General features: G+C 39.5%; 5 protein-coding genes across 21 annotated transcripts in view; 4 read left to right on the top strand and 1 right to left on the bottom strand.

Moving 5' to 3' along the window:
* tyk2 (tyrosine kinase 2) overlaps positions 1 to 24,048 on the top strand; it is a 27,087-nt gene extending 3,039 nt beyond the window's left edge. For 2 of the 6 annotated variants that reach the window (XM_082189036.1, XM_082189037.1), the window contains 23 exons: positions 6,602 to 6,795; positions 6,898 to 7,021; positions 8,568 to 8,706; positions 8,977 to 9,140; positions 9,952 to 10,330; positions 10,404 to 10,559; positions 10,646 to 10,803; positions 10,894 to 11,008; positions 12,066 to 12,249; positions 12,506 to 12,624; positions 13,958 to 14,125; positions 14,200 to 14,287; positions 14,446 to 14,573; positions 15,745 to 15,880; positions 16,306 to 16,457; positions 16,533 to 16,683; positions 18,088 to 18,182; positions 18,263 to 18,455; positions 18,688 to 18,806; positions 18,908 to 19,080; positions 19,835 to 19,952; positions 22,683 to 22,793; positions 22,900 to 24,048. In XM_082189036.1, coding sequence (XP_082045162.1) covers positions 6,621 to 6,795; positions 6,898 to 7,021; positions 8,568 to 8,706; positions 8,977 to 9,140; positions 9,952 to 10,330; positions 10,404 to 10,559; positions 10,646 to 10,803; positions 10,894 to 11,008; positions 12,066 to 12,249; positions 12,506 to 12,624; positions 13,958 to 14,125; positions 14,200 to 14,287; positions 14,446 to 14,573; positions 15,745 to 15,880; positions 16,306 to 16,457; positions 16,533 to 16,683; positions 18,088 to 18,182; positions 18,263 to 18,455; positions 18,688 to 18,806; positions 18,908 to 19,080; positions 19,835 to 19,952; positions 22,683 to 22,793; positions 22,900 to 23,043 — 3,489 coding nt within the window. In that variant the 5' untranslated portion in view covers positions 6,602 to 6,620 and the 3' untranslated portion in view covers positions 23,044 to 24,048. Of the gene's footprint in view, positions 1 to 6,590; positions 6,796 to 6,897; positions 7,022 to 8,567; positions 8,707 to 8,976; positions 9,141 to 9,951; positions 10,331 to 10,403; positions 10,560 to 10,645; positions 10,804 to 10,893; positions 11,009 to 12,065; positions 12,250 to 12,505; positions 12,625 to 13,957; positions 14,126 to 14,199; positions 14,288 to 14,445; positions 14,574 to 15,744; positions 15,881 to 16,305; positions 16,458 to 16,532; positions 16,684 to 18,087; positions 18,183 to 18,262; positions 18,456 to 18,687; positions 18,807 to 18,907; positions 19,081 to 19,834; positions 19,953 to 22,682; positions 22,794 to 22,899 lie in introns of those variants that run through there. The other 4 variants (XM_082189035.1, XM_082189038.1, XM_082189034.1 and 1 more) reach the window with 3 other exon arrangements.
* Positions 24,049 to 26,070: 2,022 nt separating this feature from the next.
* On the top strand, positions 26,071 to 45,577 carry raver1 (ribonucleoprotein, PTB-binding 1). Of its 2 annotated transcripts, XM_082145315.1 has the most exons (15): positions 26,071 to 26,448; positions 27,997 to 28,063; positions 30,438 to 30,907; positions 38,058 to 38,249; positions 39,442 to 39,562; positions 39,653 to 39,747; positions 39,833 to 39,904; positions 40,174 to 40,252; positions 41,426 to 41,628; positions 41,804 to 41,888; positions 41,979 to 42,121; positions 42,215 to 42,286; positions 42,381 to 42,500; positions 43,437 to 43,502; positions 43,612 to 45,577. In XM_082145315.1, exons 1-15 carry the CDS (start codon positions 26,122 to 26,124, stop codon positions 43,756 to 43,758), a joined length of 2,259 nt encoding a protein of 752 aa, XP_082001441.1. In that variant the 5' UTR covers positions 26,071 to 26,121; the 3' UTR covers positions 43,759 to 45,577. The 2 variants fall into 2 exon arrangements, with proteins under 2 accessions (XP_082001441.1, XP_082001440.1); XM_082145314.1 differs by lacking the exon at positions 39,833 to 39,904 and having other exon boundaries at positions 26,072 to 26,448.
* Positions 45,578 to 60,233: 14,656 nt separating this feature from the next.
* Positions 60,234 to 108,596, top strand: pde4a (phosphodiesterase 4A, cAMP-specific). Of its 3 annotated transcripts, none has more exons than XM_082189304.1 (15): positions 60,234 to 60,852; positions 91,311 to 91,496; positions 91,844 to 91,880; positions 92,020 to 92,090; positions 92,824 to 92,873; positions 94,491 to 94,603; positions 99,592 to 99,685; positions 99,874 to 100,037; positions 100,140 to 100,238; positions 100,816 to 100,980; positions 101,113 to 101,212; positions 106,062 to 106,216; positions 106,319 to 106,441; positions 106,585 to 106,767; positions 106,862 to 108,596. In XM_082189304.1, the coding sequence occupies exons 1-15, from the start codon at positions 60,557 to 60,559 to the stop codon at positions 107,351 to 107,353; spliced, it is 2,328 nt and encodes a 775-aa protein (XP_082045430.1). In that variant the 5' UTR covers positions 60,234 to 60,556; the 3' UTR covers positions 107,354 to 108,596. The 3 variants fall into 3 exon arrangements, with proteins under 3 accessions (XP_082045430.1, XP_082045431.1, XP_082045432.1); XM_082189305.1 differs by lacking the exon at positions 60,234 to 60,852 and adding an exon at positions 77,442 to 77,491; XM_082189306.1 differs by lacking the exons at positions 60,234 to 60,852; positions 91,311 to 91,496; positions 91,844 to 91,880; ... (1 more) ...; positions 92,824 to 92,873; positions 94,491 to 94,603 and adding an exon at positions 95,500 to 96,993.
* A 3,412-nt stretch (positions 108,597 to 112,008) lies between these two features.
* On the top strand, positions 112,009 to 121,157 carry prkcsh (PRKCSH beta subunit of glucosidase II). Of its 2 annotated transcripts, XM_082166044.1 has the most exons (18): positions 112,009 to 112,110; positions 112,487 to 112,632; positions 112,749 to 112,865; positions 113,434 to 113,529; positions 113,623 to 113,680; positions 114,273 to 114,390; positions 114,568 to 114,697; positions 114,915 to 114,999; positions 115,085 to 115,163; positions 115,946 to 116,029; positions 116,548 to 116,700; positions 116,948 to 117,038; positions 117,165 to 117,234; positions 117,511 to 117,600; positions 118,596 to 118,670; positions 119,998 to 120,097; positions 120,178 to 120,351; positions 120,930 to 121,157. In XM_082166044.1, the coding sequence occupies exons 2-17, from the start codon at positions 112,539 to 112,541 to the stop codon at positions 120,322 to 120,324; spliced, it is 1,587 nt and encodes a 528-aa protein (XP_082022170.1). In that variant the 5' UTR covers positions 112,009 to 112,110; positions 112,487 to 112,538; the 3' UTR covers positions 120,325 to 120,351; positions 120,930 to 121,157. The 2 variants fall into 2 exon arrangements, with proteins under 2 accessions (XP_082022170.1, XP_082022171.1); XM_082166045.1 differs by lacking the exon at positions 115,946 to 116,029.
* Positions 121,158 to 124,762: 3,605 nt separating this feature from the next.
* On the bottom strand, positions 124,763 to 138,451 carry elavl3 (ELAV like neuron-specific RNA binding protein 3). 8 transcript variants are annotated; one of them, XM_082166069.1, is made up of 7 exons: positions 137,966 to 138,450; positions 132,063 to 132,279; positions 131,876 to 131,979; positions 128,877 to 129,030; positions 128,128 to 128,353; positions 127,661 to 127,699; positions 124,763 to 127,031 (listed from the first exon to the last, which is right to left on the bottom strand). In XM_082166069.1, the coding sequence occupies exons 1-7, from the start codon at positions 137,972 to 137,974 to the stop codon at positions 126,683 to 126,685; spliced, it is 1,098 nt and encodes a 365-aa protein (XP_082022195.1). In that variant the 5' UTR covers positions 137,975 to 138,450; the 3' UTR covers positions 124,763 to 126,682. The 8 variants fall into 8 exon arrangements, with proteins under 8 accessions (XP_082022195.1, XP_082022194.1, XP_082022197.1 ...); XM_082166068.1 differs by having other exon boundaries at positions 128,128 to 128,356; positions 137,966 to 138,449; XM_082166071.1 differs by having other exon boundaries at positions 124,763 to 127,010; positions 137,966 to 138,444.
* Positions 138,452 to 144,179: the final 5,728 nt, after the last annotated feature.

Genomic DNA, 144,179 nt, shown 5'->3' with positions numbered 1-144,179 from the left:
AATATTAAAAACTTGATTTTAACCACAAAGGGACTTTAAATAAGGGGGGCATAAAAAATGTGCTGAGCGGTGTGTCCCCTGGACCAGGATTAAAAACCACTGTGTTGCTGAATGAACTCACATTTTTGAATGAATTGGTTGAGTTAGTAATTAATTGACTTATTAATAAAGATAGTAGGTGTGTTCGGCTTGAAGTGGCGCTGCACAGACGGATCAGTCTATGACGTATGTCATGTAATGTACATGTTGTATATGTTAATGTACACATATAACGTAATGTTGATGTCATAGACTGATCTGTCTGCACAGCGCCGCATCAAGCCGAACACACTTAGTCACTTGCATCATTTCTGAATTAATCAGCCGTTTGTATTAAGTTGTTTGTGTTTGTACATGGAACAGATGTGTATGTGTGTTTATGTTTGTACAGGGAGCAGGTGTGTGTGTGTGTTTGTGTATGTGTGTACATGTTTTTCTATCCAAATGGGGTCTTGAATGTACTCATGGGGACTCGTGTCACTGTGGGGACCTGAATTGAGGTCCCCATGAGGAAACAAGCTTATAAATGATACAGAATATTTAGAAAATCTAAAAATGCTGGAAGTTTTGTGTGATGGGTATGTTTAGGGGTAGGGTTAGTGTAAGGGGATAGCATATACAGTTTGTACGGTGTAAAAACAATCACAGTAAATTTGAAATCCGGAAATCAACACCAATAATTTAATTTCAACACTTTAAAAGTGTATATATGGGAACCACCCACAAAGTGTTAGTTCAACGCTTTCAAAAGTGTTGCCTCTCACAACACCGACAGTGTTACAATATGAACACTAAGAGAGTAAAATATTAACACCAATGCAGAGAACAACAACACTGTTACAGAGCTGGGTGCTGTTAAAATTCGACACTGTTCTGGTGTTGACCTTACACTTTAAAAAAATGGAAATCACAATCTTCTCAGCCTTATAGGAGTCAAATATTATACCATCCTGGTGTTGATAAAACACCAGTTTTTCTTATTACTGTTCTGCATCTGCCACTTTAAAGAACTTTAAAATAAACTCTTTGAAATAAACACACTCTATATTACTCTTTCAAACCTTTATTTCAAAACAATCCAGAAAGTTAAATTGTAACCTCAGTCTGGGATCATAGTAGAATTCTGTTCATTGTAAAGTTAAAAATAAAGGCAAAATGCAAACAGTTGTTTTAACAAACTAGTTTTTTTATTAACTAACAAGCCCCTTTACATCATAGGTTCACTTTTAAAATAAATGATGAAGGCACAATATAGGCATTTCTGTCACCAGAATTATATGAAAGCTGCTTATCAAATGGTCTGTAATACCTCAAGTCTTGTACATGTCAGTGAATGCAAGTCCTGTGTCAGTGAAGTTGACTTTGCAACAGTACAGCAGTGCTTGAGTCAACAACATTCAGCAGATGAAGAACAGTTGCAGGATATGAGTGGATCGGTTGTGTCCAGTTGCTAAGAGTAAAGTTCAGTGCATAGTTGTTTCACAGAGAAGGAAAGGCTGTGCAGATCCAACTTTCTCGAAAAATCCTGGAGTGCTGGTTCCCTAGACAACACAAAACCAGACCAATTACAAATCAATACAATTTGTGTTTTATAAATACAGCAAGTTTATGGTGGAAAAAGTTCAACCATCTTAGACCTTCGTGACTCAAACAAGAAACTATTTTGGTAAGATTAAGACTTGAATTTACTGATTTCCAAGTAAATTAAAGACTTTATTCATCCAAAAATGTGTATTCCGTGTGTTCCAAACCAGTAAGAGTTTTGCTCATCTTCGGAACACTTAATGAAGTTATTTTTAATGAAATATAAGAGATTTCTGTCCCTTGATCGACAGCCTATTCAACTACCACTTTCAAAGCCACGGAAAGGTATAAAGGAAATCACAAGTAATCCATGTGACTCCAGTGGTTTGACCTCAATTTTACGACAATTTTAACTCAACTTTATTTACAAAATATTAATCTTCAATGCACAATCACACAACAACATCTGCTCTCGCATTAACAACATGCACGAGTTGTAATGATCTCATGAACGCATGTTGGAAATTAATATTTTATAAATTAAGTGGTAAATGTTTTTTTGCTGCAAACACAGCATTCGCGTAGTTTAACAACATGTATGTTAAACCACTGGAGTCGCATGGAGTACTTTAATGATGTACCTTTACACCTTTCTGGGGCTTGAAAGTGGTAGTTGCGTGGACTGTCAATGGAGGGACAGGAACCTCTCAGATTTCATTAAAAATATCTTCATTTGTGTTGTGAAGATGAAAGAACGTCTTACATGTTTGGAACGACATGAGGGTGAGTAATCAATGGCAGATTTTCCATTTGTGGGTGAACTAACCCTTTAAGAATAAATTAAGACACGCACCTTAAGAAATCTCACTAAATCGTCAGCTGCCGGAAGAATCTTTGCTCCGTTGTTGTGGCTTTGTGATGTTGGGGGCAGGTGATGGGCAGATTTTTTTTTTAAAGGCAAAGTTAAACAGCAATAAAACATATAGGCTACCTGTCAAATCATGAAAAGGTTTTAAAACTCATTTTAAGTATATATATTAAAAAAAAGATTTACTTTTGTAAAATAATTTGACTGGACAAATTCAAAATGAGTGTTATGAAACACAGAAAATCTACCAAATAGCGACAAAGGTCTGATTATTTGTTATGTTTGTGCCCATGATTCTCTCATACATGTATGTTATCTGTTAAATCTTACCATCACCAGGTTCTTGTCTGTACAGTCTTTAAACACCCAGCCTGCTACCCTTAGCCACTTGGTGCATCATAGAAATGCTCCTAGCAAACACAAATAGCAAAATCAATACATTTAAACATGAAAGCATATCCAAACATCAACCAAAAGTAAATCTGATAAATACATTTTGCATAAATATTTCATCTGAAAGAATTACTTACCAATTTTAAGAAAATTGGTCCTCCAAATAAGGAAATAAAGTGACAATTCCACGTGCATTGTCGGTCCGCAGTTTGTGGAGTTGTTCTGTTTTTCCGTTATACGCTAGGTGTGCTGGCAAACGAGAGTAAAAGATAGTATATGATTCTGTATTATGATTCTCTCTTACTGTTATATGAAATAATGACATTACAAAGTGAAACTATTGCAGGTGTTTTTCATTGCACGTTTTTTTTTTTTTTTTTTATCTTTCCGTTTTTATTTGTATTTTTTTATTTTGCCAGATTTTTAAAGGTTTAAAGGGGGGCGCGACAAAAAAAGTTTGAGAACCACTCGGTTAGTGGATACATTTGTAGTTGTTGTGGAGTTATATTGATTCATCTCATCGACTTGCATGTACTGTCATGTTTAACTGTTGTTGACACAGTCCCCTGAGGTCTTCATAAAACAGCTGTGACATTTTTTGGTCAGGTTGTGTTCTGTGCTCGTCTGTGCAGCAAACAACAGAACAGTTTGCATGCTTTGCTGGAACTTTTGCCATTGTGTTAAAACTGGTTACACAATGGCAAGACGTTTTAACATTTAATCCTTAAAACCTACTAGTATCTATTTTCATGCTACTAGTATTTGTTCCATTATGTACTACTGCTTATTCTTTAGGTACTAGTACTAGTAGTTATTCATTACATACTTGTTCTTCTTTTTTTAGACACTGGTACTCATTCATTAGATACCAGTACTTATTAAATAGACACTATTTGCCTATTAAATTGGTACTATTACTTATTTATTAGATACTAGTACTTACTCATTAATTATTAGTCCTTATTTTTAGATTCTAGTACTTATTCATTAGATACTAGTACCTATTAAATAGATATTAGTTCTTATTCATTAGATACTAGTACTTATTTCTATAGTGACTAGTAACTATTCTTTTGTTACTAGTTACTATGGCAAGCCGTTTTAGCTTAAATTGTACCCAGCGTTACTCGTAGTAATTGCATTTTTACTAGTAAGAATTGAATTAGAGAGCTTTGTAATAGTAATATTATAATAAGATCCCCTTTCTACGTCAGAAGGGGAGCGACATCTGATCGGAGAAAGGCAGAGAAAGGATCACCAAAACAAAGTTACTGGGTTGTCACTTTTCACCTTATCTGGGTTGGTAGATGAACCGGGGACCAGATTATAGCACTTAAACACGGAAAAAGTCTGATTTTCATGATATGTCCCCTTTAAGAAGCACAGTATTAGTGTTTGTAGGCCAGGGGTTCTTAACTCTGGCCTTCATCATCCACTTTCCTGTGGAGTTTAGCTCCAACCTTTCTAGTAATCCTGAAGATTGTCACTTCGTCCGAAATCGCATACTGTTTGAGTAGGTACCCCATTTGAATTTGAACTTACTTTGCAACCGTTAAAAAGGTTTGTTCTATATAGTAAGATTGTGGGTAGTATGAATGAAATTCAGTTGTACTGAATCCGCCATATTGTTACTGTCACATTCTTACCAGCGTCAGTTGCATCACTTCACTGCCATTCATAAATCCTCTCTCGTGGCCTCATGGGATAGTAAAGTGTCCATCGTATGCACACTTCAGAATCTCACTGGAAGAAGTAGGTCATCCGGATACTTTTTGCCTACTGTTTTTCAAACACTATGTATTCGGACATTCTACTCTGTTGGTGTACTGTTTTTCACATACTGTATAGTAGGGAAGTATTTGATTTCGGATGGTGTTTGATTCGGGTTAGAGCCAAACCTCTCTCCCTTTCGCAATGTCATCTCTTCTTTATAATCTCTCCCCTCCAGCAAACTGTCACTCACTTGAGATTGCAGGAATTAGCAAGCGACAATGATCCAACAATCAAATCCCAAAATCAAGACCCGTCCTACTTTTTTTCTCATTCGAGAATTTGTGTCAGTTTGTTTGAGCACTCTCTGACCGTCAAAGGTTTAAATTTACAGTGAGGTTTTACAAGCGTTGAACATTGTAGCCAATCACAATCATATCAGATTTGCTCGTCAGTAAGTTAGTCAGAATCCAGGGTTTGTTTTGTTGAACATGAGTCATACACTCGCAAATCCTTTCATTATAACCAAAAGAGTAAACACGATGTAAATAAGAGATTAATTGTACAATGAAGACAATGGTTTTTATTAGCATAACAGTTTTCGCGAGAGTGCAGAATTCAGTGAGCTTATGCTTGACAGCCTTAGTGACAGCCTCTCTTGCTTTCTGTTTATTAGCCATTCATTCACTATCTGAATACCAGTTTAGTTTTCATGCTGATAAGTACACTGCAAAATGGGTACTTAATTCAACAGTTTTTACTCTGGTACAGAGAACTGCAAAATTGTACTGGTATTGGTACAGACTACTGAAATTTTGATACTGACAACCCTAGTATAATATTGTGCCTAATATGTGCTGTCACACCCACTAGAGGCTCATCAAAATGCCATGCATGTGCTGAACAACTCCGGAGCAAGTCATGTTCAGAGAATAAGTTGCTATGGCTACTTACATACTCTGAAATTTTTCCAAATTTTTCAAAAATCTTAGTAAACCTACCTGGGTTGCTTACAGAGTTTGCTTAACCTTGTCTCAAAACATATCTCTATTTATAGGCTATTGTAATTTTCTGCTCAACCGGCACTTGCAACAACACCTTGTTTCTGCAGCGACTGTCAACATGCTTCCTATAACAACGTCTGACATGTTTACATTTTACGTAGCATGAGAAAATTACATGCAAAATCAGATTAGAGCTGTCAGACTGAAACAGATTTCCAGAAATGCGATTTGAATAGGATTTCAAACCACATATGCTTTTTTGCCGTTAACACTTGAAAAATATAATCTGATTCCAATGGGATATGCACATGAATCCGATTTGGACTGACAGTCTGAACGAGGCTTATTATGTACATGTTGTTAAATTAAAATACATTTTTGAGGGTTAATGCTTATGTTGATGGTTACAAAATATGCTATTTTTAGAGTAATTAAAGGGGTCATCGGATGCCCATTTTCCAGAAGTTGGTATGATTCTTCTTTAGAGTCTTCATGTAAAGTTTGTAACATACTTTGGTTAAAATTCTTCTTTATCCCCTTTTACCTCCTCAAAAACAGCTCTGTTCACAGCGACCCGTTTCGGTGCATGTCTCTTTAAATGATAATGAGCAACTGCTCACCCCACTCCTCTCTTCCATGGGGCGTGTCGACACAAGACACGTAAAGTGATGCCTTGGTGGACAGTATACAAATGGCTGACAGTCCGTCAGTGGTCGCGGGGCGAAGCATGAGCAATATGACATTATTAAAATAAGAAAATCCTGACGGCTTGATTATTGAGAGTGTTTAGGCTTTTTGAGGATAAAAAAAAAGGAGTGAATGGATTTCTTTCATTGTATGGTGGTTGTGTCCACACACTGCAAAGACACATTTATATGCAAACACCATATAAAAGTGAATTTTGCATCCGATGACCCCTTTAAATATAAACGTGATGAAACTGGTATAAACATTTCGAAACCATATGGATACGAAGAATTTCTAAAAACTAGGCACACGTGTTTTAAACTAAAATATTTTTCCTTTTTTTTATCATCTACACTCTTGCATGTCTTTGAAGCAGGTGTTGGACTCAGTGTATAATGTCTAGACGAGGACGTCTAAGAAGATCCAGAGCAGGGACGTCCACAGGACAGTGTGAGGGTCCTGGGGTCCATGTGTTTCTCTTCTGGACCAAAGAGGGAGAGCGCTTCCTGTCTTACAAGGAGGGTGAGGTGACGGCTGAAGATCTCACCATCGATGCAGCAAAGGCTGTGGGTAGGTGTGGCTGTGGCTGTGGGTGTGGGTGCCAGTAAGTGCTTGAGTTTCCTTTTCTTGTTTTTGGTCTTGGCGATATAAAGTATTTTCTTTTTCCCTCAGGGATCACTCCTGTCTGTCATGCCTTGTTTTCTCTCTATGACCCTGCATCCTCGTGTTGGTACAGTCCAAATCACAATTTTAATGCGGAAAACCAGTCTGGCCTGTTGGTGCATTTCCGAATGAGGTGAATATGAGACTGTGTGTGCATGTGTGGAGATTAATGCTGTTCAATAAGTAAGCGCACAAATATGCATGATGTAATGGTAAATCAGTGGTTCCCAAGCGTTTTAGAGTGGCGTACTCCCTGGGGAATTTAACATCTTCTGTGTACCCCCTCTCTTCCACTTAAGCCACGGTTCCACCGCAGCTTTCCCCAAAAACTAGGGACTTTGGGGCTGTTACTCGGTTTCAACTGCAGGGACGAGGGTCTAAATGAAGTTACGGGTAAACATTTCCTCCTCAGAAAGTCCCTGCTCGCAAGGTAGGCGTAGTTCAGGAACTTTCGGGAGTGGGACTTGCTGAACATGCCGATGGAAACGCAAACAGCGTTGTCTGGGGGAAACAAAGTTCCTGAGATAAAATGTTCCGGGTAATCTCTGTGGAAATTCGGCTTTAGACTGCAGTCACACCTTTTCCATTCTGCTCCCTTAAACTGATTTTCAGGTGCAATTTTTACCTTTATAAGGGCACAGTTTTTCTAACCATATTAAATGTACGTATGTGTAATGCTTTATGTCAAATTCTTAAAATTAAATTAATATAATTATAATTGAATTGAATTAAGATTAAATTTGAGTACTCTTTTTAAAAAAGTCCTCGATTGCAATTTGCCTGTGTCAAGTAACCGGCAAAATACCGGAAGTGGCACATTCCACAGACAAGAGTCAATGAACCGAATTATTAGACCATTTTCAAAGGATGCATGATGTATTAAAACCATTTAAAAATCATAATATATCATAGTGCTATTTTGAAATCACAAAGGCTGCGAGTTAAATAAATATATGCGCTGCGGATTTAATATATATGCACTTTATTAAATTGCATGCATGTATTTCATGCATTCATCCATTCAGTCTTTAAGGAATCAAGTAGCTGTATTCATGAATGAGTCATTGAATCATTGACACTCCTGATTTGTTCAAAGCCTCAGGTTTTTTCACTGAAGAAACGTCACTGTCTGTTGCGTGGAGACACACAACAGTTCTGCTGTTGCTTTCTTTGGAACTATTTCTTTGCAAAACAGAGGAAACCATTCTGACAATACTGTTGAAAATGTACGTCACTTAATATCACTTTTTTTTGTTTAGCTTTTTTTAAATCAATATCTCATTTGCAGTCGTTGATATTTGTTTTTCATGATAGTAAGTGCTAAAACCCCACTTTTCAAAGGGACATTGTCGAGAACGACAGTAATGTAGCACGATTTGCTAAGGCAGCAGACTCTGCACGCAACATATCATTTGCCAGCAATTGAGTTGACAGCAAAATATGAGGTGATTTGATGGGATGTCTTGTATTTAACCTTTTACAGCACTATCATTTTAGTGTTTTTACACTAGAGGCTGAATTAGAAATTCATGCTTGGTTTTAATTATATTTTATAGTGGGGTTAAATGAACGGTAAAACTCAGCATTGTGTTTGCGTACCCCCTCTGTCACCTTTGTCACTCGTTCCCCAGTTTAAGAACCACTGGTGTAAATCTTCGATTAATGTTGTTGCTTTGTAGATTTTACTTCCGTAACTGGCATGGATTAGCTGAAAAGGAACCGGTAGTGACTCGTCATGCGTTACGAATTGGATCTGGAGCAGAGCAGGTGACGTCTCCTTTGCTGGAGATGACCTCCTTGGAATACCTCTTTGCTCAGGTGATTTTTTTACAGTCACTCAAAACAATTGAAAGAGATTTATTGAGATTTGAACTGAAGAGATGAAAAAACATGTAATAAAATAAAATGTAATTTTTCCTTAAAAATAACACAAAATTGAAATGATATATTTTTTTTGTATTTGAAATTGTGTTTTGTTGACGTCTAACCAATGTCCAAATATTCTTCATATATTGTCCATATTTACCAAAAAGCAGGATGCCATTCTTTCAAAGTCTTTTAAGTTGTATGTTTTGATTCCCTTACCAGGCGAAATATGATTTTGTGAATGACTTAACATGTTTGGATGCAGTGAAGGGAGAGGAAGAGATCAGTCGCTTTAAGAATGAGTGTCTGGGTATGGCTGTGCTCCACCTCTCTTACACGGCTCTGCAGACTGGCTCTTCTCTACAGGATGTGGCCAAGCAGACCAGGTGTGGGCTTCAGTTTTCTTCACTGTTCAGAGGGAGATCTGAAAGCTGTTTTAAAGAGGAAGTTAAATAAAAGGCACAAGACATTGAAGAATGTTACAATATATAAAACAGCAGATAGTCTTTAAAGGGGTCATATCGTACATAATTCGACTTTTTTCACTCTGTCCACGAATAATGTTAGTAAAGGTTTTTTTTCCACCCTCTCATGTTTCCTACTGTGCCTTGGGGACTTGTAAGTGAATGCCCTCATTGCATATGCATTGAAATACAGTGCTTTTCTGCAGTCACTCACAAGCTACAGGTTTGCTATCAAATACAGTTTTTAAACTGCCCCATCCTTCAGATTTGCTACAAACCACGAAGGTAGTAGAAAAAATGACCAGGCACCTTTTCATTTTTAAATGAAATTCATAGCTGTATGTGCTACACACAGCAACAGGGCCAGATTCTGAACAATGAATAGCCATTGCTGATGGGTAAAAGTGGACGGTCATGTGTCTAAATGTCTTCATCTAATGTCAGAAAGTTGCAGAAATACAATAAGTAGTCTTTTATTCACTGGGGAGGAAATTACAATGTTTTAGTACATCTGTGAAAAAAACTCTTATCTTAAAAGATCGAGGAAAATGTCCTTGATTCCTCATAATATGAATTTCTTTATTCAATTAAATAAAACTCCCCAATATATGATTGAATGACATTAATTGAAGCACTTTCAATGTGCATTTCTAAATCATTTAATAATGCTAATAGCCATTACAACATAGAAAACTATTCAAGCATGTTGACATGTTTATGCTCCATCCTTCAGCTTTCTCCGATGCATCCCTCAATCTTTTTCCCGACACATTGCCCGGAACAACTTCCTGACAAGGTTCCGTATTCGGCGTGTGTTTGAGAAGTTTGTGAGCAGTTTCCAGCAGCACACAGTGGGCATGGGGAAGCTTGGATCGCAAGAGGTCATGTACAAGTATCTGTCTACGCTGGAGCGTCTGGCTCCTCATTTTGGCGTCGAGACCTTCCCTGTGTTTCTTCTTGAGCTGAGACCTGATGGAGATGGCAGTGGGTCGTGCCTCATTGCCTCCCGAACACAAACACCCTCTAGGGAAACCGTAAATGCTGAACCTACTTATGAGATCAAGGTGTCTGGATCAACTGGCATATGGTGGAGGAAGTTATCAGCACAAAGGGTAAGTTGACACAGTTGATATTTGACCTTCTTCTTTACTATAGCTGTACTTTTAAATTAGTCACATTTTCCAGGTTAATGACTACATTCATAATCAGAGCGGAGAGACACAGTCATGTGATGAACAGGAAATGGACAACTGGAACACCTTCTGTGACTTCCCTGAGATCTCTCTGATAGCCATTCGGGGCGTAAATGTCAGCATCAGTCGACAAGACAACATGTCAATGGTAAACAGTCTGATAAAGCTATATTTAGTTTCTATCTTTTGTGTTTTGTATAATATGTGTCCCACCTACATATGTTTGTGTTCCAGGAAATGCATTTGGGCTCCAGTCTTCAGGCTCGCTCTCTGGTTTCACTGCTTGATGGGTATTTCCGCCTTACAACCGATGCACATCATTATCTTTGTCACGAAGTGGCTCCGCCCAGAGTGGTTCTCAGTGAGACCAATGACCTGCACGGTCCCATACTGTACGTCGCTCGCATTTCCACATGCAGTCAGTGCGGCCATGTAGTCTTCTTCCATTTTATTGACGTGTTCACTCTTTTCCCTAATGCTAGGGATGAGTTTGTGCTCCAAAAACTAAAGAAAGAACCAGAGGAGGGAGCGTTTATCGTGCGCTGGAGTGTTTTGGATTACCATCGAATAATCCTGGCATCTCTGAGTCGGACAAAGGTAATTCTTTAGATAGGGGGATTAATTGTCAACTCCTCAGAGTTGGATAAATTGTGAAATTACTTTGTAATAGGTTAAGTAAATAGTGGTAATTAATAAGGCAATAATTAAGCTTCGTCATGTAAAGGGAACTTGTCTTGGCTTGACTTAACTAAGTGGCAACTGCGAGTTTCTTATTCATTTTAACACATGGTCGCTTGTCAAGCTTGTTCACGAGAATCCTGACACTTTGTTGTGTATAATTGCTAGTGGCGCACACCATTAAATATAGAAAGTTTTTAGCAGCTGCAGCGTACATTTTATGTGGTGAAAGAACAATATAGTACTACCTGTTTTATACCATTTCTTGTGTGTTTGGAAAAGTGGTGGCAATAAACACAAGTGGTGACAACGGTTGCCGTCTATTGCGCAAAATGCCCTTAACTCATCCCACACCTTGTGTATTATTACTTTTGAAGCTTCCAGTTATTTCCTGGCAGATGATAAAACCTGCACACAAAAAAAAAACATAGAGACCATAATATACTGTACATAAAATATACAGTGTAGAATTTAAAATGTAAAAAGAAAAGGAATAAATTATACTAATTCACCCTCTCTATTTTATAAATGCACGTTATAGATCTTATTGTAAACAAGTCACCCATGCATAGGTTTCATTTTTACTTAATTTTTTTGACCTTGTAAAGCTCAATCAAAATGTCATAACTGGACCTTCCGGTGAAAATGAACTATCCAAGTCACTATGCAGAGTGAAACAGATTATTGAAAAGAAAAAGTAGGGCAGACTTCTCTCTGGTGACGTATGCAGGACTTCTCCAATCTTTTAGTTCGATAAACTCCACCCCTGCAAGCTCACGTTCATCTGCCTCCACTTTTGAGAGCAACTGCAACATCTCAAAATCCAATGCATAGAACCAAGTCTCTGCCCTGCTTTTTTCTTTAAATAATCTGTTTCACTTGGATGCACGTCACAATACAGAAGAGAACATCTGTCGCTACTTCTGTTTCATCGCAATTTTTCTTAATAATTTCTGCTTGACTTTAATTCTGGCAGGAAGGAGAAAATCCAATATACAAACAGTTCCGAATTACACACAAGGGCTCCTTGTTCAAACTGGAAGGCTGGGATCAAGAGTTCTTCAGCATAAAGGAGCTCACCGTTAGTTTAAAGACCTCCGTGCTGAAGTCTGGAGAAGACAGTTTCACTTTGAAGAAGTGCTGCCTTCCCAGACCAGGAGGTGAGTTGTGTGTGTGTGTGTGTGTGTGTGTGTGTGTGTGTGTGTGTGTGTGTGTGTGTGTGTGTGTGTGTGTGTGTGTGTGTGTGTGTGTGTGTGTGTGTGTGTGTGTGTGTGTGTTTTCAGCTTGGCAGACTTTACAGTCAAACCTCTGAGTCATCCTGGATTGAATTTCTGATTAGGAAAAATTCCACAGAGGTACATGATTCTTATCACTTGGTGAGTCATCCTGTTAACGTTTTTTATTGTTGTATTGCAGAGCTATCAAACCTTCTCGTAATGAGAAAGGGTGCAAACAGTAGCATTAAAACTCTCTCTGATTCCCTCAACCTGAGCCAACTGAGGTTTCATCAAATTAAGGACAAGGAGATTACAAAGGTATGTGATTATACACAATCAGTCGCCTACTTATCCTCACGAGCTGAGCTCTACAACACCAAACCATTGATAAGGACATTTTCATGCATTCCACTTGGGCAGATTGTACTGATGTACTGATTGCACTGGTAAAATTAAAGCAGACACTACCTGATAAATCACAATGGAAATTACGTTAATGCATCATACAAAGCTGCGCGATCCAAGGCACTTCAGTGGGCCTTTAATGTAACTTAAATACAACATATTTTTTTGCATACAGTAATTAACAAAAGTACAATTTAATTGGAAATATTTGAGTTGCTTGAGTACCATATTTGAGTTACTGTGTGGAAATCTGGGGAAACAACTACAAACCCAACCTACAGTCGTTATGCACATTACAAAAGAGAGCAATCAGAATCATTAATATCGTTGGATATCAGGAACAGACAAATTTATTATTCTTAAAGTCACATATATTGAAGTTCACTGATATGGTTAAAGAATTCAAAGAGAAGAATTCAACTTTAAAAAGCTTAAAATAAGAACAACTCTAAAAAGTATGTGCATCACTATTTGTGGGGTGAGGTTGTGGAATGGTTTGGAGCAGGTGTTAAAACATTGTACAAACATTAAACAGTTTAAAAAGTTATATAAAAACACTTTATTAAAAGGATATGATGAGGAACAGAGGTGATTGTGGGTGTGGGTTATAATACTGATTGCATTGGGATATGTGAATATAGGGTGAAGGGTTGTTTGGTGCAAAATGTAAAAGTTGGTTTGGTGTTAAAACTTATGCTATGTTTGTTATCTTGCTATGAATATAAAATGATATATATACTGGAACTATTTAGAGTTATATAAGGGGTGGGAAAAATAATAAGCTTCTGTTTCATCCCGCTCCTTTTCAAACATAATTATTGTAATTATTGTTATAATACTTTATAGATATTGGGGGGTTTTTTGCAACATACTTATTGTATTTTATATTATTTGTATCTTTTTTGTTTTTCGAAATAAAATAAATAAATAAGAATAAATGAACTTTGCACAAAAAATATATTGTATAATACATAATAAAAATAAAAAATTAAGTTAACTTTAAAAATGATTCTTCACTGACATTGTTTTCAAGTACAGTCATTTTAATTAGTGGCAGAATATTTTGTTGTGTTAGAAATAACATCATGATTGAGGGATAGTCGTAATTTGTTCTCAAATTTATGCAAATAGTTTTCAAAAATAAAATATGACAAATGTGAACATCATGTAAGAAAAAAGTCAAGCCCTGGCTCATAAAATACCCGTAATTGACGAAACACCTGTTGATCTTTTTTAATGGATACAGGAGCAGCATCTGGGACGAGGCACCAGGACTAACATTTACTCTGGCTGGCTGAAGATACACGGCTCACTAGAGGATGACGTCAACGAATTCAATAACAATCACCGCAACGTAAAAGGCATCCGGGTCGTCCTTAAAATTCTGGACCAGAGCCACAAGGACATAGCGCTAGTAAGAGTTGTCTGGTTAGGAATTGTACGATAAAAACAATGGCAAAAGCATGATGTTGTCTAATTTTTTTCTAGGCATTCTTTGAGACAGCTAGTCTCATGAGTCAGGTATCACACTGTCATCTGGTCTTTGTGCATGGCGTTTCAGTAAAGGGATCTGAGAGTGAGTGTTGTGCCCTTTTTTAACTTCCTCTTTAAAGGGCATATGTGTCGTCATAGCTGTTTTTGTTGAGCTCCTTTTTTATGCACAATCTGTACTTTTTACCATCCGTCAGACACATTATGTATCTGTTGACTGGACTCTTTTTTTTATTTGAACAGACATCATGGTGGAGGAGTTTGTGGAGTTCGGCCCATTAGATGTGTTCCTGCAAAGAGAGAAGGGTCATGTCACTCCTCAGTGGAAGTTTACTGTTGCTAAACAGCTTGCCAGTGCTCTTTGCTATCTTGTGAGTGTTGAATTCAATATGGGACTTTTAAAATAGGACAGCTTGCATCCATAATTGACAAAAACATCACTCTGATTATTCTAAATTATTAGTCTGTGTTAGAATGAATAACACGAATACTATTCTATTTCACCCCAAAGCAAAAGAAAAAAAACTTGGCCTATTCGTCGTGGGGACATTTATATAACAAAAAATGAACACCGTAAAACTTTTAATACAATTTTGAATTTAGAATCATATCAAGTCATATTACACCTCTAAATCAAAAGAAAAAAAATTAAAAAAAATAACATTTTTAACATTATTGAAAAATATGTCCAATTCTCATTGCTGTGATATTTTCATGTTTTTATTTAGTCTGACATTTTAAGAAATTACAGATATTACACATCAAAAAAAAAAAAAAAAATTGCATTAAGGACATTTTTTTTCCATTGAATTGTTATTGACCAGACCAGTTAACATTACTGTAATGTAAATTAAGTTTATTATAATTATTAAAATACACAGATTAATGAGATTATTTAAAGTGCACTCACACACAGAGATCGGGGATCGCGCTGCACACACACACAAACATTCAAGATACTTATCAACGCTGCCTCGCGACTTTTATTAATAAAATAGCTTCGCAAATAAATGACTATATTATATTTCTCAGCAATGAGAGGGAAAAAGCGCTGTTTTTGTAGTAATTAAACTCACAGCTTCATTATTAGTAGAGAGAGATGCTGAACAGATGCTGGTAATTCACACACTCATCTCTATCTCTATCTCTCTCTCAATAATTCATTCAAATAAATGCTATAATTCATTCATTCAAATAAATGTAATCTTACGGTCTACTTTATCTCTGTGTCTTATTTAAAGCTAACGAGCCATACCTGACGAAAATAATTGTCACTTTTACCCTTCCGGCAAAATATTGTGTTGCGAAAACATCAATGACAGTTTTAAGTTGTCAATGTTGGCAAATGAACATGGTATAAGCGGGATAATCCACGGCTAGCTGTGCATTAAACTAGATGAATTCACTCCGCTTCGCATCGGGTGGTTCCTTGCCTCCACGTTGCACATTAAAATCGTTAATGCACAGCTAGCCTTGGATTATCCCTATTGTATTTAATTTTTTTATTTTTGTGAGATTGACCCATCACATTGTTCTTCACAGGAGACAAAGCGCTTGGTCCATGGAAATGTCTGTGGCAAGAATATTCTGGTGGTCAGGAAGGGTTTGGAGGAGGGCTCGTCCCCTTTTGTGAAGCTCAGTGACCCAGGCATTTCTCTCTCGGCTCTGTCTCGTGGAGGTAACCAGGAACTGGGTTGTTATTCACACATAATGTACATCGAGATGAGTACATCCTGTCCTTCTTTATCTGTGTCATTTTTCTAGTTACTTCACTCCGCTTGTCACTACTGTTTACTTCATCAGATTCTCTCATGGTTGATAGAACAGGAAGCTACAAACCAACCACTTCCTAATGGTGATGCTCACTTCCTTTAGTCTAGCACGTTTTTTAATGTCAAGGATGATCACATTAACAGCAATGAAGCAGCTGTCCAGAATAAACAGTGACAGAAACCCTAAGTATTAAATGAATTAGCAACACACTAAAACTACTCAGCTCATAAGAAGATCATAATGGCGGGGTTTGCAGAGGAAAGAACCGCTCACGTTTTCTCCATAAAATGTAAAAGTCTGTGTTTGATATGTTTGTGTTTTTATGTGCAGAGCGTGTGGAGAGAATCCCGTGGATCGCCCCGGAGTGTATCGCCGACGGGGCCCGTATAGGAAGCGCTGCCGACCAGTGGAGCTTTGGAGCAACTCTGTTGGAGATCTGCAACAACGGAGATCTTTCTATCAGTGGCAGCACACTGCCTGAGGTACGGCTTCCTCTAGCTGTGCACCTGACAACCCACACTCTCAACGTTTGCTCACAAGCTCTCCTCTGTCTACAGAAAGAGCGATTCTATGAGACGCAGAGTCGCCTGCCGGTGCCGTCATCTCAAGAGCTGGGCAGCTTTATCAGCATGTGTCTGACCTACGACTCTGCCGCACGGCCGTCGTTCCGGACCATTCTGAGAGAGCTAACTGAGATTCAGATTAAAAGTGAGCTTTTAACGCAGTGAATTCATGCATGCTGTGGGGTTTTCTGTTTATTGTATTGTCATTAAAGCCAGTTTTCCACTGTCGAGCCAAACCGTTCTCGCTGCTTAACCATTCCATTCCGTGCCAAACCGGTCCAGACCTGTACGGATATGGATTCGAGCTCTTGTATTTTTGATGTAATACAAATGCGTCGGTTGTTGCCTTGGTAGTGCAAGAGTTTACAGATGGTATGCGATGTAAATAGTGAGCACGTTATGGATGATAATCGGATATTCTATTATTAACTTGTGTTTACGTCACTCAAATAGCGCTCTTGGCCATTTACAGAGAAACTGGTAGCCATGCAATGGGCAAGTCACTAATCCTGAGTGGCGACGTCACTACACGCGTTCTACTAGCCGACCGTGCCAAGATCAGTTTGTAATCATGCTGTGCCAAACCAAGCTCAAGTGGAAATTTAACTGGAACCGTTCGCCCCGACGGAAGCGGCTAAAGATGGTGTTGGATAGTTCACCCAAAAATGAAAAATCTGTCATCATTTACTCTTCCTCATTTCATTCCGAAACACAAAAGAAGATATTTTGAAAAATAGTTTGGTGGCTTTTGTTCTGTTTTGGGGTGCAATGTTCTTCTTGTGTTTCACTGAATAAAGAAAGTCATACAGGTTTGACATGAGGGTGAGCAAACATGACAGCCATTTTTTGGGGTAATACTAGGGACACAAGATGAAACGTATCTGTCAAACTGGCCTAAGACTATGGAAGTCAAGTATAGTATTTTAAAAAAAAAAGTTAGGTGTATACAATATTTTGTTGTTGTATAAGTTGTAAGAATAAGATATGTTGTATAAGAATAAGTTGTTGTTGGAGCCTAGATGTTATTATAGTAATGTTGATTAAAAGAAGAAAAAGTGTAAAGTTTAATAAGTAAGAAATATATTAAAATAATCATTCCAAACAAAATAGTTATTCTGAACAAAAGATCAGTTAAAATTAGCATTTCTGGTGTGTCCAAAAATATTTGAATCCAAGAATTTTAATTTCAGTGCATCACTGTATTAGTATCAGCTGATATCACTTTTTTTTTTGTTAAAACTTTTTTCTATCCCATGGTACAAAAGTACTAAACAGTACATTAAAATGTTAATGTCTTGAAGCATGAACTTTTTTTTTGTTGTTGTTGTTGTTGTAAAGAATATTGATTTATGTTGTCAGCCATAATATTATCAAGCATAACAAATATCATTATCAGTATTGACCAAAATTTAGATGTTGATGCATCCTTAGGTAATACCATGGTACTGAATTAATACTGTTTTATAGTATTTGCATTGTAAACCCCCCCCCCCCCAAAAAACCTTTTTGTTTGTGACAGAAATTGTTATGCTATTCTCTTCCTCAAAAGATCCAGACATTTCATCCGAATGTGAGTCACTTCCAGACAGAGACCCCAGCGTATTTTACACACGTTACCTAAAGAAGATCAGGGATCTGGGAGAGGTCAGTTTCTGTGTTCAGACTGTGTTCAGATCTTACTGTCATATGGCAGTTTCATATAATACTGTGTGACCTGCTTACAGGGACATTTTGGAAAGGTGATGCTGTACGTCTATGACCCTAGCAATGATGGAACAGGAGAACATGTGGCAGTGAAGGCCTTGAAACAAGAGAGTGGAAGTAACCTTCACGATTCCTGGATGAAGGAGATCGAAATACTCAAATCACTTTACCACAACAATATTGTCAGATACAAGGGGTGTTGTACTGAACTGGGTGAGCAAAACTACTAATATATATGCTTTAAATTCTAGGAAAATGGACTCAAATTTAAATATTGAGTCTTATCCAGTTTTTTTGGTCTAATAAAACCCTCTCTTGAACAACAACTCCACCTTCACTGACTATAGCAAGCAGCAAATCAGTGATTCAATAGGAAATATTTAATCTGCTCGTGCAAAATGTGATGCCACACTCATGGTGTAGCATATGTGGTATTTTGTTTTAGGTGGACAGGTGGTACAATTAATCATGGAGTATCTTCCACTGGGAAGCCTCAGAGAGTACCTGCCTAAACATCGTTTGGGAATCACACAAAGTCTCCTGTTTGCACGACAGATCTGTTTGGTGAGAAATTCAGACACATTAAAGTCATTCTGAAGCTAACTGATAGTCCTCACTCTTCTAATTTGTCCCATGTTTTCCAATCTGTACTGCTGCACCTGTAGGGGATGGACTATCTGCACTCCAGGCGGTACGTCCACCGGGATTTGGCCGCACGGAATGTTTTGGTGGAGAATGAAGGTGTGGTTAAGATCGGTGACTTTGGCTTGACAAAGTACATTCCCGAAGGGGAGATCTACTATCGTGTTCGTGAGGACGGAGACAGTCCTGTGTTCTGGTAAGCTGTAATAGCTAGAGGCTTGGGGAGATGGATAATGTTCTCTAATGGTGATAACATCTTGGAGAATGCTTTTATCGATAAAACATGGTCTGTTAATGGATTTATGGACGTTATTAGACATAATGTGGTGTCACTCAGTGAAAGCACAAGTATGTTTGATATCGACTGACACAGAGAACGTTAGAATAATCGAAAAAAAATGTTTACACCCTTAGGTTTATCTCCAGACTTTGAAATGTCAAAGTCTTCCTGAAGTCAATAATTGTATCCCTTAAAACTCATCTTTGATCACCAAAATGACATATTTAAACCTTGAATTCCTCGAAAACAAAATGATTAATGCCTTAAAATAGCTTGAATGTAACTCTACACCCTTGCTTCATTTAGTGCTCACTGTTCTATGAATATGCAAATTAGCCCCGCCTCCACTCACTCACACCAGCTCAGAGACGATCACCCATTGACGTGATTGGTTACAAGGTAGTTTGTGATGTCAGAAACACTAGCGATTTCAAACAGCGTTTTTCAGACTGTCTTTGGTTCGCTGCAGTTTTAAGGAGAAAATACTCAAAGCAATGGTGTTGACTTATGAATTTACACATGTTTTGTCTTAAAGCATATTAAAAACACCACATAGACAGATAAACAACATTAAAAACTTCATTTTTTACCACAGGGGGACTTTAAATTCATCTCTGGGCTTAAAACAAAGAGCAGTTATTCCAAAACATGTTATTTCTTGGGTTTTCAGGTATGCCATAGAGTGCCTGAAGGAGAGCAAGTTTTCCTTTGCCTCTGATGTTTGGTCTTTTGCTGTGACCCTCTATGAGATTTTGACCAACTGCAATCATCGCCAAAGCCCTCCTTCGGTAAGTCATTTTTTGTATTGGCTTGTTGTGTTTATGCTAAAAGTGCAATCAGTAATGTTCAGATTTTACACATAAAGATATGAATGAGTTGCCAAATACACTACTGTTCAAATGTTTGGGGTCGGTAGAATTCTTTTAATGTTTTTGTAAAAAGTTTCTTCTGCCCACCAAGCCTGCATTTATTTGATCAAAAATACGATAAAAACAGTCATGAAATGTAATTTATTCCTGTGATCATCAAAGCTGAATTTTCATCATCATTACTCCAGTCTTCAGTGTCGCATAATCCTTCAGATTTGCTGCTCAAAAAACATTTATTGTTGTTGTTATTATCAACAGTATTACAATTTCAATTTTATTGACGTGTATAGTATGAGACAGAGAAAAACTAGGGATGCACCAATATGAAAATCTTTGCCGATACCGATAATTATTTATATTTGAAAGCCGATAAACCTTAATCCACATTTTTTTTTTTATAATTTTTGAGAGCCTGATTACAAAATCAAGTCTCACCATTAAAAGCCATGTCCCAAGCACACAATTATAATGTTCTCATTTTAATTTTATGTAGCCTATATACACTGGACTTGCACTGCACATGTTGCCCTTACCTATATTTCCCTTTTTTTAAAGTTATTCCAATCATATTTCAAGCAATTCAGAACCATCATGTTGAACAGCGCGCATCTGAAGTGTCTCAGCTGAAGGAAATAATCCATTTTTTGTTGGCTTTAATATAGCGGCCAAATTTTCTTATCGGGCCGATAACGATAACATTAAAAATTAATATCGGCCACCATATCGGTATCGGTGTAACATAACAATATTATCGTTATCGTGCATCCCTAAGAAAAACAAAGACGAAATGGAATAAAACCTAACAAATGCTAAACAGATCTGGTGTGACAGAGTGGCAAGTGTCGGTACACGATCCGTTCCACCTACACGATCCGTTCTACGCATGCGTATAATGGGATTTTAGCAATATTGCGATTATGCTTTTTACCTCATGTAAACACAATACTTAATGTGATAAGCTCATAATCGCATCAACTATAATCGTATTAAAACAGGTGGCGTACGCCGTTTTTAACCATGTAAACACTTGAATCGCACTAACTGAAGTGCGCGTGTGTTTTTGTCACGCACCTTAAGCGCGTATTCATTTTAAACTTGACATTAGGAAGTTTTCCCTGAACTCTGTCAACACGACTCACTGTCAGTATACCTTCATCCAGAAACAGCTCAAATAACGTGACAGCAGTGTATAAAACTGTTACAGGCACCGACATAATATTTCTGTCTTCATCACGGCACAGAATAACAAAATACGTCCATAATAACCCGTTTGTTATTGAACGTACGTAATTACGCGCATGCGTCAAACGGATCGTGTAGGTGGAACGGATCGTGTACCGACAGCAAGTATTAAACAAACCTCATGCATCCAAGCCAATAGAGGTCAGTATAGAGCACAAGACATTTGGAACAAACAGCCAGCAAAACTAAATGTAATTGAATGCACCGTTTAGGAAAGTGCTTCCTTTATTTCATTAAACACCCAAAAACATTTATTCACCCTCATTGTCATTACAAACCTGTCTGACTTACTTCTGTGGAAGTATTATATAAAGCTATATGATGGCTTTACTTAAAGGGATAGTTCACTTTGAAATTAATTTTTGGTATGTTTTAGCTTACCTCAAGGGTATCCAAGATGTAGGTGTCTTTTTTTCCGCAGTAGTTTCAATTTTGATATTTTTAGGTCAAACCGTTCTTGTCTGTCAGTCATATAATGCAGGTCTATGGTCATTATCTCAAAACACAAGCACAGAGTCCAAATTAAAACAATTCCCCATCATCCAAATTAAACAATTCCCCATCGTAAGTACACATTGATGGCCTAAGACACGAAACGAGCGGTTTGTGTGAGAAAACGAACAGTATTTATATCGTTTTTACCTCTTGTACGCAGCCATGTCCGAGTGATCTGATCTGACGTGTACGCAGACTGGTGCATAGATATACACACTAGACGTCACCTTTAAAGACATTCGTTCCAATGAACTGCCGTAGACAAGGCGACATCTAGTGTGTATATATCTATGCACCAGTCTGCGTACACGTCAGATCAGATCACTCGGACATGGCTGCGTACAAGAGGTAAAAACGATATAAATACTGTTCGTTTTCTCACACAAACCGCTCGTTTCGTGTCTTAGGCCATCAATGTGTACTTACGATGGGGAATTGTTTAATTTGGATGATGGGGAATTGTTTTAATTTGGACTCTGTGCTTGTGTTTTGAGATAATGACCATAGACCTGCATTATATGACTGACAGACAAGAACGGTTTGACCTAAAAATATCAAAATTGAAACTACTGCGGAAAAAAAGACACCTACATCTTGGATACCCTTGAGGTAAGCTAAAACATACCAAAAATTTATTTCAAAGTGAACTATCCCTTTAAAGAACAGACCAAAATTGAAGTTGTTATTCACTGAAAATCTTGCCCTCAGCCATAACGCTCAAATCTCATTCTGTGAACATGACCACCAATTGGATTTGCAACATATGTTGTATGGAGAAGAACAGTGTGTGCATTCATCGTAATTTCTCATTTTGTGTTTCACAGAAGAAAGAAAGCCAAACAGGTTTGGAACTATCTCTTTACGTTTGCAATATCTCTTAAGCTGATAGATGTATGACTTTGTTTTCCATAGAAATTCTTTGATATGATGGGATTGGTCCATGGTCAGATGACTGTGGTTAAACTTATTAGCCTCCTGGAGAAAAACGAGAGATTGCCGTGCCCTCGAGACTGTCCCCGTGAGGTAGTGTGAAACTAAGCGGCACATATATTCATAAATACAAAAATTCTTACAAGTTTATTCGAACAACCTATGAATCACAGCTTCATTTCCTGAATCCTTATTGCAGGTTTACTTACTAATGGAGCAATGCTGGGACTTCAACCCTGGGCAGCGTCCGGCATTCGGATCCCTGGCTGAGTCTCTTGAGGAGATCCGGGGAACATACAGACTGCAACCGTCTGTGCAGCTCGCTCAGCTCAACCAAAGCTGACCTGACCTTCTCTCTCTCTCTCTCTCTCTCTCTCTCTCTCTCTCTGTGCTGTTCTCACAGCCTGTAACCACAGCACTTCACTGTGAGCCTGACCACACTTGGTTGTTCATGTCATTGGCCCATATTTTAAGAAAAGAGGATTTTTTATAGAAATGTTCTGTTTAAGGAAACCCACATACTACACCTCTTTTTCCACCGAAACTGTGCCGGTGTTCGTGCTGGAGTCAACGCTCGGATCTGCAAACCTCCCTCAGAAATTCTTAGAGAGGTGAACAGTGACATAAAACTGTATACAGATATTTATTTCAGATGGACGGGGAAAATAAAGTGCTTAGCGCAACTGCATGAGAAAAAATAGCAACAGTGCTTGTCAACTATTTTCTATACATATGGAGCAGAGCAATGGGCATGTTTCTTTTGGGTAGGGATGTGCTTGTTTGGGTGTCAGATTTAAATATCAACAGTGTTTCTCAGAAATCGCTTACTGCACCTTTGTCTTGCTGTTAAACTGTAATAACCAAAGAATGCATAGTTGTGAACATTATTCATTCCTTAATCAATATAACTTTATTGTGTAAATACTCTGAGGTATGTTTGCTTGCTTTCTGCTTTTATTGGTAGTAAAGCAAAGTCTGTGACAGGCTGTTATTTGGAAAGCCTTAAGAATATGACTTTAGATGTTTACAGTATGATATAAATGCCGTTTTGAATGTTTTTCTTTTTAATTTATATTTTTCTTTTTTTTTTTTTATGTGCAATTCTACTTATGTTTTATGGCCTTTTGTACACCATCTTGTGTGAAATGCTATTGTCTTAATTGTCCCACTGAATGTATGTATAAAAACTCTTGAAAATGTATACCAAAATAAAAATTTGGGGATGCATCTTGCTTTTTATAACTGGATCCTTTTGGATTTTCATTCGATCAGAAAGAGTCAGTCAAATTTATCCTTTTTTGTAAATGCCTGATATAGATCTTGTGAAGGATTAAAACTATGAATATGTTGTTTTGTTTTTTCTTCTTTTGACCCTGTAATCAAAATCGCCTCTCTCTGGCGATGTATGCTCGACTTCTCCTGGTCCGCTTAAACCTCGACCCTCCACAACTGTGTGCAAGCTTATGTTCATTTTAAATGCAACGCTCACATCTAAAAAATCCAGTCAACTAATGCTGCATAAAACTGACTCCGCAACCTTTTATTTTTATTTTTATAATCTGATATCACAATCTGGAAGAAAAGATCTGTTGCTATTTTCATTTCAGTGTGACTTTGATGGCGCGCAGATGCAAGACCTGGTGCTTTAGGCCTGCTCTTGATACCATGACCAGTTATACAGAACTATAGCACATTTTAACAACAACTGTGAACCCCTATTGTTGGGACCCATGGCGCTCTTCTCTCTAGTAATATGGCACATAGTTTTAGAGTTGAACCTTGACTAACGGGCCCAGGTCAGGAAGCAAAAAGACTGGCTAAACCGACCATCTGCTAGCTGTCTCACGTCACAGAAGTCAGATAAATCTTGATGTTTAATAAAAAAATAAAAAAAACAGATATAATACAGATGAACAAATGATAAAGCTTGGTTTGCTGAATATTAGGTCAATTTCTACAAAAGCACTTTTTGAAAAGGATATGATCACAGATCATAACTGTGTGTTTGACAGAAACCTGGCTAAAACCAGATGATTTTTTTGATAAAGAACTTTTATCAAAATAAAATACTTCATTACTTTAAATGATTCCACTCCCCAAGATTACTGCAAACACGAGCCTCATCTGAAAGGCAAAGGGAGAGTTGTTGCTGTAATTTATAGTAATATATCCAGTATTACTCAGAAGTCTAGTTTCAAATAGTATAAATCTTTTGAAGTGATGGTGCTTTATTTAACATGGTCTAAGACTCTAAGTGATACATTACGCTTGACAGTACTGGCCACCGTATACAGGCCACCAGGGAACCATAAACACTTTATCAAAGAATTTGCTGATTTTCTATCTGAAAAAAATATTTATATTAGTACTGGCTAGCTGCTGACAAAGTCTTAATTGTTGGAGATTTTAATATCCATGTATGCATCTCTATACATCTCTTTTACAGCACTTTGTTGCTCCTTTGTGCTTAAAGAAGGTTAAAGTAACGGTAATTTTCTCCCCATTCTGTCACCTGATGGAGTTTGGTTTCCTTGCCACTGTCAACTCTTGCTTGCTTAGTTGGGAACACTTAATATTCAACAACATTATTGATTTGACTGCACTCAGTGACACTATTGGATGAGAACTGAACTGAGATGGACGATGACATCACTGTTTTTCTGCAGAACTGTTTTATATTTGAATTTTGACTAATTGAACTAATTTAATGATGATCTTTACAATTTAACTAAATCAACACTGAACTGATTTCAGCTGAACCATTTTCCTGTTATCACTGTAAAACTGCTTAGAAACAATCTTGTATAAAGCGCTATATATATATATAAAGGTGACTTGACCATGAGGCCCATTGAGTGCTTCTAGTCTGATCTGGCAACCAACATCCCCTTTTTATGTTTTCATCCTCGTTGTACTGAAAAATGTACGACTGAAAAATAATTACCTATCAACATCAGGGTATTAACAAAAACAACAACAGTGCTCTACTACAGTCCAGAGGATGTCAATAATAGAGTGTCTATTATTTGGTTTGGTTTGAATTGCATTGTATGTTTAGGACAATATCTCACAGACTGTATATTTGTACACATTACAATGTACAGGCTGTACATTTAACATGATATCAGGTATTAGGTAATACAAAGAGTAAAATAATGATGAAAAAGCAAAAACGGTTACGGAGAACATATTAAAACAAAGAAAAAGTGATTATTTTTGTGTATATTAATGGTGGTATCTGGCAACCCACCTGCTGTGTGTTCAAATTTGAGACGTGACTCGTTGGCCCCGCCCCTCACGCCGAAAAAGAAAAACGCATTTCCCCTCGACCAATCAGCAGGCGAGTTCCTCGCATGTGTGTATTGTTTAAACTGGCCAAAGCAAACGAGCAGTGCGAGCACACAAACTTCCACACGGAGACATGGCGGCCGCAGTGTCCGTTAGCTCAGCTGCCAGAGACGAGAAATCCTTCACTGGTGCCAATTTTGCCCCGAATCCACTCTATACAGGTTACGACCAAGCAGGCGAACCTGAAAACTGGGAGTATGAAACGGGCAAACAAGTTGAATCGGACGCCGTCGTTGAGGGCTCACCGGCGGCGGGTAGCGACTGTTCGCGACGGCTCGATGATGAACTGACGGCCCTCAGTCCAGAAGAGATTGCCAGCCGTTTGGAAAGAACGAGAAGAGAGTTTTATAATCGGCGAAAAATAATAATAAAGAACCTCCCAGCCGACATCAGCAATCAGGTTTGTACGTCAAACAATAGTTTTATGTAACTTGGTGGACTTTAGGACTGGCATCCCAAGCTTGACCCATTTACCGTTTCGGTTATCGCTGACTCAGTAGTTAATGGACTTAGATTTTTTACAGTGTTTTGGTGTCTGCTGTGTCAGTGTGAGTGCGGATGGTCAGTGTTTCAGAGAGATGCTTTGACCACACCGAACCTCGTGTCATCGCAGCCATTAAAGAGCCACGGTAACGGGATGGAGTTCAATGGGAGTTGTTTAACATTAACTATTGAAATGTCGCTTGTGTTTTTTGATTAAGGCAAGCTGAATGCCCGGATGGTTAGACACAGGCACAGCTTGTGTAGATTAATTGTAACTGTTATATGTTCGCTGCTTCATTTCAATATTTCTATCACATCTCTCAAAATCTGAAAATATTGTCCATTTCCATGAAGTTTCTTGTCACGAATGTTACTTTACAAACTGTTGTTTACCAGTGTCTGTCAAGCAGTTTTGATGCTTGAAACAAATGATTGTTTTTTGTCTTTTATTTATTTAATAAGCAGAAATGGTGACCTAGTAACTTACCTTTCATTTTCACTAGTGCTTATTTTTTAGATACAACTACCCAATTCAGGAGCAGTTTTGGGTAAGTTACTCTAAAAAAAAAAACTGTACTAGTTACACTCTAAAAATGATTGGATTATTTATTACTATTTACTTTCTAAATCCCATATCAACCAGTTGAACAATACAAGGATAGACATGAAACTGCTTTTTTATTTCTTTAAAATGAACAATATAAAATTGCATCAATTATTCTTGAACTGACCAAAGTGTGTTAAGGGAGGTGATTACCCTAAATTTTGATGTTAAATCCACTTTTGTTTTATATAGAATTGTTTTGTAGTCTAAACAGTATTTAGCTTTACATCAGAAGTCACTAAACTACAGGAAAATAAAGCTTAGTTCCTAGATTGGTAATTAATTATAGGAGTACTGGATGACGCAAGGTTCTATGTGGTTAAAGCATCTCTCTGAAACTCTGATCATCCGCCTTCACATTGACACAGCAGATTCAATTGCCAACACCAAAGTTCATACGGGTCAGTTGGTTCTTGTTCTTTGTGCGTGTGGTTCTCTTAGGAAAATGCTTGATTCATGGGGAAAACAGGTGTGTGTGTTTGTGTGTGTGCGCCTCTGGTATTGTCCAGATAGGAATGGGAGCAGCGAGGACGACAAAGGACAGAAGGCGCTGAAACAAAACGTTTTGCTTTCACTGAAACTAAAAGAAAGTGCTGGTTCATAGTATGGTAACATGTAGGAAGCCTGAAAGTAAAAGTATAAAGCATTGTGGAAAGTTGTTTATAAATCCCTCAATCATAACTACTGAAAGCCAATTATTTATGACCCTTCAAAATGAGTTGTGGGAATAGAGATGAGAGCTGAGCTATTCGATTAGTTCTGAATCTATTCAAAATGAAGGATCCTGTGATTGTTCGATGAATGAAAGTCTTCCATTGTTGTGACATTGTGTTTTTTTTTTTTTCTGTTGTCTTTCTTTAGGAGGTGCATGAGCTGTTAAGCAATTATGATTTGAAGTACTGCTTTGTGGACAAGTACAAAGGGACGGGTGTGTATGACTCATATTATCATGTGAATGGACATTTGTCTTTTTTTAATGTAGATATTGGCAGCATTTTACATCATAGCACTGCTATTTTGTGAACCCTAAATATGAAACAACTTAACACATACCCTTTGCAGATTGTTTTAGTCTTAGGCATCCTATTTATTTTTAACTTTGTTTCTTAAAAATGTGGGGGTTTTTGTCAATACTTCATCAAATCAGCATATTAGAATAATTTCTGAAGGATCATGTGACACTGAATGCTATGTAATGATGCTGAATTTATTTTTGACTTTTTTTAAAATATTAATAATTTATTCCTGTGCTATATATATATATATATATATATATATATATATATATATATATATATATATATATATATATATATATATATATATATATATATATATATATGGCTTGCTGCGATAGTCTGTGTTACTGATGTTACACTGTATTTCATCACTTGGCCACCGCTGCACCAAAAAGAAAAGTTTAAAGCGTTAAAAATATTTAACGCAATTACGCTGTATCCGTTTTTTTTTTCACCCGTTGACTAGCGTTGTATGATCACGCTCTTATTAATGTGACTGCTTTTAAACCATTCAAGCGAAGACTAAAGAGACCGTGCTGTAAGTCCTGCCTATTACACACACGACCCACAGAAAATACGCACGTCAGTATCGAGTTCTCTTTCGGGCTTGAACAAACCATAACACACACATTATGCCAAAATGTCAGTTTTGTCGAGTGTCCTCTTAAGAGCAGTCTTAAATGATTTAAATAAAGTCTTAAATGAACGTAGAGATTTGTGAGAAAATGGGACGCGTGTCAGATCTGTCACCAGTGGCTGGCCTTAAAGTGTCAATGTTAATCAAAGAACAAAGGTAAGAGTAAATTACTCACTCAGACCCTGCGCCAGGAGGATTATTATACGTTGTATGATCATAATCATGTATCATGAATACCTAATAATCATGAATGCCCTCCGCTATCTTTTAACATTTATATTTAAACTTTCGGATTCAACCCATGTTCTCAAGCAGTGAAAAATAGAGGACACTGACAACGCGCTGACAGACAGGACCGAGCAGGTAATATTTAATATGAAAAAGTCTCAACTTTCAAATTTGGTCAGTCAAAGAAAATTAAACCATAAATAGGCCTACCGTTTTGTGGCTCTTTAATGTGTGTGACAGATTGCCTCAAATCCACCGTTCGTTAATCTATAACTCTCCTGACTGCTTTGGCATGTTAAAGGGATAGTTCACCCAAAAATGAAAATTCTGTCATTTACTCACCCTCAAGTTGTTTCAAACCTGTATGAATTGGTTTGGAACAGTTGATGGACCCGTTGATGGACCCCATTGACTTCCATAGTAGGAAAAAAAAATACTATGGAAGTCAATGGGGTCCATCAACTGTTTGGTTACAGACTTTTTTTCAAAATATCATCTTTTGTGTTCAGCAGAAAAAAGAAATTCATACAGGTTTGAAACAACTTGAGTCACAGAATTTGACAGAATTTTCATTTTTGGGTGAACTATCCCTTTAATATCCCTGTCTGACAACAGCCGGTATGATCTGATCTCACCATCATCGAGTCCATCTGTGATTACATGAAGAAACAGAAAAACCCGAGACAGACTAAATCCAGAAGAACTGCAGGAACGTCTCCCAAGATGCTTGAAGAAACCTTCCTGCAAAGCTACCTGAAAAACTATGCGCAAGTGTACCTGGACAAAAGCCTTTTTAAACGCAAAGGGTCGTTACACCATATTGATTTGAATTAGTTTATAGAAGTTAAATCATAAATTTCAATTTGTGATTTAATTTTTGAAGGCATTCTCACTTTACAGCATTTTAACACAAGGGCCAGTGCTTTTCACAGTACTGTAGCTTTGCAGGAAGGTTTCTTCAAGCATCCTGGAGATGTTCCCGCAGTTCTTCTGGATTTAGTTTGTCAGGTTTTTTTTTTTTCTGTTTTTCTTTTCTGGCTGTTGTCAGACTCCTTGTGCATACACATCTCACTGGATTATTACAATTAATGGCCAAAAGAATGTTTGGAAATGTGAACTGATATTTCCTACTGACACACTACAGCAAAAGATATAAATAACTGACTTAAAAAAATTTTTTGGGGGGGGATATTAACATGCACAGAACTCTCTCTCTCTCTCTCTATCTCTATCTCTCTCTCTATATATATATGGAGAGATAAACATATACACACATACATATATATGTATGTATGTGTATATGTTTTTCTTTCTCACTACTATCTAATCTCAATTTTTTTTAATGTTGTCTAAATAATTTTTTTTATTTTTTTTATTATGATTGCCATTCCTCATTTTCCCTCTTTTTCCTATTCAAGCCTTTGTGACGCTACTGAACGGTGAGCAGGCCCAGTTTGCGATAAAGGAATTTCACCAGTATGTTCTCCGTGACCGTGAGATCTCTGTGCAGCTGCAGCCGACGGATGCTCTGCTATGCATCGCCAACCTTCCCAGGGCTTTCACCCAGCAACAGTTTGAGGAGCTCGTTCGCCCCTTTGGAAACATAGAGCGCTGCTTCCTGGTGCACAGTTCTGCTACGGGCCACTCAAAGGCATATGGCTTTGTGGAGTACATGAAGAAGGACTCAGCTGCCAGGGCGAAGTCAGAGCTGCTGGGGAAGCAGCTTGGGTCACGTATGCTGTACGTGCATTGGACAGAGGTTGGATCGCTCACGTATCCCATGCTGCACTCTCGCTGCCTCTGTGTGGACCGACTACCTCAAAACATCCTCACCGCTCAGGATCTCTGCAGTGTGTTGACTGACACGCACGCTCCTATATTCTGCCAGGTTGGTACGAGCACTTTTGACCCTTACTTCAAGTGTCGAAGTAAGAGTTTGTTCTCACAGTGTTTTTGGTTTCCATTGCGCTCTTTTCCACTGTTTTCTTTGCTAACGTGCGCTAGATGCGCTTTTCTCCACAGAAATTGATTTCAGGGGATATTATGATAGTTTTGATATTATTATTATTATTATTATTATTATTATTATTAGAGATGCACCAATACTTAGGAAGCTAAGGTGGGACATATTGAATGGCTCCTCCCCCTTTTCAAATATCGGCAATAGCGTTTAGTTTACCTCACAAACTGCAAGTCGTACTTGACAGCACCATGGACGTGAATCCGAGCGCTGATACGTTGGATTCAATAGTAGAGGTGTGAATAAATTCTAGATATTTCATACTTAACCAAAGTACAGTTGGAAAATGGCGGGACGCTTTAGATTCTAGAGAGCATTTGATTGGACAGAAGATGTGATGTGAAGCTGAAGTCCGCGGTGATGTCATAAAAATCTGATCCATTTTAGCGGAAGTGAGAAATTTTTGCATGCTTGTATCTCCTAAGTGTGAATTTTGTCATTGTTTTGGAACACACCAGCTTATTCATAACCTTAAGGCTAACATTCACACTAAAAGCTAAAAATCTAAAAATTTTGGTTTCAGGGGGCCTTTAATGTACCAAATGAGAGGGTTCCTTGTATAGTTTACTGTAATATTTGAGGTTAAAATTAACAACAGAAGAAACTATTTTATTAAACTTTATTTTCAGATATGATAATTACTCCAACTTAAATGTTTCTATACATTTTTATAAACATTGGATAACTTTCCTGATGTTAATGCAAAGATAAGTGACATAGTTCACAAGCTGTTTTTTTAGGCCTTTCTGCCACAGAAACACAGATCGATTAAATGAGACGTGATGCGTTTCGGAAAGTTGTACTGTATATTTAAACTCCATTTGATGTTCATGCATGTTTTTTTCATGCAATAACTCATATTAAAGTGGTAGAACGGACTCGCGCTACTGGGATATTGCGTCACAACTAAGATTTGTTTGTATTTCTTGATAAAACGAAGACTTTCTTATCAGAAGTAACAAAGTTCTTTGCGATTATTGGATGGGATGTGCGTTACAAATGTTTGGTTTAGGGGAAAAACCACAGGCCCTGTGAAGAATGAAGCCATTGAAGTTCATGTGACAACTAACTTTTTTTTTTATCAGCGTTAAAGCAGGAGTAGCAACTCCTGCTTGAACGCTGATAAAAAAAAAAGTTATTGTTGTCACATGAACTTCAATGGCTTCATTTTCTTCACACACAGTATGAGATGCATTCTGACACTTTTTTTTTTTTGTGGCCCCTTTTGATTTACAGGATATAATTGGCCCTGACCATCTGCTGTTTTTAAACTATCGCCTGAGGATCGATAGTGAAAATAATTGCTTTTAATATCTGCCAATACCAATTATTGCCCGTACATTGGTGCACTCTTAATTATTATTATTATTATTATCATTATTATTATTAAAGATAGTATAATGTGCAATAAGAAAGGTATAATAAGTAAGTAGGGTCAATTTTGTTTGCCATTTAATGTACTCGCTAAAGCGGCAGATGGCAAGATATTGTTATCAACATGCCATTTAATTATTTCTCCAGTGCTGGAGTTTTAATTTTAAGTCATGGTCGTCATGTTTCCATATGCTCCATAGCTGTTATTTATTTACCTGGTGGAACATTGTCTGCTTTGTGCAGTATTATGGTAATAAATCTAGGGTGCCTGTGATATACAGCTAATGAAAAACTAGCAGAAAGATTAAGCTAATGTGGCTGATCGGACTGAAGGTAGGAACTGTCTTCAGCCTTTTGTGAATAGAAATGGAGCAGAGCACTGTAAAAAAAAAAGAAGCAAATAAGTCTTAAAGTTGCTGTGCCTTTAGTTGAAAATCTTTAACATTAGCAGCACAAAAAAGCACAAATATAATAGAATAAAGATACAAATAAAAATGTTTTTGGGTAAGTTTAACACTATTCACTTTCTGTAGTATTTCTGAATACTAAAGTAATCAAATGTAAAATAACACTGAATAGTATTTTAGTCCTGACTAAATTAAATACGTAGGCTATTAATCCTGATTCCTTACAATTAAAGAATTTTTTTTTTGACAACAAAATTAATAACAGACACACATGACTGTTACTTTAAGAACTAGTGCAATGATCATTACTGTTTTTAGTTCTACTGTTTTTCCTGTTAAAGCTGTTAAAATCGCTTGAAAGTTTAAAGGTATACTTCACCTCTGGAAAGATGAATGTGTATTTAAAATAGGTCATTTATGTAGAAAAATTATGTGAAATTATTTTTGCATTTGGAGCCTTTTAGACTGAGAAAAGCCAGAATTTATTTTTGGCTTATGTGGATGAAAGACAACAACTCCCAGAATGCACTTGCTTCGCTGCCCTAGGAGGCCACTCCCAAGCCACGCCTCCTGGTAAGAGAGCGCAGTTGAAAACAACAAGGCTAGGCTATTAGTGAGACTCTGACGAGTTTGCCCGGGATTTCTAGATCGCCCACAATGTCCGCGATTCGGCTTTTGCGTTCTATAGTCGCCATTCATCATGTTTACTGTGGCGAGCAGGACGAGGCTGACGGCCGCGGGAGAACGGCGTGAGGCCGGTGGCGTGATTACTGAGACGCACAGGTCTCGTATCTCTCACGGAGGAGCGGGAATTTTCTTAGCAATGTTAAAACGCACATCAACCGATCACTTGTTTAGCGTTCATGTAAACACTACATTCAGATTCACCAATCGGAATGAATTCAGTTAGATTGAAACAAAAGGTGTGCATGTAAACAATGAATGGCGACTGCAGAAAGCAAAAGCCGAATCCCGGACATTTTGGACGATCTCGACGGCCGGACATGTACGGGAAAAAGAGGATGGTTACCCCTACTACTCAGCTTTCTCCTACTACTCGGCTTTCTCCACAGAACAAGAGCCTGCTAGCTTAGCTTCCAAAGAAAGACAGCTGATACTGTGTACATTCTGTGAGTGAGATCCCACCCTCTATGGGCGGGTTGAAAACATGTGGGACAGCCCCCCGATTTTTGCGTCATCGGAGGATTTTTTTCCAGACAAAAAATACATAAATCTCTCATCTCAGGGGGATATGAGGGTAGAAAGCACGGTAATTCGAAAATACTACAGGTTTTCTACTAATACTAGGGCTGTCCCCGACTATGGATTTTCATAGTCGAATCAGAATCGTCATGTCTTGCCTATAGTCGACTAATAGTCGAATCATGTGTATGGGGGTGGGGCTGGGGGCGGGGCTTTAACGTTTCAAAGCCGTGATGTACAGAAAATCACACAAAGATATAGAAGAAAATGTATAAAAACATTTTTGATCAATAAAACTAAGAAATAACATAAATAAATCAATTTCACATGCAAATCAAATTAAATCGGCTAAATTACCTGAATGAGCAGGCCAGCCTACAGCACAACATCGATGCACCGAAAAAATAAACAATTAATTTACTAAATTAAATTAGAACAGAATATACCTTTCTAATAAATAAAAATACAAAACGAAATAAATCAGAATCAAGTCACAGGATGAGGAGCAAATGTGTGCAAAATGCCTAAAGTGCAGGGGAACATATTCAAAACACAAGCCACAAATAGTTAAGATTAGATAACCCTGACAGATTAATAAATAAAATTAAAATAAAGAAATTATTAAAATAACGATAGTAGCCAGAATTTTCAACTTTGTCTTTTTAACTGCAGAAACAACAATAAATGCTAAACTGGAGAGGCAGTCTTTTTAGCTAAAAATGTTCACAGCATCCAAAAATAAAATTAGAACCGGCTGAAAAGTTTTGAAATCACTTGTACCTGATCGAGAGAACAAATCCTGAACGTCTTTCACTCTGTCTGTCCGTTGGAGTCTTTTCAAATTGTGCGCGCGGATAAAATAGATTCTAACGTGAAACCCAGTCTATGCGTGAAACATGTTAACGTTGGCCGGCAGAAGTGCGATCATGGTTTTCCTGATGCTAAATCCAGCCTTGGAGAATATCCTTTCTAATCGTGTACATCCACACTTTAGATTTTCTTATCCCAGACATTGTTAAAGATTTAAATCCTTGCCGCGAAGACGCTCCTCTGTCGGTCACGGATTGAAAGTGAAACTTAAATCTGTCACGGGGTGTTTGGATTTATTCACGCACGTTAAAAAAATATTTATTAAAAGATTCTTTCTTTGCACATTTTTATATAGGCCTACAGCATTATCATAATAGGCTGAATATTAACGTATTTACATAAAAGCTAGTTCTATGTGAAATCAGACATTGAGCGCCCTCATATAGCCAAAGTGGCATGATCCTCGTTTCATAACACCCCTGCGAAGATTCGACCGTGAGATCGGTAGTCGAATCAGGCTCCTCCTATCGAAGCATCGAATCTTCGACTATTCGGGGTCACCCCTAACTAATACAAAGCTTAATGCTAAATCCTGAAGTATCCCTTTAACGTTTACCATTTTCACATCTTTTTAGTCTTACCAGTTTAGTTACGATGCAATGCTGGCCCGATTGTGCAAGTGACAACACTCCGAAAACGCGAGTTTGTAGTATCGCCGCCTGCTGCGCGCTTGACGCTTGGCTTGTACAGAGAGAGAAGATGCAGCACCGCTGAACACTTGCGCTGTTTGTGAAATTGCGTCTCGGAGAAAGTTTTAAAATTAATGATTTGATTTAAGCTGTGTGGATTAATTTACTAATCTACATGCTAAAGTGAATCAATGTTTGCGGGAATTTCCCGCATTGTAAGTGGGAGACGTGGGAATGATTAAAATGATTCACAATACCCGCAATCTCGCTCTGAAATTTGAGCCCTGAATATGGAAAAATGTATTTGTGGCCTTTGAGAATCGATTTTGAATCGACCACATTTAAAAAAAAAAAAATTTAATTGAAAAATCCTGTGACATCCTTATAGCTGTGGTGTGGACTCTGTTCTCATAGAATTAGAATGATTATTAAACGTATGTTTATAATTATTGAACATCTTTGTGTAAACAAAGCTTAGTCAAATGAGCTGACTTTATGATGCTTAAATTGAGTTTTTGTCCTTTATGGTTCTTGACCCTAGCCTGGGAAAACCCAGACAACTTCCGGCAAATTTAGATTTGCTCTGCAAGTAGTCTGGCAAAGAGCCCATTCAAGCCCATTTCTAATCCGTCGAAATCGCGGCACCAATCAGAAACGTTGAGGCGGGCTTTACACAATGACGATCGCTCTGATTGGTTTTAGGTCTATCCAATTGTGCCCAGAGGCATTTGAGCGACGTCCGTAGGTGAAGCCCCTTTGGAAATGAGTTATTAATGGAGCTTTGCCAGACCATAACTCAGTTACTGCTGAGACTGGTCTGGTTTTAACCAGGCTATCTTGACCCCTGTCCCTTTTCACCTTTTGTCTTTATGGAAAGGAACAGCCTGAGCTTTCTGCTAAACACTCTGTGATTCACACATTTTTCAGCTTTTGGTTTTCATGCATAGGCCATTGTCAGATTTTCTGAATTATATAGCGGATTTTCACTTTTATTCTTCCACTGTGTTCAGCTCTGTCACCTTTGACCTGTTTTCCATGAGGCCATGCTGAGTGCTCCATGGCAGAGTGCATTGGTTTCTGTGGTGACAGTCACATGACCGGCCCAGGTGCTGTCAGTCAGCAGGTCGTTCTGGAACGAGAGCGAGCTGCTGCCTTTTTCATATTTTAAATGTGTGTACCACGTACGCCACAGGCTGCAAAGCATTGTTGGCATCGTTTGTCATGTTCCCCATTGCTTTGGAATTAGCAGAGGCTTTTGGAAGTTAATTCTCATTAAATCCAGTTGTGCTCCCAGTTAAATTTCCCAGGTTTTAGGCAAGTATTGGATTGGCCTCCCTCATGTGGATGAGGCTCCACTCATGTGTAAAATGGCCAAATAATGTCTAATGAATTTTTCCAGTAATGTATAATCAAGGCCTTAGCGTCTCATTGTCTTTGCTTGAACACAGTTCCGCTCATACAAGAGGCAACCATTCCTGACGGAGTCATTAAGATTATTGCCGCTCCCAAGTCTCTCTGCTCTAAGTATGCATGTGTTTTCCATAGATTAGCATAGTACTGGGCTTTGAAATGCATTGTAATCACTCTGCCCAAACCAAAGTACTGTGCTTGTCCTGGTGTTCTGTCTCCCCTTCCTCTCTCCTTTGTTTTATCCTGTTGACTTGTGGAGGTGCAACTGTTCTTACTGGTTAGACTTCCATCTACTGTTGGACATGTTAAAAGTCATCATGCATTAGAATTTTAGAGTAGAATTTTAATGTCCCGATGTTGTAATCTTTGGACTAGTGTTGTCAAAAGTACAGACTTCGGTACCAAGTCGGTACTGAGAAAAAAAAAAAAGTGACGACACCAGCATTTCCCTCTAGTATTTTGAGCACTGTTGAACAGATTCTTAAATGCCTCTGGTTGGCCATTGTGTTCACGGGCTCAACATATGTCTGTGATTGGCTACAATGATCAACGCTTCAAAAACATGTTTTCACTGAGCGCTTGCACAGATACACATGGGAGGGGTTGAAAGCAAGCGTCTATCAGTGGATATATTAGGGATCCGCTGATAGACGCCTGCTTTCAAATGCTCCCTTGTTTTTGGAATTGAAAATGTTTTATTTATTTCTTGCGAAGTTGCAACCAACTATCTGTGATTAATGCCAACATCAACTTATCAGTAACAACTCCAACAACAACAGCCATATCAGCAGCTTAACAGTTTTCTTTGACGTTTAAAGGAATGGTTCACTCAAAATGTGAAATTATCTACTCACCCTTATGTCGAACCAAACCTTTATGACTGACTTCTGGAGAACAGAAAAAATATATTTTGAAGAATGTTGGTAACCAAAAGGTTTTGGTAACAAATCAACTTTCAATGTATGGACAATAAAAAAACAACGCATCTAAATATTTGTAATGTTCTGCAGAAGCGTGTAAATTAAGGGATAGTTCACCCCAAAATGTAACATTTTCAAGTCAGTTATACTGGGGCGGCCTCATATCTAAAAAAATATAATAAAATAGATTTATTTTCCCCCATAGCTTGCTCAAGGTCAGGATTGTAGTTTTCGACGGTTTGCAGTGCTGGAGTTCTCCACACCTGAGATGGCTGAGGACGTGCAGCGGCTGACTGATGGACGATCTCTGGGTGGGACTCGTATACGCGTGTCTTTCTGTGCCCCTGGACCACCTGGAAGGAGCATGTTAGCTGCCCTCATTGCCGCCCAGACCATGGTACCAACCACACACACACCACTTTTTGGTGAAAATAAAATCATTCACAAAAGAAACTGTTCTGTATTGTGCAATAGAATGATAGTTTCACTTTACGGTTTTGTTAAAAGCAATTGCAGTGCGTGATTTTTGTTTTGTAAGTGTTAAAAGCTTTTTCCCTGCCAATATTTATTTGTTGACAGTTATGGCTGTAACATTCAATCCCCCCCCGTGTTACCAAACACAAACTAAGCGATAAAGGGTTAGTTCACCCAAAAATGAAAATTCTGTCAGTAATTACTCACCCTCATGTTGTTCCAACCGCGTAAGACCTTCGTTCATCTTCGGAACACAAATTAAGATATTTTTGATGAAATCTGAGAGCTGATCACTCCTCCATAGGCTGCTAGGTGGCCCAAACTTGCTGGCCCAGAAAAGTTATTAAAGAGATCGTTAATAATAGTCCAAGTGACTACAGTGGCTCAATCTTAAGTATATCAAGCGACGAGAATACTTTGTGCGCAAAAACAAACAAAAATAACGACTTTATTCCACTATTCATTTCCTTCTCTCTGGGCCTCTAGTTGGTTCACGTAGTGTTTTTGCGCTGCGCGTCACACACATGACCAGCGTCGGCCAATAGTGAGCCTACGTGGTGACGTGTAACACAGACGCGCTGCGCAAAAACACTACGAGGCCCAGAGAGAAGGAAATGAATAGTGGAATAAAGTCGTTATTTTTGTTTGTTTTTGCGCACAAAAAGTATTCTCGTCGCTTGATATACTTAAGATTGAGCCACTGTAGTCACTTGGACTATATTAACGATCTCTTTAATAACTTTTCTGGGCCAGCAAGTTTGGGCCACCTAGCAGCCTACGGAGAAGTTATCAGCTCTCAGATTTCATCAAAAATATCTTAATTTTTGTTCCGAAGATGAACGAAGGTCTTACGCGGTTGGAACAACATGAGGGTGAGTAATTACTGACAGAATTTTCATTTTTGGGTGAACTAACCCTTTAATTTAGTGAAGGTGGAATGTTTTGCATTCAGTTCCCTCTTTTAAAAAAAAAAAAAAAAAAACAATTTAATTTAGTTGTGGTTCATATAAAACCTTCATTTTGTAATGCCATGTTGAATCCTTGTATCAGAATGGATTAAGTGCCAGGGATTTTGGTTTTACATGTAGGCTAAATGTCGTCCTGTACGTTTGCAGGCCTTGAACCGAGGGAAAGGTCTCCTTCCTGAACCTAATGCCATACAGATTCTTACTGGCCTCAATAACCCTGCCACGCTGAAGATGATGATGGCGTCTCTCAACCCGGGACATAAACAAGGTGCTTATTCTCATTGATTTCCTTGTGCATGCTTGTTTGTATCCTCATCCTGAAGATGGATTTGATTGTCATTCTTCTCTCAATATGCAGGCCTTCTGGGAGCTGCGCCCGCCGTCCCTCTGCTGGCCAACCCCGCCCTCTCTGCTGCCTTCATGCAGATGCTGCTCCAGAACCAAGTCCAACAGGTACTGTCAATCCTTCCCTCATCACCTGCCACTGTCCCAGCAGCATGTGTTATAGCCCTCTCACTCTCTTCTTCTCCCCTCTCAGCAAGCTCTTTTAGGGAATCCTCTTCTTTGGGCACATATTCTGCACAATAAAGAGTGCAGTCTCCTTCCTTGTGTGAGTGGTTGCTCTGTGTGGGTGTGAGGTGGTTGTGTGCTTTTTTAAAAATAAATAATCAAACTATTCTTCTACCACAGATTAATAGTTTGAGTCCAAGCGAATAGTTGGTAAAACCCCATTAGCTACATCAGCTAGAATTTATCAAACATGTTTGCCTTTGTGTGCTGTTTACATCCTCTGAAATTTTTATACAGTAAAATTCTTCAGAAACAGACACTTGTCAGTTACAACAAAATCAAACTAATACAGTTCTTGTCTTTCCACAGGCTGGATTGCTGAGTGAAAATCCCCTGGCTGCTCTTCCTCTCCAGCAAGGCATTAACATGCTGGGAGAAATGTCTCAAGGTATCACACTTTTGTAATGGTCTGTTTGTGCACTTATTTACTGTGGTAGGATTCCCACAGTCTTAGAAAACCATGGAAATATCAAAGGTGCTGCACTTTTTCAATCATCCAAGTTTGTCTCTCCATTTTTGAGGGAGCTTAACTTGGTAGCAGTTGTTTTACTTGGCTTCAGTGCAAAGAAAGAAAAAAAAGAACTGACCAATAGCAAACCACTACTCTAGAGCGGTGACATGCATCTTTCAGGGGTACTTAAACCTATAAAATAAGGTTTTTTTTTTGTGTGTGTTTTACTTTTTCTTCTCCATATTTGTTTTTGCCCAATTCCTGAAGTAAAAAATCAGCATATGTGGAACTGTTTTGACCTCATAAAGATGCACTTTTTTTGTGATTGACACACTGAAACCACATATGGAGGTAGTCAAAAATTAGTTGTAGTGGAAACACTAATCCTTCCTGATGCATTCTGGACTGCTGTGATGTGACCGCTCAGCTGATATATGATCGTCCTCAACTCAAGTGGTCACAGAACTCATTTGAAACGCATGGTAATGGGTCTTTGCTGGCCACTAGTGATGCTATCACAGAAAACACTTAGCCTTGTCTTAGTTCACTGAAAAAATAAGATTCTGTCATTAATTACTCGCCCTCATTACGTTTCAAACCTGTATCTTCAGAGCACAAATGAAGATCTTTTTAATGAAATCTTAGATCTTACTGTCCATCCATTGACACCCTATGCAACTACTACTTTCAAGCCCCAGAAAGATATTAAAGACAAAGTAATCCATGTGACTCCAGTGGTTTAACCTCAATTTTATGAAGCGGCTTAAGTATTTGACATCCAAAGATCATAAGTCTTGCGGGTTTGGAACAAAATGGGTAGAAACCGGGCTGATTTGTTTAGATGACACCTTTTATATTGCTCTTTGTGAGTGCTCTGTTTCTTCTTATTGGCGATGTCTGAGTGCCAATTAATCTTATGTCAATAATTCCCAAACCTGGTAGGCTATTTGTATTTGACATACAGATGATAGTCTACCACAGCGGTCTGATTTTTCAAATTCATTGTCTAATAATCCTAATCAACTGGGAAAACTAATGGAAAATCATTAGCCAAGAAGTCTGGATACCATGTAGGGTTTAATGTGCTTCTTTAAATTTATTTTCATTCAGGTGCTATTGCTCCAACACTGGGCTTGCAGAATGAGCCTCTTGGCCCCATCAAACAACCATCCCTGAGTCGACCTCTTGGGAGAGAGACCGAGAGCCCAGCCACCCCAATTGGCTTTCCCCTAGCATCCTCTCCTGCACTGCAGGGATTGAGCATGTCCCTCCTAGCTGGGATGTTAGGAGCAGATGGGCCGACTCTACCAGGGGTGAGATGGTTTACTAATGGCTAATGACTAATCCCATGATCTCCCAGAGGAGAGCTTTGAAATTGCTTCTATTTGCTGTTGCTTCAGCATGTCGTTCAGTCCTGTTAGTGTTCAGTGTGATGCTAAAGAGTATCTACAACAGGTTTGTATATTCAGATCTTTTCTTTTCTTGGAGGTGTCTATATTGGGTGAGCCTCCCAAAGAAGTTGGTGTGTCCCAGAACCCCTTCCTCAGTGCTCATAGCATATTCCCATCTTCAGGTCAGTTTTACCTGTGGTGTTTCGTGCACCTTCACTTTTTTGTTGTCCTTTTTATCTTGTTGCATTTCTTGAAGAATTACGTTTATTTAGGTGCCAGCAACAGAGCTCACCCCTACAGGAAGAAAACTGCGATTGGAAGCGCGTCTAACCAACGCACAAACCACAGCATCCACTCAAACTATAGCCTGCGCTTCCAAGAGTCTTGCACACCAGAGTTTCCTCTTCTGCACCAGGTTGGCTCATGTGTTAAGAGGAACTTCACTGAATGTGTGACTGCCTCACTATCCCTTTCTAATTGGATGTCACTGTTTGTACCCCATCCATAGGACCCTTTGTCGCACTTGTATGAACAGCAGGAGGTTCTGGAAAATGCAGCTATTCCCGGCTACGGTTTGCAGGTACAGCCCCTCCTCCTTGCATTGACACTAGCAAAAGGATTCTGTTCCAAGATTGGACTCGTGTGAAATCGTAATTGTCTCTGTGTCTCTCAAGCTCTCCAGGCACGCAGGCTTCGGTGATGCAGGGTCTCCTTTCAGCTATCCACCCAGCCCCCCACAGTCTTATTTCAGCTTTGGTGGCCATACCGGCATTCCCTCCACCCAGCTCAATAAGGTATTCAAAACCGGCCACTTTGTCAAACCAGGATATTGTTTTTTCCTGCCACGACAAATATGGCACCTCATGGAACCTGTAGTCAGGTTTTTTTATTTTTTTATTCTAACCAATACAAGTTAATTATACCTAGTTAACTTTGTTATGGCTTATAATTGGTAAATGGCACATTAAAAATTCTATACTATTTTTGTCTGAGAAAAAACATGCTGAAGAGGTTTTTTTAATTTTTTTATTCAAAGCATTAGAGCATTGTGTACTGGTTGAACGGCCCGTAACTAATAAGGGATGTACACTTACCCCAACCAGTTCATCTCATAATCCTTCAGAAATCATTCAAATATGCTGATTTGGTGCTCAAGAAACATTTGTCAACAACTATTTTCAACACGTCTGCTTAATTCAGTGAAAACCACTACTTTCCCAGGATTCTTTTGAAAAGTTTAAAAGAACAGTATTCATTTGAAATGGAAATCTTTTGCAACTTTCTTTACGGTCACTTTTAATTAGTTTAATGTGTCCTTGCTGAATAAGTGTTAATTTACTTTTAAAAAAAGAGCCCCAAACATTTAAACGGTAGTCTATGCCATTGTGATCTGCATTTGGAATGAAATGTGCAATACATTTAAATAACTTTGTTAGTCAATTCAGCCGTGATATTATTAAAAATCCTTTCGTTTCGGCGGTCAGAGTAGCCGTGCAGCTCATCAAAAAGAGCGACACTTGTTTGATCAGAGTTGGCGGCAAGCCCAAGAATCACTTATCTGGATCCATTTTCAAAAGCTCTTCAATCCATTTTCAGAACTTGTATGAAGCATGACATCCTTCTCATCACATAATTCCATAATACCATCTTTATTACAATTTGTATTTGCGTGGATGGCCGGAACATATGTAAGCCGGCCCAGAAAGTTGAATAAGTGTTTGTTTCTTCAGGCTGTTGGAATGCCTCCAGTGACTCATTCCAGCCTTTTTCCTGCTGCACCTGGTGCTGGTATGAAGGTAGGCCATCTTCAGCATCTAGCATCTATATTTGCTCTGTCAATTATCGAATAAGTGTGCCAGGAACCTTTCAACAGATATTCTTCTTGATTTTTCTGTCCGTGTGTAGACTCCCATCGGCGGGCAGAAGCGTCTGTTCTCCCGTCTCATCCCGTCTCCGGAGCCCAGTCCAGAGGGTGGCTATGTAGGTCAGCACTCTCAGGGTCTCGGGGGACACTATGCTGACTCCTACCTGAAACGCAAACGCATCTTTTGACCAGCACTTGATGGCTTCCTCTAAACCATCAGCTTTTAAAGGGATTGCTACTTTAATACCACCTTTAAGTGTGTGTGTGAGAGAGCGTGAAAGAGCTGTGGACCGTCATTGAGTTCACTTGGGGAAAGAAAACAAACAGGAACCATTGGAGGACCCTGAAGCTCCGATGATCGGTCATGGATGATTGCTGAAGTTTGTGTGTATATAATTTCAATGTGTATGTAAATAGTTTTTTTTTTTTTTGCCTTTTTTAATTTTGTTTTAATTTTATTTTTGTAAACCCAAAGATGCAACAAGCACCACAACGAAAGGAAAGGGTTCCTGTCTTGCTCATCTGAATAGTCCTATTTTGTAGGCTTTTTTTATTTTGATTTATTTTGAATAATTTTATGCAGGACGATAGCCTTTTTCTGCTATGCCTCTTGTTAGTTGTGTATATAGTTGTTCAGTTGTCTAAAAAGGCTTCTCCACTACAGACACTTCCTCTCACACACAAGTGCCAAGCCTTACATGCTTTGAATATCATGTATCTGTGCAACGGATATGGTAGCTGTCTGTTCTCTTCAGTGAGTCACCTGTTTGTGTCTTTATGGGGAGCTCTGGGTTAGTGTTAGTCTCGAAATAGTTTCCCCCCACCACACACCGTATTTGTGTTGCACTACTTTCCATCCTTTCATCCCATTTTACAGAGTCAAGGTTTTCTGAGCTGATTGTTCAGCGTTGCACTTGGAGGAGATGGATCATGTATATTCATCCTCCAGAATCTGTCCTTTTCCTCACCCGTAATGCTCGTTCACGCTCATTCTTGTTTTTCTGCCTGCTTTCACACCTCTCTTTGACCTCGTTCAACCCGCACAGTTTTGCTGTTGCAAAGCGTTAGCGTCTCGGCCGTCACGTTATGAAGCCCCAGCTGGTTGGAGATGGAACATGGGCTGCCGTTCTCCCCTGTACAGGCTCGGAGTACTGCTGAAAGCACAGTATGCCTGCTGTTGCTTCTGTACACACACTTACTTACACACACACACACACACTTACACACACACACCTCGTGTCCTCCGTTAGGTGCTTCTCCACTGCAGACCAGCAGAGGGAGCCAGTTAGCTTTTCAGTTGGCACTGCTCCAATTTTTATTTTTATTTTTTTATTTTTATTTTTTTTAAAGGACACAGTGTGAAGCAGGCCGGACCTGTGCCCTAACGTAACATTTACTTTTACCGTTGTAACTGTGACCATATTTTCCCCTCTGTGGTTTTAACTGCTGTGCCCCAGAAGGGAAGAAGCTTCTGCAGACTGGAATGTGATTGACGTATGATTGAGTACTTGGTCTGTGTGTGTGTGTGACTTATTAATCTGGTTGACATTTTGATTTGTGATAACGCATTACCTCTGACTTGTACTGCGGCTTACGATGGAACATGGAGTTACTCATGTGCCTAAAAACGGCAGTGTTTACTGTAATCTCTCCATACTGTGAGCCTCAACTACATTTGACTTTGTTTATTTGCGGTGTACATGCTTGAGTTTGATTATTTCTTCTCTGGAGTCTTGAGCTCGTGTTCTTATATTTCTTCTAGTCTGTAATGGTATCAAAATTGCTGCTCTGTATTTTGTATCCATCTGAGTGAAGTTGCACAGTGCAGTATCTTGTAATGATTTTTCATGTGCGATACACGGTAAGAGCTGCTGCTGTGTGAAATGAACTAAACCTTTCTGATGTTAAATGACCTCTTCATCCCCAATTACTCTTTCCTTTTGTACAGCTCTTCTGCTCTGTTTTTGTGACATTTGAACAAGTAAATGTTATTTAAGTTCACCTTCATGAAGTTTGTGTGGTCAATCAATTATGCACATCAACTACACTAAACCGACTACATCAGGGTTGTCCAAACTCGGTCCTGCAGAATTTAGCTCCAAGATGCCCTAAAACACCTGCCTGGAAGTTTAGTATGCCTTAATTAGCTGAATCATGTGTTAAATTGGGGTTGGAGCTCAACTGTATAATTAAAAACTCAACTTTAGTATTAATCAGATTTTTGTAGATGTTTAGCAATAAATGTTAAACAAGTTCTGGAAAATTCCTGTCAAAAGTTTGGAACTGACACAACTGGATGCATTGGATGTCAATTGTCACAACTTATCCTTTAAGTTCAATGATTTTCAAACACAATAAGGCTAAAGACCAATAAAGGAAATCCGGCCTATCTTTCTGTTTTCTTAACAACTCTTACAAGTTTGTACGGATAAAAAAACAAGACATATCCAACCTCTTGGACTACGGATCAAACTACATTTACAAAATTTCACAGTGGATCTAAGCATAATGGAACAAACACACTTCTGTAAAGTGCCCACTTGGAAATAAAAAAAGTATATAAATCTGAAACACACCCAAATGACTTTCAACAACTTTATATCAGAAATGTTTCCATCACATATCCCTATATATACTGATGGATCAAAATATATCATCTGCTTTTTTGATCAACCATCAAAAAAGGAAAGTTTTTTTGGGTTAAAAAAAGAACCCATCCCTAAACAGCAAAATTTTTACAGCAGCAGCAAATGCTACCAATTTGGCACTGGACTACATAAAGATTATGCAACAGAGAAATTTTCTTATAATTACAGACTTTGAATCTATAATTCTAAGAGAATTTCTCTGTAAAAGTTGAGCTGTCATATGTCTCTAAGCAATGTCATCCCGTAAAAATGATCACCCAGCACTTGTAATGATTATTTATAAACTACTTGAACTATAGGGGCATCCATTTAATATCTGGGTTTGCTGGGTACTTGAACTCTGTGGAATCAAAGGAAATGAAGCAGACTCTGCCGCAAAAGAGGCATTATCAGCAGACCTCTCAAAATTTGCACAGTACCTCCTATGGATCTAAAACCAATAATTCATTTCTATATTTAACAATGGGATTTTTATGCTATGAACAAACTTCATGAAATCAGCCCCAATGTTGGAATAAGTTTCTATCAATTCCAGGATGACACAAGTTTTTAATACTATAGGAGAAGATCCACCTAAATGTTCTTTCTGTCATTGAAGCATGTTTTATTAGATTGTGCTGGTTTTAACCCTGTGAGAAACCTTTTTTATTCAGTTAACTCTTTTGAATTAGTTTTGAACAAAGTTAACCAAAATAGAGTTTTTAGTAAAATATAAATTGTAAACATTGTTTTACCATAAATTTCCTCGACATGAAAATAGCCACAGAAGCTGGTATGGCGTTAAAAACGAATCAAACAAGCATCAATGATTTTCAACCAGCTTTGTTTTGTTACAGTGCTGGTAGTGGCACAATTTAAATATTTATAAAGTGATATATTTGTGTTTTTCCCAATCAATAAGGTAGCTTATAAATCTCTTGTTATGCTGTATTATCACCAAATATTGGATTAAATATTTTTGTAAATTTTCAATTAGGACAGGCTTTCTTTTTCACAGAGATTAACTTTATCCTCAGATAAATGAGGCCTCCAAAAAGAAATACAAAACCTGTCCTAATTGAAAGACAAGTTGACAAAAAGATTGAATCTAATATTTGGTGATAATATAGCAAGAACTACAAGCAATTTTTTAAAATTTAAATTGGGAAGCATTTTTGACCACCAAAGGCGTTACAGGGTTTTCATCACAGCGTAAGGGTTAAAACTACAGATTGAACCTCTGCATTTTTTGTATTCCTGCCCATTGACAAGTGGATCAACAGTTTTCGGCAAAGGGGAACGCAACAGCATTTTTCTTTTAGTCATGTAGCACAGATTTATTTTTGCATTGCCAAGTTTTATGGTATTAAAAGTCATTCTTGCTAGCAAATTCCACATTGACCTCACATTGATTCTTGAGTGAAAATCAGGGCTTAAAGAATATCATGGCTTTCCCACAGATAATTGTGACATTGTGAAATGAAATGAAGGCTGCATAAACATCAGCTTTATGATGTGCATCTGTGCTAAAGTAAGCAAAAGCTTTGTCAGAAAGAGACAATAGAGAATTGTCGCTACTTTGAGGATGGATGATTATCAACTATTATACAGTCTGCATCAAGAGCTAACCACTGCTAAAGATACCTGTCAAACTTCATCTATCTTCTAAAGCTTTTATTTATCTCTCCTGGAGGCCTTTGGTGCTGCTGATAGTCCGCTGTGAGTAATGTCGTATTGTTCTATGCCAAAACAATGTCTCTTCGTGGGTCCGCTTTGAGTTGAATAAGCCCTAAAGACCACAATCTGTATCACTTCATCTGCAAACACTTTCTCTGATGACATCTTGGCTCAAGCTGAAGTGATGCATTGTAATTTGTGGCCTTTTTTCTGCTTTTTTATTGACGAGGATAGTCAAGAAAAGAGCAAAGGAACGGGACTGGAAGATCATGCAAGACTCTTAAAGTCCTTTTCTTCTAAAATTTCTTCCATATATATTCTTCCTCAGTTGTCCTCAAAAAGCACATATCATAATTATGGACTATTTTCAAAGTCCAAGAGCTTTGCTGAAGGAACAGATCAAACTTGAATTTGCCTTCTGTCATCCATTTCTGTTGCATTCGTTTTACATTTACAATATGAATCTTGTTCATTTCAAACCTGTTGATACCACAACATACACAAGAATCCATGAAGCCTGTGCGCAGTTTCTCCTCCTCCTTGTGTCAAGTAGCTGGAGTCAAGATCCAGTCAAAGAGCCAGACAGAGAAAATGCTGAATTTGTAGCAACATCTTTTCAAATGCTGAGCTGTACAAATACAACAGAATCCCATTTTTACAATATGCTTATGCAGCCAAAATGCCTAGCTACATAAATACACTGAACTGAATGGCTGGAGATGCTGACATAGCATTGGAAACTGGCTAAGTAGCCATGACTATCCATCACAGCTGTATCCATAGCTTGCTAATGTTCTCAATTATGAAATGCTTTCTTGTTTTACTGTAGTTCATGGACGTAATTCAGTTCTTCAGAGTCTTGTTGATCTCTGCGGTCCATAAGCCGAGATTCAGTCCGAGGCTTGAAGTTTTGAGACTCAGGAAGGCTACATTTATGTAGTCTCCAGATTAAGACTGGTATTAATCTTGTATTAAGCTATGCTGTTTCTGTCTGAACTATCCTTCAATCGTGTCAGAACATGAGCTCTAACCGCTAGACCGTGGATCTGTTCTTCTTATGCTACCGTAATGGAAATTCCCAAATTCCCCCCTTCCTGATTTCACCATTCAGTCTTTTGAAAGTCTGAGAATAACTCTCAGTCATTTGGGCAAATAGTCTGGATGCATTTTGGCTTAGTGATTGGAGTCATAGCTCCCAGCAGACCTTACATGTGTCCATTATAAAAACAACTTTATCCTGTCTTCAAGAAACTGAAATACACTACACCTGCCCCATTTCCAAATGTCTGGCGATTTATGTTATTCCTTTTTTCATTCCTTCTAGCCACCACCTCCTTTGCATTCAAGAGGACTCAACTGCTGAATCCAACTTGTGCGTTTTTCTGTGTGTGTGTCGTCATCTGACCCAACAGGCGGATCCTCAGCACTGGGCTTCTCAGGGATGAGTGCTTAGAGTCCGACTCTTCGACATCTAGAAGGGTCCGATCACATCTATTCTTCCGTCACATCTCACACTCATTTGGACATTTATTTGTTCACTGCACCTCTCTGACATTTCAAACTAGATGCTTACTGTACCCTCAAGCTTAATCATGACTGGACTGAACTCTTCTTTCTCCCAGCCAAGACCTCTCTCACCAAATCTCTGCGTTGAAGGTCAAACCACTGTGGCCTCCAGCTTTGTCAAAGCACTCGGTGTCAAGTAGTCTCAGGCTCAGATGGACTCACAGACATGTTGTTTGCAGAGTTGGTAGAGTTCAAGCATGTTAATTTTCCCAAAGTTAGTATGCATTTTCAATAATTTATTATAGTCACACTGCCAAAATTTATGTCCCTAAGATATAATTTTATGTATAACACATTTTGTGCCGTTTTCAGTAAAACATTAGAGGGAATTGGCAATGCCAAAAGCGCTATTATCGCAAAGATTTGAAGAATTTGTTTTAAACCTCATTTTAAACTTTTATCTTTTTCTTACTGTTAATGTATAGGGTAACACACACACTTTTAATTGTTCTCTTGACCATAGGTCTCAACACATTTATTGAATAGTAATGCTCTTAATCATGCGCTCATAATCATAAACAGATGTACAACTCTTACATTTTCGAAATCAATCTGAATCAGTTACAGTATATTACTATTATGGCATTGCTTCAAATAAAAAATGTAGGACTACTGTATATATCATTTATAGGATAAGTTTGCCATTCAGGTGGATCTCTTTGGCAAGAGTTCTGTTATTGTATTTGTCTCACATTAATTAACTAAATTGTCAAAATGCATAATTTACTTGGAATATTTGATTTAGTATTTTAGATTGACAGTTTTTCTGTTTCTAAAACACAATGATTAATTCAGTTGGCACTGTTTTCTAAACCATTCATTCAGTTCTCAAAACAAAGACACATTTCTCTAAACGTTTAACACATTTTACCTGTTTTCACACTCATTCCAATTTTGTCAATGATTTCTGCAAAACTACATAAAAATGTCCTCATTTTACACAGGTTTAACCATGTTCTCATTCATAAAATACAAATGCATAATATAATTAAGTCGCAAACTCAAATAGCACACATTTATCCACGAGTAAATATTAAGTAGCAAAACTGAGGAGACACCAATCAGAATCTCAGGATAATATAAATAGGAGTACATGCGATTATGTGCTTTAGAAAATGCATCCTAACACTGGAGCGAGCTGAAAGGATCATCTATAGGGTTATGCAAATTCAGGTGTCATCCATCTGTTTTGTGGACCTCAATATGACAATAATACTGTGCCCTTCCTCGACCAACAGTCCCGTGCTCTATAGCATTTGCCCTTGAGCACATCCTTGCAACTTGTTTTTTTAACCTTCTCTTGTTACACCTCTGCTCAGATCTCTACACTGCCACTGTAATATCTGCTTGAATTCAATTCAAGTCACACCAGTCAAGGGCTTGCGACTGTGCGTGTTCTTGTGGTGCCTCGTTTAAATTCTAGTGTCCCTGATAGACAATTGACAAAAGGCAGAACCTACTGGATTACAGAAAGTGTTTTCTGTGCTAATTTACCGTGTCTAAGCATTCAGAAATGAAAACGAAATACATTTTTTGTCCTGAAATATTTCTGTCCTCTATCAAATCTAGAAGAAAAATACATCCAGAAAGAAAACGGAAATGTATATTTGATTATACGTCATTATTTTTGCACGCGCAGGGCAAGTGTCTCTGAATTATAGTGTTGTTTTTCACTAATGCATGAGGGGAACGAATGTAGAGTTAATAATTTAATGCTACGCATGTTGATATGGCGTGTTATGTTGTGTGCTTTGCAGAATTCCTCCACTGACGTGAGTGAAAGCCCCATGGAGTTATACAGTCGGATTTGGCTGCTGAAAAAGGCCGTCTCTGTTGGACCTGGCTGCCTGAAAAAGTCACTCTGCACCCACTCTGTCAGCGCCAAAGGTTAAGATTTGAAGATTAGGATTACTCATCAATAAACACAAACAATCTGTGATTTATATCTCCTTAGAGTACAGAAATGTCAAAACAGGCCTCACACTGCTGTACCGGGAGACGGTAAATTGACTTTTTGGAGAGGGAGATACTCATAGGGTGGCTTGGCATTATCATTTAGAAATAAGAAAATGAAAATGTCAACATTTTCCACTCCCTTTTGTCGGGGGTTAATGTCAAGGTTCCCATCTCAAATTCTGTTTAGGTTTGGAATGTTCGGCACAATGACTTTTGCGTTGAGGAGGTGATGGGAAGATATTTCCTTCTTCATCGCACACTGCTTTGAGCCACGTTTACCTGTCTCTCCATTTTCAAAAGACCTGTTTGTACGTTCAGCATTCTTTGTTTCTGTGCCCTTCAACCCCTAAGATCACTGCAGAAGGACAAGAGCCTGTCCCAGTAATTAGGTTAAAAGGCTGCTGTGATTGACTGACCAGTACTAAGCCTATCTGTCCCTGCCCACTTGGCACTAAGCTGAAGATTGGGAGATGCCAAACCTTACTAAATAAACAGAATACACTCAAGAAACCAAAGGGCATCCAAATTATACACTGCAAACCTTAATAAGAAAGCAGAACTCAAAACTTGAGGTAATCAGCTTATAAATTTACCAGCTTACCAGTGTTGGGTGTAACGCATTACTAAGTATTTAATTACTGTAACTTAATTACATTTCCCTTGAAAAACTAAAGTAAGGGATTACGCTTTATTTTTCTGTAATTTATTATGAAAGCGGTCATATAGGGATTGTCAAAGTTTTTTTTTTTTTTTTTTGTCATCTACTGAATTTTCCGTCAACGATACCAGGGACACCGAAACACCGGGGAACATGAAATTTGGTGGGCATGTAGCCCCACTAGACTTTTACGGAAAAATTTCGTTTGGTCCCCGGGGTACAGTAATCTAATTACACTGTTGAATATGTAATTAGTTAGCCTGGAAATCCTGACCTAAATCTGAAAGATTAATGGTCTGGCATCAACTAATGAAAATCGGCCAGCTCGAGGGGCGGCACCAAGCATGCATTTGAACTCACTACACACAATTGCTCACTACACTACACACTACGCCCAATCACAACAAGTTATCGCTTAGCTACCAATGGAGCTAACTGGTAGATTAGACTCTTACCGTATCCGGTCGGCAAAACAGCAAAAACGCCCTTCTTGCAAAGGAACGATTCGAGCGCCGTCTTCTTTTCCTCTAACTCGTTCATTGTAGCAGCCAAAGCCATTTCAAACAACTGGTGTTCATCCATAGCCATCTTGCAATGTTTACTAATGACTTTGACGTCACATTGCAGTCGTCATCTGTTTAGCTCGCCTCTGGCCCGCCTATATCAGATAACCCGATGTGATTGGTGCAGCTCGGATACAAGGGCATATTTAATGAGCATCATTACTCGACGCCAGAGTAAACTTGCTGAGCAAATTCAATTTGTACTCTCGTGAGAAATCTGGATTTCCAGGGTAGTAATTAGTAGCTAGTAATTACCTACTTTTTAGAGTAACTTACCCAACACTGAACTACACTAATGTGTTAGTTACAATTAAATTGAAATATTGGCTAAGTGACCTCATAAAATTTTATTTCAAATATTAACTATAACATTTTGCATTGAACTGCTGCCAGCTAGCAATAGTAAACTTCCATGTTAATGTAACTAGCAAAGAAACTGTCACTTTATACTTGTATGGACACAGATATACAACATACAGTAAACACATGCAGGCGCTTCTCTATCACAATGGTAACCTCATCCATCCATCCATCTTCCGTTTATCTGGGGCCGGGTCGCCCGCAGAGACTAAGCAGAGACGCCCAGACTTCCCTCTCCCTAGACACTTCCTCCAGCTCTTCCGGGGGGATACTGAGGCATTCTCAGGCCAGCTGGGAGACATAATCCCTCCAACGAGTCTTAGGTCTTCCCCGGGGTCTCCTCCCGGTGGGACGCACCCAGAACACCTCCCAGGAAGGTGTCCAGGAGGCATCCAGAACAGATGCCCGAGCCACCTCAGCTGACCCCTCTCGATGTGGAGGAGCAGCGGCTCTACTCTGAGCTCCTCCCGAGTGACCGAGCTCCTCACCCTATCTCTAAGGGAGTGCCCAGCCACCCTGCGGAGAAAGCTCATTTCAGCCGCCTGTGTCTGGGATCTCATCCTTTTGGTCATGACCCACGCTCATGACCATAGGTGAGAGTAGGAACGTAGATTGACCGGTAAATCGAGAGCTTCGCCTTACGGCTCAGCTCCTTCATGACCACGACAGACCGGTACATCGACTGCATTAGTGCAGAAGCTGCACCGATCTGTCTGTCAATCTCCCGTTCCAGCCTTCCCTAACTCGTGAACAAGACATCAAGATACTTGAACTCCTCCACTTGAGGCAGGAACTCTCCACCAACCTGACAGAACCATGGCCTCGGACTTGGAGGTGCTGATTCTCATCCCAGCCGCTTCACACTCGGCTGCAAACCGTCCCAGTGCACGCTGAAGGTCCTGGTCTGATGGGGCCAACATGACAACATCATCCGCAAAAAGCAGGTAACCCCTATAAATCCCAACATAACAGAACATTTAACGCTAACACATCTCTACCTTGTGCAGAAACAGAAAGTAACTCTTAATTTTAACATTCATACACTCAGACACAAAGCATCTGCTGTGAAATAGAAATCTGCTCCAACTCATTCAGTTTAAGTCCGCCTTAATATAAGTTATTGAGTTCACATTTTTTTCTCATTTGAACTCATGAGGAACTAATTTCATTTCGTTAATTTCACTGCTGGGTTTTGCAGTCTATCTATAATGGTGAATCTAAAGCAAACGATGACATGCTGTTATGGAACATGTGCAGATCAAAAAGAAAAATGGACCGCTGAGTGTTCTAATAAGCTCGGTCTAACTGGATGTCTTTGAATGCCGCCGCAGATGTTAATAGAGAACGGCACTACAACTGATCCCTGTTATTATGTTCTGACGTACATGCACTCGTGCTCTGATTTCCATTTTCTATAAAGGTCTGTAATTCTTTCTGGACGGACAAGCTCTGCTTGTTACCTTCGAGCGCTCTAAAGGGAAGCATAGCGGCGGAGTGGACGATATGTCAGACGCATTTAGAATTCTGCCTTTCATTTTTCCACCCACACAGTCCCCCTGCACTGTTGGTGTTGACTCTGCTGTAGAAACCTGTGATTTCCCAAAATGCTGAACAGAAGAAAGGCGAGGATAATAAAACATGCAGGAGGTGATTTAGCATTAACTCTCACTGCGCCAGAATATTCTGGAACATCTCGGTTCTCGGGGGGGTAAGCAGTGTCTGGTTCATGTATGAATCATCGTCTAGTGGGGCTTGACATGTCATCGTCTTCCTCCAACAGCTGGAATGGAAATCACATCTTGCGGGTAACGGAAATGCTGCCGATATTGCTGGCATCTGAGATAATGGGCGCTTGGAAATGAGAGTGGATGGTAATGGTGCATGGTGAACTACAAGCGTGAGGTCACCCTGGCCGGCCGTGTGCTCTAAATGACACTCAACCCTGTCTCCGGGCCCATCTTGACACTCCCCATCCTCTGCTTTCACAAGTTCTGCAACTCACTTAAAGTGCAATTATGCGGTTGGAGAGTACTTAGTTGATTCTTCCAGAAAACCACATTGTTCTCACGTGTTCGCCTTTTCCAGAAACTCATCATTAATGTCTTTGAATTATCAGCGGCTGAGTGCTTAGACTTCACAATCATTTCTTTATGTCAGTGTTATTTTTACACAGTTGGTAAAAAGTGATCAGTTGACTTAACTTAAATTTTTTTAGGAAACCTGTTACCTTAAAATTATTAAGTAAATAAACATCATGCTTAATCGAAAAAAAAATATATGGAATTGCCAAGTTCACATAGGCCTATTTTTTTATTTTTTTTACTAAGCATTAAGTTTATTTACAATTTTAAGCCAATGGGTTTACTAAAAAAAAATGTGTGAACTGAACACTTTTTACAGTGTGCAGTCATAGTTTTTGTCTTTCAGAAAAAAAATATCTGTAACATATGTATTACATAATGTATTAACTAACATGAACTAACAATGAGCAGTACATTTGTTACTTTTTTAACATTTTGTTAGTTAATTTGTGTTAATGTTAGTTAATAAAAATATAGCTATTCATTGTTTGTTGTTAGTTCACAGTGCATTAACTAATGTTAACAAATACAACCTTTGATTTTAATAATGTATTAGTAAATGTTGAAATTAACATTAAGATGAATAAATGCTGTAGAAGTATTGTACATTCTTAGTTCATGTTAACTAAGGTAGTTAACTAATGTTAACTAATGAACCTTATTGTAAAGTGTTACAAATATCTTTTTACATTTTGTCAATATTCTGTTAGAAACTGAATTATTTTAACATTTAACACCATTCAAAAGTTTTGGGTCAGTAATATTTTTGTATTTCAAAGAAAACTATTATTCAACAAGGATGCATTAAATTGATCAAAAATAGATTTTAAGGGATTTATGATTTTACAAAAGATTTCTATTTCAAATAAATGCTGTTCTTCAGAATTTTCAATTCTTAAAAAAATGATTTTTTTTTTACCATGGTTTCCACACAAATATTAACCACGCAGAAACAAAATTGGTTTCACTTTATGTTGATGGTCCCTTTAACACATTCTGTTGACTATAAGTAATGTTGCACCTACATGTCAACTATCTCTCATTAGAGTGTTAGATTATTAGTAGACTGGTAGGGTTAGTGTTAGAATAAGTTGACATGTAGTTGCAAAGTTACTTATAGTCAGTAGAATGTCTGTTGGAGGACCATCACAATAAAGACTTAGCAGATATTAAGCAGACAGTCTAATACTCTAATGAGAGTTAGTTGACAAGTAGTTGCAAAATTACTTATAGTCTACAGAATGTTCAAAAGGGACCATCAAAATAAAGTTTTATCAGAAAATGTTCAACATTGATAATAATAAGAGATGTTTCTTGAGTAATAAATCAGTATGATTTCTGAAGGATCATGTGACACTGAAGACTGGAGTAATGATGCTGAAAATTCAGCTTTGACGTCAGAAATAAATGACATTTTAAAATACAGAAAACAGTTATTATAAATTGTAAAAATATTCCACAATGTTACTGTTTTTACTGTATTTTTTTACTAAATAAATGCAGCATAAAAGACTTTTAAAAAACATTTAAAAAAATCTTACCAACCCCAAACTTCTGAATGGTAGTGCATCTTCTCGAAAATTGTTAGAAACTTGTGGTAATTTGTTTCTTGTGATAGTTTCGACAACTTTAATTATCATCAAGATACACATCATTTATTGTTGTCAAAATGTGGACATTTTGTTAATGACTGTGTTCATCACTAATTTTGTTGATGAGATTAACACTGTTCTCTGCCCCTCACACCATGCACACGCAGTCGATCTATTAGTGTTTAAGGAAGTGGACAGTACCAGGTAATAGACTAGTAAACAAGATGAACAAATTGCTCCTTCCAATTGGGCAGAGCTGCAGAAGAGCTGAAAATAGGCATGCCTCATTCTAGACTAATATTCGGATTCTTCAGTAGCCAAGCGACAAAACATACCACATATCTTAGTGTAGGAGGCGGATACACATAATTTAAGCCCAAGTGCTTTTCATATTTTCTGTTCTGTGATACAGGTGCTGGATGCATGACCGCACTTACAGAACTGCACTTACACTGCCTTCATTGGTCCATTCCTCAGAGGATCAAATTAATATTTAATGGCCTTCTCCCAAAAGCAACGAGGTTCCTATATACCCTCCATGCTAAGACTATGTTTGGGACATCGGCCAGACGAAAAGCTTCTCTTGGCATTACATTGAGAAATCGCCTTTCATGTTTCAGCGCTCGTCTATACATGTGTTCTTCTGAGTGGGCTGAGAAGTAGCATGCGCTCATAAAGTGAAAAGTGAAAATAGGAGCAGACAAACTGCTCGCTGAAAAGCTCCGTACTGGATGCACTTTGCACACTGGCCTTATTATTTTAACTATGATACATTTCTGCCCCTGTATCAGAGTGTAAGCCGTGATATTTCAGTCTAACTTATGGGGTGAAAGGGATAAGATGAGAAAGTGAGCTGTGAATTTATCTATTCTGATCAAGAATATGCAGCATAAATTGAAAGTGCTTGACATTTCCATTAAGGTGCACATTGGGAATGTAAATGCCTGGAGCCTTTTGTTTAAGCTGTCCGGAGTCATTCAGTTTTCAGCAGTATTTATCATCAATGGTGAAGTCAGTGTGATGAAAACCAATATTCTGTCCATTTAAAAGTCCAACAGACACTCTCACACACTCACTTGCATATTTCGCCGTCTGGATACGCTAACATATACATAAAACTAATGCTGTGCTTCGTTTACCCAGCGGTGCGGAGAAACGTGACCTTTAAAGAAGCCCAACTGAAAGAAACCTCCATTATCACAGCAGTGAGTTAATGTAAACGGGATCAATGCAGACAAAAGCAAAAAGCTTTCGTCACAGCGATACATGAGTGAGTGCAATCTAATTATGAGTGAAGTATCAATATCGCAGCTGTCAAGTATACAGCGGAAATGGGAGACAGATGAGACAGGCGCATGAGATATCTAGAAGAGCGACATATATTTAAGGGCATTTGATTATTGTGTGAATACAGTCAAAGGTTGCTCAGTAAGATAACTTGAGATTAACTCAACCCAACCCTGTTCCTGTACGTTTTATGCCTACTACAGACTGTGCGATTTCAGCAATCCTATAAGATCATTATAAATCACACTGTATCTAATAAACTTGGGTATGACATGTATGTAGACTGTACGATGCTGAAACCTATTGAATCGGACGCTTCGACGCAAGTTAGGATAGAAGAATAAAACGTCATCCGCATGCGCTAGAGGTAAACAAGAGCATTTTGCCAATTATGGTTTTTATGTGTGCTGGAAAAAAGAGGAGGAAACGAATGAGGAAAATATGGATGTGGTCATTGCGAGGGAAAAGAGGCTAACTTGGCATGGCAATTTTGCAAATGGAGCTTGAGATAAGTAGTTTTAAGATTGAGCGTCATGTCGCGTTGATCAATACGCCATTTCATGCTGAATTTTTATTGGCTAGTCAGTAGATGTAGGTCGTAGCAGCAAAAACATAGTGAGATGATCATGCTAAATTTCTGACACTGTCAGAAAATGATCGCTGGCTATCTTTGGTCGCAAGACCGCGACAACGGCCGTCTTTGAACCTCTCTCACTGTACAACGTACGACCATCGTTTAGGAGCCACAATAGTATTTTTTTGTGTGGGACAGACAGCACCAAATCATACAAAGTGTACCAGGCATTAGATGTTTCCCTAAACCCGATTCAACTAATTCATTTATACTCACTTATGACTCATCTGAATGTGTTTTGTAGGGTGGCCTCCAGGATTCGGGATAGGAATCACTGGATTAACTAAATATTAACTAGAGATTCTGTCTTTAGGCCAGAAAATGTGACTTTGATTTGAAACCCAAAGGGTGGGCATGAAAGCGAAGGTTAAATATCTAATCACGAAAAATTGCCCTGCAACAAGAGGATTAAAGAGAATGCAACATGTTGCAACAATCCTGGTATTATAATTTACAATTTAAAAAAACAACAACTCCTTCCTCCTAAATATTGCTATGCCATTAGCCTGATAACAAACTGAAAATATGAATTCAGTAATTTAATTGCGCTAATGAGGAAGCTGACCATTTGTGGGTTCATGAGAATGTGAATGCTGCTAGATACATTTCTACAGGTATGTAGTCCTCTTAGGGGTTTTAGCAGACATCCTTTGAGAACAATGTGCTCTGCAGGATTTGACCAATGTTGATGAAAACATCAAATTAAATATTGCCACAAGTAACTGATACAAAAATGCTCACATAAATGGTTGTCACTTTGCATAAGACTTCAGTCCTATTATACCAATCCTACTCCGTCCAATGCGGTTCTAATCATTAGCCAACCACAGCATTATACATTTATTTCATGTAAAATGGATGAGTATAATTATGGTGATTTGTCCTTTCCAAATGCAGTGCACATTGCTGGTAAATCGATATGTTTACTTAATGGAATTACACGCAAAATCAATTCATAGGGGAAAACTAGTGACGACTGGAGCGGTTTGGGTCCATCTCGCCTAATTGAACGAGAAAACTGCATCGAAGCGCGGGCTCTTAAACGGAGAGAGAGAGAGAGAGAGAGAGAGAGAGAGAGAGAGAGAGAGAGAGTGTAGCGGTAGTGTTTCTCAAATGCCATTTAACATCTGTCGACAACTGAATGACACGAGCGAGATAAGACGGCAAAACTAACTAAAGTAAAGCACGAATATCGGTGAACTTTGATTTACAATCATGATTTTGCAGAATTGAACGAATGCTTCAAGAAAGAAAAAAGCGTGGACGAGAAAAAGCCGCGTGCATGGATCTCACATAGGCTACATCCATCATCCCACGCGCGCTGTTCTCCAGGCAAAATCCAACATGATTCGCGTAATGAAACTGTTCGCGGTGAGGTTTTAATGGAGGTAGAAGGTGAATCTCCTGACAGCGAGCTTGAGTTTTAGTCGCCGTTAGTTACAGATGTACAACATTGCTACTCATCGCAGAGTTCGCATGGCTCCAGTTGGAGACACCAGAGCTTGGAGAGACATGTGCGGTCTTTAGCAGCAATAATCGCGGGCAGGAAACCAGTCTGGAGGGTTGATAAAAGCAATAAATCCACACTGAACATAAGTGACCCGTCGCGCTATGAGAAACTTCAGGGAAAGCGCTTCACCGGCGACCGCGCGGATAATACGACGCCTCGTAATGTTTTAAAGTGGAGCTTTTCTGATAAACAGGAACTTTTTGGGGATTTAACATCGACACAGTCGGGGAGATGACAAGAAAACAGGACGACATTGCGCCATCACCTGTTATCTGAACACTGTGATTAGTTCTCACAAAAGCACTGAATCTTTATTGCCTTTGGACCTGCTTTCAATACATTCCGGCGATGGACATGGAGACTAGTCAGTTACGGACAGTAGGCGGGTTGATTTCTTAATGTGCAAGAATACATAGCCATATCGTTTTTATTCCTCTTAACACATTGCGTTCGGTACATCTATTAATTTTGCACTATGATGGAACCGCCACCTTGCTCTAAAAAGAGCCTGTCTCTTTCGCTGCCGGTTCCCCGGGAGGGACAGGCGACCCTCAAGCCTCCCCAGCATCTGTGGAGACAGCCACGAACCCCCATCAAAATCAAACATCGCGGTTACTCTGACACCGACCGACATCACCACCGACAGATAGAGCGCTCGAATGCCATGGACACGAGTGACCGGCCGGGGCTCAAGAAGTCCCGCATGTCCTGGCCATCGTCGTTCCACGGAACCACCAGCGCGTCCATAAGCAACTGCGCTGGGAGTAAGCGGTAAGAAAGCCGAGTGACTAATTACGTGTGAACAAACGAGCTATTTCTGTGTGATGGACGCCCAAAACTGATAATAATGATGCTGGAAGGGTTAATAGTGCTTTGTGTGGAGACTGGAGAGGCGGGACGCGTGGGCATCCTTGATGATGCGTTGTGCGTAACGGCTCCAGCAGCTCTCAGAGAGCGTGAGTTTGAAATGCCTCGAACGTGACCCCCAGAAGTAACATCAAACCAGTTATGAGCAGCTGATGGCATACTTACTAATAATGCTAATGAGCTGGATAAAAAACTATGGAAGGCGAGCATATAATGGGGTTTTGGAGAGCCCTAGCCCCCCATGATGTGGATGCCACAAAGTCTAGAGGGACTGATCTGAAAGTATTACAATCATTTAGGATCATGGCATATGCTCTTTTGCTCTTGGCACATGCAGACACCATATGCGCACGCCCCAAAAAATTAGCATGATCTAATCAAGCTCTTCAGTATCATGTTAGTGACATAATTGGGTTTTAAGACAATGCATAACATGTTCATTTGTGTATAGGTTTGTGATACAGTCTCTTCTGGCTTTTATGATAATAGATTTTTATTACATAATACAATACAATTAAAATTATTACTGGCATCCATTGTTTCTATGAAGAAACTTTAACATCCATCAGTCCGTTTCCTTTCCAAGGTTCTTTATAGAGGATAAAGGATTAAAATGTTCGCCACATTAATGAAAAAATAGTTCTTTTGAGAACTGTTCAAGGTTCTATGAGGAAACAAAAGTGGTTCTTCTATGTCATCATAGAAATGGAAACAGTTATAGTGGAAAAAGGTGTTTTAGCCCAGCAAACATTTGCACGTTAAATTAATTGAAAAGACGTCCCTCCGACACATCCCGTTATGGTTGAAAAATAGTTCTAAAATGAAAGTTGAATTGGCCATCTATTTGTCGTTATTCAATTTATGCCGTCCTACGTGACTATTTTTGGCCAGGGACATGATGTTATCGCAGTCGGACCAATGTTTGCTGGGAGATTAATAAAATGTTCTTCACACTAAGAAAAAAAATTGGTTCTTTTCAGAACTGTTAACTGAATCCCTGCGAAACCCCCCTTTTGGAGCCTTTTTTATTAAGAGTAAATATAGTTAAACTTTTATTTATATAGCACAATAAAAGCAACAGTAGTTGGCCATTGTGCTATACAACAGGATAAATATCCCAAAAAACAAAACAAGAAAGACCGCAAAACAAACGATAAAGGGAGTTTACCTCAAAAACACCAATCAGAAAAATCCAGCATTAAAAATCAAGGACAGTTGTAAGCCTTGAGAAGAGGTAGGTTTTTAACTTAGATTTAAAAACAGACTCTGTGTATACTAGTTTTAGGGATAGAGGAAGACTATTCCACAATTTTGGACCTTCTTAAGTCTACATCTCAGAGTTGAATATAGTGTTTGCCAAAAAGCCAACGCATGCACTGAAAGAACAGAAGCACTGTAGAATTTTGACTTGCACTGCCACAGCACTGACTGTGTAGCGCTGTTGTAAATAATCAACTTGAATCAGTTTTATACAGAGAAACACATTTGTCAGCCTGACATTCATGTCGATTTTGTGGGTTTGCATGATTCGGTGTAGCGTACAATACACTGCTTTTACCCTCAAGGATGAGTGTGGGTGTTGCTTGCTGTGCTTGTACGTGGATGCACATACAGAGACTGATGTTAGTGCTTGAAGAGGTGAAATGTGGCGTCCCTTTGAGTGGTGCCTTACCAAATTGGGTGATTATTACAGTAATAATCTGCTTCTGTGAGGGCTGTGAGCCCCAGGGGAGGCCGAGAACCGAAGGCCTGGTTTCCTTCCTGTCAACTTTTTTGCCTAGGCCACAGACGGTCTGCACGGTAGGCTCCTGGGAGACAGGCCAGCTCGGCCTGACTGTATAGTTATACTCGATTGCAACCTGTCTTTTGAAAATCATATTTCTTATGTTACAAAAACAGCCTTTTTCCACCTTAGAAACATTGCTAAGCTACGTAATATGCTATCAGTTTCTGATGCAGAAAAGTTAGTTCATGCATTCATGACCTCGAGACTGGATTACTGTAATGCTTTATTAGCTGGTTGTCCTGCATCCTCAATAAACAAGCTACAGTTAGTCCAAAATGCCGCCGCTAGAGTTCTTACGAGATCAAGAAAATATGATCATATAACACCGATTTTATCATCACTGCATTGGTTACCTATAAAGTTCCGTATTAATTACAAGGTATTGCTACTGACTTATAAAGCCCTAAACGGCTTAGCTCCAGTCTATTTAACGGATCTTCTATCGCCCTATAATCCATCGCGCTCTTTGAGATCACTAAATTCAAGGCTTTTGGTCATACCTAGGATATCCAGAACCACCAAAGGAGGGAGAGCATTTTCACATTTGGCTCCAAAACTCTGGAATAGTCTTCCTGATACTGTTCGTTGCTCAGACTCGCTCTCCCAGTTTAAAACTAGATTAAAGTCGCATCTCTTCAGCCAGGCATTCATATAATCCTACAGTTCAAACTACAATCCGGCCTCTATCCAATGCCAGAGGAGAACTGGCCCCCGACTGAGCCTGGGTTCTCCCAAGGTTTTTTTTTTTCTCCATTAAGGCACCTGATGGAGTTTTAGGACACCATTAGGTCACTTGATGGAGTTTTTCGGTTCCTTGCCACTGTTGCCTTTGGCTTGCTCAGTTGGGGATATTTTGGGGATATTTAATTTAATTTTATCAATCAATAAATTCCTCTTGAAACAAACTTTGTTGTATTATTTTAATTAAATACTGTGAAGCTGCTTTGATGCAATCTGTATTGTGAAAAGCGCTATACAAATAAACTTGACTTGACTTGACTTGACTTATAGTAAAGCCTGATTTCAATTCCCTTCCCCAGGACACGCTCACAGCCAGTCCATGAATTAGTGCAGCAGCACTGGCTCGGACTGTCCTGTTTCTACTGTGGGCGGGCGGTACAGTGCAAGAAATAGAGAGCGAGAGACAGAGAAAGCTGCCTGTGTGTACGTGTGGCTCTGGTGATGTCACAAGATGCAGAGTGAGATGTCCATGCCTATCTGGTCACTTTCTCCTCCTACTCATCACAGTTTGTAGCATGATCTGCCATGCAAAGGCATAGGTCTTAATAGGTCTTCCAGTATGTGTTGTGGAAATGAGTGTTTAAATGGATTATGCTTAAAGGGATGGTTCGGAGTAATTTCAACCTAGGGTCCTTTGTACCATGACCTCGAGCCAAACACCCCCCCAGAAACCTTTTTTCCCTATAAAAGTTAGAGCTTATTTAGAGATATCAGCCGAATGGCTTAGTGCAGGCGCTAATGGATCCTATGATGTATCTCGTAAATTACCCCACTAATAATGCCCGGAATGGTACCAAACTTCTACAGTAGTACAATTAGGTTCTGTACTCATAAAACGAGGCATTGGAAAGTTTGTTAGTACATCAGGAGTTTATTTGGCTCATGCTACCGCTAACCCTGACGTCGAGGTCACTTCTGTTATTTGGGAAAAGCATGTAAAAGTCATGGCAGAAAGCGATGCATAAGGATGTAGGTGTAACGTTGAATTATTATTTTTTCCAAAGTGTTTACAACTTAGTGTTAACTAATAATTGTTGCAAACTGGTACTACCAACAAAATATTAGTGCATTCCTGGAAATGGACGTCGTTACACTACATCCTTATGCATCGCTTTCTGCCAGGACTTTTACGGGCTTTTCCCAAATAACGGAAGTGACCTTGACATCCGGGTTAGCAGTAGCATGATCTGTCAGGCAAGTTATTTAAATAAACTTCTGATGTACTTACAAACTTTCCAATTCCTCGTTTTATGAGTACAGAACCTATTTGTACTACTGTAGAAGTTTGGTACCATTCCGTGCATTATTAGTGGGGCAATTTACGAGATACAACCTTGGATCCATTAGCGCCTGCACTAAGGCCCTGTCCACACGGAGACGCGTTTCGCTGTATACGTATAAATTTTTTATCGTATTGGTGTTTCGTCCACACGGATCCGGCGTTTTCGGAGACTGAAACCGCTATTTTTTGAAACCGGGTCCCAAGGTGGATAAATCTGAAAACGCCGCCCTTGCGTTTTCGTGTGTACGGCCAATCCGTATATTTTGCGAAACGATGATGTCATCACACCAAGTGTCAACTAGTCAGACACCGTTAAGTCACAGCAACTACATTTATGTTTTTTCATATTGTTCAACAAAGTTCTTGATTAAAAAAGAAAAAAAGAAGCTACTGTGCCTAATATTATTGTTGTATACAGCGCGCAAGGTTTATGCGCGAGCTCCAAGTCTTCTTCTCCGTTTTTAGTGTATGCCTGAGGCAGAATTACAGCGCCACATACTGGTCTGGCATGTATACTACATCGTTTTGAGTCGGTTTCAGTGGTTTCGTGTGTACGCAGATATTTCTGGGAACGGGAAAAAAAAATATCGGATAGGGAAAGCTCTGGCTTCGTGTGGATGTGGCCTAAGCCATTCGGCTGATATCTCTAAATAAGCTCTAACTTTAATAATGTTCGACCAAGGGAAAAAAATCTTCTGGGGGGGTGTCTGGCTCGAGGTCATGGTACAAAGGACCCTAGGCTGAAATTACTCAGAACCATTGCTTTAATAATTTGACAAAGAACAGTGTTATTTTATTGAGTAAAGGTCATAGTCAGTGTAAACAAAACAGCAATTTTATTTGTATGTAAATACATTTACTGACATTTTGTTGGCTTATTCTTGCCCGCGTTTCTGTTTACGTATTGATGTCAAAACCGATGAAAAACCTGTGGTTTCCAAAAGGCCATGTAAACGTGTTTTCTTATGTTGTATGGTTTTTATAATAAGTCCATTTTACCTTTTCACTTATGGATGGATACGATAACGTATATGTGCTTGTGCGCGGGTGTGTTGGGGCATGTGTTGCTGCAGGCTTTAGAGAAAAACATGGATGATAATTAGCAATTTGCATGTATGGTCACATCACAGAGGTGGTGGTGGTGGGAGTCATCACAGGGACAATTTTTTATTTTCATTCTTTTTATTGAGATGTCCCTGGCAGTCCTTTAATGGGAGCTCTAAGTATGGTGTCTTGCCTCCAATGCACATTTATTGAGCTTAAGTAATATACTGCCCAGAGGACCCCCTCCATGTCATCTGTTCCTCTGAGCCTGCGGCTAAACTCAGATCAACCTCATACACAGCTGCATGCCCAATGATACACTGATGCCTCATGTTTTGCCGTGTGATGCTCTTGAGAAAGATGAAGTTCACTTACAGATTTGCTGCAAAAGACTGCTATTTAAATGTGATGTCTGCGTGTCTCTGTGTGAATGAGCGGTGCAGTTCCGTCTGCTACGCAAAGACAAGGACGCATGATGTTTTTAGCATCTGCCATCTGAACACATGCATTTCACCTCCAGCGCTGCTCTGAGAGTCACTTCACCAGCATTTCACTATTGCATAAAAAAAAAAAAACTATTGTAATATCATATACACAGGGCTGGACATTAACACCCGCCAACCCGGCCATTTGGCGGGGTGGATTTCAGTGGTGGCGTGTAGCGCATATAATATAAATTTTTCAATTGTAGTCTTTTAAAAAGGCATCTGAAATAATAAACTAAGTGCAATTTAGTGTTGTCAAAAATATAGATTTTTCAATACATATCGATTCTGAAATATCTGAAACTCTTCCGCAGGATACACAATACCAGCTGTGCATTCTCGCTCTCTAATCTCTCCGACAGCGAGTTGACACACAAACCCGCATCCCTTTTACTCACCTGTTTCATTTGCTCCGGATGAATATTGTTGGTGTTATGGGGCTTGAATTTTGGCTAGGGATTGTGTGTATTGATACAAATTTTACTCATTCCCGCAGATGTGCGTGCACCCAAAGTGCGTGCACATAAAGACGAATATATTGGCTATATAAAACAGTGTAATGGGTCCGTGTGTCAGGTCTTAAAGTGACAGCAGCCTAATATACCGGCTGCCAAATAATGAGATAATATTAAAAATATCTACAGAATATGGACATTTTTCCATGGTATCAATGTCAAAATTGTGGCCAGGGGGAAATGCTGAGTGGCTAGTTTCTTTGGAAAACCACTAGCCACAGTGGCTGTTGAGCAAAAAAGTTAATGTCAAGCCCTGCATATACACATAGAAACTCAAAGGTCTTCATGACAACATATGATGTTTTGTTAACTATGTTCGGGAGGAACACAATTGTAACAAATTAACTATCCAATCAGTACAAGAGGAGGCCTATATACACAGCTGACTCACCTATGCTCCTCGACAGTTTTCTGCATCCCTCCACCACCCCGTCTACTCACACTCACCTGGTTACTATCCTAACCAGAGATAAGGGGGGAGTACTCTGGGTTCAGGCCAAATTCCGAGCCCGGATCCTTTGGACATAAAATTTTTTATGCATTTGGCAGAAGCTTTTATCCAAAGCGACTTCCATTTCAAGGTACACATTTTTACATAAATGTGTTGGACAACACGCCAAATACGCCAAAATCTGATTATTTGTACTTGTGAAGTCAAAATAAAAGTTTGGTTTAACTTGAAGAATTTGTGACAGAAATATATTACTACTGTACAGTTGTCACGGCTAAGCTGACAGGGAGAGTAGAGGAACTAATTGCAAGCAGTACTTTTATTAAAGGGGTCCTTGATTATGATTTCACTTTTTTAACTTTAGTTAGTGTGTAATGTTGCTGTTTGAGCATAAACAACATCTGCAAAGTTATGACGTTCAAAGGTCAATGCAAAGGGAGATATTTTCATTTACAGAAATCGATTTTTAAGGACTACAACAAACGGCTGGTAGGGACTACAACAAGCTTCTTCCTGGGTTGGTGACATCACGAACCCTAAAGTTCAGTAGCCCCGCCCACTGACTCGAGCACTACAAGTAGTAGTAGGTAAATAACAGATGTGACGCTAACAGTGTGGATTGAGCAACTAATCGATAAACATGCAGAGAGCCTGAAATTAAAAAAACTATGCTGTGCTGTGCCTTCTGTATTGGATTCGACAGGAACGGCGCAACACACTTACGTGAGTAATAAAGTTCTTACTGTGTCACTATTGCTTTGTTTCAGATCGTTTGATATGTAATGTATGGAGTATGTGTACATGTCTAACCAAAATAACCAGTGACCAGTGATTTCTGAAATGTAAGGATTCATGTTGTAGGCCTAAAGTCAAATGTTTTTGTCTCAAAATATTTTGAGCCAGTAAATCAAACCAAAGACTAAACGGTCAACTTCACATTGTTTCTCTTAGTAGGATCATGAAAATAATCTGTTGTTTAAACTGTGATTAAATTATATGTAGAAAGCGATCAAAGAACGCTCCCTTTACAATCACTGGAACTGTTTGGACTTTCGCCAAAACTCCCGTAATAATCAACAAATCCCTTATTTACATCATGTTTGCACTGTTAGTTATGATGAAAGCATTCTTTAGTGTGCAGAAATCTAATTACAATGACGTGATCGCTGCATTCATGAGCTCAACATGTCTGTGATCGGCTACATGTGCATCACTGCAACCTTTCATGCCACCATCTAAATATAATGCTATAGATGTAAATATAATGCTATAATCAACACTTTTCACGATTAGTAAACCTTGAGAGCTGTAATAGTAAAAACATGTTAAAAGTTTTCGAGAGAATTCCACACAATGTAATACTTATCTATTTCAAATGCAAAGCTATCAGCCAATCACAGCAGTGGGCATTTACACTGAAATCTCACAGCAGACACGCCCCTTAAAACAGAGCATTCAAATTAGAGGGATAAAAGTCCTATGTATTTCATAGGACTCTAATTATGCCACAAGTGCTGTCAACTGAGCTCAAATTATATTAAACCTGGAATTTTCCTGTAAATAAACTCTTTTGGAGCATATGGTCCAAACCATTTCCTGGTAGTCTTATCTTATATGAGTTTCCAGGAGACGTTAAGTAAAATGGAAAGTAGCCCCATAGGGGCATATCTGCTCTCCGTTCAATCATCAGAGGCGATGTGACTGAGCACACCAACTAGAGAAGAAAGCAGGATCTTCAACCTCTCAGACCCTTTGGGCCAAAAGAAGCCAATTGTTCTCTGGTGCTGGTATTTTTTAGACCTATATACACTTTTTTTATACACCAGTTTTTAGAGGAAGCATGGTGGGTGATTTATTAGAAACTCCATAACTACAAATAGAGTTTCAAACACATTTGGTGTTGATGATTGATCATTCAGCTTTACTCACGTTTCCTTTTTTGTCGGTGGCAGTATTTTTGATTTACTATCCAGTGTAATCACATCCTTCAATTTACTCCCTCCCAACCGTAGCTTGTTGGACTTTCTTTTTCTTTCTTTTTTTTTTGCCTTTTAACCGTAACTCCCACTGAAATATTCAACTGTCACTCGTATTCCCAAATTCACCACCCCTGCTTTCAGTCATTAAAACTTGATAGGACGCCGTGGAGTACCGTTTCTCAGATGACTAAGGCAGCTTTTATTTATTTCACATAAAATGAATTTGTGAAACTTACTGCAGCCTTACTTTGGGAGGAAAGTGGCATTATTGAACATGCCCCCTACCCCAGTGCACTCTGGGAAGTTACCACTGAGGAAAGAATGACCGACACTGAACAGAATAACAGCTTATCCTGCAGTTCTGTTGCCATGGTTACATTTTGTGCTTGTGGAAAATAGATACATTTTGCCCAAAAAGGCAAAAGAAAGTTTCATTCCCAGATGCACAGTATGTCATTTTAATATTCTAAGGCAAATATGCTGCTAAATGTGTACTTACAGAGGCCCATCGCTCCTCCTGGAGCATAGCTATCAACAACAATTCTCCAGCGGGCATGGTCTTGGGCTGTCTTTTCTATTTGAGTCCAGGTGATACCACTCTTTTTCAGTTCTGTCTCAGTGTCTTGCCTCCAGCTGTTCTAAGGCCGTCCCCTCTTCCGTCTTCCTTGAGGGTTTCAAGTGAGGGACTGGCGTGTCACATTACTCGTTGGTTTACGTAATGTGTGTCCAATCCAGCCCCACTTTCTCCTCCCTATCTGCTGGGTGATGGTTTCTTGATTGGCTCTTTGCCAGAGCTCCTCATTGTTGGTACGGTCAGGCCACCAGATCTTGAATATGTGCCTTAGGCATGCATTGGTCAAAGTCTGGATCTTCTGCAGTGTGCGCTTGGTCATTCTCCATCTCTCCGACCCATATAGGAGAACAGACTTCACGTTGGAGTTGAAAATCCTCATTTTGGTTGCTTCTCCTATATCTCTTTGGAGGTCCAGATGTTTTTAAGTATGATGAACACCGCCCTTGCTTTGCCAACCCTAGTGACCACATCACTCTCTGTGCCACCCTGTTTGTCCACTACACTCCCAAGGTAGACAAAGGAGTCCACTTAATCAAGAGGCTGTCCATCTAGCATGACATGACTGTTGTTTACTGTGTTGATCTTCATCACCTGCTAAATGTGTAGTGGATACTATATACTATATACTTTCAGTAAGCTGCTATCTCTCAGAACCCACCGGTGATATGTCACAGATTTCCCGTAAGTCACATTGTTCCTAGTTGTTGTTTATTAGTGTTTATTATTTTTAGTCACTGGTTTTTGATTATTCCCTCTTATCTACCGTTGCCTCTAGTCTGCATTGTTGCACCTAGCATTAAAACATGAAGTGAATATTTTCAAAGTTCAAAAAAAAAAAAAAAAACTGTGAATTAAGTCCATTTCCATCAAGTTGTTTGAGCGGATGACGGTGATATTGGTAACCTAGTAACCAACAATAAATAAAACACCATCAGCAGAAACAGCCGATTAGACATGTGGGTTTGATGTTCGCTACATCAGAATTTATTCGGCAGATGCGTTTACATCTCCCACTATTCGCATGAAATCTTTTTCATCAAAAACCACCTCAAGCGAGCGTAGTTTTTTTTTTAATTAAGGGATAATTTATTTCCGAAATTTGCCGTTTCCATAACTCGTTTATGATGCGATACTTCAAAATGCGCATAAAAACAAGGTGATGGAAACTAAGGCTACTGTCTATTTGACAGTCTGTTGTTTGAAAGCTGCCAAGCTTGTTAAGTGCTTAATTAGATACACCTGCAATTAATTACCTCAACAATTGCATTGGTGTTTCAGATGTTACACATTGTGTAAATTTGTACCAGTCCACAGGTACATACTAAGTGCCGTTATTATTGTTCAACTCAAGGCATGTTCTTTTGTTTCCTTGTCGCAAATTCGTTGTTGAAATTCAGTCTTCCCTCCTATCTATTGCGTTCATAGGCTCCACATTTATTTGTCTTTGCTCCCCTCTTGATTCTCTGAATTTCCATACTTCAAAGCACTCAACATGCTCTGCATCCTGTGTTTGAGTGTTTTCAAATGTCATCTTTGTTGCCCCGACGATCTCTCGCTGATTTATTGAAACCCACCGACACCGTCTCTGATATCGTCTGGTGTCTCTGGCCCCTCCTTCCTCTTTCGACAGATGAGTGTCTCTCACTCATATCTCTGGCTCTGAGCATATGTGTGTGATCACCAGCCTGTGTTTCCTCGTTTTTCAGTGTCCTCCCTCCACATCACGCAGTCCATATGATTCTTTGTGCGTGGTAATTACTGACTTCGAACTCAGCCGTTCGCTCGCTCACTGCTTTTCTCTCTCTCTCGCTCCTCCTTATCATCTTATTTGTCTGGTTTTCGCTCTGTATCCCTTGCTTTCTCTTTTCTCCAGTCGCCTTTTGTGCTCCCTATTGTGCTTCTCTCTTCTCAGGGCCTCATATGCCACTTACATTGTCTCTCACGCACTTTTCTCATGCTCACCGCTGAGTTAATCACACCGCTGGCCTATCTTTAAATCTATCATTTCTTCCCACTCCTGTGCATGTCCGCAAAGATCATCAACTCATCTAATTCTCCCTCTCTCTCCCATTTCCTCAGTGTCTGAAAGAACTGCCCGCCATTAGACTTTCTGCCGTCACTTATTACTTCTCCCATTCCCCGCGGGTACAGCCCTGTAAATGATACTGCTGCCTTTCACAAAGCCCTTGCATTCTCGGTGCCATCCATCACTTCCCTACAACACTTTTACAGTAGAGCACCAGCCTTTTATTTCACACCCAGACATGTCCGCCTGCTCTCAAGATACCAGCGGTTTCCCTCTGCTCCATCTCTGCTCTGTGCAATTAGTGTGGCGGAAATCTGAAACCTGAAATCTACACGATCATTAACAAGTTAAAGCCCCTGAAAATGTGTAATGGCATTATTACATGCCTGCAGCATGAGACCCTCTTCAAATGCCCCTGCTCCACTCCAGATGTGGAGTAATGGGGCAAAACCAAGAAGATAATAAGGCCTATAATACCTGAAGGAAACTATCCATTTTGCATTGCTATTTATCTCACATCTGACACTAGTAAAAAGTCTACTATTATAGAATATCGCTTGCAATTTTGGAAAATTTGTTTGAATATGTTGCTACTTTTAAATCCCTCCGTCTGAAAGTAAAAATGCATGTTTGGAAATCTATGTGGAAATCATACTTGAGGGTATGAAGTTAGAAGTTTGCTGCATGTAAACAGTGCTTTATAGATTGTCACATCCCTTTCTGGTGTCCTTGTCTGGATATAATTTGAAAGTTATCTCTGGCTTTACATGATTATGATTATGGTTATGACTGTATACTGAAGTGTCAAGCTAATGTATAAACTTTTGAAAGGGTGTGACTATTATATAATTTTCATGCTTATTTTGGCACTGTAGAATTTCACCATTTGCATTTTGTCAGGGACAATTCAATATTATTTCCTGTGGAAACCAATTTGATGCCACATATGCTGTAGGTTAATGCTAATAGTTGAGCAAAAATTCAACTTCATTTACTCACCCTCGTGTGGTTCCAAATCCGTATGAATTCCTTTCATGGAACATACAATTTTTAAATCTCCAGTCCACGTTAATTTGAATTATAATCAGCAGAAATGAGCAGGAACGACATGAGGGTGAGTGGCAGGATTTTCATTTTTGGGTGAACTCCCTTCATGTTGCAGTCAGCGTGGAGTGTTCCTTTAAGGCTTTTGTTTCCCATATGAGAGAAATGACGTGCTCCCAGCTCGTCTAAACTTCACATTACTGTAGCTCAGTCGAGTGCTTCAATGAGCAAGCATTAAGCATCCAGCTTCACGGATAACGTTGGCCCTCATGTTTGGGCACGTGATCTCATGGTTAGCGACATCTGTTTTTCTTTGTGCACCAACAGGCTAAGCTGCACCATGCTCACCCTTTTTTGACCTGTCCATACCTCTCCTCCTAAAGGCTGGAGGAGTGAAACCACGAGCTTTTCCACAGTACACAGCAGCAACTGTAACAGATATGATTAGAGGATTGAGTTCAGCATTATTTAGGCTGAAGTAAATGTGCTAGATGCTGATGGGGTAAATTCACATAGCTGCTGAACACCTGCTTTTGCATTGAGGCAGATTGACTTTATTTACATACAGTAAGTATACTTATACTTATAAGTATACTACTTATACTTACTTATATATATATATATATATATATATATTTATACATACATTATACATACATACATAATTTATGCTTAATCAAGAATCAGTGTAAAAAAAGCTGCTTTAAATTAATGACACTTGGGTAAAAAAATGATTTTTTTTAAATAGTTACGCAAATCGTATCGCAAACCTTGGCAAAAATGAACTGCTATCTCTGATGGAGACAGTGGGTCCTATTTTAATGATCTAAGCGCATGGTCTAAAGCACACGGCGTAAGTGCACTTAGGGCGTGTCCGAATCCACTTTTGCTAGTTTAACGACGGGAAAAATAGTCTGCGCGCCCAGCACATGGTCTAAAAGGGTTGTCCCTATTCTCTTAATGAGTAATGGGTGTGTTTTGGGCGTAACATGCAATAGACCAATCAGAGTGTAATTTCCCATTCCATTTAAAAGCCAGTTGTGGTATCTCCATGGCGGATTGCTATTTACATAGCGGAATTTGCAAGCTGAAAAACTGAACGCTTCTCCAGAGAGGAAACAGATCTGGATCCGGATTCCACCATATCTGTATGTACACAATATTAATCTTGTACATTGTAATCCTTTTCTTTTTTATATTTGGCTAGTTTGTGTGCTGCTGTGCGTCCCTGTGTGTGTGATAAGCAGAGTGTACATGCGTTGTGCACCCGCCTATAGGCGCATATTACTAAGGCACCCTTTAAATAAAAAAATTAAAAAATTTGCAAGGCCAGGTTTCAGTTGGTCAATGGCGCAGTCTATTTCAGTTGCCTCAAAATAGCAACTTGCCAACAATGCGCCTGAACACACCTCGTTTTCAGACCAGCACGCCCATGGGCGCAAATGCATTTGCTATTAAAACAATGTGGCGCAGGACGTGTAAAAGATAACAAAGATTTCTGGCTGAAATTAGCAAAAAACACTTGGCACCACATTGCATCGGGTGTATGGTATGGCCCAGTGACGTTATTTTGGGCATTTTTGCTCTGTTAAATACTTTTCTCTTTATTTATCCTAGATCCAATAAAATGTTATTGTCATATAAATAAATAAATAAATAAATAAACGAATGGATCTCTATTCTTCGACTGTGATAGTTGTGAAAATACATTTGCATGTGTGTACATTTTTATATCCTATATTTGCCTCTGTCATACAGCTTCAATGCCAAGTAAAATAGTCGTCTAACCATAATATAACTGGCTCAAAAACGCCCCCTCCCCCATCCTCACTTTCATATGCTAATATGAACAAAAAACATGATGCCACAATGATTCTCTGACAGAGTAATTTAAAGAGCCATTTTAGATTCCCATGGTTGTCTGCAATGGGGTCAGTTCTCACATCCCTCTTTGCGTCTGCTGTTTAGCATTAGCGCGTCAGTATTCCGCGAGGAGCGTGTCGGTGGAGGTGTGAGGAGTCCTGAATTTCGCCTGTTATCAGACAGACAACCTGAACCAACCTGCTCCACAGCGGCAGCCTTCATTCCCATTCTCACATTTTGATGATAAGCTATGTAGTGACATCCGTCAAGGGATCTTGGACCCTCTCTGAGTATGTGAGCATGTCTGAATGTGTGTGCGTGAGCACTGTGGACTCTCGTCTCAACGGGTGGCAGTTCTGAGAGAGACCGACATACTTGTGTCACTGAGGTGTCAGCCCCACAGATCCTCGCATATGCATTTACACACTCTCTCGTTCGCATGCGCACACACAACTACAGCAGAGACATCAAAAGACAGTTGTCAGAGCAATAGACGGGTGAGATAATGTAGGTTGGGCAGCAGAAAGCACACTGGGGAGAGACTAGTTCAAATTGAGGATAGCAAACAAATCAAAGCCAAGCCGAGTGCATTACCACACCTGGTGTTTGAGAGATATGAAGAGCGTCCCTCAGTTAATATGTATGCAATCCACCTGTTATGTTTGAGGCAGGGTTTCCTGTTGTCCTATCTGATGTACGATGTCACCTGGGATTTGTAACCCATAGATAGTCTGGCTTCAACCCACTGGATAATTATGAGAAAGTGGCAATCCTACTCACTGGGGAAGGACAGATGGCTGCGGTATCAGCAGAATATGGCTCTGACTGTCACACTGAACCATGATCCAAGACAATATTGCGTTCGCTTGTACTAACCTATAATGAATTAGCTTGCAAATACATGCTAAACATTAGTCATTTAGACAACATTATCGCCTGGTCCAACGAATCAACTCACAGATAAACATAATTAATGCTTCCTCCTCTGTGAATTTATTATGCAGTTTTCATGTTTGCTGGTTTGTTATGTCGTGATTGTGAGGATGCACACGGTTTAGCTTACAACATGGATATCCTTTGAGAGAAAGAAAGAGCAGGAGGATGCGTCGGCCTGCTCGGTTGGAGTCGGCTGTGGTCTGGTCATGTGTGAACTGGACTGGAAACTGCTGTTTCTGAGTCACTCGCATTATGCAACCTGCAGACAACCAACATTTTGTTTAAAAAAATATAGATTCAGGGTGGTACAAGGGATCCTAAAAGTGGTACTGGTTGTGATTGTTTAAAATGTCTCTCAGCTTCAGTCAAAACACTTTTGTGCTATGGAGCATCAGCGCTCAGCTGTATTTAATACACTGTGTTTCTTACAGAAACCGCAGCAGGTAATTTACGGCAAACTTAGAACGGGCTCTTGCATTATTGATGCCAGTCCACTGCAGCTATTGACAAATGTCCGACTGATATGGTTATTACATCACAGTGCTGAGTTACTGTAATGGACACTGCTTTGGTCCTTTGGGATCATCTTTTGACCTCCGTGAGACTGATTCAGGAATGCAGCTCGTCTGATCAGGAAGCCCTGTCTGTAAGCGGAACAGTCATGGGATAAAACTCCTGCCTCTCGTGGCATTTAAAGGCCTGAGATTCCCAATGTGCCCCGGGACTCCCTTCCATGCTGGGCCTGAATCTATTATCCTCAGATCCGAGACCACAGTGTGTCGATTCTGAATGGGCTCTAGGGTTAGAGATTTCCCCCGGCAGCGCCACGCTCTGCTGCTCTGTGATTGGCAGCAGGGGTCTGGACATCTGTAAAGGAGCAGGAATTGAAATGTCCTGTGAGGCAGGGAGCTGGCCGAGAGCCAGTGATAACTCCAACGAGGGTAATTCATTAACATCAACACTGAGCACAGCGAGACCTTGTTTCTCCCTCTTAAATTCAGATTATCGCAGTTGGCTCTTTCACTTGCCCTACTTTTCCAGCTTCTCCTGTCCCCTCTACACTTGTTTACGTGTCTGCCTCTGTGTGTGCGTGATCCGATTGCTAAGTCAGGCCTTATGCAGTCTGCAAAGGCTATCGGACAATGTTTTTCAGCTGTATTTTTCTGTATCCCATGTTGTTCTCGCACAAAACACGGAACGCCATGCAAATGGTAAACACTGTAAATGAACGGAACGCAGTGGAATGTGATGTTGACACACACATCGCTGGCTCACCCCACCCCCTCTCCTTCTGCTCTTGAGATGCTTATCGCCCGTGACAGATTAGGGCACTTGTCGTCGTCTATGTTTAAATCCAGTCGTCGTGATGGGAGTCGACGCTGAAGTCTAGGCATTCTGTGGAGAGAGACAGGTATACCGAGGACATGAAAAAAAGAGGGAAAGTGCACAGAGGGTGAGAAAGATGGGGTGAGAATAGAAGAGAGAGACGGGAGAAAGAGAGTGAAAGGGAAGGATAGATGAGAGGAAGCAGTGGTCCCAGTGATGGCCACTGTCATAAAGAATTCACGGCAATCGTCTATTTAGCCAAATCAAATTCTTGGCTGGCTCCAGCTGTGATTGGCCCATGTTGTATCACTCATGAGGCCACAGCAGCATGACCTCGTGGGTCCAGCCCGCCTCTTTGTGAGTGCTATAAATAGGATAGGAGGCCTCAGGCTCCCATTTTAATGAGATTAAATCAAACCAGCCTCAACATTGAGTGTGAACTGAGCATAACTTCTGTATCTTGCTTTGGAAAAAAAGAGTAGTTTGCATGGGTAAGTGCAAGTTTTTGCGTTCAGTTCATCTGTTTTTTAAGGTTAGATTTGAGGTGTTTTGAGTTAACTTAAAATGGCAAATCCGTTACTTAAAAGTTGCAACCATTGTAGCAATTACCTATTTAGATCAAGTTAATTTTAACACGATTTCTTAGGTTTTATCAACCTAAAAAAAAAGGAGTTTTCTGAAAATTATTCCAATTATTAATATGGTTTTAAATTATTTCATATTATCTGTTAAACTAATCATAAATGCATTAATATAATTATCTGGCACATTATGTATTTACTGTATTTGTTTGTTTTCCTTAAAAACGGCACGAAAATTCATTTAATTGCATATCTTTTTGAGCTCGCCTATCAACAAAATCCTTGCCCTTTTTTTGGTTCGAAAATCCATTTCACTTGAATTAAAGTCAAAATACAGAAGGAAAGATCAGTCACTCACTACTTTCTTTACATCGTAACTTTATAGTAAGTTGCTGGAATTTCAGAATAGTAAGTAAACGAAATAAAGCATTTTTTTTCAGTAATATTTTCGTACAGAGAACACAAGCCACGTGCACTCCACACACCTGCATGCCACCTATATTGTTTTTTGTAGTATCGATGTTTATGGATTTGATAAGGTGTTTTACTTCTCCTGCAATCTCACCACACCTCCGCTCAGGGTGTGCCGTTTTTTCCTTGTGATCTGTCCGTTATCTGGGCAATGTGCTTTACACCACAGCACCATAAAAATTATTCAGCAACCTGTGTTTTACTCTAATGGCTCCAATCAGCTTGTCAGGCTATGTTTAATGCCAGACGTTGTTTTTTTTGTAGTTAGATGGCTCTCTTCATGTTAAAAGGTCCAACCAAAATGAGCCAGGTCTCATGACATGAGCAAGACGAATTCTGGTGCTGCAAGCATGTGTTAGCGTATGTGTTTGTGAGTATGTGCCTGTATGTGCGAGTGTCATTGACTATTTGCATGTGTCTGGGGACAGAGTGGGAGACGACCAGTCTGTTTGGCCATACTGCTGGTCGGCAGCCCATACATGCTCTCTGCCATACGCTGTAAGAGCCTCCAAGAGCAGACGCTCTTAAAGCACGGCTGCAGCTCACTGGGGGTGCTCGCTGTTGGTGCTCTACAGGCTTTTAACCCTTTTACTGCTTAGGGCTAGGCGATATAAAAAAAATCTTATTACATGATTAACAGAAAAGGAATATATATACAGTATATATATATATATATATTGATTCTCACTGTATGAGTTTTTGTCTCATGTTTAGGCCTATATGATATGATATAGTTAAGCAACATCACACGAGTGCTGTCTTTATCCTGAATAGCACGAGTGCACATGTGATATTGATTTTATACAACAGTTCAATAAATAAGAAGTTAATATTGTGATATATTTTACACACAATATTGTCTGTTTTTGCTAAGTTTTTCCAACAAAAATATATTACCTTAAAGGTAGAGCACAGCTGTTGTTCCTCTCAGCAACACACATCATTGTTTAGTTTCTGAATGAATAAACGTTTTGACAGAATCAATCAGGCGAACCAATGATTCAATGGTCCCTTCATAAGGAGATTCATAAAGAGAGACATTAAGTGTGTTCGACTTGAAGCTTCGCTGCGCAAAACCGATCAAAGTATAGCATGATTGATTAGACTGCACGGCTCCTTATGCTTTCAAAACGTTCTTGCGGTACGTGCCCCTTCAGATTTTTGAGCTAGGCCTAAATGAATTTAATGCAGTTTCCAAAAGACAAAAATAATATTTTATGCAAAAAGCATTTATAGTTTGTAAAATACGAAAGCTGCAATAATAATCCTTTCAAATATAATTTGACGAAGTGTTTTATTGATATCCGATAGTCTACACATTGAGTAGGTGACTAAAAAGTTTACTCTATTCTTACAGGTACAAAATTAATAGTGCCCTAAATGTATCGTCTTTTGGTGAATTTCTTTGGTTTGGAGCTAAAATATGTCACACAACCTAGTCGATTTGTGCAAAACCATCCAGTCATCGCGTGTGGGTGGTTGGGGGAATCCGTCCAAAATTTTACAGAATATAAATTTTTAACCTTCTGTTAAAATGATTTTTACTGATCGACCGAAAGGTAATGAAGGATTTCAAAGAACAGCCTCTTATTCACAAAATGTGTTGTACAATGCTGAGATAAGGTACAGTTTGCCTTGTGGTGTCAGTGCTTATGCTTTAAATTTGTTTGTTTCTAGAATCTACAAAATATGTGATGGACTAAATCAATGCAGGACTTATAGGCCTAATATTCTTAATATGGAATTGGAATAGCGACAGTATTAATATCATATGTTCTCACTTTGATAATTCAATCGGATATGGGATATGATGACATTGCAGTAATTATTACAGTGAAAGCTTAAGTAAAGTTTTATTATAAATATAGTTAGTTACTTTATTTGGGTTGTTTTGTTTGACCCGCCCAACTGGTGCCCCCTCAAAAATACTAAGTGCATGACGCCCTGCACCCATTTACTTTATTCCTGAATGAATCAGTCATTTGAATGAGTCGAATGAATAAATGACTCAATGACTTACTCATTTACACGTTTACCACCACCTGGCAGGTTTAGATTATTATTTAAAGTATCATTTCATTAAAAAATAATTTCATATTTTGGGAATAGTTTGCCCAAAAATTTGTATTCTGTGTATTTACATTTACTCACCCTCGTGTCGTTTCAAACCTGTATGGCTTTCTTTCGTTTTCAGAACAAAAAAGAAGATATTTAGAATGTTGGTAGCCAAACTTTTGTCTGCAAGTATAGCTAAATACCAATTCAGCTTCTGAAAAAAAAAAAATCATGGCCGTTGTAGCATAAAAGTTTGTGTGTAATAAATTCTATGTTGAATCGAATAAAATATTTATTTCTAAAACGACTTTTTGTAATGTGTATTTGATGCTTTTCTCAGTCAACACAATAATGACTTTAAATGATCTTTTGGGGGTAATTTCTCAGCCAAATTTGATGTGCGATTAAGACTAGATAAAAAAATGTAATCGCTTGACATAATCGCTAACACACACACACACACACACACACACACACACACACACACACACACACACACACACACACACACACACACACACACACACACACACACACACACACATACATATATATATGGCTTAAAATATAAAAATGGCTTAAATGTCAATAATATTTTTTTCTTGGCTTTCTAGTGAATTAAATAATGTATTTAACAAATGATACTTCATCTCATTTCATCTCATTTCATTATTTTCTCTTTTTATTTGGAACTTGATTGATGCCATCCAAAATCTGGCATCAGTGTCAAAACAGCTTAATGTAACATGAGTTAAAAACAAAAATAAAGTAAAAATACAAAAGTACAATGAGCCTCTTTCAAAGCCACTGCACATCAGCTGAATTTTATATGAATGCATTAAGTTATTATGCTAAAAGCAATTAGGCACACTTCTTAATAACACGTTTCTGATTTTGATTCGTTTGGGAATCATTCTGCTTGTTTTTTGTTTTTTTGTTTTTTGCTTTCAGATTTAAATAGTGTAAAGTGTTTCTTCCATTGCATGTAAAGCTTTTCTACTGGCCTATTTTTCTGCCCTTTTATTATCTCTGTCTACCAATAACAGCTTCCTCTGCCCTATCCACTCAATCCACCGCCAATAACGACTCCCAGTGCGCAGTCAGTAACCACAATGCTTCCTATATGTCTCGCCTCCAATTACCGTCATAAATATCAGTTGAAACATGATGTCTACGTGCATTAATATATCGCTTGAGTGAGCACTGATTGAAGTCCATTCATCAGAGGGTGATCAGATGTGGACAGAGAGAGAGGGAGAGATTTACTTTCTGTGTACTGAGGAGTGACAGAATAGATTGTGAAAGATGGAGTGCTAAGAGATACACATGAGAAGAGGCAAGAGAAGCTGAAAGAGAATGATTTTGCTCATGAGTGAGCGAGAGAGAGAGAGAGAGAGAGAGGACCAGATAAGACAAATGCAGCTGCAGAAACAAAGAAGCTGTCTATGAATAGCCCATTTTTTTAGTGCAAAAGTCTAGATGCACAACCTAAATGGATCGTTCAGCATTACCAGCCTTGGACCCAAGTGTCTAAAATAATCCAGGCACTTTTCTTATTGAAGATAAAATGACAAACTCTCACATAAATCTCTTTCTCACAGTGATGCAGGCCATTGCCTTAAAGTAGCCCGATGTCAAGCAAAATCAAATCACATGAACTATAAAAGTGTATGAAAACACTATAAATAAAAGCCAGTGGGATTCGATAAAAAAACACAACGTCTCTGAGCCGGAGTCGGAGTTGTTCTTTCTAGTAAAAGCAAGTCAGTGTCAACCACGGTTGATGCCGTTTGCTGATATAGGTCAAGGCTGCAAACTTTCAGAGAAAATTGATTTTAGAGGGGCTTCACAGCTGGAGTGACACGGCATATTCACAGATAGACAGACGTCAGACGCCATCTCGGCATTGTGAAAAAGAGCCTGACACTTCCTCCAGTCTAACCTAATATATTATTTTTCTGTCTCAAATCTTTTAAACTTTTTAGCTTAGACAGACAGTCTCCAAAAACGACACAATGCGAGTAGCGTGCAGCCTCAGGGTGAATGCGGTTCATGAGGTTTAAACAAAATGCTCCATGGAATAGATTTCTCCTCTCTCCCACTAATGACTGTTTTTGCCTTTTCTATCAATGAGCATAATTATTATCCTCTCAGGATAACTTAATTAATCCAAAGAAATATAGGTGTAATACCTTTGTTGGAGTGAATGTACCCTCATAAGCTTTTGTTTGAATCTTTTATTGCTTTCCACTGTTGGTAATTCAGTTCCACTCATCTGTCTATCAGGGCTGTTCTGCAAGGTCAACCACTGTAACCTGAAGATTGATTTTAAAAATGCATCAGTGACTAATCAAACACAATTACCAAATGAAAACAATGCTTGCATTCTTATCCTGTTTCGTACAATTAAACTTGTCACTTCATTTTCCCTCATTATACCAGTCAGCATTCATGATATGTTTTTCATACATATCATATCAGTGTGTCTTTATAAATTTTGTGTGACAAATCGATTGTGAAGGTTGCCATATAAAATAAAATCTCATTAATAAATTGCCTGGCACAAAGAGGGAAGAGATGAACTTTAGATTTACAGGAATTCGCTAGGAAAGAACACAAAGCGAAATCGGATGGATGGATGGATGGATGGATGGATGGATGGATGGATGGATGGATGGATGGATGGATGGATGGATGGATGGATGGATGGATGGATGGATGGATGGATGGATGGATGGATGGATAGATAGATAGATAGATAGATAGATAGATAGATAGATAGATAGATAGATAGATAGATAGATAGAAATTAAAATTACCATACTCAGAGCTGTATAAAAGGAAATATGCAAGAAATAAGGTTATGAACTTAAGTAAATGCCACATGTGTCCATCCATTAGTACTCAGCAGTGGTTACAAATGAGTTGAATTTAGTGTGACTGATTAGGGAGGCATCCAAATTGTGCAGTCATTCCTCACCTTTTCAATTAGTGCCCATGTGTTGCATGCGAGAAGCAGAGCTTTTAGGCAAGATAAAAATACAGTGATTGAAAGCCCAGTGTCCAATGAAAACTCGTTTTTTCCCCCCAATGCAAACAGCGCTCGTGATGCTCTCGTAGACACCTACAGACGCGCAATGTCCTGGAAGGAACCAAAATGACGTGTTTAGAGCCTCTTGTCCAATGAACAGCGATCTTTGCTCCATTAAAATCAATATAACAGGTATCTGCCATAGACTCCCAACGAAGCATGGCTTCAATGGGGTTCTCCGAGCCATCTGTTCATGAAATCCTGTGCACAGATTCAATTAGATTAAAGTGGATCGCCAAAAATGCAAATTATATTATCCACTTTTATTTAGTACAATATGATGCGTGATAGATAGATAGATAGATAGATAGATAGATAGATAGATAGATAGCAATGATATGAATCTGAAATGTAACAGATAGATTGGTGCAGATGGAGAGATGAGGGTGGCGTAGAAGACAACTCTACAGTGACACAAAGGTAGCTCTTGATGACTCACTCCCTCCTTCTTTTTCTGTATCTCTCTTTCTCTCTCTCCAGTCTGGATTAAAATAACAGAACCCCAGCAGCCCCAGCCTGCAGAGGGGGAGTTATGCTTTCCATCTCAGAGACAGGGTGATACGCTAAAAATACCCCTCTGTGTGTGGGCTGCACTAGGAGATCAGGGCGGCAGCTCTGGAAGCCGGTTTGTACATTACAGTTTTGGTGTATGCAGAATGAGAGTCTATGTGCCATCTAAACGCACAGGATAGATGCTCTTACTGGATCCGAGTCAGGGTCAATATCCCTGATTGGCTCGTTACATGGATTAGGGTGTTAATTGTATTCCCAGTTCAGTTGCAATGTCTCAAGGGCCTTTGTTAGACAGCCAACTGACCACTGGTCTCTCGATTATGGAATTTCTTCCCTCAGTAACTTCTTTGTTTTGATCATTACACCAGGTAATTATGTTGGATTGGTGCCATTAACAAATCAATATGTCGCCATGCAGTGAAATGGAGCATTGCAGGGTTTATTTTTGCTGGCATAAGATGTAAACAAAGCTCAGGACAACATATTTTTCAGATCAGCTGTTGTGTCTCAGAATGAAACCGTTTCGATTGTAAATTGTCGATTGACATTCGTGTATCTTCCTCCCAGTCCATTCATATATTCAGCCTATGATGTGCTACGAAGCAAGGGATCCTCCACCTGAAACCAGTGAGGATGGAAGTGCTCAAGTCTTGAAAGCAGATGCTGATCGGAAGCAACCCTCATTAAACCAAACACTTGTTTGGGGCTTCCCCCTGACATTTCAGCTCACTAAAGCTTGTTAAAAGATGTGCATGATTTTTAATAGTTTCCCATTACTCCACATGGCCCCTAGATTCACAGGGACGATTTCCATATAAAAGGTTATCGAGTTGAGCCGCTCTAGGGAATGAGAGGAGTGAACGTAGCGGGGGGAGAGAGAGCCTTTGGGGTGCTGATGGCTGTACTCAGTAGGAATTAGTCAGATTTGAGTATTTGAGCAGGGAGTTGGCAGGCTTGGCCAGTGCCAACACCACTGAGTAATGTTGGTCAAAGCTGGTTACTGTGGCATGGCAGTGGGGTTCACTGGGTGAATTTAGCTGTTATGAGGTCACAGCTGGGTGACAATTCAGGATGGGATTGAAAGGAGAGTGCTGCAGAGTGCCGAACAGAATAATTTATTGCGCACATGACATGAACGCTGTTCACAACAAGGATTAGGCATCATTTTCGAAAGATTTAAAGAAAACTTAGATGACTTTCTTTGTTCCTAGAGCACAAATATGAAATTGCGGGACTTCAAAAAGATATGCAAAATCGCCGTAAAAGTAATGAGAAGTTGTGTGAGATACAGTTTTACAATTCAATACAGAGATACAGATAAAATTTACATTGTTATTCACTAATAATCTTCAGTAAAGTAAATAAATAATGCAGACTGTTTTTTTTAACCAGATCAACCGATTAATTTAAAGTCCCCTGTGTTGAAAATCAAGCTTTTACTGTTGTTTATGTGTCTATGTGGTGTTTTTAGTATGCTTTAAAACAAACCATGAATTCATAAGTCAACACCATTGCTGAGTATTTTCTCCTTAAAACTGCAGTGAACTCAAAAACGCGGTTTGAAATCATTGTTTTTTTTTTATATGTAATTTTGGTGATCAAAGATTCGTTTTAAGGGACAATTATTGACTACAGGGGGACTTTAAAAGGTCTGACTCAAACAATTAGTTTATGAATCAAACATCACTTCTTTTCTCATGAACGCACCAAGGAGTTGGGGGGAGGTCAGGATTTTCAGTGCACCCAATTAGGTAAATTAAGACTTTTGTTTATCACACAAAGCTACCTCAGAAACCTTGGACTATAGTGTACAACTGTTATGATACTTTAATGGTTGTGTGTCCTTTTTAAAGCTTCAGTCTTTAAGCACTGTCTTCTCTTTTTGTTTTCTGTGGAAGAAAGAAAGTGACACTTGGAATGACATGAGGGTGTGTAAATGTTGACAGATTTTTCTATGGTGTATTTATAGCAAAGACAGGGTACTATTCTTGAAGCTAGGAGTGTGCTGATATCATTTGGCTAATATGAACTGATAGGTATCCCATGAGGATTTGAATGAAAATAGAGAAATCAAGCAAAAGTCAAATAAGAGCATGAATAACTGATGCAGTGTTGCTCAGGGAAATCAGAAATAGACACTGAGCAGGATAGTAGTAAAACTAGTTTGTGGCAGCCTATCATGTCTGTACAGGACTCTGACTTAGCACACCACAGAAGAGTCACTCCATGCGCAAAGCTGAGGTTTATATGGAATTTGGAAAGGCATCCAGGCATAATATAGATAGTAAAAGCAATCTTCTCAATGGCTCTCACAGAAATGACTGTACAGTTGAATCAATGGTATCAAGGCTTTAAAGCCTCTTCCTGAGGGCAGATGCCTGGCTTGTCTGTAATGGTTGAGCTCTCACTGTTGGGACACTTTCAATAGGGTGCTTCTGATCCTGTCTGTCAGATAATCTGCTGTAATCCCCAGCTCTCTTATCTGACTGGAGCACGGTGTCCTGCAAGATGACTTCACGCCAGGAAGCGCAGCGTGGCCAGCCTGCCTCTTTCAGCCCTGCCTGCGTGTTTGTGCGGGACTGTGACACAGGACACAACCTCCGGTGCAGATCACAGCCGGCTTTCAGCTTCCATGTTTACCTGCCGTCAGGGAGACGGTCACTCGCCTGTCTCGAGGGAAGAGGTGGAATGTCGCGCGGGGGAACATCAGGAGCCTTACAGGTTTCACCAAGACTCTAGCGGGTGGAAGAGAGTGTTCCACACGCTCCCTTAAATACCTCTGTGAGTCAGAGTGGGGACTGATGAGACACAGTTTGCTGTAATGCACTGCCAGAGGGACAGAGCGCCACAATAAAAGCTCTATCACACGGCATCAGCTGCTGATTAAAGAGCCAGCGAAGTGACAGCATCATATACAGTCACCACTGATTTTATGATTGCCCCCCACTCCCCAACATCTCGCACCTCCTCTGACCCCCCTCCTGCATGCAGCAATCAACCAGGTGCTAAATGCCCGGGCAAGGATAGGGGGAGGCAGTCATCGGGGGTGTTGGTGTGCACATGGTTCGCTTGGCAGCAGAGAAAGTGGAGACAGGAAATAACTGTCACTCTCCATTCAGGCTGGGAACGGGCGGGTGGTGGTGGTTGGGGGTCGGGGGAGGCGTTAATCATTAACTGAAAGGGAGAGAATTAATTTTTTTTGGCGAGAGGTCTTTTTTTAAATGGCTCTTCATACTAAAGAATTCACTCCACTGATGGACGGTGTGTGCTGGGAGCTTGTAGATCAGAGTTTCCAGGGCCCTGGGTTTTGAGTTTACTGGTAGTAAGGAATCAATAAGAGGGCCATTGGATGGAGTGAGCCTGTAAATCCTCCATGCTATCCCTTACATATTTTACAGCAAGTTTTAATTAATTCAATCAGCTTCTTAAACTTCAAAGCCTTTTAAAACCCAGAGTATTAATGGAACATAATCAGATTCCTTTATTATTGCGCCGTAAGTGAGAATGTTCGGAATCAGCTACCGGAACACTTTGTATCAGCAAATGGGGAGTAAGTGCTACAGTTTGTACTCGAGGCAAGCTCTTCAAATGAAGGGTTGATGGTTCACATATGAATTTGTGATCAAGTTACGATTATTCTTACTATTGTGATCTTAGGAGGGAAAATGGGGGTAGTTTTAGTGTATGCGTTTATTTTGTAAGTCGTCTTTTAGTCCTTGTGACTCAAAGCTACTTCTTTTAGAGCATTACACACTCCATTACTCATAGGCCCAGATTTATATTCAATTAATTTCAAATCTGCCACCCCGAAAAGCTGTGAATAGGAAGAATCATGCCTCCACTCATACTATCCTGGACCGCATAGAGGACGGTACAACATTTATCAAATTACTTTAATTGTGCTGTCACGTTCAGGCAGCCTCTTGGACGTTAGTAAGACATCCTCATTGTGTGAAGCCTTCGGGGGGCACACGTGTGAGCTATTATGAATTTTAATTCTTCCCTCTGGACTTTTACAATATAACCATTTCCTTTATTTTTAGACTTAAGGTCCACATCAGTTTGAGCATCTTTGTATCTGAAAGCAGTAATTGCTTTTCTTGTCTCCTGGAATTATTGTCAGGTTGCAGCTTGTTACAGTTACTCCAATGTCATTTAGCAGATAAATAAACAGCCCAACCAATGCACTAGGGTTGGTTTTCAGAAGCACGGGGATGTGCTGACATTAATGTGTTATCTTTTATAAGAAAGACTCACCCAGCTGGCACAAATCCTTTCCTCTGTGCCCCCTATGATCATCATGTTGTTGTCCAGAGTGCTACTATTCAGGGGTTCTGTTATCACCGAATGAAAGTGAGAGCTGGCAATGGCATATCCTGCAATGCAAAGAAAAAAAAGAAAAAATTGTGTTGTGTGTGTATTTTGCGAGTGCATTATCTATGATGAAAGTTTAATACATTTCTACCCTTATTGATTACTGAAGCAAGATAATTGCGGCTGCTTCATCCACAATTAATTTATGCACATAAATACACTGCATTTGCACATTTTCACACTTACTTGTGCAGCTCAATGTAAGTGCTATTTATAATAATTATTAAAAAAGACAAATATCTGATTCCTTCAATTCTTGGAGCTCAGTTTTGACGAGGTTTAGCGACGAGGTGTTTGACACGACAGTTCCACACACACACACAAAAACGGCATTTGATTGTGTGTCTATGAGGGTATAGTGAGTGTGTCTCTTGTGCCATATAAACAAATGAGAACTCCAATATCCCAGCATGCATTCTGCTTGCTTTTTTATTCTGGGCTGAGTCACAGCCATAGACACAAATTACAGAGAAGGAGGCAGTGAAAGGCAGAGATCTTTGAGAGACAGAAGACAGAGACTGGTAAAAAGCCAGAGAAGCAGAGAAGGAGATAGAATGAGGGTGAAGGAGAAATAGAAGGGCTCGAATCACAACACAAGAAAGGGGAGGAGAAGGGGAAACTGGTTGACAAGGCTTCTCATTTCTTATTGTTCACTCCTTTGTGGATAGTCTCTGAGTAGCACAAATGTCACATGACTACAGGAGGCATTAAAGTGAAGCACAGACAGAAAAGCAGGAGCATTCGTGTGCGCCCACACATTCACTCTCTCTCGCACACACACACACACACACACACACACACACACACACACACACACACACACACACACTACCTTCTACAGGCATGAATACAGTGCAAAAAAAGCAACACACTCTGAGCGAAAGGCGCCGTGTTAATGCTGAAAAAAAAAGAGCTTGTTCTCCATATAAATAGGAAATGGGTTTACAGAGAGCTGCTATTTCTACTGCACAGTAAAGCCAGACTGCTGTAGTTATGCAGATAGTGACAGAACTCTTTAAGGTCAACCGTGTGTTATCAACTGTAAATAGTGTTGCAGTTGTTGCTGGAAAAATAAAATGGTTTTGGAAGAAGCTGTACATGCACCTAGGGCAAGTAAATATTTAGATAGGCCATGAGTCACCTCCCTCCCTCTTGCTCTTCCTCTTCTCCTTTACGTTTTTGCTCTCCTCGCTCCCTTTTTCAAGTACTCGTGCACTCCATTTTCTCCTGTCGCTCATGTCGCTTGGTCTTCCCATCACTGCAAGAGGAATTCTGTGAGCTGCGAGATAAGGAGTGTGAGAACAGGAAACAACTTAACAAGGAAGGATTTAGATGGAAAGCAGACTGATGGGAGAAAGAGAGAGAGATGTAGAGGAAAGACGAGGTGTAGGTCAAGAGCCCGAGGCGGTGTTTGTCTCGAGGGACATGTAGAGAGGACAGGTAGGGCCTGTTTACTGTGGATTCACATCACTCAGGATCTCTAGAGAGAGGGGACAGCAGCTACTAGAAAGAAGCGTTTCGAGTGCTGTTGCACTAGACGTCTGTGTGATAAAGAAAAGTAAACAACCGGAACAAAGGACCTAGCCGTAGTCCAGATCCAGCTCACCAACAGCAGCACAGAAACAGGAGCCCTTCATAGCCACAGGCTAAAACTACCTTCAGTTCTGCAGTTAGGGGCAGGAGACGAGCTTGGATGCCTTATGCGCTGTGTGTGGGAAGAGGGGTTTTAGTATTTTGTCTGTGAGAAGCGAGGGAGTGAGGGGGAGGAAGAGTGACTGACAGCGCGCGAGAGAGACTGAAGTCTTGGCAGGCACCGGGTTCTGACGCTTCACTTCTGAAGTGTAGGCTTTGGTTTGAGGTTTCTCTGGTGTGGTGTACCCATAATTCCCGGCATGACTCATAGGAGGCTGGAACCAGAGGAATTAGGAGCCATGCAAAAGCCTTCCCTTTTTTCTGCTTGGCTCCTATCACACCATGCCCATGACCCCTGTTGCTTTTTTAGACGTTTGAGGCTCCATCGCAGAGTACAGGAGCACAGGTGATCCCAGTCAAATGGCTCCTAGCCTCCAGCTCAAGGATGAGCTGTTCTTGGCATTCTCCCTGTGATTTGGTGACATTATATGTCTTGTTTACAACTGGTGAATGACCTGCAATAGGTTCCATGCTCACTTTCAGCTCTGCAGTCATTAGGCTCTCCAGATGACTAGTTTTCATTTGTTATCACTGAGCCATGATAACTGAACAAATACAGTACGTATTATAACCCCAGATGGGGTCAGACACCGTATCTGGTACTTTTCCACTAGTCACGTTTAATGCCAAAACTGTGCGGATTAGTCCGTCCACAGATGTCGACTTTTAATGAGAAGCTTAAAGGAGTGGTTTGCCCAGAATTAAAATGATAGATTTATTTACTCACCCTCATGTTGTTGTTGATTTTTGTGAAACATAAAGGACAAAAAAGCCATAAAAGAAGTCCACATCACCATTTTCATATGAATCGAAACATGAACTCTCGAATTTCTCAAATTTGCATATTTGAACTGGCATATCATAATAAGTTACCAGAACCAACTTATGCATTATCCAATACCACTTATATTTTTTTTTATCAGTTCATTCACTCTCTGGGAATCAAACCCATGAGCTTGGCGTTGCTCTACTGTTTGAGCGACAGGAATGCGACTTTGTTTTTGTGTCAGTGATATTAAACCTTCTATGAAGGGGAAGATTAGAATTAAAAAAAAAAAATTCCCAAGATTTGGAATAAACACCCAAGTCCTTTGGGCTATTTTTATGGTGTGTTTGTCCTTTTTGGAGCTTGACAGCTTAACCTTCTCCTTCTATGGAAAAATATGTGAGTAGGGTGAGCAGGTAATAACAGATTTTTAATTTTTGCATGAACTGTTCCTTTAAACCACAAAGTGCCTATAGAATATAAATTGTAAAGTGGCGGCTGAAGATTCTCCTCTGATTAGGCTGGTGATTTCCTTTAATGGTTCTTCAGGGTGACACAGTCTTCATCAACTCTTTATACATTCAGAGAGCGTTTGCTTTCTCTGGAGTAAGAGGCAATCATGATTGTTTGTGTTCCACATCTCTATTTGTGCTGTGTTGGCCAGAGACTGGAAATCTAATGCAGCCACTTGCAAATCATCGTTCGAGCTAAATGACAAGACATTTGTTTTAACATTCTCCTCCATTTCTTTTTGGTTTTCTCCACAGCTATGATGGGGAGAATGGGCCCTCTCCTGGCCGCAGCCCTATGGATTCGCAGGCGAGTCCTGGGCTGGTGCTCCATCCCCCCTTCCCTCAGAGTCAGAGAAGGGAATCTTTTCTCTACCGCTCTGACTCTGACTACGACATGTCCCCCAAGACCATGTCACGAAACTCCTCCATCAACAGCGAGGGGTAAGCCGTCTCCCTCAACAAACAGCACACTTTCACCGTTTACTGTCTTCACATTTCATTTCTAAAAGGCCTCAGAGGAAGTTATTTTATCCCAGAATCACCATGCAGCATTAAGCACATCAACTAAATCCCTCTTTACCCGTCTCACTATAATGCTGTTACACCCTCAGAAATGCTCACGCTCTCTGTGACCACCGTGTCTGGATGGCTTTTTAAAAAAAAATCAATTTCCTCACACCTGGGGATGATTCCTTGCCTCATCTCAATACTATAAAAGACCATTTGTACCAAAATGTGTAGTATTTTTCCTCCCCATTTACTGGGACTGCTCTTTCCTCTTTCTGCAGTCATGCTGAAGATCTCATAGTCACCCCTTTTGCTCAGGTAAGCCTCTGTTGTGTCTGGCAAACAGTATATAATGAGTGCTAATTGCTTGTCATGACTTGCTGAGTTGGAGTTGAGTGATATCCTGCTGTTCACTTGCTCTCTCTCGCTTTTTCTCCTCTCTGCCTCTTTAACGCAGGTGTTGGCTAGTCTACGAACTGTCAGAAGCAACTTCACCATTCTCGCCAACGTCACGACTCCCACTAACAAGTCAGTTTTTAGCTTTGATGCAACATTTTCTATATTTCTGCTCTGCCCCCTTATGGCCACCAGTGTTTCCTTTCCAATACAGAATTTTATTTTATTCATAATGAATAAATAAAAACAACGTACAAAAATAATGCATATTCACACAGCTTAACTCTAAATCTTAACATAAAAAATGAATCTTATTTCATGTGATTATTTTTATTTTATTTGACATTTATATAAATATGTATTATATAATAAATGTAATTATATATAAATGTATAATATCGTCACTTTCCTAAAATAATTGCCCAAGTCATTTTTTCCGGTTTCTCAGAAAACACAATATATCGACGGTCGCCTTTCAGAGGTCGAGTAGATTGTCTCATTGTCTTTTGACTTAGGCAAAATAAAACGGCCTCTTGACACACTCTTGACATAGGCCATTATACTACAGGGGTAGAATTGCATGATCTGTTCAACTGAGGATGTGGGTGATTTTACCAGAGGTGGCCAGCATCATGAGATGACTTATGCAAAAAAATAAATAAAAATTTGTCAAAAAATGATGTAGGAAATTATTTTAGGAGGATGACGATATATTTTGAATATTTTTTGTGTGTAATATTTTACTTTATTTGCCCGATACATAACAAGTGCAGCTTTCCTCCCAGTGAGCAATTCTAAATGAATGTATACCAGTAGAGGGCGACCTCTACCACTATCACTGCTGTAATGATCTTTTTGTCCACAGGAGGTCACCAGTGACCAGCCAACCAACGGTTCCCCCAGCAACGCTCTCAGGTATGTTTATTGTACTGTAACTTAGTCACTGGTGAGCATTCTATCTCCCACACTAGCACTCTCCCACACAGTGTCTCTCACATTACGCATACACTTCCTCTTGTAGACACTGTTGCCAGTAAAATACATTACAGCATCAGAAATAGTGGAGCCATATGGGAAACAGGGGCTGGAATCTAACCAGATGCTTTAACTAGCCAAATAACAGCCCTCAGCTGCTAGTTTAAATAAGAAACTCTTGAGGCATATAAGCAGTGAAGATGCTGCACATGTTGAGAAAATTTAGTAAATTAAATTTGAATTATTTAGAATATAACTTTTAGCAGATATTTGAATGTACATTATATGACTAAAAGTATGTGGACACTTCTAAATTGCTCGCTTTTTTTTTTTTTTTTTTTGCAGCAGTCAACATCATCCCGGTGCACAATGTCCATAGAAATGGTTTAATAAGTCTGTGTAGAAGTTAAATGCACAAATCCCAGATTTGAATGCTTTTTTAACAATTTGGATCAAGTGGAATTGTAACAGCTATCCAGGCCCCATTACCTGGAGCCAGTCACATAAACAAAGCCTTTATGCTAAGAATGTGTCTTAAAGGGACGGTTCGGAGTAAAATCAACCTAGGGTCCTTTGCACCATGACCTTGAGCCAAACACCCCCCAAACATCAAAAAGTTAGGACCAGCAGTGGCCGGTTGCATAAACTGCTAGTCATTTAATTGTTTTCTTCAAGACTTGTATAACTTTTTTTAAAGTCAATTACATAAAAAGGTAGATTGGTCTAATTTGAATCCAAAAAGAATGATTACCCCTCGGTGATGCAGATTCATACATCTATTGGTGAACAACTTCTTAGAAGAGTGTAAGCTGATATAGCAGCAAAAGGAGGGTTTAATGCTTTCGAAATTAATGTTCAACAAAAGCATTAATGAGGTCAGACATTGAAGTTGGGTGATGTAGCCTGCCTTGGCTTTGTGCAGGCCAGTCCAGTTCCTCCATGCCAGACTTCATAAAAAAATAATTTTATTTATAAAGGGGTGTCCACATACTTCTAGCCTTATATTTTAGTTATTGGAATTAGACCCATCAGTTTAGTGCGACTTCTGCTTTATTATTTGTCTATGAGCAATGACTATACTTATTTTTCTACACACTGAATACACTTGTTGTATTTGTAGTGTTAAACAACATGGTTCCTCAGTATATAACTGATGTGACAGTTCATTTTTGTTGAGCTTTCTTTGATATTTTTATACGTTTATAAATTGGTTTGTCACTTGATTTCAGAAATTTAGCCGCTGTAGACTTCTTCCTTTTTATTCTCTCATTCCTCTGGTAAAAAAAAAGAAAAAAAAAAGATTATTCATTCTTACAAGTAAAAAGATTCATTATTTATGAGGCATTTGATCTCTCCATATGAAGCTCTTGAAATATTCATGCTTGGATGCTTTCTTTTTTTTTTTTTTTTAAGACATCACTCAGACAATTCTTTATGTCCTCCTGTCAGGAAACAACATCCCCACTGTTCACAAACGAAGTTCTCACAGCGAGTGTTAAATGTATGCGACAGTGCTGTTGTGATGTGATGCTGATCGCTGTCTTATGTCCTGTGCAGATGAGACATACCAGCAGCTGGCTCGGGAGACTCTGGAGGAACTTGACTGGTGTTTGGACCAGCTGGAGACCATTCAGACCCACCGCTCTGTTAGCGAGATGGCTTCCAACAAGGTGTTTCTTCAATCACTTACTGTTGCATCTGTGCTGCCTAGTTTGGTTACCGTATCGTCCAACCATCTCAAAGACCAATTTTGTCTACATACAGTCTACCATAAGTTTGTGGCCTATCACACTAGGTATTTTTTTTCCATTTCAAGTATCCATTCATGGTTTAAAATTTCCACCCTGCACATTTTACGAAACATGTAACATGATTGCCTCAAAAAGAGGTTTCAAGATCTGCCATTCTGTGAATTATCACACATGAAGGACTACATCTATGCGTATGCGGAGAAAGATTCTTGAGCAGGTTGTGTGTGCCGGATCTGATATGGTCCCGTCTGATTGATGTTCCTTTCTTTAATGTATTTTTAATCATCATCCGTAAACACGGAAGCAAATAGCTTTTGTGTGCAACTCTGCCAGCCTTGTCATACTCGCTGCTCTGGTTTGAGAATTGTAGAAGAGAAGGAGAGAGAGGGAGAAAAAAGAAGGTTTGTGGATGGGGAGGACATGAAGGAGGGAGGAGGGGGCTGCAGTTTGGTCCTGATGCCAGTGTTTCTGCTGTAACCTTCGTTGCTATCGAGCTGCAGCAAGGTCTACCCTGCCAGTTTATCCATTGGCTCTTCGCTGTGGCCATGAGACATGTGATTTAGATGCTGGCCAATGAAAAATCGGTTGCTCTCTTCCATACCTTGCCTGTTTAAAGAAACAGTACTATGACTTTGGATGTGCAGCTTTTTGTATGGTTGTTTCCATGTACCATATTACTGGTGCTTCATGTGTTTTGCTATATACCTCATAAGATGAACATCAGTATGATAAGTATGCAGTGTTTGTGTGTGTATATTACAACATGTGTGAATTGAAGATCTGTCATATATCTCTCACATTAACACACACACACACATTCACTCCCATATGCATATTGGCAGAATCATTCATGCAGAGATAAGCAGAAACACTAAAGCCTAGATTCTTTCCCCTTCTCTTTGTCAGACTATTAAATATATCTCAAACACATACACACACGTACAGACGTTTGTCCATTTTCTACGCATGTGTCTGCCGCACATGCGCTCTTAGGGTGCGTGTACACGCACACACACCCAAGCACGCGCCTCCTGCCACAGCGGCTGATTAGCTTGCGAGATCTGTCTACAGCATCCAGGGAAACAGAGCGAGAGGCAGAGCATCGGCTGAGCTGCATCGGCGAGGCTGACACCGTGTGTGGATTAAACAGTGGGGCTGCTGAAGAGAGCTGCTTTGTGCTGACAGGACTGGCATTGTGCTTCATGGACTGTGCGCTCTAAACACAACTCGCTGGGAACGCTGGGCCCGGGTCCTGGAGCTCTGCGGTGGGGGAGGGGTGTCGACGCAGGGAGAGAGAAAAAGGATGTTTTTCCAGACCACCGCTCTCTTGTATAGTTTGGCTTTTGACTGAAGGCCCCGTCTTTTCTTGTGTTTCTGTCTGCTTGTTTCCGTTGTCCTCTCTGTCTCCTCTTAACCGCTTTCTCTGGCTGCTACCTGTGTGTTGTTGTTGTTTTCCTTCCTCGTCCTGTCACCCCTCAGTCAGTCTCCATTAGCTATTTGCTCCATCTCCATCTTTCTCCTTCTCCATCTTTCTCCTTACATCCTATAATTCCTCTGTTCTCCTTCCATCCGCATCCTCTCTGTGTCCTTCAGACGGTTCCGTCTCTTTGACTCTCCATCTTTGTCCATTACACCCCTCGTCACTTTCTCCCCCTCCTGTTTGATCATTGGGTCAGCTCTACTCAGCTGCTGGGATGAGATGTAGTTCCTTCGGCCTGTGGATTTGGGCGGCTCCTGGCGGGCCGTTCGCAGGGGACATTCGCCTGCAGATCGCCGTGGGGCCCACTCAGTGGTTTTCAGGAGGGCCTGGTTCTCACACTGCTTGCTGCATGTAGAGAGACAGCCTTAGCGAGCGCTTGCCGCTGGACTTTTACCCCCTTGCTCCCCGCCTCTTGGGGGCAGCCGTCACTCTGGAGCACCCTGGCCGGCTAGGCTGCGGCCTCTCTGCCCACACCCTGACCGCACCCACATGCCGCTGGGGCACCCGCCGCGCTTCGGCCCCCGTGCACTTCCGCGCCTCTTGCTTTTGCCAACGGTCCACGCCATCCGTCACCCTCAGCATGGGCGTGGTGGAGGCCATTGACCCAACGCCCTCTTCCTGCCCCTCACCTGTGCCCGGAGGCTACCGGCTGGCCCACTCCTCCAGCTACAGCCCCCTGCAGGGGAGAAGAGGGTCAGAGCTGGAGCTTGAGGCAGCTGCAGATGGGGTGCTGGATGGGGGTGGTCAGGCCACCGAGCGTAGGGCCCCCTTCATGGATCTGTTCTGCGATACCTGCTCCAAACCCTGGCTGATTGGTTGGTGGGACCAGGTAGGGTCAGCATGAATAGAAAAAGGTTGCTAAATATCTGTTAACAAACTTCAGGTCCAGAAAAGGAGAAAGGATGTTTGCTTGGGGGGGGGGGGGGAGTTGCTTAGGTGATTGAACTGTAATGCTTCTGGAACAGACAACATGTGATAAGACCGATGTTCATTGTATGCTGGTGTATCCAAATTTGTATCAGTCTCCAGAACTCAAGTGTGATTTTAAACCTGAGCTCTAACTTAGGCACTTATTCAGTGACACTTTTGAGAGCTAGGAAGAAAATGGCTGCCGCCAAAGCACTTGGCTTACGTTGTTTTAGTGCCTTGTTTTAGAGTTGGACAGAACCTGTACGGTTCTCAGGATACCTCAACTGCACCCTTCCCACTTCCTCTATCTTTCCCTCTATCTCTGGTTTGGGAACAGGCTTTATCTGCTCAATATTTGGTAGCTTTTTTCTGCATAATTCTTTCATCCAAGACTTGTTTACTGTTGAGATGTTTGACACCGATAATGATGATGTTGAAATGTGGCAGAATCAGTGTTTGTGTTTTAATTCTATCCAGCAACAACACACCTTAAATCTATCACAGGTAAAACTTAAGGTTTGTTCTTGCCAGATAGAATTAAAAACATTGGGACATAATCTGTGACTCTGTGCCACATTTCAACATGGAAAGGGATGCTCTCTGTGGTTTCAGGGAACTGTTTTCTATTCCTTTGTTCTTAATTGTTGAATAACAGATGTGTTTTATCTATGTTGCTGAATAGACCTGTAGAAATTAGCTCATTGAAATGCAGAAGCACAGCATCAAACTCAACTATCAAGCTTAGTCTTAATAAATAATAAAGGCAACAGATAGTATCAGACTCCCCTAGTAACACATATTTGTATTAATTTGGTCTGATTTCCTTTCCACATGATCTGGTATCATCTTGGTCCTCTAGAGGATGCATGCATGCTAAAAACAGTTGGCACTCTGTGAATGTTTAAATAATGACTCAGCACAGTACAAACAGATCCTTGGTACAGTATGTAATATGCACTTGCACAGGGAAGAGAGTTTTGTAAATGAAGCTTTATATAAACTCTGTGTGAGATAGATATTGTGCACCTAAGAGAACATTCAGGAAGATTCAGGTTTACAGTGAGGGAGTTTATACTGTGATTGTGAAAGGAAAATGACTTGGAATCAATTAAAAATTAAATTTAACATGGATTGTTATTTCCCCTATTGTGTTGTTGATTAGATATTGTGAATTATTTTATGGCATTCTTACATTGTCTTCAAACCTGATGTCAGGGACACTGTCATCAAAACACTTCATATTTTGCTAGCTATAGAAGATTTAAAAACAACGATAATGATGCATGTAATATAAATTATACATTTGCATATGTCTAATACACAGTACACACATGTCCATATCATCTAGGAAGGGAATTAGATGCACACCATGAAAGAGAATGAATAGAAACACAATCAATGGAAAAATATGACTGCAAAGGAAAAATGATAGAATGTGGAGGACAGAGATGAAAAGAGACAGGAAACAAAAAGGAGGGCTTAAAGAGAGATATAAAGACAGAATGGAGGAGAACAGAATAGATGGAGAGTGATACAGAGAGTGTTGACCTTGGAGGAGGTCAGAGACAGACACCTGCCTACTCTCTCAGATTGTCACCCAACCCATCGCCTCACTCCCATCATGCTGCAGGAGGGACTGTGAGGAGGCAGTTGCTAAGGAAACCTGCTGGTTTCCATGGAGATTGTAATGTGTGAAGGACCAGTCAGTGGGACAGACCAGGGGTCTTATCGGAGTCGTGCTGTGCGACTGTGTAGTTGTCTTGTGTTACAGTGTCTGCTGAAGTTGCACAATTTCAGTCATTTGAGGAACATACGTATTTTATTTCTTATAACAACTAATTTTGCAACAAAACTTTTTTCTTTTTTTGTTAAGCAATGGTTTGCGGGGATGTGAGATCATTCAACAATGTTCTCCCCCCATGGCAATTACTTAATTCTATTTTAATTAAAGACAGGCCCTTCCTCTAACCACACAATGATACAGCTACAACATTAGAAATGCCTTAGGTTTATATGCATGTAAATATCTGCATGCTTTATAAGCACAAGCTCTGTATAACCTGGCAGTACCACATAGACGGCATGTTTGGGTAACATAATTCAGATATTTTCAACATATGTCTTATGCCTATATGCTTTGCAGTAAAGCAAAAGTAACAATCTGAATAATAGAGAAGAATATAAGCCATAATGGGATAGTTCACCCAAATAATTTCAATTCTGTCATAATTTACTCAACCACCTGTCGTTCTAAACCTGTATTACTATTTCTTCCATGTTTTTGTCAGTAAAAGTCAGTAGTTTGAGTCATGTTGTTTGAAACCACCAACATTCTTGATGATTTTTTTATTCCATTTTGGGATGAATTATGCCTTTTGACATGTATTTGACATCTTACTATGTGATAATAATGTCCATTTCTTTTCAAATGGACAAAAACTTTCCATTTTCTGTATACTTATAACTCTCATCTCTTCCCTGTCTATCTATCTCCATCTTTCCCTTTTCCTATCTCTAGTTCAAGAGGATGTTAAACAGGGAACTGTCTCATCTGTCTGAGATGAGCCGCTCTGGGAATCAGGTGTCCGAATACATCTCCACTACGTTCCTAGGTAAGCGAGTCCGCTCACGCTCTGCTTTGTACATCTCAGCCCTTTGCTTCTATTTTCAAAAGTGCAGAACAGTTTCAGCATTGTAGTAGGTTATAGTAGAGTACATGCACTGCTCTGAAACACTCAATGCTTAATGATTTGAAATGAGCTGTCATCTGTTAAAAGTCCATGCATTTGTTGTGTCCCAGACAAGCAGAATGATGTGGAGATTCCCTCTCCTACGCTCCGGGAGCGAGAGAAACCAATGTCTCACATCAGCGGAGTCAAGAAGCTTACACATAGCTCGAGCCTCACTAGTGCAGCCCTGCCCCGCTTCGGGGTCAAAACCGAGCAGGAGGACGCACTGGCTAGGGTACAGACACAATGCATACACACAGTACTCTATTTTACCATTATCAGTATTAAAAAGTCTGTTTGTCGAATGGATTTTTTATAATTGAATTTATCTTTACAGGAGCTGAATGATTTAAACAAGTGGGGCCTTAATATCTTCCATGTGGCTGAGTACTCCAATAACAGACCTCTAAGTTGCATGATGTTTGCTATCTTCCAGGTGTGTGGTACCTGGTTTTTGCTATGAATGCTTCTGTGCTGTGCTTATGAACAATGTCAGATGCAAAGATGTCTGTGTGGTTTTGCATGCTCATTATTAGGGATGGGTAAAAAATATTGATTTTCCAATGATCTCCATTTGAACAATTGATATATTGATCCCTTAAAATCCTTAAATCAATCTTTTAATCAATGCCTATTTTCAGTGGCTATGTGGAAATATGTTTTTACTTCCCGTCTTGCACATGCCACAGCATTCTGCTGAACTAACTCACTAGTTGTTCATTTTCGTAAAGTTAGAAGATTCGCTTTATCGGTGTTCCTGCTGAGTTGTGAATGTGAGTCTGCAGTCTGTTTTGAATGTGATGCAATAAAAAAATGTGGAATGTGGAAAACACTGCGCTCTATAAGCATTAGCAGAGAAATAATTTCTTCATACTATATGTAAGCATAATAGACATTACAACTGAAATATACCCAACTGAATTACCCAGCCCTACTAGTTACAATAGCAAACCTCTTCATCCTTTATATTGACCATTCGCTATGTTCTGTCTACGTTCTGCAATGCATTAAAGGAAAGGGATCTACTGAAGACATTTGGGATACCAGTGGATACGTTTATCACCTATGTAATGACACTGGAAGACCACTACCATGCCAACGTGGCCTATCACAACAGCCTGCATGCTGCTGATGTCACACAGTCAACACATGTGCTGCTCTCCACACCGGCACTGGACGTGAGTATATGCTAACATGGGAGAGCCAGTGCTCATTCAGAAGCAAAAAGTTTCATAATCTGAAATCAAGATTTCAAAGTCAGCACCGACACTATACATAATGACCACTGTACTCCTGTATCTTCCCACCAGGCTGTTTTCACTGATCTTGAAATCCTGGCTGCATTGTTCGCTGCGGCCATTCATGATGTAGACCACCCTGGAGTTTCCAACCAGTTCCTCATCAACACGAGTAAGTCTACATTCTAAAAAATTATGATGTTGATGAATCATCCTAGGCTGCGTTTCCAAAAAGCATCTTAAGCCTAGGCAGATTGTAGAATTATTGACACCAATGGTCTCTACAATCAACTTAGCTCAAGATGGTTTTAAGAAATGCAGCCCTGATAATTTGACAAGTATTATATGACAAAAACAGGCATGTCAAATGAATATGATGTTAATTTTGGTGAGTTGGACATCTAAGAACTGGTTTAGGGTAGCACAGATTTACAGGGCTCAATGATACGAATGTATTCTGCGTTTTCAATGGGCCACATCATAAAATAAAAATACATTTTTATTTTAACAATGTATTTTAATATTTGCTAGAAATAATATTAAATAAATTGTAATGAAATGCTTCCAAGACCATCACAAGTCATTTTTGCAATTTTGTCAAAATCTAATCTATGTTAGTCAGCTACAACCCCATTTCCAGAAAAGTTGGGACATTTTGTAAAATGCAATAAAATCAAGAATCTGTGATTTTTTTATTTTATTCTCTTGAACCTTTATTTAACTGAAAAAAAGTACAAAGAAAAGATTTCCAATGGTGTCACTAACCAACTTAATTGTATTTTGTAAATATAAACACATTTTTTATTTTGATGGCTGCAACACACTCCAAAAAATGTGGGACAGTGTACCACTGTGTCACATCTCCTTTCCTTTTAATCACACTTTTAATAATTCGGGAATTGAGGATGCTAATTGTTGCACTTTTGCAAGTGTAATTTTTGCCCAGTCTCGCCTGATACAAGACATCTGCTCAACAGTCCGTGGTCATCGTTGTATGATTCTCCTTTTCATGATGGGTTACACGTTTCAATAGGAGACAGATCTGGACTGCAGGTGTAGAGTGTCTACGAAACCACTCTGTTGTAGCACATGCAGAATGAGGCTTCCCAAGAAAGGCACACTTTGCAGTTTCTGTTTTTCTCAAACAGCGACCCCTAGAGTCGTTGTGGAGTACTTGTATTTAACGTTACTGTCGTAAATACGCTCTATGCACGAATGCTGCTGACGTATTTCCGTTAGAATATCAGCCAGCGTCTTTACTTCAACATAGCGCGTTCTATAGCGAAGTTTACTAGCGGCAAAACTTTCATAAAATACATTTTCTCAGAAACGGACACAACGATTTTAGAAACCGATTCGCTAGTCAGATTTCGCATGATATGAGAGAATAGTTACCCTCAAAGTTGTCGATGTAGCTCGAAATATAAAATTTCAGTATTCTGTACCAATACCAGTGAAAACCCACGGTTCTCTGTACCAATTTCGCAGTTCGTCTCCTTTCCACAAGCGCTTGCTCTCCCGTGGCGTCTGTCGTTGCTATGCTACCATGAACAGAGGCGCGCCTGGAAAAACGAGCGCGGCGCGGCGCTTCTATTATGAGTGCGCTTGCCGCGCGGAATTTGCACGCACAAAAAACGGGCTATGTGAACGGCCCCTTATGGCAACGTGGCATTAACCTAATCGAAAATATTTCCATATGTGGCTCTTTCCTTTCCTCTTTCTTGTCAACAAGTCGATTCAGAGCCACCACATTAGCAGCACCGCCAGTCTCAGTGTTTTTAGGTGTGTAAGTGAATGAAGTGAATGTCGTGATATTACTGATCATGTGAAGATTTTGCAGCGGCGCTGAAAATCCATAGAAGCTGCTTCATATGTTGTAGATGTATGTGACGTCGTGCTGTAAAGCAAGTCGTGATTCTCATGAGATTTGTCGGGGCGCCACCTCTCAAACCTGCATTGCTGGTTTTGCCAAGCAGATGATTCGCCCTACTACGAGTTAATTTACCATCTAAATGATTTCAAAGCTGTTATATTAAGGTAGAAATCTTGCATAGTGTGCCTTTAAATGTCTCTGTACAATCCCAATATAAGCACACATGCAAGTCACTAGTACTGTTTGCACTGATGCACGCCCCATTCCATGGCAGATGTTTGCTTTTGCACCTGTCGCCGAACAAAGTCTAGATTGTCCCTTTCGACTTTGGGACTGAGAACTCAAAGTTCGTTTTTTGCAAAAACAAGCTGAAACGTGGACTCATCTGACCACAGCACACAAGTGACCCCGAGCCAATGTGATTATATTTAACACAGTAAAAGTTTCTCATGCAATGGTCACACACATTTAACAGAGGTTTCCAGCCTTGCCCCACATGGACTGGGATTTCCTGAATCTTTTCACAATATTATGTATGCCCTTATGAAAATTAAGTATACTTCAAGTTCATTTTATTAAGTATACTTTAGAGAAGTTCAAGTTTATTTTTAAGTACACTTTATGTAGTAAGTATACTAATATCAATGTAATAGAAGTATACTTGTAAGTGTACTGTTTCAATACTACTTGGGACTAAATTGGCCCACTTTTTAGTATATAAAAGTATACCTGTAAGTGTACTTTAAGTGTAACAGTACTAGTAAATTTTAAGTACACAACTAGTTTACAACTAAGTTTTTCGCTTGCACTATAAGTGACCTTATATATAAAATAGTTTATTCTAGCCTCATACACTTGAATCTGAGTAAGTTTCATTAAAAAAGCAACATTTTAATCAAAAAGCTGAGAAAATTGCATTTTTGTCAAAGACTACATCCGGATTGGATTCAGAACGATGATCAAAACACAGATGGAGTAGATCAACACCTCCAAAGCTTCACAGTCGTTTCCTCTTCATAGGTTCGACATTTCATTCAGTAATGTTTGGTTTGATTTATATGCTGTTTAATGTTTGATGATCACGTTATGTTACATTAGCGTAAGCAATCTTCTATTGCTTGTTTCTGCTTCTTCTTCACCTGTGTTTTGATCTGGAGATTCGGTACTCTTTCAAAAGATGCGCCACCTACCGTATTACAATGAAAACATGGATAGCTGGAAAATTCAGTCCATGTCGGGGAAAATGTAGATTAGAAGTAAATTCCTATGTACACTACCAGTGGACTAGCCTACACAAAAATGAAGATACTCAAAATTAGGAACATATCTGTTTTCTTTATAAATCAATATTTTTAAGCAATGAAAGTTTATTAGACAGTATGTAAAACTATGTGAAAAAGTATTTAATAGGCTATTCAATCAAAAGATTAAACACTACTACAAGCTACTTAATTATATACTTTTAAGTATATCTCGATCAAAATATTGAGTAAAAGTATAAAAATATATTAAGACTTTTCTGTCAGTTTAAGTCAAGTATACTTGAGTGCAATTTTGAGTACATTTCTGAAAAGTACATAAACTATATTTCTGAGAAGGACATAAAAATAGACTGAAAGTATACTTTCTTATTTTTTAGTTTAAAGCAGGGCTCAGTAGTTTCGGGATTTCTTCGCTGTATTCTCGCTTTTTGCTCGCAGGTTTCTCTCTAGAGCTCCCCCCACAGCTTCGGAATAGATATTTGACTACACTGTTGTAAAAACTCGTTGTTGATTCTCAGACACCAGAGGCTATAGATCAACGACATCAAAGCAGATGGGACATTCTTTAAAACGTCTTCTTCATTCGGGTTCGAACAGCGTGAGGGAGCGCAATAATGACAGCATTTTAGCAGATTTCTTTTGGCCGTAAAGCAATTGTTTACATCGCGAGACCTGATATCACGCGATACTTCCTGACGCGGCGGCCGGCGGCACGCCGGCTCAAAGTTGCAAGTGCGGATTTTCCGCTCACGGGCACCAGGGGGGTGCGAAACGACCACCGTTCAACCCGAAATAAGTAATATAACCATTCCACTGACTCCGAAGCTGTTCAGTTACGGTAAAAAAGTTACTTAGTTCACCTTTAAAAGAAGTATACTAATAGCACACTTGAATAAACTTCTTTTTCGTAAGGGTGGTATAGTGAAATACTTAAGTTCGTTGCAATCTTGCATTGAGAAATGTGATTTTCGAATTGTTTGACAGTTCTCTCATGAAATTTCGCACAAAGTGGTGAACCATGACCCATCTTTGCTTGCAAAGAATGAGCCTTTGGTGGATGCTCCTTTTATACCCAATCACAAAACCCTCACCCATTACAAATTCACATGCTTATTGTGGACTGTCAAAAAAGTTTATCTTGGATATTCTAGTCTTTTCACTTTTATTTTGCCTCTTTCCCAACTTTTTTGGAGTGTGTTCCAGCCATAATAAAATAAAATAAAAAAATATATATATATACAAAAATACAATTAAGTTAGTCAGTGAAAACTATGGAAATCTTTTCTTCGTATTTTTGTTAATGAACTAATCAAATATTGTGGAAATGGGGTTATAGATAATTATATGGATAACTTGGTTTGCCATGGTATGCGGAAAGATGCCGGAGAAAAATATCCTGTATCTGAGAACAAAATTAGGAAAATCAGCAACCACCATTGTATAGTTCTATATGTTTTCTAAAACGCTTGTTTTTTTGAAGTACTGTACCCAATAGAGGACATATGTGCAGTTCCTCAACAGGGTCTACTCTGCCACCCCACTTTTCATGTGTCCTTTATTGTAGTCTAAACTAATTAATAAAGCTTACAAATCAATTCCCATATTTTCTTAAGTTTCATTTACATTTTTTGTTAAAATAAAATAAAAATTAATTCAAGGTTTAGATTAAAATAATTGAGCAATAAGACAACACCTTGTGTCCAACTAGCAACATCAGCAGAATACATTTCCAGGGCATAAAAATGAATGTAGAAGATCAACAAATGTATGCTTTTCAGTATTCAGTATTGGCCAAAAACTCTTTCACACTGGCCATGGGCCCAGTGGACAATCCTTGCTGTTGAGCCATGAAATCCACTGATAGCCTGATCTGCTCTGTTTCACAGACTCAGAATTGGCATTAATGTACAACGATGAATCTGTACTGGAGAACCACCACCTGGCTGTAGGCTTCAAGCTTCTGCATGAGGAGAACTGTGACATCTTTCAGAACCTCACCAAACGGCAACGGCAGAGTCTGCGCAAGCTGGTCATTGACATGGTTAGATGTTCATTGCACTGCACTAAACATTAGATTATTTTTTTTATTTCTGAGGGTCTACACTTTTATTTCCTGTGTAAATGGTGCTGCTCGTCTTCTTAGGTTCTGGCAACAGACATGTCAAAGCATATGAGCTTGCTGGCAGATCTTAAGACAATGGTGGAGACCAAGAAAGTGACCAGTTCAGGAGTGCTGATGCTGGACCATTATAATGACCGAATACAGGTGATTACCAACAAACGTGTTTCTTTATAATGCAACAAAACATTTTAAAACTAGAATGTCAAAAATGACATGTGTCTGTAAGTGCAGACCAGAAAAGAGAAAAGAGAAACGTCTTAGTCACAAGTGTGTGTGTGTGTGTGTAGGTCCTGAGGAACATGGTGCACTGTGCTGACCTTAGTAACCCAACGAAGCCCCTGGCAGTGTACAGGCAGTGGACTGAGCGCATTATGGAGGAGTTCTTCCGGCAGGGCGATAAAGAGCGAGAGCGTGGGATGGAAATCAGCCCCATGTGTGACAAACACACTGCGTCTGTGGAAAAGAGTCAGGTACACATATAAACACCCACACAAACATAAATTCTTAACCTTCTCTGACATAAGCTGCTCCTAAAGAGTCTATATGTTGGGTTTCCTGATTTAGGTGGGCTTTATTGATTATATTGTGCATCCCCTGTGGGAGACCTGGGGGGACCTGGTCCACCCTGATGCTCAGGAAATTTTGGACACCCTTGAGGACAACCGGGACTGGTACCAAAGCACCATTCCCCAGAGCCCGTCACCACCGCCTGACGGCCCAGATAACGAGCTTGAATCCTGCACGAGCAAATTCCAGTTTCAGCTCACCCTGGAGGGAGAAACAGGACAGGTCGGTTCTCCCAGTCATAACCACATAGGCAACCATGGTCAGGAGGCAAACAAAGAAGACGAGGAGGCGGTGGAAGCTGAGGAGGACGAGGCAGAAGAAAACATGGTGGACGGGGAGGAGGTGACAGAGGTAGTGGTCGAGAGGTCGGGACGGAGGAGACTGCAGGTTCAGTCAGTAGTCGAGGAGGAGGACGAGAGACAGTCTGATGAGAGCCCTGTAGAGGAGACGGAGGAGGAGAAGTCATCCTCTCCTACCGATGACACGTAATACGTGCGACTCAAGGAACAGCTGTCTGGCCCAGAGGGCTAAGTAGGGGGCCATCCTTCAGAAACTCTGTCCCCACGCTTTACCGTTCACATAGGACTCTTCTGTTTCTGATAGCTAGACCATAAACAGATTAAGTCTTGTGTACAAATCCAATAAGACATTTTATTTTATTTTTCAAAAAGGGAACAAAATAATATTGATATCAGAGAAGTATTTAACACAGCAACTGTAGATTACGAGTGTGAGCTGGAGTCCATCCAGCAGTGAGGGTGAATTTGGATGGAGAAACAGAATTATGGTGGGGTTTGTAAAGGGCCATTACGTCAGTGTAGCACTCTGGAATTTCCACACATACGCATACACACATTCACGAACGTACGTGAATTTCGATCGAAAATAACGATACCACATAGTACATGCAAACACGCGGCTGTGTGTCTGTGTATGTGTTCAGGGGGCCTGGATCTGAAAGGAATCTCTTTGGGAAAAAGCCATCTCAAGAAGGAGCATCGGTGTCAATAATCAGCGTTTAAAGCATTCCAACAGGGACTTAAATCCTCAGATTCACGTGTTGAGAGAAATCTGAGAGACTTTTTTTCTATTTCTGTCATAGCGAGAACACAGTTGCATCTGCTGGGAAAATGAGAGAATGTCTGCAGTCCAAATAACTGTGGAGGGATGAGGATGTCGGAAATGATTTGTTACGTTGGTCCCACCCCCTCTTACCCTTTACCCAGGAGTGCTACCAGTGCAAGATGGCTGTGTGCCTTTCTGAACCACCAGCTTCAACTCTGGAGCTGTTGTGAAGCAATGCATCATGGGACAGGAGTGTCTGCTTTTGTCTTCATCTTTGATTGTCTTTTTCTCTTTTTAAGCAATCTATCTCCATCGATTATGGTTTGTGCCCGCACGGAGCGTTCGCATTGTCTTTGTGATAATTCCTGCTTTCATCCGTCAGTCTTCCTCGTTTGCTTTCAAGCCAACCGAGCATTAGGATTTATCACCGTCACTGCTCATGGACTGCCCTCACTTTCCATGCGAATAATAAATGATAGTCACTTTCCGAGAATAAGCCATGTGACGCTTTGAAACATATGTTTTGCCTTCTTTTTGTTTTGTTTTGTTATATCCATTCCTGCCAAATTTGTAAAAGTAACAGTCTCTCAATTGCAGCACAAATTCGCACAGACTCTCTCTCACCTTCACCCACTCACGCTGGTAATACATTCTCTGTCTACACCACTACACACTACATTATGTTTTGCCAAAGGAATGAGTGCTTAGCTGATAAGTTGGAGAAGCATTGATCGAGGATGGTGAGAGAAGGATGAAAGAAAGACGTTGGTGGTTAGATGCTGGAAAGCGATAAACGGAGTCACATGCAGCCATATTGAGTTTGATGCTTTTTGCCTTAATGTCAACTGCAGGGTTTCTACCTGTCACATTGTGGAATAATAAGATGTTGGCATTATATCCCAGACTACTTGTTTCATGTCTATATGCCTTGCTAAATGTCTGTGAGTACACAATAGCTCCATCTGGAGGTGTAGGGTAGTTTTTTTCTGCATGGCAAAGTTACAATAGCAGACGGTTCAGACAGAGGAAGCAGGTCATTCCACTAAAATAAACTTTACATTGCTCTAATGTATTTCATGTCCGGCATCTTTTCGTGATGTCTATTTGACATTTCACCAACTTTTAAAGGCAGAAAGAGAGAGACAGAAAGTAAGAGAATGAGAGAGTTCTCAGGTTGATGTTTGATTTGCAATATTGCCTCTCTCTCATCTCAGAACTTTTTAGTTTGGTTTTAGTTCAGTTTAATAAACCAATTGTTGCTATATATTGAGGCGCAGCGTTTGCAAGCATTCCTCTTGAAATATGATAACAAGCTAGTTTCTGCTGGTCAGTAGCTTAGCTTTCCTCAAGCCTGTGTCTGTCAGAGCAGTGACTTGAGGTCATGCTAGTACATATATGAAAAGTGTACTTGTCTGTGACGGGATTAGAGGATGTCATGGAATAAATTTTCATTTGGAGGACCACAGGAGGAAAGCCAGAGGTTACACGATTGGTTTGTGCAAACTAACGTCATTCCCATTCCATTTGCCTGTCTTACCTTAAAATGCTTTGTTGTGTGGCTTTTCGTTAATGTTGTGAGCACTACGCTAACAAATAATATTTGCCATTTTAACACGACACTGTAGCAATTGTTTCTTATTAAGAAATTATTAAAATTAATTCCTTGCTGCCATTCTTTTTGGATATCAAAAGGAAAAAACAAGTGTTTTCTTTGAACAGTTTGTGTACAGTTTTTATTTTTGTATCATTCTGGTTTGATGGTTTAAAAATCAAAACTACTAATATAAATAGTAGACGAAATCACTGCTTGTTTTGTATATACTGTAATGTTGAATTGTAAATTTGAGATCTCTCAGAATCAGTCACTGTCACAATGAGTCACTTTTAGTTGTAATGAACTGTAGTTGAATTGTGGAATTTCATAGGCGACCCCCGCCTTCCCCTTTCTTTCCCCTGCCATTCATTTGGGGTATTTTAGTCAGCCTCCCATCACCTTTAAATGTGAATATTTGAATTGTATTGGAAAACAGACTAATCATCAGTTATTTCTAAAACTTGTCTTTACCAGCACTTTATTTTGTCTGTAGAACGGTGTTGTGAGATGGCTGATATCAAGGGGAATGGTATGGCATGGCACAGGGTGAGCACTTTAAATGGCTTGGCCCAAACGTCGTCTTTTTGGTCCTCGATGCCATTTCCTGCTAAAGCTCTGAGCAACATCAGCTACTCTGTGTCAATAATCTGCACTGTAAAGGCTTTTAATAGGGGTTTTAAATACTTCTGTGAGGTTAATGACCAAGAGACAGTCAGAAAGATGACGTGGCTTAATCAGAGAATAGTTTTTCTTAGTACTTTAAAGTCATGCCTCATGAGACTCTCCAATGAAATTATTCTCTGGGCTTTAAATAATATGTTACTTGTTCACAGGTTATGGTAATAATATAAATGAAAAAGAAAACACAGGAAAATGATTGTAATATTTGTACATTATATTGCTGTAATGTGTATAATGTGTCCAAGTTATTTTATATTATATTATTTTTATGAAAGGTTTTCCTCTGAGAGAACTGAGTTGTCATTTTGTGAATAAAATGCATTTAATAAGCAAACGGCTATATATAAAACACAAATATATAAATATATACCAGTATATTTTTTTCTTTCACTGTTCAGTACTGTAAAGTGTGTTGAAAATACAAATAAAGGACGATTTTTCTAATAAATGCAATATCTGGATTTTTCTGTTTTCTTTTTTTCCATGATTTGTGTGTATCATCATTATACAACTCATGACAGTGAACACTACTTAAAATATTTAGCAACCATCTGAAATGGTACTCAGCAAAAATGGCAGTTATGTACAGGCTGCTTTGCTCAACAGTGACACTTTACTGACCCCTACAGACTGCCATTATTTAGAGAAAAACATTCGTATTAATACGCAGTTGTCAAATTAATGTATATTATTGTTAAAAATAGACATTGTAGTTTTATTATTTATATTAGCTTATTATTGTATACACTTTGAACCTGCATATGGCCTGTGACTTTTTTCATTTCAAGTAAAACAATTAGATTTATTTACTATAGGCTATTAGTATAATGTAAATGTAAGAGTAATGGCACATTTGATACACGTAATTTCACTATTTATTTCACTATTTTAAAAGATGAGAGAGAGAGAGAGAGAGAGTGTGTGTGTGTGTGTGTGTGTGTGTGTGTGTGTGTGTGTGTGTGTGTGTGTGTGTGTGTGTGTGTGTGTGTGTGTGTGTGTGTGTGTGACTAACCGTTATGCAATGTATAGGCCTACTGTAACTTACATGTATACAATCCAATATTTCCTCTTACCGTAAATATCACTCACCTGCATGTAACTGTTCCTGTTCCATTCTCATGACCTTCTCTTTTCTACCTGTGACCATTAACGTACTGTAATCAGGCCACAGCCAATTGGTCAAACTAATTTTAGGCTGTAAGTCCTGAAACTGTGGGAGAAACTTCCACAGATATGAATCACCCAAATATTACAAACTTAAATCCTTACAAACGTTATTCTTCAGAAAAAAATCTCAACTTTTTGTACAGATATAACAAGTTTGGAAGAGCAAATACAACGTTAACCGTCTCAGTCTCTCAGTCTCACCGAGAAAACCGCGCGCCTTTCTCACGTCACGTGAACACACTTGTTTTCAACCACGCAGTCCTTTTAGACTAGCTTTTTAATGAATTATAACATTCCTGTTTTATCACACCATATATTTTAACATGATAATGTTTAAAATTGCGTGATGGGATTAATTCCTGTCAGTATCGGAGGCATAATTTGTCTGTATTTAAATACTGGTGGGACGCTTTTACCTAAATGTATGCATATTGATATATATATTATACCATATTATCGATGTTTTACACACACACACACACACACACACACACACACACACACACACACACACACACACACACACACACACACACACACACACACACACACACACACACACACACACACACACACACACACACAAAAGAGAAATCTTGGAAATCGGTTGTGTGTGTTTTTCAATGACTGCATTACCCATAATGCTGTACTCCGTCACATGAATCCAGTCCACCAATCATACGAGAACACCGCTTATCTGGGTGACGTAACACACTGGGTGCAGGAGCGCTCTACGGAAGTAAGTAATGAGTTACTGTTGTACAATTATTATTTTTTAGACTTCTTTGACTAATTCTACAATCGCATATTTAATGTACGCGATGTTTATTAAAACATATCACTTGCTATCGTGATACTGTATTGTTTATCTTTTAGATAAGTGAGAATTTCAGTATGATCAGTTGGCCGTGTGTGCGGAAGCCATTTCAAATTGAATTAACTAACGTTATGATGATGGGAATAAGACATTTTAATTTTTAAAGACGGACTTATATCATATAATTGTTAATTTGTTTAGTCTTTTTTGCAAACCATTTGTATGAGAATTATATGTATGATGGGATTAGATGCTCTGTGTTCATTTGAACAATACATTGTGTATTCTTTGCTCCAAGGTCACGCGCCTCTAGTGGGAGTTTGCATTTATCCCTCATTTCCCAAGGCATCATGACCTGCATACACCTGCTGTTGACTTTGGTCTTCGCTGTCAGCTTGGGGACACCTGTAGAGATTCAACGGCCACGAGGAGTACCACTGACAAGTAAAGTCATATCATATATTGCAGATTCTCTATTAAACGTGCACTGGTTTTGGCTTCACTGGCTTCACTGGCTTAACTTGTTTAACTCTTACTTTCTTTTGTTTAAATACATAAAGAGAAACCGTTTTATGAGGAGAACAAGCCTTTCACCTGTCTCGATGGATCACGGACCATTCCTTTTGACCGGGTGAATGATGACTACTGTGACTGCAAAGATGGTTCAGATGAGCCAGGTATTGACAGAGCTCATATTTTAAATTTAGTTTATAATTTAAGACACATTGAACTCAAACATGCTTTGCGTGACACTCAAAAACAAACCTCATTGGTCAAAAAAATGTTCTAAAAAGCAGAACAAAGTTTCTGTACATTTATAGATTAATAAATACATTTACAACATTAGTGTATGTGGATAAAGTGTGCAAAGTGATAAGCCGTAGGGTGCACCAAATAATGAAAATTCGGACCCTCTCTTTCTTGCACAGAACACAAACTTTATCAAACAGGATACACAAGCTGTTCTTTTCCATACAATAAAAGTAAATGTAGACCATGGCTGCTTCTGGTCCCCATTCACTTTCATCGTGTGGGGGAAAAAACATTTTGGACATTCTTCTAAGTATCTTCTTTCTGTGCAAGAAAGAAAGCCTATGGGACATGAGGGCAAGTACATCACAGTTCATCAGATGTGAGAAATGTCTATCCTTCTTAAGTCTATGCTGGGTAGAAAGTGATGATAAATTATATTTTGATGGTGTCATGGAGATGATGTGCATGACAGTTGTTCATGTCTGTCATCAGGCACTGCTGCTTGTCCGAATGGCAGCTTCCATTGCACCAATGCTGGTTACAGGCCCACCTTTATCCCATCCTCCCGTATTAATGATGGCATCTGTGGTAAGATGACTCTGCATCTGGATATGTCTCCTCAGCAGTCTTTCGCCGAATGGAATTAAAAAGCATTGCATTTAACATTTTTGCTCCCCGCAGATTGCTGCGATACTACTGATGAGTACAACAGCGGAGCCAAATGTGAAAATACCTGCAAGTGAGTTTTGATCCAAATGTAATTGCTTTCCAGGGAGAATCACATTAGGAGTCGTTCACACAGGACACGTTCTTGCACTCCAATGCATACTCATGCACCAGACGGATGTCCTTGGCCATTGTGCCGCATCTCAATGTCGTTTCAGCAGCCCTTGTTCCAAAATGTTAAGATGCCTTGTTAAAATAGTCCAACTTTTCATAGCAGCTGCTCATTTTTAATCATCTTAAGTGTATATATTAGCAGTATATGGTAAATAACACGTCTTCTTGCAGTTTTAACATGAAAATGTATCCTATAATAGTGTCCTCTTAAATGGTTAGTTCACCCAAAAATGAAATGTTTGACTGAAAGAAGAAAGTCATATACACCTAGGATGATCATAAAAATTTTTGGGTGAACTAACCCTTCAAGAAGGGGTTTGCAAACAATGATTTTGACCATAGAAATGTTTTGTATAAATAAATACATGGCACAATTAGTTTTTATGAGAACATAGGTTACATAGCCACACATTACATTGCTTTACTTTCCCTTTTTCCTTATGATTCAATACAGTGACTATATAAACAAACACATTTAAATTGGTTTTCAGGGAACTGGGACGTAAAGAGAGAGAGGTTCTGCAGAAGATGGCTGAGATCACCAAAGAGGGCTTTCTCCTGAAACAGCAGCTCATTGAGGAAGCCAAGAAGGGGCAACAAGAAAAGCAGGTAACATTTGCTTTGTATGAACAAAAATATAAGTCCAGGATTTCAAAATGCTTTGCCCACATATTAGCTTTTTTGGCTCTCGCATCCAATTATTTCTTGTATATACTGCAGTTTAAAAAAAAGCCACATTGTGTCAGTGAATTTTGGTCAATGTAAAATGCTGTGTCTCTGCTGTAGGTTAAAGTGACTGAAATGCAGGAAAATAAGAAACAGCTTGAGGAGAAAGTTGAAGCGCTGAGGACAGTGAAAGAGACTGCAGAGCAGCCTGAGAAGGAAGCTAAAGAGCGCCACCTTAAGGCCTGGGAAGGTGAGTGCAGCTGTTTAACAGTCAAATCAAATGCTTATCTCTTTAAACCAGACAGTGTCTGCCCACTACGAAAAAAGTTATCATAGTTTTTACGATATTTATATGCATATACAGATATACCCTAAGTAAATGACTTTATGGTGTTTTGTTTGCAAGCTTATTTCATCTGAGATTCCTCATTAATGTAAGTCTAATCTGCGTTTTAACTTCATTCCAGAGCAAAAGGCAGCTATTCGCTTGGAGAAGGACAAAGCCAAAATGGCAGAAGCATTTTTGGAGCTGGATGACAATGCAGATGGCTTGTAAGTGCCGATGAGTGTGGTTATTCTCTCTGATTGTGTGTATAGAGAATGGATATAAAATAACAACGTTGTCTCTGTGTGTCAGTGTGTCTGTGTCTGAGCTTCAGTCCCACGCTGAATTGGACCCAGATGCTGATGGCACACTTACTGAAACTGAGGCCCAGGTATTTTTGCATTTCTCAGTCAAAATGCACCAGCCATTAAATCTCGGTTCCTACGCAGTTTAGAAAAGTCCAGGTCTGGAGAAGTATGGAAATACATTTGTGTTTCTAAACTATTGCTCTATTAATTTTTTCTGAAATATAACATTAAGAATTTCTAAAAAATAAATGTATCATACAAGCAGTGTGTTTTCATGGCAAAAGTTTAGTGATTTTAGTAACACAAATTAATTCAAGGCACACATTTTCATTGCGCAAAACTAAATAAATGTGTGTGTTCCAATCAAACCAGCAACAGATAAAGGATTTTTTTTTTTTTTTTAATTAGACTGTACTTTGATGTTTTCTGACCATGCAAAATCCAACCGCATTTACAGTATCAAACTGATATGCTAGATGTAAATAAATGCAGTTTATAATGCATTTTAGGTTTCTTCTCATCATATAAGTGCATGTTATCACTTTGAGAAAACCAATGAAAAAAAGAGAAAATAAAAATATTTACAGATGACTTTACTATGCACCAAAAATAATGCTCTATGAACCATTTATGTTAAATATGATGAATGCTTTGTTCTTCTTATGTAAGTCGCTTTGAATTTAAGCGTCTGCTAAATGCATAAATGACATGTAAATTAATAATGGTCTGAAAAAGGTTGGGAAATTGGAGTGTGGAAAAAGTACAGAATTTTTATTTGGAAAATGTGTAGAAACCCTGTTGAATGCAATGCGATGGGTTGACTCATTCACCACTAGTTCTGATTTATGCTTTGTGATTTGTTCAGGGACTGCTGGGAGGAACTGAGCAGGTGGACACATCAACATTTGAGAGTGTTTGGACCAATATTAAAGAAAAGTACCACTCAGAGGTCAGTAGAGAAGAAGCAGGCATGTAATGTTAAGTGTCTTCTGTTAGATAAAGTAAACTAGTTATTTGCACTACCATTCAAAAGTTTGTTATCATAAGATTCAAAAGATTTATTATCATCATCAATGTTGAAAACAGTGCTGCTTAATATTTGTGTCGAGATCTTGATAAATGTTTATTTGAAGAATAGAAAATTCAAAAGAACAACAGCATGTATTTGAAATAGAAATCCTGTGCAACAATGTTAAAGTCTTTACTGTCACTTTTGATCAATTGAATGTGTCCTTACTGAATAAAAGTATTGATTTCTTTCCAAACAATATAACCAACCCCAAATGTTCGAACAGTAGTTACTTAGTTATTTTGTACTTTTGTCTTTTAATTTGATAAATTGTATTCCTTTTTTGTTTAATTAATTGCTTCATTATAATAAAATCACCCAAATTTGAGTAAAAGAAAAAACAACACTGATCTTGAACATAACGCATTTTGAATGTCTGTTCCTCCATTCTCTTTCAGTCCCAGTCTGAGGAACCTGCTCCAGTGGAAACACCTCCAGAAGAAGTGAGGGAGCCAGTTGTAGACAATGAGCCTTACCCGGAAGAAGACGTCTCTGAGGAAGAGGACGAGGATGACGATGAAGAAGATGATTATCATGAAGAGGATGATAAGGTGAGAGGGTATATCACACAGAAAACCTGTACAAGCATTAACCTCAGTGATGTTTACATCCGCAGTGACATTTTGAGTCTTCTATTAACACTTCGCTGCTTGACATTTAACGTCCTTAACCTTTAACTCACGTCCTAAGGCACAATGGCAAAGGTCTTACAACATAGTGTGTCATAACTCATGCTCACCGTACTGTGCAGGTGTAAAAATACATGTCTTCATTTGAGCGTGGCTGTGTGTTGTGCAGGCGCCGCCCACCGTTAGGACTCCAGAAAAAAGTCAAGACGACGAGGAAGCCATGCCACCCTATGATGCGGAAACCCAGATCCTCATCGATGGTTGGTTCAACGGCCAATCCGGAGGCTATTTGTTGATGCATTTCAGAGAAATACCACTGTGCTTGATCCATTTTAGTCAGTTGTTCTTTGTTTCCTTCTGCTGACCAACTGTTCTCTGGTTCACAGCTGCTCAGAAGACCAGAGATGACTTTGAGGAGGCTGAGAAAGCTCTTCGGGAGATGGAAAATCAAATCGGGTTTGTTCAATACTACAGTCTTCCAGGAAACGGCTAAAAGAAGTGTGAAATCGAGTGGGAGTGTAGCGAACTGATTTTTCGTATGCACCTGGAATTCTCATTGGTCATTGTATGCGTTTTCTCAACTTGTGGTTGCATCACTTTCGCAAAACCTTGCGTTTGTCTCCTACGTTCCTGTGCCCTTGAATTCGATGCATTTGCAGTGTTCTCTGATGCTGGTGTGCGGGGGCCCTGCTGCTGAGCACTGTGTTGAATTGTCCTTTGATTGTGTTGCAGAAATATTGAAAAAGAGCTGTCCTTTGATTTCGGACCTAATGCTGAGTTCACTTACTTGTACAGCCAGTGCTACGAACTTCCCACTAGCGAGTAAGTGAAACTAGCGTTTGTTGTTTTGTAATGATATTTTTGTGCCTTGATTAGGGCTGCACGATATTGAAAAAAATTAATGACATGTTGCGGTATTTTGTTTTTCTGCTATATAAAAGCCATTTCACCAGATGATTTGATTAGCTCTATTTGGAAAGAATTAATCATTCTAGAATGATTGAGGTGATTTTAGGGAGTGAATCTGCATAGAAAAAAAAACAAATTACAAGCATTAGATAAAAAAAAAAAACAATAGAGCAAAGATACAAATGAAATAAACAGTACTTTAGCCAATGTTTTTCAAGTAAATCTAACTATTCATGTACAGATATCGAATATAATCAAATGTAAAACACTGCTTAGTCTTCTTCACTGTATAAATTAAATATAATTAATCTTTGTTAAAGCCACAAAAGTGATATTCTTTTTGTATTTTGTTGTTTGATTAACATTTGATTGATTGACTCAGACAGCAGCAGGTATAAAAGGGTCACTTTAAGAGCTAAAACACGCATCCAATACAATGATACGCATCCATTTTCTTCGTCAGTTGTTTACTGTGTTTACGAGGACACTCTCCAATATGGGTATTTTAATATCATTTTGTGTGTATGTCTGTTCAAGCACAAATAGAGGCGGAAGTGACCGGAATTCAGCGTTCAGAACAGTCAGAAAACAGCGTGCGAGTTCTGAAATCAGTTTTCTTTCGCGTCTTATTGCACTCGAATGGCTTAAAATCACTTGAATGTTTAAACTGACAGGACTTAAAACACATGCAAATGATAAACTTTCACTCCATGATGGTTAAACTTTGCAATTAATCCGAAAATCACGTGTACAAATCAACTACGATCCATTTGACATCGCACGTCCTCCAATGCGATTATCATGGATGCGCACATTGCGATAATGATGACAAAATTATTTATCGTGCAGCCCTATCTGTGATTGATTTTTTTTTTTTATGTTGACTTATGTGTTTGGTTTGCCTTCAGGTACATCTACAGACTCTGTCCTTTTAATCGGGTTTCACAGAAACCCAAGTATGGAGGCTCAGAGACCAACCTTGGGTAAGCGACATTTAAAAAAAAAAAATGAACAAAAAAAACGAGGTAGTTTTAGAAGGTTTTGGCTAGTATAAAAGAATGAAATATGAATAGTTTTATAGCAAAGATGCATTAAATTGATCAAAAGTAACAGTAAAGATTTTTATAATGGTCCAAAAAAAAATGTCAAATAAATGCTGTTCTTTTGACCTTTATTTTCATCAAAGAATCCTGAATAAAAAACCTGACAGTTTCCAAAAAAAAAGTTTCTTGAGCAGCAAATTGGTATATTAAAATGATTTCTGAAGGGTCATGTGACTAAGTGAAGACTAATGATGCTGAAAATTCAGCTTTGATCACAGGAATAAATTACATTTTTAAATATATTAAAATAGAAAAAAGGTGTTTTAAATTGTAATAATATTTCACTATAGTACTCTGTCTTTTTTTTTTTTTTTTTTTCTATATTTTTGATCAAATAAATGCGTCCTTGGTGAGACTTGGGAGAAGAAGAACATTCTTACGAGAACATAAAGTCTTACAGACCCCAAACGGTTGAATGGTAGTAAATGTGCCATATCGGTTATTGGTTGATATTTGCAATGTTTTCTTATTGGTATCGATGGATATTTTATATTTAAGTGTTCATGCTCTTTTCCTTTACCACTATCTAACACTAAATTAATCTAAATGTTAAATCACAATAATTTAATAACACTGTTAAATGTAATCTGTATATTATGTTGTAATGCATCAGTAGGGGCTTTAGCACCAGGTAGTTAGTTATAGGAAGTCAGTTCTGGGAACTAGCCACCAGGAAGATCCCTGTTTTTTTCCAGAATTTACAGACTTTTCCCCAAGGGCCATTTCCCTGGTTGCATTCGCACCTCCGATAGAAAATCTGAAGTGATGCAAGTCACTTTGTGGCATTCAGCAACTGGATGATGGAGGACGGTGTGACCAGAGCTGTGTTTTAGTTGTGTTTCGTGATGACGGAGATGTATGTTATACGACTGAAAAAGCAATAAGGAGGGCTAAGAGGCTAAATCTCCTACGACATCTTGCAATGCCACATAGCATTTACCTGTCGCCTTTGTCTGACGTCCAGAAGACGACAGAAATCTTTTAGACTACAGTATAGAGCTTTTAATATTGCCCATTTTTACTGGTGTGAGCTTTAAATTAAAATGTAACATCTTTACTAACCAGCTAAACACCTGATTGGTAAGGCTTGGAAACCAGCTTGAACCCACTGAGATCAGCAAAACGCCTTATAACAGTTTTTGCCACCTTATTTGTAATCGCATGACGTGAGCGTTTTTGACCGTCTTTAATGAGCTCATGTTTGCAGGTCATGGGGAAGCTGGTCAGGGCCTGAAAATAATAAGTACTTGGTGATGAAATACGAGCACGGCACTGGGTGCTGGCAAGGTCCAAACAGATCAACTACAGTAAGCACTAGTTCTTTCATTGCTTCCACCGTGCCATTCATACTGGGAGTTTTTCTGCTAAGTGTACCTTTGTGTGGTAGGTGAAGCTGACTTGCGGGAAGGAGACGGTGGTGACCTCGACGTCGGAGCCGAGTCGCTGCGAATATCTGATGGAGTTCACCACTCCTGCAGTGTGCCAGGAGCCAACCAACATCGACCTCTCGCCACATGGCCACGAGGAGCTCTAGACTCCACGCTCTGCTTGTTGATGCATGGTGCGCCTCGTACTTATGCATACTTTTATTTAAGCTGTTTAAAACACTGTTTTAAAAAGGCCTGGTTTTTCAAGAGACTTAAGTTAACATAGGGTCCAAAATTGTTTTGATGTATTTTTGAGGTCTTGGGTTTTGCCTGAGTGATGACAGTTTGCTGCCTGCTTTAAAAGATTCAGTTAGCCTTTGTTTGGGCTGAGTGCAACATCTCGGAGTAAATGTATTAAAACAACTGATTTAATTCTGCCGACAATTCTGTATAAAATGTAGATGTAATATTGCCTTGTTCCACTAAAGATTGCACCAACCCTGTGATCAACAACATCGTTTAATATTATCTGGAACAAGTGTGGATGTCTTGGGTATTATATACAAAAGATTATCTTGTTATGCCTTAAATGCCTGTGATCTTCTCCAGAATACAATTAGCCTAGCTTGCAAATGTCCTGAAAGCAGCCTTTCCATCCACACAGTGCATTATTATCAATTTATGAGCTCAAAGTGCCGTGCATTGTATTTTTGTTTGTGTGTGGTCACAAATCAATATTAACTTTTTTTTCTCTCTCTTTCCTGTTCTGTAGGTCGTTGCTTAGTGGGAAGTTCTGGGAACTAATGAAGCTTCATTTCCTGTTCAAGCTGTTTAAGAACCTCTTCCATTAGTTTTGGATCAGCTAAAAGAGGCTGGACGTTGGGAGAGCATTACGTTTGGTAAACTGTAACGTTTTTTGTTTTTGTTTGTAATGGATTAATATCTGATCTCTTCACATTCCATGAATAATGTTGAAATAAATTCAACTTCATATCTGAAATATTGTTGTGACTTGTTGAAAAAAGACCTTAGTTGTGTCCCAAATGACTCACTAAACACTATATTCTATGCGATATGTACTCTGCCGTGTAAGGTATGAATTTTTTCAGAATTTGAAGTGCCCATCATTCCACACACATTTTTGTCTGTGAATTAGAGGCCCGTTCACACCAAGAACGATAATTATATTGGCGTTCACTTCAGCACACAATATCATTTTGTTTATTATAAGCGAGCTGTCATTTTGACGTCTGTCGCTTTAAATACTCAAGCTCTTTAAAGCAGGATAGATTTTGTGATTGGCTGTCATTGTTTTTATCGTTCAACAGCTGGAAAAAATATTGTTTCTCTGTTCCGTTATCATTATAGCTGTGGTTTTCTTTTATATTTAGAAAGAATTTTTTTTTTTTTTTTTACTATATCTTTATCATTATAGTTATCATGCTTGGTGTGATCGGGCCTTAAGTGCATCATCCAGGTATTTAAATTGAAATTTTTCTTGTTGGAATTGTCAGTGTGAACACACTACAAAATGGTATTGAATAGTACAAAAGTACTTGTCTTTACTGTAGGAAATGGACAACCAGTTGACTAACTGGGGTTAATGTTTTACTCGCTCGACTATGATCTTTAGCATTATCTGTTGCTTATTGAAGTTGTTAAATATCAAGCTGTTTATTAACTTTACAGACAATGAAAAAACTGGATAAAGAAATTTCATTTAGTCCTGAATGGCTGCAGCAGCGTGTTAGGAGCTTGTTCAAACCCCCTCCGAAAAAAAAGCACGCACAAAGAAAACAGAGATTCATATTGTTTATTTTTTTCTGGCATGTAAAGTACAAATAATTAAACAATTCCATGAAAAAGTCCTCAAGCGTCTTCAGCTGAAATCCCAGTAATAAATATCCTAAACTAAACTGAAAGGTTTATTTATTTATTTTCCCCTTTGTTGTGTGTTTGTTCGTTTGTTCATGTTTGGAAGTATGAGATTTTTATTCGTGACACACAGACACTGAGATCAGGAGTTCTGCTTTTGATCGTTTTTTTTATTATTGTTGTTCGTTTGTTTTATTCTGTTATTCCTGGAAAATGGTTTCAGAAGAACGTTGCTAAGTAACTCTGTGTCCCTCCTAAATCAACTGACACAAAATACAACTGGTTGAGAAACAGAGTGACCACTGACCCCTTTATCTAGCTCAGCGCCATCGCCCGTCCCATCTCCCCCGCTGCGCTTTCTTAGCCACGTCCGCTAATCTTCGAGCCCCCCCCAAACCCCCAAACGACTCTATTATTTCCTAGACAGCTCTCTTAGTCGCTTCCACGGCTCTGTGTGGCAGCGGGGTGAGGGGTGTTTGGCGAGGGACGCTGAGCCTAAGGCCTGGCTGCGGGACCAGAGCGTAGACCCGCCCCGGGCCCTGATTCACTATGGGGTTCTGAACGTGGCTGGAAAAACAAGACTGTGATTAGATTAAATAATCAAAACGTTTTCATTTAACAAGACAAACAAAACACAGGCATTAAAGGCATAACATCTAGCACACAGCATGTATGTTTATACACTTCAATTAGTTTAATATAGCAGTGCATTCTTTGCCTATGGAGAACTTTTCCCAAATTGTAATTCTAAAGCAGTTTTTTTTTGTTTTGTTTTTTTATTTTTATTTTTTTAATCTATTTGTTCCCTTTAAAGAAAAACAAAAAAGGTGTAACCACATTTCGGCAAAATGAAAAGTATTTAAACTTGCAAATATAATGAAATAAACCATAAATATACACAAAACATACTTTCATACGAGGCAATAATAATAATCATAATAATGATAATAAATAGTTTTTAAGTTAACAATAAGTTAAAACTACAAGCTTAAAGTCGCCCAAATAATACAAGTTCATTGGCGCTATATTGATTTTTTTTTTTTCAGTTTAAATTATTTATGTTGCAACAAAAGCTACCACAGACTTTTACAAACACAATTAAACACATTTTGATTGAAAAGAAATAATTCTAACTAATTCTAAAACCTGCATACACTGTAAGAACGGCAACTAATTATAAATAATGGAAACAAATATAAGAAATCGTACCCAATAAAAGGAAACAAAACAAAATATTCGACCCACGTGTGTGTCCTCTATGGCAACATCAACAACACAAATACGCTAAGTTAACGTGTGATTCTGATATGTAAAGGAAATCAATAAATTACAGGGAAAATGATATTCTGAAATCAACATGGGCTAAAACCGATGATATTTTAGACGGTATTCCTTTCACGGTCTTTTAGATTTGCTCTTTTCGGTACCATAGACGGCTGTTTGTTTTAGCTTGCATGGTCAGAGCACTAATAAGGGGGCGGAGGAAGGGATAATGGACATTTTTAGAGACCAGAGCTCTTGGTGCTTGTTTGATTCTTCTAATGAATCTGTTAATTAACACTTTTTTTTTTTTCATTTTGTTGTTGTTCATTACATTTGATCCTTTCACTATTCTGCAAACCATTTCAGTGTGACGTTTAATTTCTTTTTTAAAAAATATATATATCTTTTGTTCTCAGTCAATATAAAAACGAAGCACATTGCACTTACTGTTCCATAGGAAAGTTTTTTTGTCTTTTTTTAAAATGATTATTATTGAAGTTGCTCAAGCGGTGCAGTATGTTTGTTTCCTGCCATTGTCCTTGGCTCTCAGAGGGAATGGGGTAAGTGGTGTAGCTAAAGGGTTCGTTGGGACACTTAGCCAGAAGGACGACGCTAGAGACCCCCGCCCCCCCACCCCCACCCCTTTCGGACACCAGGCACTCTACTGGGTTGCACTGGTCACTGTATCTATCCCGTTGCTCATTTAGAGGGTGGACGAATCTTTACATTTAGAATTTTTGTCTCTTCTAGGGCACACCACCGATGAGTTCCAGGATGAATTGCGTTAGCGAAATAAAATTGTGTTGCGATGTTAATGTGGCGTTGTAAGCTGAGAGAGGTTCAAGGTATATCACAGTTTTTATACAATGGGAATGGAAAGAGTTTAGAGACACTTTGATATGTTATAATATGTGTGTGCGCGTGTAAGTGTGTGTGTGCGTGTGCGGTCACACTCTTGCTAAATGTTTCGGACTGACTCTTTTTTTTTTTTTTCTTCATCAGTGACAAAGCTAAAATCCCTTGGTTGGTTAGTGCTTGTGCATAGGAGCAAAATCAGGTGTTGACGATATGATGGTGGAATAGAGAAGATATGTGTTGCAGAAATTAAATAAACAAGAAAAAATGTAAAAAGTACATTGGTAGACATTTGCCTTGTGTGGTGACATACTGGCGAATATAATTCATTATGGATTATTGTGTGAGATTTGATTACATTGACAAGTGCAGCTACATTGTATTCTGTCAATTTCTTAACTTGTTTTGGTGCACTGAAAATGCTGAAGCGTTAAGGTGATTCTTCTTTTCCGTCTTTTTGCCGATACGAGATGAAATGCTCTGGGTGTTCATGGTGTTCGATGTGACGCCATTTTGAGCTTCACTGCACCGTCATTGAAGCAACATTTTTCACTTTAGAGAAACCATAGCGTCTTTTTTCTTGCGTAATGCATACATTTGCCTGTCTGCTGATTCTTTTTTTTGTTTTTGAATGTTTCATAGTACTCTTTTTTTTTTGTATTTTTGTATTTTTGAAAATGAAATGGTTTCACTGCATGTAAGTCTTAGTCCCCAACCCTTCGATCCCCTCCCTTTACACCGCAGACTGGTCCTCTCTCCCCAAAGTTGAAAACTCTGAAAATAAAAGCCATGCGGTGTGTCCAAAGATTTCCACGATTTAAGAATCTGTAAAAATGTCGCACAAGGTCTTGTTTTTTCCGTAGATATAAAAATATATTAATCTCTAATGTAATCCTTTCAAAGAGATCATTGTCCTCTTTGGCTAACACAGCGTTATTTAGAAAAGCAAAATGTCACTTGATTTGAACACACATTTACATCTTTCAGTTCTTTTCTTCATATAATGTGAAGTTTTGCTTTTTTTTCTTCTTTTTTTTACAGCAATGTCTCTCCCCATGGAACGGTTTAGTTTGTTTTATCACAGGGCTGTGGACAGCTTGGGCATTGTCGTTATTGTATCTAAGGAATTTTTCATTTCTCAAAATACTCAAACTATGAGTATTTTGAGAAAAGATTATCTTTTCTTTTTTTTTTGCTCATGTGGCTGCGACTTGCTTAAAAGGGCCTTGAGGACACAAAATTAGATTTTATGTTTTGATATGTAGCTGTTTAGATATGCAGGGGCTGCTAATACCGGTTTGGGAAAAGCGAATTATAATGGGATTCCTTTTAGTGAATAGAGCTAAATGTATCTGAGAGGTTATGAAGAGCAAGGGCGACCAATCCCAGTGGCCCCTGACCTCCATAACGGCTCACATGTACGTCTCAAAGAGCTGACGCAGAGCCTTTCCTACTCTCAAGCCATTCAAAGCTGTTTAAAATGATCTAATACAGTTCTGGATTTTGCGGCTGGACTTCATAAATGGTTTGAAAGACTTTCAAAAGATTTCCAAATACCATCGCCATGGGAACACTGTCGAAATGCCCCTAGTTACACAGACAACTGCATATGTGGTGCAATCGATTCTAAATTCTAACTATAAAACTCAGAGTGGAAAGATACGAGGAGATTCTAGGTCGCTATGTTTTGTGAAGTTTCGCTATGCCCTCCGGTGGAGCTACGTGTGTGTGTCTGTGTGTGTGTGTGTGTGTGTGTGTGTTGATGTGCGAGTGTCTCTGTGATGAAAGTTGTCTTTCGGCGTGCTGAGGTGATTGTGATGACCCCCGGGTGACCTCTCGATTTGTGATTACCATCCACACAGTTTGTTCAGTTGCTGTTGGGTTTTGAACCTCGAGTAAGGTGTGTGTTTGGTGCCATAAGGCAAGGTTGCAACCTAATGTAGAGCCAGGAAACCGTATTCAAAGTTCTAGAAAATGCTTACATTTTTGGCTATTATAACCACCTTAAATGTTGAATATATAGTTATATCATAATATATATGAGAACACTGTTTTTAATCATTTTTCTCTTTAAAAAAAATCACTGATTCAAAATGCCCAAGTGTAAAAAAGTGACTACATCTTCTGAAGCCAGACAGGAGAGTTACCGGGGCAATATTTTGGGTAAATTGCACATATTTGATTTACTTTTTCTTTTTCTTTGACCAGTTCTTACTTTGCCTGAATTAAATTAAATCTCTGCAGACATTCTCTGTCACATTCATTAGACTGTCCCTCCTCATGGATTTCCCCAGCCTCGCCTCGCACCTCTGCTAATTCAATACAGGCAAACATTGGGAAGGACTAGCATGTTGTGTTAAGAGAAAAGAAAAACAACTCTACTTGTGTATTTTTGTTCGAAACAACTAAACGTGTGTGTGTGTGTGTGTGTGTGTTAGAGAGAGACTCAGTCCAGGCCCATGTAGAGTGAATGTACAGGGAGCTCAGTAGCTCCCCCTACATGTTAAAGAGCAGTAGTGACTAGGCCTTCCTTCAAGCCTTGTGCTGCTTGCTGGTCTTGAAGGAGACCTGCAGGACACGGTCGCCCAAGCGGTAGCCGTTCAGGCTGGCGATAGCCATGGCTGCCTCGTCGTAGTTGGTCATGGTGACAAAGCCAAAGCCCTTACATTTGTTGGTGGTGAAGTCACGGATGACCTTGACGTTTGTGACGGCGCCGAACGGCCCGAAGAGCTGCCACAGGACGCTTTCGTCAGCTTCCGGGGACAGGTTGTAGACGAAGATGCACCAGCCAGCTCCAGTGGGACCGGTCAGGTTGACGCCGGCTAGACTGGTCATGCTGTCAATGGTTATTGGGGAGAATCTGGGGAGGAAAGAAGGAGAGCTACCATGGGTGTCATTCTGAAGTTCAGCACAGCGTGCTTCTCATTACCACATGCTCCTGCCATTTTTGTCTCTTTGAGAAGCGGACGCTCGATCTCCACAGCCTATGTAAGAAAATGGCCAGCTATCATATTATCTAGTCATATTATCTGGTGACCAAACCAAACTAGTCATATTCCCTGTTAGAAATAATACACAGAATTCACAATGTTCAACAAAATCACGATACTAAGCAAAACAGAAACCTAGAGAGGGATGAAGGCAAATCAGAAACAAATCAACGGAAAATTGGAACTAATAGAGGAGACGCAAACGGAACCTTGTATGTCCATGCTGGTGGAAAAAAAGAACATTAAAGCAACCAAAACTGAAAAAAAATAATAATGTTAGTTCAATACAGAAATACAGTTTGATCAAGGAATCAACCAAAAGAACAAAAAGGTTCAACAAAGCCATGCCAGAATGTCCTGCTGTGATATCAGCTAAGTCAATCTAGTCTACTGAAATGGTGTTTTCTCAAATCAATCTCAAATGTTAATCCTTAAGTCAGCAGGTGGTATTCCGGGCACTTTGTTTGAGCTTGTTTAGGCATGGATGCTTTTGAAAGCACACCTTTTGTTTTTAAATTACCTCTTGACTCCGTAGCTGGCGTTTAGTAAATTGTCGAGTCTGCAATGCAAGAGGGAGAGTGACGGAGGTGAAGATATTAGTTGCAAGATCCAACAACCAGAGCAAAGCGTTTTCATGGAGGCACTTCAGCCACCAGGGGGAGCTCTTTACCGGGCACTGCATCCACCAATCAACAGGCGCGGCTCGCCCATCGCACTGACGCAGTGCTTACAGAGCCCTCAGGCGATGGATCGAGAGTACTGCGCGCATGTTTGTGCTTCTGAATGCATCCGTGCCATGACTGATTCACGCACACTGTTTTATCTCTTAAGCAGGGCAATTCTTTAAAAAATGTACACACTGCCTCAGTTAGACCCATTGTGATTTGTCAATCCCCCTGATGGCGTGAACGTGCTGCGGTTTAAAGGAAAACCGTCAGAGGGACAGTAGGCAGCGGTAGGGGTGTGGGCTGAAGGTGGAGGCAGTACCTGAAGCGTTGAGTCTGGTGGTGCAGAGGGCCGGTGTAGCGGCGAGCTGCTGTCTGGTAAAGCTGGGTGAGCAGGGCCTGTCCCGTCTTCTGACTGGGGTTGTTGGCGAACTTCACGGTGATGGGCTCGGCGGCACCCAGCGGCTTTTGACCATTCAGGCCTTTGATGGCCTCCTCTGCCTCGTTTCGTTTATCGAACCGAATGAAACCTACTCCGCGCGATATACCTGCTCCGGACAGAAAGCGACGTAATGTAAGCACCGTGAATTTAAAATGGCAGATAAGTGAGTCATGTGGACACAGGGCTAAACCAGACTTTATAATATAGTGCTTTATGATCTACTCTATAAAGCAGACAAAGAAAAATTGTAAATGTTAACATGAAAAAAATAATATTATAGTACAGTATAGTTAAAGAGAAAAAATCTGGGCTGGTCTTCCATAGGAATTTAGCTTTTGGTTAACATAACATTTATTCAAACTATATAGCCATTTAAAAAAGACAAAAAAATGACTACAACTAAAAAATAAATATTATTAAAAACTACAATACTATTTCAATTATACTAAATTAACACTGCCAAGAACGTGCATTAAAAATGTAAATTGGGTAAATTTTGAGTTCATGTTGACTGTGAAGCATATAGCCTACCCTATTATTTATTTTTGCGTCACATCCAGAGCTTTAATTAGATTTGTAATCCTCCCCCAGGGTGCGTACGCTGTTTGTGGAAGTGAGGTAACGTTTACCTGTGACCTGGTCTACCAGGATGCGTGAGGTGATGATCCTTCCATACTGGGAAAACAACTGCTCCATGTCTTTCTGACTCATGGTTTTGGGCAGCCCGCTCACATACAGGTTGGCATCACGTATGGAAGCTGAGCTGGGTCTGGCGTAGGACACCTACACACACACACACACACAAAAATTGGAGCTGCAGTTTAGGATTTGTAATGTTATTAAGAAGCATGCATCAAGACAGTTGTGACAGTCCTAAAACTCCCAGCAGTGCAAAACTTTCAAGTGTAGTCGAGGCGGATATGTCACAGCAGTGCCACGCTCAAAGGCGAGACATCCGCCCACTCTCTCTCATCCCTCCTTCCTTTAAAATCCACGTCTCTTATCCGCACTTCACTCGAACCAAACCCGGTTCCCTTATTAAACACTACTTCAGCTTCGCAGTGCTTCTGACAGCAGAAACACGAACCCACTCTGACATTCACACTCCCCCACCCCCCAAGACACTTCGACACCCTCTGAGCTGATTTGAGACCAGCTCCCTCAGGGAGTCGTGAGGAAAATTTGATATCATGGGCTGTTTTTCTAGCCGGTGATTTTCCACAAGACAGCAGCATTTAGAACCTGTTCCGCTTTGGGATGTGTCATGTAATATAAAGTCCAATTAGGCATTTATTTTGACGTTCAAATATTCATCTCATTTTTATATTCCCTTCTATATTTCCTAAAAATCCCCCATCGAGCCGTCTTAGTCGTATTTGAGATGCGAACAGATTTTTCTCATAAAATATGTATATTTATGAGTTTCTGGTGGAAAGGGGCTGACTTTGATTGATGGTGTCAGTGTGTGCGCATGTGGTTTTTTGAGATAAAGAGATTGGCCCCCTCCTTCTTCTCCATCTCTCCTTTGTCTTCTCTCTCAAGGGGAAACTGCTCCTCTGGCAACCGGCAAACCAAGTAAACAGATTACAAGATGTCCAGCGTCCCTGACAACTCCCTAACACGCCCTCACTAAATACCCAATGAAAAAAAAAAGCAAATCAAATAAAAAGCTCAATACCAATTCATGCTAATGGAAAAGCACCATCCTCACTTTCCAAAAACTCTTGATTGTTTTTATTCAACAGTATTACACATACAATAAACACTTCTCATTTATATGTGGACATGTTACTTATATTATTATACAAAAACTGTACTACCTTTACTCCATTTAAAAAAAAAATATTGTTACTCATTATATCTCTTTCTTTCAATTTTTTACTACTTTTGTATTTTATTTATTTTTCTATATTATCTCTTTTTACTTATACTTTTTATAATCTTCCCCCCCCAAAAAAAATTTCATAGTATTATAGTCTGGTATTTTTTATCTAAATTAATTTAACATAACATAATATAATTTAATATAATATATTAACTTTTTATTATTTTTCTAAACATTTATATTGCCTTAAAGCCTTACACTCTTTTTACCCCCAACCCCCACCCACACACAGACACTTATTTACTAATATATTTTTTAATCAACTCATTTAACTTTATATTGAATATAATTTAATATAAAAAAAAGTTTTATTTATATTGCTTTAAAGCTTTATAAAGCTTAACCCTTTATAACCCCAACCCTATCCTGTTTCCAATGCTCTTTTTACTTTACTAATCTAATTTATTTTTGTCTTTAACCATTTTCTTCAATGGCGGGCTATAGAACAAAGCATTTAATTTCACAGATTTGAATCTGTTGACCTTTTTATGTGTGCGATTACAGCAAAAAAAAAATTATTTAAGCGAGTAAACTTGTTTTTATAATAAATAGGAGTCTATTTTAAATGTGTTCAAGACATTTTACAACGCCCAGTCAAGTTATAGAATGCTTCGCCATCAGACCTTGGCAGAATGATGTGTTTTTCCACCATATGCGTGTTTGAGTCTTGCAGGCCAGTATGACTAAGCAGCGGTATTGTTGAGGTAGGGGTGTAATTGTGCAGTGAGTGGGTGAGTATACAGCAGAGACTGGAGGGGGGGGGGATCTATTGGAGGGATGGGATGCTGCCCCATAATTAACCCTCTCCCTTTCTCTCCCACAGTACAGATGGTGCCTGCAGCCCATATGGCTCCTAATCCTGTCATTGGCATTCGGCTCCCTCCTAGCCTTTGCTACTGCGCCCCGTCACCCTCCCTCCCTTCCTCCCTCGCTCCCTCCCTCCCTCCCATCCTCGCTATCGTCTCTACCTTCCTAACAATGCCGTATTGACATGGAAAATATGACATTTGCCCAGCTTAAGGATTTGAGGGCAGTGGGCACACGAACGTTGAATGTCAGAGAACGATGCTGGATGAATGCACTGAACAAACAAGACGATTAGGACAATAGCAATCGGTTTAAACAACTACGCCAATAATGTTCGCCCATGGCCTGCAGTCATTATTCACTGGAATAACAGTGCTTTGCTTAAGACTATAAGGAATGAAACTGCTCTGTATGCATGCCTATATCATAAAATTCACATCTATATCTCCAATATGAATGCATGCAAGCACACGCTGAGTCCACAGAAGCTGCTTAACTGCGGATTCTTGCGGATTTGTTGCGATCTTTGATGTGTGGTGATCAGGTGGAGAAGCGGACCGACTGTTTAATCTCTCACTTTCAGAAGCCCAAGCAGATCTTTCCCCACCCCAAAACCCAGCTGAATTGGGGACAAAGAAGGCCCTAATTAGCCAAGATTGGAGGCAGATGGGGCTCTCCTCGCTGACCTCCAAGCCTCACATTGCGTCTCCCTAATTACATTTCCATCACAATCACCCCTGCACACAACCCTTTGCTTTCTGACCTCCACTTTCTCTTTTCTTCTGCTCCTTTTGTCCCCGCCACGATTCCTCCCACCGCCCCTCCCTTTCACCTCCCCTCCTGCTGTCACGTCTGTCTTGGGCTCTGCTTCATTCCCTACTTCCTCCCCATCGAGCGATTTGAGGAGCTTGGGCTCGGTGAGGACGGTTCTCTTACTTTGATTGTTTTGGTCTGCAGTTTGAGACCATTGAGCGTGTTGATGGCCTTGTCGGCATCATTGGGATCCACGTAGTTTACGAAGCCGTAACCCAAACTCTGGCCTGCAATAAGACAAGAATGCACTTGAAAACCACCCTTTAATGCAAAACATTTCCAACCGAATCAAGATATGCCGCATTGTTACCTGTGATCTTGTCTCTGACTAGTTTGCAGGACTCGATTTCTCCGATACTGCCGAACAGGCTCTTGAACTCCTCCTGGGTCATGTTCTGAGGCAGGTAGTTGACAATCAGGTTGGTTTTGCTGTCGTCCGCAGCACCGTTAGTGCTAATGACGGGGCCATTTGGCAGGCTGGTTCCGCTCGGACCATTGGACACCTGAGTTTCCATGGTGCTAATTATCTGCAGGTGGAAAAAGTACAAATTAAGACTAAGACAGTGCAGTTTGGGTGAAAACGCATAATTTCAGGGGCATCCTCATTGAGAGGTTAAAAATCAATGTGTCTGAGGGGTAGAGGGCTGGAGGAGAACAATATCCCACCTCCCCTCCTCCTATGACCTCCTCCCTCACTTCAACTCTCTCCATCAGCCCCTGGCCCTGCAGATGTCACAGTCCTTTCGCTCTTTCCCAGCCCCCCTTTATGCTATCCAGGGTCAAACAGCGTTACATCACTAGCCTCTGAGAGGATGACGGTGTGGGCATGAGAATAGTTGTCATTTCAGCTTTGCTAACAGATTTTTTTAAATATAATTTCTTTCAAAAAGTGGGAGTCTAGACAAATAAAGATGAGATGGCGTTGGCACCTTGTTTATGTGAAAAGCGAGAGTGTGTGTGCGCGTCTGGGTCTTCGGTTCATCCGTGTTGCTGTGGAGCACATGATGTTTAATTTGGCCTATAGGGGATTTTCAAAGAACAGATGTATGCAGGTTGTAGACGCTACTTCTGTCTTTAACGGTCCCTTTCTGTCAAAACGCACGACTGGATTTCTCCTCATCGTACCGCAAGTGATCCGTCCTTTTTTATTTCTTTTGTGACTTATGTTGATTTTTTTAAAACATTTTCCCGAAGGCTGGTACTCTCCAGAATTTACAAATCGGCATGTGTAATGTATGTTCATATATTAGTCATCGTAAGTTGACTGAAAGCACTCTTCCCTCGGAACGGCCCCTGGGGTGGAACAGGGTGCTTAATTAACAATGCATCCATGATTATTATTTTTTTGGCTCCCCACAATCAACAGGCACAATCATATGCCACAAGTGTCCCGCTATGTTTTTACACTCTCAGGAAGATAAAAAGGTACAAAAGCTGTCACTGAGCTGGTACCTTTTCAAAAGGACTAATATGTACCTTTAAGGTACCAATATGCACCCTTTATATGTTCCTTTTGAAAAGGTACCAGCCCAGTGACAGCTTTTGTACCTTTTTTCCTGAAAGTGGATAATGCAAATAATTAATAATAGGAATGTAATTGGAAAGAAATGAAATAATAATGATATCTAATTAAGCATTTACGATCAGATGCGCAAACAGGTGTATTCCTAATAGTGTGGGTAGTCTGTTCTTTTGTTCTCCCTTCAGTATTGCCTCTCTGTAACGCTCTCTGTCTCTTCAGTGGAATGAATTTATTCTTGCCTTGAGCCTTACCTCTAACCAGGTTGCCCAGGTAACAGCAGCTTGACGACTGTTGCTATTGGCTGGCTTCTTGACTTTTTAGCAAACCTCGCACATATGTGTGCATGTCGTATGTGCACTTGGAGTTGTGTGTTCCAGAACTAGTGCTCGGTTAAACTCACTTTTTGTCTTGCATTAATAAAATAAGCTTTCAGGGCCGCCAGAATTTATATCTCAGGCAAATTGACACTGACAAGGAGAAAGCTCAGGGAGGCGAGTTATTAAAGCGCTGCAAACACGGATCTAGGCAAAACTGACAATTTCACTGCCACCCGAGCAGGAATTTCCAAGAAAAGGTCGTTCATTTGATCAATCAAATAGTGATAAAATGGCATCTTTTGTGGCAGTAGCCCATAGCCTGTATATTTCAGGAAATATCTCGGGTTCAGAATGTGAACCTACTCAAACAGGCGCTGTCTAAGCGTTGACACAAACAGAGCGAGTCTTGACACAATGTGACAGGATCAGGGCAAATGTGATTCGTGAACTGAAGTAAACCTCCCTATGGCAAGCCACCCATCCTCAGCGACGAATGTAGTGAGTTACACAACGCACAGGCTCTTCGGCCACACAGACTGCCACGTACACTGTCTTACAGCCCAGATACTGTCGCCAGCACAGCAGAGGTAGAGGTGGAGGAGCGCTTCATCCCAAAATACATGACTCGCAGAGACAGGCGAGAGACTCCTTCCACTGTGCTCCTTAAGCATCACACACCTTATCAACTGTCCCTGAATTTTACGCTATTAAAAATAGGGCTTTCGAAACAAAACGTGGCCATGGAAGCAGGCTTTGACGTTCCTGTCCCAGCCTGTACTTTTCTATTTCTGGGAGAGTTCTCCCTCAATATTTAATGCACTGCATCAGCATCGCCTACACAAGGACCCAGACTCACACGCAAACAAGAGCCCTGCATCTCGTACACGCAAAACCTATTACCTTCCCACCAGCGCACTGATCAGGATAAATGACTGCAAAGATTCCTCTTAGTGAGTCTGTAATTAGAGTCTGCTGAAATGACCGTCAAGCCTTGACAGTCAGACAGAAGGGGAAATTTCATTCGATTTTTCCCTGAAAAATGTCCAGTTGAATGTCACAATGCACAAATGTAAGAAGCCACTTGGTTTAACTGCTGCCATATGTGTTAGATGAAATAAAAATATAGATGAATTATAAGTTAAAATACATTTCCATTATCTAGTCATAAACGCATCATGCCAGAGAACGCTATTTACAAACAGGCCTGAAAGCAGCATGAGATCAAGAGCAATCTGACTGTGAAGACTATTGGCTCACGTCACTTCCTTAATGTCCCTGTGCAGTGAGTGAGGAAGCCATTTTCTTAAAATAAACACAGTCTTGCACAAGATCCGGTGAGGTAAACAAATAAAGCATAAGGCTGATCTAATCTGTAGCTGTATGTATCATGTCAACGTTAATTTTCAGACTGCCAGTGTCAGCCAGCGATTCCCAGCATTGTCTGTTAACGTTAGGCTGTGGAAAATGAATCTGTATTCGTGACATTTCTGATGCCTAATGCAGACCTTAATTTTTATCATTTGTATTTCATAAGCGTACGTGTCTGGACGAGCCTCTTGACTGAAATGTGAACGCTGGATTGCCAATAGGCTGTTTCAGTAACAGATTACAGGATTATCTTAAACAAAAGGCATTAGCCACACTCTCACTGCAGCTTAAGGGATCACAGTGGCAGCTGTAAAACAACAGGACACAAGTCAAAACTGAACGGATAAACCATTATCTTTGTTTTTGTTTTTTTGTTGTTGTTTTTACCGGTGAATTGGGTTAATTTAGCTCGTGAAATTTGCAGCGCGAAAGATCATCGATTTATCGCGCGAATGCACAATTATTTCTTATATTTTCCCTAATAGGGTTATTTTTCCCCCCAATTTTTTTTTTTTTTTTTACTATTTTTAATTATTAGTAGGCTAGGCCTAATTTTGAACGCCAGAAAACGTTCAACGTTAGGAAAAAGGCGCTAGCAGTGTTCATGCTACTCTTTGGTCGCTATCCAGAGTGCTGAATTCGGGAGTGGCTCGACATGGACAACAACCTTCAAAATATCATTGGTGCCGCGGACTTCATTTTATCAAGAGGACATTAAGCTCTTGATGTCGTCTTTATATATAAACACCTCTACGAATCGTTTAAAATCGTTATCCTCTCGTCCTTTGATTGGACAAGTGCGCGTGTGCTCTGTGGGCATTCACAAATCCGAGCTCCTTTTTGCTGAATAAACGTATTGACACAAGCGAACAAAAGAGCCACCCGTTCCTCCTCTACAGAGACCATGGCAGCACTATGAATATTAATGTAAACAGTAGCGCTTTGTGTCGAGGCCAGAGGCTGCGGGACTCTCCGGGAACAATGAACATTGCAACTGCCTTCACTTTGACTTATTCTACAAGACAATTTATTAATATTAATAATAATAATACAGCAAACATAATACAAATATAGCTCATATACATTTAAAAATCAATAATGTCATTCAATAAATGCCTATAGCTAGTCTTTCCTTGTGTGTGTGTATATATATATATATATATAAACTTAAATGGCCTGGTTGTAATATTTAGAAGTTAATGTCATTATTTTGCCTATAAAATCAGTGTATGTAGCCTACTGTATAATGAGCGGTTCGATTCACAATAGACGAGGCCTGTGATCCTATAACGTGCGTTAAGTAACGCCCCTGACAGTTTCAACTGTCCAGCATAAGGTTTTTTATTTTTTTAAACGCAGTCTTTTTCTTTGATTGACAACCCTCTTTATTAACGGTTAGTGAGGAGCTCGTATGTTTAGACCGTTGTGTTGTGTTGTGCATCGTTGTGAGGTCCTTGTCCTTGAATTGTGTACGCGCCTGGAGAAGGTTATCTGACTCAACGGTTTTATGTGCTTGGCACTGCGGTAGAGGCTCGTGCTCACGGAGGACTGCGGAACAACAAGCCGAAGGGCCCGTCGTTCATTCATCACACCATCTATTGAGAATTTAAATGAAAGGGAAGCGCGTCGTTTCGTATCGCCTTTTGTTTGAGGTCACTATAAAACAAGGCAGGCTGTCCTTCACAGCAGACAATTTGTCAGGAACAGAGGCCTCTAACCTCAAACGCAAAATGACAGGAGGTTTGTGTAATTTTTAATAGTAGCCTATTAAATTAATAATTACAAATTAAGTCTTCATTGTAACGAATCTAGCGTTTAGTATTAGCTATCACGTCTTCTGGCAAGAAACAAAGACGATTAACCTGACAATACGCTTCATGTAGACCAGGCCCTGAAGAGTTAAACGTCATAAATTAATCCTAACATTTTAATCGCTCATTCATGGATACGTTTCAAACACCTGTTCGTATTTACATGAGCTGTTGTTATTGTTTTCACAGAAAATCAACGTGAAGATGGTGACTCTGAGCTCGTGCCATCGCTGTCTTCTTTTCGAGAAGACACGCCCAAAACGCTTTCCCTCAGGCCTTTGTATTCCCCTCATATTGCTTATTTACACTCTCAGTGTCGTTATATTTTTGGAGAGAAAAGGACGGAAACGCAACTCGAGAAGAAATCGCAAGAAATCGATGACATTTGGCTGTTTCCATACGTGACATTTGGCCGTTTCCTCTCTCGCGATCTCTTATGTAGCATCGCAAGCCTTAGGAATTTTGTCCTGCCTGATTCAATCCAAACCAGTGGATGCATAATATCTCCCCTCCCCCTCTGAGTGACTCGACCCTTTTCTTTGCCTTTGCTCTCGATGGGCTCTCAGCCTCCGAGGCATCGTGTTTTGTCTCAGAGATTCAGTCTCGAGCATCCTTTCTGAACGAGGCATCTGCCCTCTTACGCCCTTCTGCCTCCGCCGCACCTCAGCTATTTCTGAGGAATTCCTCAGCGCTCTATGTTAATAATGGCTAATTATCGCTTGAATGCGTTTAATTAACGGATGTAGAAATAAATGCATGTTGCGGAGGGTTTCGCGTATTACGCATTACGATGCAAGACGAATGGTTCGTACGGCTGGAGAAAGCAATGTTTTGATTCCCCTCAGAAAACGAAGCGAGCTCGGCTATAGCGATGCTCGCGCGTGCCTGTATCACATTACTTAAATCCTGGGCTAATCGTTAATCTTGTTCACGGAATCCGCGATTAGATGTGCTAGTATGTTTGCGTTTTTGACCAAATGCTGTGTATAGCCTATTATTTGATTCGCTTGTATTTAAATAGCCTATATTTTAAGATGAATTTTAATGTCTAATTAGCCTATATTTTTGCTTTCTCAATTTGAATGTCTTGCAGGCACATGCTGTGAGGCTGCTAAAATTGATTTTCTGGTGGTGCTGTTATTGTTTTGTTAAGAGACAGACCAAAAAAGAAGAAGAAGAGAGAAGGTATACGTACAGTAACCATTCTTGATGTACAAAGATGATAGTGATCTAGGTCCTTCGATTTGCAGGTCTTCAGGCCGACTCGCAGATATTACGCCGTGGTGGGAAATGCAGATGTCAGTTTTCCAAACGAAAAGAAAAAAAAAAGAAAAAGGAAAAAGGACAGTCTTCGCCCAGGAAATCTCAGCCCGTGCGATTGTAGGTTTCCTCAGTAGTGTGAAAATGAGGAGAAGGGGGTTTTCTTCAGGATGATGATGAGAGAGAGATTTCTCTCCGTGTGGCGTGGGCGATGGTTCAGAAAAAAAGAGAAGCAGTGATCCCCAGTAGGGTGTGTCCAGGGGAGGGTGTTGTGGATCTGCTGTTGTGTGTGTATTTCCCAGCTCCTCGCAGGCTCCTTCTGTGCCTCTGCTGCAATGTTCTTCTTTTATGTGTCCTTCTGGCTGGCAGAGCTTGCTGCTGATTGGCTAATTGCGCAGGGAGGGTACTACATGGCAGCCATTGCAATGCGCTCCTCTCCCATTATCCCCTTCAGGAGAGATCACCGAGAGCCCCCCGTCCCTCCACCCCCACCACCATCTCTCCACTCTTTCCTTTTGCCCTCCCTTTCTTCCTGCCCCCCAACACGCATGCAGAGCTGAGTGAATAGAGCTCCACCTGCACTCCGAACAGATGGGTGCAGAAAAAGACAGGAGCCATGCTTTCTCCTTCTCTTTGCCCCTCTCTCTCTTTCTCTCTCTCTCATCCCCTTACTCATGCCTCAGTTTTTTTTTTTTTCCTTTCTTGATTTCACATTATTTGTCCTTGTAGCTTCTCAGATTCCGTCCTGTAGTCTGGCGCGCTGCATTTTCTAAGAAAGCTGAGTAAATGGCGTGAGTAAGTCTTGCCGTTTGTTCAAACAACGAGAATGCAGAACGGCCGTGCGAAGGCATAACTGTGTGAAGGTCATTTCTGGACATAACACGGCCCACTGTTTAAATACCCGCCTGTACTTATTGAACCATTTATATATTATCATGTCAGGTGCGTAGATTACATAATGACACAAAGGCCAATGCCTACAATGAGAAAAATCTTCTTATCATACAATATGGATTAAGACATCATCTTGGGTGTCAGTGTCATATAGATGTCACACATTATTAATTGTTGTATAATCGCATGCAAAAACAATGAAATCAGAGATTTGAGAATGAATGCACACGTCTCCTTATTGTCCCTCATTGGTGCTGATATTAAACATCGACACACTGATTGCAGCAGTTGTTATCTCAAGCTCCCTTCCCCCCCATTTCCAGTCTAGGGAGTGGGTAGAGCTCACTGAGACAGGCTGTTTGGTCTCATCTATAATGCATCTCCTGCCCCAGGACTTGATGTGTGACAAATGACCTATTTCTGCACAGACCCCCACAGGGCCTTGACCTGAGGAAGCATGCTCGGTATATCTCTGTTATGCGGATGATGCTGGCAGTTTCATAGGAGTCTCCGCTGTGTCTGTATGGGTGAAGTTGGAGGAGATGGTTGCAGAGCATGTAGGCTTATGGAAATATGGAGGTGTGAGGGGGTTGTCATTCCCACTAGAGGATGGTGTTTATTTTCGTCTGTTTATATGCGCGCCGGAGACCACGGGTCGCTGGAACTCACCTACATCTGCATCGGCCTTGGATGACCTTGTGGATCACGTGTGCGCGTCTTCGGCTGGAGTTCTCTGTATTTATGCAGATTGTAGACAGTCACAGCACAGGTATCAGGAGTCAGAGAGGTACCGAGTGGGTGGTATTGTCGTTGGCGGGCAAATGCGCTGTAATGCAGATCAGAAAAACAGCATTTTCTCGTTGTGTCTGCTGTGAGTAATATACACAATTATATATATTTTGGCTGATGAGTTCTTAGGAAATCATCTGAGATGGGCTGAGTGGGCAGATGCGTTCAAACTCGTTAACCTTTCGATAATCTCGGGGGCGCCGAATGTTGTGCATTTCTGGGTTAGGGGTTAACCGTTAAGGCCAAGCATTCTCTAGTAATCTTGACTCAATCGGGCGCTCTGGCATGGATTGCGATTCCTCGCTCTGCTGCCTTTCGTCCTCCTCTCTCTCATGCTCCCTTTCACTTTCAGTTCTTCTTCCTCTCGGTTCTTGTCCCGCATCTCTACCCCAGTCAGATTCTGAGTGTGGGCCCTGTCTGATATTTACATAATTGCCTTACATAAGTAGCCAGCTCAGCTCAGAGCTTGGATGATATTAGTGGCGATGAATATTGCATGAGGAAAGCACTCGTTAAGCGTTAATAAGAGGATCGAGATGGGCCCCGCTGTCAGTCTGTCTTAACCCCGCCCACTCTCCTCTGTCAAGTCGCGACTTTCCTCAGAGTGGCGACCGAGTGAGGGGAAAGATTGCGCCATTATAGATGCGGGTGTTGTTTTCTGCTTTGTGAGCTGAATAAAGGCAGCACTTGTGGCACAAAGAGAACAGGTCTGTTAGCTGCCTACGGTTCTGCACACGCCCCGTTCACACTTAACGTGAATAAACCAGCTTAATTGCAGAGGCTCATTAGAGGTCTTTGCTGGCAGTGGGGCGACTCAATCCAACCCGTGGGTAAGAGGGCATCTGAAGCACCTATTCACAACCCTGATTCAGAGGATCAAGCATGGCAGTTGCTTGAAACTCTTTCACTGTAATTTCACTGATGATTTTTAATGTTGAGGAGTCCCATCCAGAAGAGCCGATTAAGAGACTGGTGCTTTTGTCCGCCGTATCATTACAGCATAAGAGATTCTACGACTCTCTTTTGCTCTTTCAAATATCATTGATTTTCATCACTTTTTATGGCCATCCAAATGTGGTTGTTGGTGATATCACTGGTGGAGGAAACAAGGAACTACAGTATACACTTGTTTTTTGCATTTGCAAATTGTGGATTTACATTCATGGGAAGAAAGCATGTTATGATCGCGCTGAATCTACTTAGCACCAGCGCAGGAGATATGATTGTGTGAAACAGATGTGTTCCATTGCTACAGCTAGTGTTATCCCCCTTATTATGTTCTGAGGCAATGGATTAGAATGGCTCAAATGTCTGTGCTAAAGAAGATTTCTCATGGATTTGTATTGCCAATTGGCAGTCTTTTAAAATGGCTTAATTTGTATAAAGCTATGATGTTATTCCTTACTTTAAAATGTGCTTATGTTACATATATCACTTTGCATGTATTTAATGTTTGCATAAAATACATGCAAATGAAACCAAACATGGTTCATATGATTAATTAATCAGTTTAATGATTATTTCAATATCATCCATATCATGACCACTGCAGAATGCTCTTGAATATTCTCTCCATTGCTTTTTCCAGTGCTTCAATATTAGTTCTACCTCTTTTACAGACATCTTATGAATTAACAATCTTGAGTACTACATTTCAGCATAATTTGGACTTCTGCTCACATACTGAAAAGCGGTTGCACAGGATGTAAGAACATATAATGAAGAGGAATCTCATTACCCAGCTATGCTGAGCGTGACGGCTCATATAATAATAGTCAATACACTGTTTGGCATTTGTTATGACAGTATATCATAAAGGGTCCTGACTCATAGGATGCTGTTATGTTGAGTTTATATGTAACTTGGTGACACCTACAGAATATGTGCAAGCTGTAGATCGCACTAGTCAAAATGCACCTTAAATATACATACAGTGGGGTCCAAAAGTATGAGACCACTCGAAACTCTGAGATGATTTTCAATTAAACTTCTAATGGATTTAAACCAAATAAATTTTATGACGTCAAATAGATAATTAATTCAGATTCTTAAGTAAATTTGTGACATTCATCATGACTCTTTGTACAGATGGTCAGATGTTCTTCTATTGAAGCTCAAGAAGGTCTTCGGATCATCTTAAATCATGCTGGGGAACATGATTATCAGGTTTGACATACTGTGCAGTTCATGCAGCTTAAGTGCTAATGCCATTAAGGCAAAAACAGAAAAGACTTCCTAATAAAAAAATTCTCACTTACATAAATGTTATGTAGGGTGTAACGATATTCAAACCCACACCACGGTGCGTATCGCGATATTCTCATGGCGTACCGAACGCACCCCGCCCCCTGCTGCCCTGGCCCATTGTTGAGATTGACCTCACTTTACCTTATGTCATAAAACTAAGTGTTCTTGCTTGACATTTGATGAAATAGTACGGGGAGTAACGGTACACGAATTCGTCCTATAGCCTACCACCAATAATCGCAATAAGCTCCGCGTTTTGTTATTTTAGATAAGAAACAAATGGTCATCTTTCAATTTCTGTCAATTTTATCTTGAAATTCAAACAAAAATATACAGTTTTAACACTCTTTGATGTGGTATGGCAGATCACTGTTCAAGGTGCCTCAGTTTAAGCGGCAGCGCAGAGCGCGAGTGAACGCAAGTTCCTCATACTAGTTACAGAATAAACATGAATGAACATCTGAAGGTATGTTGAAAGAAACTTTCTGAGGCGTATTATATCTCGTGTAATCGCTCAATCAGTATTTCAATGGCGGAAAGACATAAGTAAACTCATGTAAACAATGCCATGTAGCATAAAATATAACATTACATTTACCTCAGGCAAGTCATTCAGTGTCCACAGCTTGTTAGTTCACCAGAGAAATTAACTCTTTGTCTTAAAGGTATAGCGGAGGATGTTTTACTTCCTGGTGGGTAGTCTAAACTATTGGTCCTCCTAATTGTCAATCATTCTGGTGAATCAATCAAACTTTTCAAAAAGTGGAGAGGGCGGGTCTTATCTAAAATTTGGAAAGATCCTCCGCTATACCTTTAACTCTGTCTGATTAGCTATATTTTGAATAACATAATATATCAAATATAATAACGAATTGGAGTGAAAACAGAATTTTTGCCTTATGTCCAGTTTGCATACAATTTGTTATTTGAGTGTTGATTATTAGCTATATCTAAAAATAAATAGCAACTGAATAGTCTGGGCTCTGTTAGTAATTTGCAGGTAAGGGCTCCCTATATAGTTTACTGCATTAGCAGATATATATATATATATATATATATATATATATATATATATATATAATATTATTATTATTATTATTTTATTATTATTTTTTTCTTACGAAACTTTTAATTCTAATTGAATTAATTTAAAGAGAGACAATTTGTTCATTAAACCAGTTTAGTAAAAAAGCAATTTTAGATTTAGTTTTCTCCCCCCGTCTGTACCGAACCATACCGAACCGAACTTCAAAACCGAGGTACTTACGGAACCATCAGTTTTGTGTACCGTTACACCCCTATTATGCATACTAAGAAATTGTAAAATTCATGAACAGTCTTAAAAATAAAGGTAACATGAAGAACCTTTAACATCCATGGAACCTTTCCATTACACAAAAGGTTCTTTATAGTGCAAAAAGGTTATTTTAGATCTTAAAAATGTTCTTCTGAAAAGTTCTTTGAGAAACCAAAAATGGTTCTTCAACCATGTGAAAACTCCCTTTTGGAACTTTTCATTTTAAGTGCACAAGTCCCCCAAATTATGAAATACGCTGAATGCTGTGAATATAATTTTTACTATATATATATATATATATATATTTTTTTTTTTTAAAACAGTTTGGAAGGAAATTAAAAATAATTTTTCACTAGCATTATCTCAGACTTTTGGAACCAATTATAAACTGTCATAATTCATCCAACACTTTGAGGCACACCGACTGTGTTCTGTAATACTTTTCTGTGAAATTTTTAATAATAACCAAAGCTTGATTAGATTAAATGGTAGTTGGTTATCCAGTTTCACAAGTAACAACTTGCAAAATGAAGGAGGGATTTGGACATGTTTGTTGGCTTTCTCTTTAGCACTTCAGCACATTCATAAGAAGGTGTGATAAGAATGCTTACAAGATTAGGCAGTCATAATAAACACCCATAATTAATAAAGAATACTTCACATGTCCACAATCTCCCCTCATTTTGTCTACAACCTCATTTTCATGTACCACACATAACCTACTAACGTTCATGCATTACAAACAACACGGCGGCTTTCATGTAGTGGAGTGTTTTTGCGTTTTCAGAGGCTGATGTGATTTTTGCTGGGCTTTTAGGAGAGAGTCGGAGCTGCTGAGTCTGATTGGATTAGAGCAGTGAGAGATGGGCGCTCTGGGCCTGTGCTTCCACCGTTTAGTGGGCTCCGAGCCCCAGGGTAACAC

The sequence above is a fragment of the Leuciscus leuciscus genome (assembly GCF_965113295.1).
Source record: "Leuciscus leuciscus genome assembly, chromosome: 1".
NCBI classification, from domain to species: domain Eukaryota; kingdom Metazoa; phylum Chordata; class Actinopteri; order Cypriniformes; family Leuciscidae; genus Leuciscus; species Leuciscus leuciscus.
This window is presented reverse-complemented; position numbering and strand designations above follow the sequence as displayed.

Bases quoted from the DNA above. Each gene is read 5' to 3' on its own strand.
- raver1 (XM_082145315.1), top strand. From the start codon at position 26,122: ATGGCGGCCGCAGTGTCCGTTAGCTCAGCTGCCAGAGACGAGAAATCC. The intron at 30,908-38,057 runs GTTGGTACGAGC...TTTCCCCCATAG, and splicing joins ACGCTCCTATATTCTGCCAG to CTTGCTCAAGGTCAGGATTG. The intron at 42,501-43,436 runs GTATTCAAAACC...TTGTTTCTTCAG, and splicing joins CCTCCACCCAGCTCAATAAG to GCTGTTGGAATGCCTCCAGT.
- elavl3 (XM_082166068.1), bottom strand. The intron at 131,980-132,062 runs GTAACAATGCGG...GTCTTATTGCAG, and splicing joins AGTCAGAGACAAGATCACAG to GCCAGAGTTTGGGTTACGGC. The intron at 127,700-128,127 runs GTACTGCCTCCA...CTTGCATTGCAG, and splicing joins CACCAGACTCAACGCTTCAG to ACTCGACAATTTACTAAACG.
- prkcsh (XM_082166044.1), top strand. From the start codon at position 112,539: ATGACCTGCATACACCTGCTGTTGACTTTGGTCTTCGCTGTCAGCTTG. The intron at 114,391-114,567 runs GTAACATTTGCT...TCTCTGCTGTAG, and splicing joins AGGGGCAACAAGAAAAGCAG to GTTAAAGTGACTGAAATGCA. The intron at 115,000-115,084 runs GTAAGTGCCGAT...TCTGTGTGTCAG, and splicing joins GATGACAATGCAGATGGCTT to TGTGTCTGTGTCTGAGCTTC.
- pde4a (XM_082189304.1), top strand. From the start codon at position 60,557: ATGATGGAACCGCCACCTTGCTCTAAAAAGAGCCTGTCTCTTTCGCTG. The intron at 60,853-91,310 runs GTAAGAAAGCCG...TTTTCTCCACAG, and splicing joins AACTGCGCTGGGAGTAAGCG to CTATGATGGGGAGAATGGGC. The intron at 94,604-99,591 runs GTGTTTCTTCAA...TCCTATCTCTAG, and splicing joins GCGAGATGGCTTCCAACAAG to TTCAAGAGGATGTTAAACAG.